A 144,179-nucleotide genomic window follows, 5' to 3' on the forward strand; every position below is an offset into this window, starting at 1 on the left:
TGCAGTAAGAACCATCTCAGCGTTGCTCGAAAGGACCCTCTCCAATGATGCACTTTGCCAGCCCTTGGAAGCCCTGCCATTTTGCTCATCAACATGCTCTTGGTTATGGCTTAATGAGGTAGGCGGTGTTCTACCCCTGCTGTTTCCAAAAGCCACAGCTCGGCATGTTTTCCATAAATCACTTTAATAAAAGACACATGAAAAAGTAAAAACCCTCTTCAGCATGTGTGAAATGAAATTAAAAAACAGTTACAAAAATACCAAAGAATCTGGTGGGTGAATCCACAATCAAGGGGGAAAGGGAGAAATTTATGCCCAGTTCCTAGGTGAGATATCAGTTTCCTACCAGGGACAGAGTGAAGGCTGCCTTCCAGAAATATTCGTTAGAGAGGGGAAGCACGGAATGCCAAGAGAAATAATACAGCTTGGCTTAATTAACTGAGTTGAATTCACGTTTTCCTTCTGTCATGGCTCAAGTCACTCAACTCTTCCACCTTTTTAGTCTTCTCAGTCATCCTTCAGTTCCGCACCCCTGCAGTCCCCGTCGGAAGATCCTCCATCCAGTGAGTCGTTCTAGTGTCTCAGATACTGGATACTTGGATCCTGGATCGCCTTGTCTGCTTTGGGCAATTTCTTAAGTCTTGATATTGGTTCCTGGACTTCTGAAAAGACTAGTCGGAGTCTTCCTTACATACTCTCAGTGGGGTCATAAACAGGTGTAAACTTTATGGAGGGAAATGTCATCAAATCTGTTACCCTCTTAGACCAAGAAATTCCACCTTTATGAACTTTTATAATGCAGAAACCTGGACACATGTCCAGTTATATGTACATACATACATGTCAAGTTATATGTACATAGGATACGTTTACAGATTTGTTTGCAAAAATCCAACCGTCCAGGGCGTCTGGGTGGCGCAGTCGGTTGAGTGTCTGACTTTGGCTCCGGTCATGATCTCACGGTTCGTGAGTTCAAGCCCCACGTTGGTGTTCTCTGCTGTCAGTGCTGAGCCCACTTTGGATCCTTTGTCCCCCTCTCTCTCTGTTCCTCTGTGTTTGTGCTCTCTTTCTATCTCTCTCAAAAACAAACGTTAAAAAAAGAAAAAGAAACAAAAGATAAAAAAAAAAGAAAACAACCAAACTTCTGTTGAGAGGGACTTGTTCAATAAATTCTGCTATAACAGACAACTGAATTAATACGTGCCATCGGAGAAAACTACGATAGTTCTATATGGATTGATGTGGAAATATCCAATAGGATCTTAAATGAAAAACTAAATTGCAATACAATATGCATAGTAAGCATTGTCTGCATAAAACATAGAATAGGCAGAGTAACACAATCTGAAAGAACATACCCCAAATGCTGAGGGTGGTTTGTGGAGTGAGAGAAGGACATGGTAGGATCATGGTTTTCCACCCTTCCCATGCATGTTAATGGAGTGTGTTTAATTCTTGCTGCTACCAAGATGATTCGTCAAGATATTTCGAGGGGCACCTGGGTGGCTCAGTTGGTTAAGCGTCCGACTATTGGTTTCAGCTCAGGTCTTGATCTCATGATTTTGTCAGTTCGAGCCCCGCATCAGGCTCTGGGCTGACAGCATGGAGTCCGCTTGGGATTCTCTCTCTCTCTCTCTCTCTCTCTCTCTCTCTGCCCCTTCCCCACTCACACGGTCTCTGTCTTTCTCAAAATAAATAAACTTAAAAAAAATTGTTTTAAAGGTATTTCAAGCCTGTTCAGCTGCTTCCATTGGGCCTTGTAACCGAGTGCAGAAAAACTCTGCTGTCTTTTCTTACCTGCCTTATCATATCTTTTTCCTGATGAAATACATATGCTTGAATGGGGAGAAAGTAAAACTGAAGGGAAAGATAAAGAATTCAGGTGAAGAATTCACATTGTTAATTATAATGTTTTGATTATTTTTATAAGACATTACCATAAAGATTAAACAACACCAAAAAAAAAAAAAAATGGGAAAAGGACAAAAATCAGCTAACTGCTTTACTAATCATATGAGCGAGTTCCCAGGGCACAGCCATTTCGTGTCAGTTCTTGGAGGCCTTTAGAGGAGGAAGACCAGCCCAAGATTCTGCAAATCCACTCTGTTGTCATTTAGACCCAGCTGCGTTGAGAAATCGCTTTCAAGATGGCACAGACATGGCAGGGAGTCATGTCCAGCCTCAGGGAGCCATGAAGCAAGAGCAGGAAACATGAACCGGAGGGGCTAGGAGGGGCTAGGAGGGGCCCAAAGCCGCTGGGGCTCCAAAAGCCAAGTCAGAGAAGCAAACCTGAGCTCCTCACAGTGCCCTCTGTGCTACTGCAAACCCCACTGATAGCAGGTATGGGGCAAGGCCACTGTTGGGGTGCTGGGAGAGCATGGCCAGTGGAGGTAGGGCTCATCCAGGAAGCCCCTCCCAATCTCCGCCCCCAGGATCTTTGCCCATTCATGTGTCACCTTCCCACAGTGACATATAGGCGCTCTCGGCTCTCTCAGCTCTGCCTCTGCCACACAAGACCACTCCACCAGGTCTCAGGGATGCCTGAGCTCACATACGACCCTGGCACTAAGACCTCAGGGCTAACTTTCCCTTTCCGGGCTCCCTGTGTGCAGTGGAGACACATCTGAGGAGGTGAGGATTGCTTTAAATTTTCTTCCTGATCACTGCGTTCCCCTGTGAATTTTTTTTAGCATTCTTTGCCTGACAGTCTTACTTAGGCCCATCACCTGATATCCCCCTGGGTAACTGCTTGCCATGTGTGGTCTTGAAGCTCTGGTTCCTCAAGCACCTCGACCTTCCATTCAATGCCAGATGGATTACATCAGTGCTTCTCCAGGCAAAAGAGGCTCTCTCCTCTTGCCCAGCTTGTCTCCAGTTTTCTTGGACAGAAGGCCGTCATTCTGATACATTAGACCAATTATGAGTTTTCAACACCAGCTTTGAATCCTAATCTTAACCTCAGCACTAACTTCAACCCAAGCCTTGGTCCTCTCTCTTTCTCAGGGCATCCTGCAAGGAGATAACCATGAGCCGTGGAAAGAATTCCAGTACTAGAATAGAAAGAAGTCCCAGACACGGTGTTAATTTACAACAGAGCTGCAAGACAGCATGTTTAGAAGGATCTCATTTTCTTAGTCTCATGCAGGTCCCTCTCCTGGATGTCTGGGTCTCTAGGCTCTGGGTGCGGGGTCCTGGATAGTACCTCCATGAAGCCTTCATGCTGGCTGGCTGGTGAGCCAGGGATGGCCTTCCGAGTTAGCCTGGGTGATTGCTTTTTGATTTTCTCACTCACTTCTTTGCCCGGTGCAACCAAGTAGTGGCCAGCAGGACATTCCCCTCTTTAGGTCAGATTAAGTGCAAGTGGGAGGAGCCTTGGAGAAAGGGGCTTTACCCATCGTATTAGTTTCCTGGCAGCTGCTGTAACAAATGACCACAAACTCTGTAGTTTCAAATAACCAGAATGTTCTCTCACAGTCCTAGAGGCCAGGAGTCTAAAGTTAAGGTGTCAACAGAGACGTATTGCCTCCAAAACCTCCCTTAGGAGAATCCTTCCCTCCCTCTTCCACCTTCTGGAAGAGTGGCTCCCCTGGCAGTGCTGGGCTTGTGGCTGAATCTCCCCAATCTCGGTCTGCACAGCACCTTCTCTTCTGTGTGTGTCTGTGTCAAAACTCCCTCTGCTTCTCTCTTATAAGGATACATGTTATTCAAAATGAAAACAATAATGAGAAAAGATATCTCTACTCCCCTATTCACTGCAGCATTATTTACAATAGCCAAGACATGGAAACAACCTAAGTGTCCACCAGTGGATGAATGGACAAAGATGTGGTACGTCTATACAATGGAATGTCATTGGGCCATGAAAAAGAAGGAAATCCTGCCATTTGCAACAACATGATGGACCTTGAGGGCATTATGGTAAGTGAATAAGTCAGACAGAGAAAGACAATACCATTTGTTTGATTTCACTTTTATGTGGAGTCTAAAACAACAAAACTCTGGTGGTTGCCAGAGGCAAGGTTGGGGGATGGGTAAAATGAGTGAAGGTTGACAGATTTCCAGTTAGAAAAGAAGGTCATGGGGATGCAGTGTATAGCACAGTGACTAGAGTTAATAATACTTTATTACATATTTGAAAGTTGCTAAAGAGTACATTTTAAAAGATCTCATCACAAGAACAAAAATTTTTATAACTATGCATGGTGATTGATGTTAACTAGATGGACTATGGTGATCATTTTGCATGTATACATATGTCACATCGCCATGTCATACACCTGAAACTAATATTATATATCAATTATACCTCAACTTAAAAAGAAAGAATACATATGATTGCATTCATGTCCCACTCAGATAACTCAGGATAAGCTCCTCCACTCAAGATCATTAACGTCATTAAATCTTTTGCCCTGTAAGGTGATATTCATAGGCTCCAGGGATCAGAACACGGACATATCTTTTGGAGCCACCATTCACCCCACCACACCCACCCACGATATTCATAGAACTGAGCCAGATGTCAGATGTCATGTATTGAAAGGGGTCAAAATTATTCACACAATCGCCTCCAAATAAATGAGTGCAACAGTGAGTCAGTACCCAGTCAGGGTTTCTTTCTCTTGGCCAAGTGCTGAGTTAAGTGGACTCAACTCTCCTTTGCTCCCCTGACCGTTGTGTGTGCCTGCGGGGCCAATTCAAGATCCTTCTGCTGGCTTTGGTCCCAGAGATTCCTCAAGGCAAAGGTCAGACACTCGATTTGTGGGAGTGTGTGGATACAAGGATGCTATAGTGTGATTAGGAAAGCCCTAGGCTCCAGTCCTGGATCTGCCATTTACAAGCCATTGACAAGATATTTGCTTTCTGGTTTTCCAACCAAAAAAGAGGGGCAAGAATAATCTCTACATTTTAGGATTTCATAAGGATTAAATGATAAACATATATGTATATTAAAACCCAACTCTTAGCACCACAAGAGCCCAGGGATCGAGCTGGTTGTCCTAATGTCTACTATCAATGGAGCATTCTGCTCAAGTCTTAACTGTCCACTCAGTCGGTTCAGGAAGTTCCAGAGACTCCAAGGGCACCCCTACCTTCTTCCAGCGAACCTGAGAAAGTGGCAGTGATCTGCACATAAGAAACGAAACCGGATTCTGCACAGAAGATAGTCACTGCATGATGCAAGAGTATTTCTCCCTTCTGGTTCCTATCTTAAATGCACAAATATATAAAGACTCCCCCCAAAATAGGAAAGAGAGTTCATCAGAGGCCCTAGAACTCCTTTTCTGCACCGAGATGTGAGAGGCACTCTCCCCTGCAGGAACAGCTCTCACTAGGCTCAAATTGAGAGATTAAATGCCCTGTTGGCGAACCCCCTTCTCTTGGGAGGCCCGACCATTATATTTGTTACCATCACCATCATCAGCAATGATAACAGTTATGTTAACACCATGGAGACGCAGCACAGGAAGTGGTCCTGACTTGCGCCTTGAGATCTGAGGCCCTCTGGGGCCTCCATTCGGATCCCCCTCACCCCCGCCCCTTGACAGTCTGCACATGCTCACATGCCCATCTACTCAGCCCCACACAGGCCGCCAGCCACAGCTAAAATGTGAAACCGAACTGTGAGCTGCTGTCCATAGGCAAAGCCTCCAGGGATTTTTACTAAATCCAGTCAGGATCTGTGGCTTATTTATGAACTCATGTGGCTTTTTGACTTCTCTGACTTTTGCCAAATTGCTGACATGTTCTTAAATTATCCAGTTTTTGTTTTTCCTTTGTCTCTGCTTCTTGGGAAGATAAAGCCTCAGGCATGTGGTCCTAGTCTGTTCACAGCAGTGATGGTTTTCTGGGCCATTGCCTCCCACCCAGACCACCATTCACTTATCATTTCAACCCAGACCTCAGAAGCATTTAGCCCTTAGGAACACAGAAAGCAGGCAGTTTCAGTGAAGAAGCTACACTACAAAGGTGTTTTTTCTTTTTCTTTTTTTTTTTATTTTATCTATATGGCCATATAATAGGAAATTTTGTGGGAATTAAAGAAATTCCCAGGTAGTATATGTGCTTTTACCAGGTGATCTCTAATGGTCCAGGCAAATCCAGAAAACTCCCTGTTGCTTCCAGGACTGACATGATGGCTAACATTGAAGACCGTTTCATCCAAAGCCACGACTTGTTTTATAGCAGCTTTGAGGACAGTTGGCTTTGTCCTGTTGAAAAGGTCCCAGAAGATTTTGCCTGTGGGCTGTCCTCTGAACTCCACCCTAGTCCTCCTCACCCTGTCCTGTCTGGGAAAGTTGTGGTGCTAATGCTACCCAAAGTCAACATTCCTGCAAGGTTCAGACTGGAGCTGATTAGCACATTGTAACTTTCAAATTAAAGACAGGAATTCTCCATCCTTGTTCAGGTTCGACACAACTACTCTATAGAATGCTCACAAGAGAACATCAAAAGAGAAAAAAATAAGCACCAACCTCCCACATCGTAGCTGGGATTGTCACTTCCTAAAAGAACACTCTCACTTGCCTCACCTAAGCCTGCGAAGGCATCCTGCGTGAATGCACTTAAGAGGTTGAAAGCTTTGGCCAGTGTTCATCTCTGTGTTGGGTGGAGCAGCATGGCCCCACGTGCACTCGCCGTTGGTCTGTGGGGCTTTGAAACATGTTCACAAATTCTTGGACACTCCCTTCAAACAGTAAACCCTTCCCTTTGAGTGTGGTGGCCCTGTGACTCACTACCGACAAGCAGAAAGATGGCAGAAGTGATGGCATACGCTTCAGAAAATAGACGTATTCAATTTTTATTGCCAGGTAAAAAATTACCATGAATTTCTCTTAAGCAACACAAACTGGTTACCTCACAGTTCTGTAGTTCAGAAGACCAGGCACAGTGTGGGGTCTTCTGCTCAGGATCTCACGAAGCTGAAATCGGGTGTGGCCAGGACTGAGGTTTCTTCTGAGGCTCTGGGTTCGCTTCCGTGCTCATGTGGGTTATTGTCAGAATTCAGTTCCTTGCTGTTGCAGGACTGAGGTCCCCTGTTGGCTGGGGACCACTGCCAGCTCCTAGAAGCTGCTCTTGGAGCCCTGATGCATCGATCCCCCCACAGTATAGCACCTTGCTCCTTCAAGGCCATCAGGAAAATTCTTGGTTTCAAATCTCTCTGATCCGTTCTAGGGGGCCACCTCATTATATCAGGCCAACCCGGGATAATCTCCTGTGTCATTAACTCAAAGTCATTTTGTTAGGGGTCTTAACTGCAATATCCTTTCTGCCATGGGGGTAAGATCCCATCCTATTTATAAGTGCTGCTTTCATCCAAAAGCAAGGTATGACACCAGGGGGCAGAATCTGTGGGAGCCATTGCAGAATTTTGCCTGTCGCTCTGAATCATCAAAACCGCTGCTTGTCTTCCTCCCTCTCTCTGGGATCTCTCACTTTGGAGAAAGCCAACTGCCGTAAAGTGACGATACTCAAACAGCTCTGTAGAGAGGCCTACCACCAGGTGGAAATGAGATCTCCTATTAGAGTCAACAAGGAACCAAGGCCTACAAGCACTAATCATGCCAGAAGCCATCATGGAAGCCGGTCTTCCAGCCTCGGTCAAGCCTTCGGGTGACAGCAGCCCTGTCCAACATCCTGACTTCAACCTCTCAGCAGACCCTGAGCCAGAACTGCCCGACTGAACAGCTCCCAGATCCCTGACCCTCAAAACTTGTGTCGTATAACAACGGTCTACTGTTTTAAGATGTTGTATTTTCAGGCAACTTGTTACCCGGCAGTAAATAACTAACGCACAGACTTTATTCGCTAAGAGAGCAATTAAAAACAGTAACAAAATGTGGGATTTAAAAAGGAGAATGAAAGTCCCAACAACGCTGCTTTCTATTCTCAGAGACAGAGCTTTTCTCTGGGCCTTGGTCACACCAGCCAAAGACTCTCAATTACACTGTGCTCACCATTGGATGCCTTCCCTCCTCCTTGGGGGGTGCAAGGCCACAGAGCCAAACCACGGGTCCCATTTCCCAGGGTTCTGGTGCCGGTTCATTCCAAGTTTCTCCCCAACATTTTCCTTGGTTTGAATTAGTACTTTGCTCCACGCTGAGCACCAAACTCATCACCCTAAGTGCCGTTCCTCCCCATCCCTGCTTCTCCCTGGCTGGCCTTGACCCTTCTGTGCATCCCAGCTCTGGGAAGGAGATGGGGAGGTGGGAGGCGGAGCTTGGGTGGCCCTGGAGAGGGCGCATCTGGGGCTTCCCACACCCTGGCTTAAAGCCACGACTTGATTTAAGCCATTTCATGGTGGGAAGCGACACTCTTAAATCTGGGCTGTTTTCCTCCCAAGCTGTGAACTCAGCACTAGATGACAAATCACAGCATCGCTTCCTCCTGACTGTTCAGCCACCCCACAAGCTGCATCCCTTCCCGACAGGGATGGGGAATCCAAGGGTCTGCAGGAGGCAAACACCCAGCCCGTGCCTTGTGTTTGGATGAGTGAGACGGGCAGGGTGGGCTTCCGTCCCCAACCCCCGCCACTCCTGGGAATCCGCTGCCAGCCCAGCGTGGATAGAGGAGGGGCAGAGGGTCCTGAGGGCCCTGTCCTCCGCTGTAAGCAGGGAGAAGAAAAGCCATTCCTTTGAGCAGCAGCAGGTCTGAGCAAAGTGCCAGTTCCCAGCCCAACAAAGCCGGGGCTGCAGCTATAATTATTGCAGGTCAGTTCACCTTGAGCTCCAAGGAGCAGTCAGTCGCCAGAAGGCTCGGCGTGACACAGTGCAGACCCCTCACCCACCCCTGCCGGCGGTGAGTAATTGGCACTAAACACGGGATGTGTCTGGATTTAATCTAACCTGAGCTCAATTACTTGACTCGCCTGATGGAAACCTGCCCGGGCTCCAGGGCTTAAGTGAAGAGGGCTCTGAAATCTTCTGATCCCTGCAGCCCGGGTCCCGTCCTTCCCGCCCTAGGGTGGTAGCGAGATGCACCCTCTCGGGGCCAGCAGCTAGCCCTCCGGGTGCTTCCCCATCCATTACCTCATCTGATCCCCCAGACACAAGCGGAATGCTCGGAGGGATGTGTTTCAGACGCGGTACCCTAGTCGCTCTGTTGAGGAGAGAGAGGCTCTGAGTCAGTCACTTGCCCAGAGGGCTGAGCAAAAGTCGCTGAGAGGAGAGAGAAAACCGTGACGGTCCCTTCCTGCATCACTGGGACAGAATGGGGTTCAGTCTCCCAGCGCCCAGAGAGAGGGAGACTAACCAACAGAGGCCCATTGGGAGACACCTGGGTCCTGGCTCTGAATCACCCCACTGCACCCTGCATTTGATTTTTTTTTAATTTTTTTTAACATTTATTTATTTTTGAGACAGAGAGAGAGCATGAACAGGGGAGGGTCAGAGAAAGAGGGAGACACAGAATCGGAAGCAGGCTCCAGGCTCTGAGCTGTCAGCACAGAGCCCGACGCGGGGCTCGAACCCACTGACCATGAGATCATGACCTGAGCCGAGGTCGGACGCTTAACCGACTGAGCCACCCAGGCGCCCCTACATTTGATTTTTTGAAGCCAGCCTGTATCTCTCTGCTACAATCACACCAGCCTGCAAGAGCCCTCCTCCCACGGAACAGAGACACCTTGCACAGGATTGGAGAGGCCCACACCCCAACCCCATCGACTTCTTCCCTTTCCTCTGGTGTCTTCATGCCTTTAGGCTCACTCCCAGCACAGCCCTTCAAAGCTACTCCGTTCCATCCAGCCCATGCCTTTGAGAAGGCGTCACCGTTCCATCCAGACTGCCTTTGAATTTGGCAGCTCTGGCTGTGGAAGCCTCTCCCAGAGTACACCCAGGTGCTGTTGAGCTGGCCGTCTCTCCTTCTTGAAAGTTGTTCTGTCCCTTTCAGGAAGTGGGCATTAGAAGGCTTGTGGGTCATCAGGGCAAACTGAGTTCTCTTCACTCCATTCCATATGGGTACATATCTCCCCTGTGCTGCAGCCACAGGCCTCACCCTGCCTCTCAGCCTGGCCCCCCGTTAGGCTTGGGCCAAGCAGGAGAGTCCTGGCGAGAGCTCTCAAGCAGAAGGTGAGAAGTGTCCAGCTAGAACATGCTTTTGTTTGCTCCTGGGCCAAGTAGGCACACCGGGGAGCAATCAGCCTGCCAACTTGGAATATTTCCCTGAATTCCATCCGGATGCCATACTGTCCCCCAAAGGGCCAGACCCCTGCCCTGAGTCGGAGAGAATTAAAAGCACACACAATTAGAGGGTAATAAAATCCCGTCTCATCTATTTTTCTCTTAAAACGCTGACTCCCAGGCTAAGATGTTGTCAGTGGGAGAAACAGAAAAATCATATATCTTAGACATCGTTTTCAATAAAAAGTTGAAGCAATTGGTAACCATTAAAAGGCCATAACACAATTGGTTAAGGTGATTCGGGCCAAAGTGAAAGTCCCTGGGTTTGAATCGTGGCTCCACCATCAACTAGCTGTGCAATTTGGGGTAATTGGCTTAATCTCTCTGTGCCTCAGTTTCCTCATTTGCAAGACATGGACGATGTCAACCCTTGTGTGTTCGGGATGCTGCGTAGATTGAACGAACAGGTGGAAATAGCTTAGGACACAGCCTGGCCTCCATTTTTCTCTCAGTGTGTGTAATAAAGCAGGATGGGTGTTCTATGGAGGCTGAGGGAGGGCAGGGAGGCAGAGGCAGAAGGCAAGGTGATGGACCAGGAAATAGTGCCGATGTCAGGACTCTCTTTGGGAAAAGGAAGGAGAAAAGGCTGGCCTGGGGCCTGGACCCCAGAGGGGACGAGCACTGGGCCTGCAGAGCATGGAGAGGAAGATGTTGCATGGGTCCCAGTCTGAAGGTCAGCACCTGCTCCGGCCATGCTGTCATCATGATGAGGTCAGAGGGAGAAACAACACAGGTCTGGGCCACAGAAAGAGCTCCAAGCTCAGGATGAGGAAGAAGGTTGAAGACTGGCTGGGAAGGGAAGCCGAGGTGTTCTGTGGGCCCCAGGGCCCAGCTGCAAACACTTCAGGGCACTTGAATCATCAGGCCGGGGAGGGGACACATAGCACATTTCTTCAAAATCAGCGAAATTCAGGACTATTTTTTCTAGGGGAATTGATAACTTTGGATTTGGGTTTTCCTGCCTGGGTGAGTAGGCGATGACCACCCTCCTCTGTTCTGAATTTTCTCTTCCCCGGCGTTGCGTTGCTTAATGTTGAGGCAGGAGCCAGGCTCACTGTTGGCCTCTTTACAACCCAAGGCTTTTTCAAAATAGGGAGATTCATGGGTCCCACTCCAAGAACCCCAAGCCAGCAGCTGGGGAGGAGTATACACAGGCATCCACAGCTGTAACAAGCACCCCAGTGATCGATGTGCAGGATGTAGGACACTATGAGCAACACAGGCTAGAGCCTCATGTATTGGTGAAAGCCGGTTACAAAGTCACTAACAGAGAAGGCAGGACACAAAGACCAAGAAGTATAAAACTCCTCTTTGCCAGACCTCAAACAAAACCAGTTCAAAGCAAGGAGGCCATACCTTCTCTTTACTTAGAACTTTCCAGAGCAGCACTCTTCAAAGGAACGTTTGGCAGTGATGAAATGTTCTAAATCTGCAGTGCCCAATATGGTAGCCACTAACCACATGTGGCTATGGAACACTTAAGATTTGTCAAGTGTGATAGAGTTTTTAATTTTATCTGTTTTTAACTCCTTTCAATTGAAATACTTGCAGTTGTGTGTGGCTGGTGGCTGCCATATTGGGTAGTGGAATTCTGGAGGAATGTGGCTTACAGAGGGATTAGACACAGGTCAGCACTGGCTATAACTTGGTTCTATATCTATATGCAAACACACACATACACACACACACACACACACACACACACAGACACCTACAAAGATAATCATATCAGAAGAGCTAACAAGTAAAAGACTTCAGTTGGAAACTGGTCCAGAGGAAAGGAGAGAGCAATCCAAGGCATCTATGTGGAGTACTGGATGTTGCATCTCTCTTAAGAAATAACAATTCGGGGGATGCCTGGGTAGCTCAGTTGGTCAAGCGTCCAACTCTTGATTTCGGCTCAGGTAGGTCATGATCTCATGACCATGGGATCAAGCCTCGAGTTGGGCTCTGCACTTAGCGTGCAGCCTGCTTGGGATTCTCTCTCTCTCTGCTCTCCCCTCTGCTCTTCCACACTCTCTGCCTGTAAATAAACATTAAAAACAAATAACAAGGGAAAGAAGGGCAGCCCTCTCCATGGCTCAACAGCATACCTGCCTTTCATTTGACTGTAACCAGACAATTCTGCTTTGCCATCATCCTGCAGAGTCAGATCAGTAATAAACCGAGCTGCAGGATAGGCGTTGGAAAGTCGCTGATACTCCCAGTGACCAGAATACAGTACTAGGGGATTCTGAAAGGTCATAAGCCGACAGAGGGTGAGACTAGTCAAAACCAAAACCAGGGAAGCTGGCAGGGCACGCATGGCAGGACCCAGAGACCGTTGTCACTGCTTAAGGATGCCAGCAGGTGGTATCTTCTTCACCCACAGGTATTCTGGGCCCTAGTTGAGTATGATTCTTGCTCCAAAGAGTTGATTTTCTTTCTCTAAGATATTTTTTAATGTTTATTTATTTTTGAGAGAGAGAGAGAGACAGAGAGAGAGAGAGACTGAACACGAGTGGAGGAGGGGTCAGAGAGAGAGGGAGATACAGAATCTGTAGCAGGCTTCAGGCTCTGAGCTGTCAGCCTAGAGCCCGACGCGGGGCTCAAACTCACAAGCCGTGAGATCGTGACCTGAGCTGAAGTCGGACACTCAACCGACTGAGCCACCCAGGCACCCCTCCCTAAGATTTTTTTTTTTAATTTTTTTTTTAACGTTTATTTATTTTTGAGACAGGGAGAGACAGAGCATGAACAGGGGAGGTGCAGAGAGAGAGGGAGACACAGAATCTGAAACAGGCTCCAGGCTCTGAGCTGTCAGCACAGAGCCCAATGCGGGGCTAGAACCCACGGACCGCAAGATCATGACCTGAGCCGAAGTCGGCCGCCTAACTGACTGAGCCACCCAGGCGCCCCTCCCTAAGATTTTTGAAAGCATCACCAGGCACCTGACATTATAAGACAATTTGAGGCAAGAATGAGCGTCTCTAAATTAGGTGATTCGGACTGGATTAGATACTCCCCAGCTGAGTGTTTTGGGACCTCAAGCAAGTGAAGAATGATTCTTTTAGCTCTACAATGCGTTGGTAGGTATAAAAACAGCTCCCATCTGATTATTGGCCTGTGGACAGCTATGCCACTTCTTGGCTCCTTCCCTGAGATTTAGAGACCAAGCCTTATAAGGTGTTTGTGAAAACCAAACGTCTGACACCTTTGCAGGATGTGTGAAGCCAGGGACAGACATTTCTGGCATGTTTCCTGCTGTAAGTCGCACCAGGCCTGTGATATGCTAATGAGGTCATTATGGAAATTACAATGAGTCTATGAGGTGCAAGGAGCTAGCTGAGCATCAGGCAGCCCAGCATCAGGGGCCTGGGAGCTCGGCCGGCCACAGTTGCCCCAAATTCACACCAAAGACGTCCAGGGAGAGTTCCGTGTCACCCCGGCAGCCTGTTGCCATACACATCCTCCTCTGAGGTCTCTGGCCTCAGCGACACGGTGAAGCCTTGGCCCAATATGAAAACGAACATGTGTGAAGCTGTCTGCCACTGAGAACCAATGACCACGGGCTGCTCCTTGTCGCCTAGAGGCGGTTGAGTCAAAGCGATCTGTGATTCTGGTACCTCGTGCTCCATGAATCCTCATAATTTCTGGGGAGCGGGGAGGTCCCAGGCTCAGAGGTTACCTGCCCGGAGGCGCTGTCGCCTGAGATAGGCTAGAGGGACCTGTGTGGCCAACAGAGTGAATGCCTAGAGCTACCTCGGTGGTCTTACATGGCCCACTGTGTGGACTGTGCTCTGGGGTAACGGTACAGCCCTTCTCCCTGCTCCAGAGGTGTGGACACAGTCTTAGAGGTGAGGGCTCAGTTTCCCTCCCACGAGCCGAGCACTGACTATGGCATAGCCAAGGCTCTAACGGGGGATCTGCTGACAACCGGCTCTGCCTCTTACCTGTTTCCTCTTTGCTGATTGATGCTGAGGGATAGGATGACTAGCCGGTCCCCCCCACCCCGCCCCACACCTTGATGCTCCCCGTCAGGAGCAGGAGAGGAAATGTCATGTGTCATAGGCTGACACTCTCATGCTCGGCACCTCTTACATCTCACCTGGCAAGACACTTGTCTTGCTAAGACAAGAATTGTTATAAAAGGTCATGCGATGGCCCCTGATGATGGAGCTGCTCTGTATCTTGTCTGTGGTAGTGGTCACGTGAACTGATAGGTGTTCATTTATGTCGAACGAAACACACAGAGAGACACGTGCAAACGAGTACACGTGGAACTGGTGAGATCTAAGTAAGGTCTCTGGTGGCATCAAAGCCAGTTTTTGGCTGTGACACCGTATTACAGTTTTGCAAGGCCTTGCCATTGAGGGACAGTGGGGCGGGGGGTGTCTCCGTATTATTTCTCACAACAGCATGTGAACCTACAATTATCTTAAAATAAAAATAAAAGCACGCGTTGAAAAAAAATGAATTCTCACAGGGCAAAGTGTGTTTAATTTAAGCTACTTTATTTTTTTTTTTTTAACGTTTATTTATTTCGTGAGACAGAGAGAGACAGAGCATGAGTGGGGGAGGGGCAGAGAGAGAGGGAGACACAGAATCGGAAACGGGCTCCAGGCTCTGAGCTGTCAGCACTGAGCCCAATGTGGGGCTCAAACTCACGGACCATGAGATCATGACCTGAGCCGAAGTCGGATGCTTAACCCACTGAGCCACCCAGGTGCCCCTAATTTAAGCTACTTTATGAAAGAGGCAGCTTGGGGCGCCCGGGTGGCTCAGTCGGCTAAGCGTCCGACTTTGGCCCAGGTCATGATCTCGCAGGTGGTGAATTCAAGCCCCGGGTCGGGCTCTGTGCTGACAGCTCGGAGCCTGGAGCCTGCTTCGGATTCTGTGCGTGTGTGTGTGTGTGTGTGTGTGTGTGTCTCTGCCCCTCCCCCACTCATGCTCCATCTTTTCTCTCAAAAATAAACATTAAAGAAAAAAAGAAAGAGGCAGCTAAAGCCCAGTAGGGGATCCTCTGTCACTGATTCTGTCTGCCCTTCGGGTCTCAGATCCACATTCACCTGCTGGCCCATCTCCCCACTACCAGGAGTGGACGACAGGGAGCGGCCTCAGGGCGAGTGCCGGTAGGAGCCAGGAGTCAGGCAGCTAAGGGGTGTAAAGGAACCCGGGGGAGTTCTCCAGAGGCCTGGGGTGCACATGAGGCTGGCCTCCAGCTCACCCCCGGGCAGGTAGGCCTGGCTTCTGTGTGATGCAGGGGAAGAGCCCCATCCTCACATGTGCACCCTGCAGACTGCCCCTCAGGATGGGGGAGACGAAGATTTAGAACAGGAACGAGGGAGGATCTATTACGCTTGTTTAAAACAACCAGAAAATGTCTATCCACCAAAAAAAGGATACCATGGAAAACTATTTTTAACCGGTATGTTTTTTGTTCTATTATAGACTCCTAGTTTGATTTTCCTATTCTAAGGCAAGCATGAGCTGGCTAACACTTATTAGTGTCTATCCGTACCTTGTAATTTTAAAGTGTTGCCTGGTCTGGTATATTTGAGAGATACTGACCAAGCTAGCCCAGCAGCATCTCCAAACTGCCCATGGCCCAAGGTCTCCCAGCCCCCTGAAGTGTCTTCTGTGGCAGGTCATGATTGTTGCAGTAGTACTGGGCTGGCCCATGAGGGTGAGCAAACCTAAGTTCTTCTCACAGCTCAGTCTTGAGAGGGCAAGAGAGAGAATGACTTATTGGAAAGCAAGGCGGCATCTGGTCTAAGGTTCAGAAATCCTGCAACCCTGCTAATGAAAACATGACTTTCCCTTGTGGAAGCTGTTGGTACTGGTGTGTGTGTGTGTGTGTGTGTGTGTGTGTGTTTTGTTTTGTTTGGGATTATGACATTTCTTCCATGTACCATTCATGAAAGGCAGGAATCAGCAAGATCAGATGTTATTTCCCTTCATTAAGAGCTAGCCAAGCTTGGGGATCTGTCCGTTAGGTGTCTGACTTCAGCTCAGGTCATGATCTCGCAGTCCGTGGGTTTGAGCCCTGCATCGGGCTCTGCATTGACAGCTCAGAGCCTGGAGCTACTTTGGATTCTGTGTCTCCCTCTCTCCCTGCCCCTCCTCACTCATACACTGTCTCTCTCTCTCTCTTTCTCAAAAATAAATAAACATTAACAACAAAAAAAAGAGCTATCCAGGCTTCATTCCTTCCTTGAGGCTATGTCTTCTCTCCCTTGCTTAGGGGAAAATGTCTCAGATTGAACGTTCCTCAACTCATGTAAGGTACAGACAGAATGGAAGCAAGAGTGGGGATCTTGCCTTGAGTGAATTAATAAATAATTATTTACGTAATTGCTATCAATTCAAAACTTAAAATATTTCCCAGAGGTTCTTACCGGATCGTATTATAAGACAGCAATTCAAAACTGCCCTAAGGTCAGGGCACCGGGTGGCTCAGTCACTTAAGCACCCAACTTCAGTTCAGGTCATGACCTTGCAGTCTATGAGTTTGAGCCCCGCATCAGGCTCTCTGCTATCAGCACGGAAACTGCTTCAGATCCTCTGTCTCCCTCCCTCTGCGCCCCTTCCCTGCTCACTCTCTCTCTCTCAAAAATAAATAAAGATTTTTTCTAAAAAACTGCCTTAAGGTCAACATCCTAAGCAAAAGCAACCAACCTGAGAAATAAGGGGAAACACGCTGGAAGCACATGGCACGTGATGGAAATGGAGAGGCCCGTAGCATACACAACTGGTGGGTGATTAGAAGGAAAGTTGCCTATTGGGAACCTGAGAGCTAGTAGCTTGCCATTTATGTTCACCAAATTTAAACGCCTGGGTTAATACAGAAATGTGGCTTCCTAGGCCTTGATATTTGCTACCAGCAACTATTTCTGCATAACTGCATAAAAAAGATCATGTTTTCCTTAAATTTAGAGGATCTATTGATTCATCCCCTACTATGCCCCACTTATTATAATCGGGACCTAAAAGCAGGCCCTGGAACTCCACTGTGAGGGTTCTGGAACAACAGGACAGGAGACCAACAGTCTTTGTAGAAATTTCTCAGCCTTTGGTAGACATAGTACAAATCTGAAACCCTTTTTGACCCTCTAGGGCTTTGGGTTTACGACTCGAAGAATTACTCTGGGAAGTTAAGGAACCTCAATTTGGGAAGATGTCAAAGACACTCAATTGCTTTGAGGACACTTTTTTTCAGACTGGCAGGAGTGTCACTGAAGAACTCTCCAGCCTACCTCCAACTATCCTCGTTTCAGACAATACCAGGGAGGTCACTGCAACGGGTCAAATCTTGAGGGTCAAGGCCAAGGAGTATACCCTACCTAAGACATATCAGTATCATAAGAGCAAAAGGGGTGGATTCGATCCAGATCCCTGGGGATATCAGAACCCAAAACCAGGCTCAAGGGGCAAAACGGGTCAATTACACACACGGCCAGGATTGCAAATCCACAAAAAAACTGACTGGGTTGAAACAGTTCTGGGTCACAGTGAGAAGGTCCTGAATGAAATATTTAAAGCAGCATTGCCTATATTAATTGTAGGGTACATGGTTGTAATGGACCATTTGTGTCCATGGGGGACCAATTTGTGTCCCCCCCCCCAAAGTCATATGTCGAAAAACTAACCCTTAAGGTGTTGATATTAGAAGGTGGGGCCTTTGCAAGGTGAGTAAGTCAGAAGGAGGGAGCCCTCCGAATGGGATTGTGTCCTCATGGAAACAACCCCAGAGAGCTCTCTGGTCCCTTCCACCACGTGAGGACACAAGAGAAGTCAGCCATCTGCAACTCAGAAGCAGCCCCTCACCAGAACTGGACCATGCTGGTACCGTGATCTTGGACCTCCAGCCTCCAGAGCTATAAGCAATAAACCTGTGCTGTTTATAAGCACCCCCCCCCCCCAGTCTGTGGCACTTTGCTATAGCAGCCTAGACTGACTAAGACAATGGGTAGGTCAGTGCAAGAATGACAAGCTTTGAGAGCTTAGTTCTAGGTTCTACAGTTTTTCTCAGATTTTAAGTTTGTCTATTCTTTCAATAAGCACTCATATTTGCTCTGTGACAGGTGCTATGCTGAGCTCTAGACAAACAGTAGTAAATAAGGCATAAGGCTTGACCTGAAGGAAATGATAATTTAGTAGTGGAGATAAAAAATGAAAACCCAATGGCAATACGGTGTTTTAAATTCCATGATAATAGAAAGTTCTAGGTGGAATTGAAGTATCTGGGAAATTCAGTCTTGGAAGGGAGATAGAAATTTTACAGAAGAGATATTGTATAAGCTAATGAATGCAGAGAGTATTAAAAGAAAATGGTCAGGTGAACTGGTGGGCAGCGCAATTTTTAAGTTTATTTTGAGAGAGACAGAGAGGCACGAATGAGAGAGGGACAGAGAAGGGGAGGATCCCGAGCAGGCTCCACGCGCTGTCAGTGCAGAGCCCCAGTCAGGGCTCGAACTCTAAAACCATGAGATCATGACTTGAGCCAAAACGAAGAGTCAGACGCTTAATCGACTGAGCCACCCAGGCACCCCTGGTGGGGAACGCATTTTAAGGAAAAGGTCAGCGTGCACACTAGAAGCTTCCGTAACCCGCTGCTACTCAGCTGATTCTCTGCATTCTTGGAAACCCCACCTTTTCCCTTTGCAAACACGCTGAAGCCGCGTCCAGTTGCTTTGACCCTGTTCTGCTGGCTGCCCTGACTCCTCCTTCCCTAGCTGCCTCAGTGCTCCTCGAGGGTCAGTTTCTTTTTTCCCAAATCTGTTTATGATTGTTATGCTTGTTAGCAAAGTGGTTTACTTCAAGTAAATGTTACTAAAGCGGATGAAGTATGGGTACAACGAGTGTAGTTTCGGTGAAAATTAGATGGTAAGTTTTGAGAAAATTTGCTAAAGTTTGAGCCACTAAAATATACGGCTACTTAATTAGGTGTAGATGAGAAGCTGTAAATTATTGGAGAAAGGAAACCGGAACATCCCATCAGGATCCTACAAGCAGAATGTGGCACCAGTTTTAAACTTCTTAATCCTTATAAAGAAATGAACACTGGGATTTGTAGAGGATGCGGTATAGATAGGCTCTGTGCAACACAGATACTACAGAACTCCTGCCGGGGCCCTAAACCTAAGAAGAGGCTTTGGCTTTATGTCAAAAGATTAGCGAATAAACGTTCATATATACACTTAAAGTAAAATAAAATAGTTATGATACCAAAGTATTATTTGGGTTTTTGCTTAACTGGCTTTTTGACTGCCAAACCAACCAGGGACCCCAAAACCATTGGTTGGAGAATCCCAGGTCTAGTTCAAAGAGGGAGCATAAGAGGGAAAATCAAGTAACTCAGAGTAAGTGCAGGATGGAGTTGGTGCCCGGAGAGCCAAGAGGTTGCTGGTGGGTATATTGGAGCTGAGGGAGACCAGAGCTCTTTCGGGGACCACGGGGTACACAGGGAGGCTGTGAGCATGCTAGCAGCGTGAAGATTTCAGGGCAGGGTTTGAGATGAAGTGGGGGGGCTACCAAATGAGACCACCAAGAGCTCTAGCACCCATGCACAGATCCCCTCGTCCACTCGATCCTGGGGACTGGTGAAGCCAGGGCATTCCATTCTGAGAAAAACCTTTTCACTTTGCATTTTTTTCTACGACATCAGCATTATAGAGAGTTGTATGTAAATTGCATGACCATGAACCATTGCAAGGCTCGTGTTCCTAGTTCTGGGGTGAGTCTTGGGCTGATCAGGAGATGGCGAGAAATGCTTCATCTCCTACGTATGCAGAGTGCTTCCTGACATCCCAAACATTTTCGTACTCATCGTAATACCTCAAAATGCTTTTGTCCCCTCCATTGTTCTCATAGTACATTGTTCTCATCATCAAGTCTGAGAGACATGAGCTGCAATAAAGCACGTGGGTTTAGGGTCAGGTCCGGGTTCAAGACCTGCTTCTGCCACTCGCCAATTTTCTACTCTTGAATCTTACTAAAGCTCACTCATTCATTGTTTCCTCACATCTGAGGCAGGGACAATAATACCCACTAGGCAGTGTTAAGGAGCAGACTCAGTTATTGCCAAAACAACTTCCTAACATTTATTGACCACTCTGTGCCAGGACCCTCCTAAGAGCTATATGTTTATGATCCAGGAGCTGTCACAACAGTATAATAAGGTACTATCCCCATTCTATAGATCTGGAAACCAAGACTCACGCTGTTAAACAACTCAGCCAGGGGCACAAGGCAGTAAGTTACAAGAGACAAGAGTCAAAGCAACTGCCTTCATGAATGTAACTTCTTCACTACATGTGAACACTGGCTCCATGCATCCAAAATGCTCCTGGTTGTTATTTCCCATGGAAGTTCACTCCTTCACAGGCACTCATTTGCTCTATGTGGATGTTCACCCTGCACAGATATTCCCTTTGCTTTCTTCCATCTTTCTCTGTATACAGGAGATGACCAGAACCCTCGTTCCTTGCCCTATGAGCAGACAGAAATTTGTTGATGGCCCCCAAATTCAGGAAATGTACAGAAATACTAAGGCAATGTAGGATTCAAAGAGAATGCATGGTTAAAGAACATAATTAACAAAGTTTTAAGTCAAGCCCATTGCCTTAGTAACTCTGTGAAGTCCATAGCCACAGGCTGAATTTCTCTACTACCAGGTTTCTGGTAAGTTCTATATGGCCATTTGGCTTATGTGTCTCAGGAAGTGTCCAATTCTCACCAATATGAGCGGAACAACATGAAGAAAATGAGTTCACTCACACTCATCCAGCATGCTTCCTCAGTACAAACTGTTCATCTGAATTCCAGGCTAGGTCAGCCTCCCAAGAAATAACTCTCAGGGTAAGGCAAATAGTCGTTGACTGCTCTGTCTCAAGCACTATCGGTGCACTGGCTCATTTAAACTTCATAATCACCATGGGACGTAGACATCATGATCATCTCTGCTTTGTAAATGAAAAGGCAGGCACTGAGGGCCAATAGTGACTTCTCATCCTGTGCCAGGATTCATACTTACACCCAGTGTTTCTCTTACTACACTGATCTGCTTCCTGCCCTTCCCCAACCTTACAGCACCCTTAGGAGATCATTTCATGAAGCTCAATAGAATAATTGTGTCTTTAAAATACAGCATCTTTAATAAATGCAACATAAAATCATATGGAACTTTTTTTTAAACTCCATTCCCTAGAGTTAGATACTGGTATAGTTTGAATTGTAGCTTTACAGACTGAGAAATCCAGGCAGCTGGCCAGATAGGCATCTGTTTGCCTCTGTATGTGCTACTTTGCAATTTACTCTTTGAAACAACACTTTCAAATAAAACAAAGGTAAGCATTGCAAAGACTTATGAAATAGACACGAACCCTCAATGGGAGTCTCTGAACAGACAAAATCCCCTGCAGATGAAATACCATTGAAACAATGACATGTCGATGACAGGTCAATATCCAGCTCGAGAACCCCTGTGAGCCTTGGTCTGGCTATTGTCTGAGCAGCTCCCAGACTATGACACACAAAGTCTTGAACAGTTTGTGTTTTTCCACAGCAGAACCTCACTTAAATAGTCTAAGAATTCTCAAATGTAGTTAACTCAATGTAAATAAAAGAAAAAGCAACAACGAAGAGAGCTCAAATATCTTATCAGTTGAAGGGCAATCACATAATGACTTACATAGTTTTTAGTTCTCAGTGATGTCATTGGAAGTATGAATTTGACATTGTGACAATATCTATCAAGAATGAGTAGATAAACCTTGAGGACATTATGTTAAATAAGCCAGTCGCACAAAGAATAATACTGTATGATGTGAAGTACCTAGAGCAGACAAATTCATAGATACACAAGGTAGAATGGGGGTTACTAGGCGCCAAAGGGAAGGAAGGATGAGAAGTTGTTGTTTAAAAGGTACGCAGGTTCAGTTTTTGCAAGACGAAAAGTTGTGGAGATTTTTATGGACAACACTGTGAACATACTTAACACCACTGAACTCACTTAACAATGGTTATGATGGTAAATTTTATGTTATGTAGGTCTTACCACAAAGGTTTTGTTTTTAAAGCAAAAAAGAATGAGCGGAAGATAAATATCCTTCACCTGCTATGCTTCCCTGTCTATTCACCTTCCCATAGTTAAGATTACTAAACGGCCATGTTTGCTTGGGACAGTCTCAGTTCGCCCTTATTGTCCTTAAGCAATGATTCATGGGTGTCCTTTTCACTCTTAAAAGCATCACGGGTGATAATTATTATGCTCATCTTACCCATTATGCCTATGGTAGCAAAGAACAGTCAGAGAACTTAAAGCTAATGAGCACATTACGCGTATCTCTAGCATCCACATTCGTTCATTCATTCATTCATTCATTCACATAAGAAGGACCCCTGTGTACCTTGTACCCATTAGCACACTGGGCCCTACAATTTGTGTTCAGGTGACTGTCTTCTCAGATTGACTGTGGGTTCTTCAAAGGCAGAACTTATACCTAATTCATCTAATGTCCCCAGACCCCAGCCCAATGCCTGACACACGATCAGGTTCCCAGCAGATGTCTGCGGAATTGCAAGATGTCCTGGTTACAGCTGAAAGACAACAGTGAAGGGGGACTGGTCTTCATTGGTGTTGAACCCTCAGAATGGTCTTTCTCTGTGCTCTTGGAGACGGCCTCTTTGCATAGATAGACAGGGTCCCAATGGGAAGACAAGGGTCTCAGCTAAATTTCTCTCTCACTCGTTACCCACTTCCAAATGCCTTGTAGGGTCTTATCTTTCCTGATGATGCTTTCTATGTTTTTTTTTTTAATATTAGAAACTTAGAAACATTTCCTTTAGTCCTGAAGTAGACGCTCACAGTAAGCCAATAAATGCTTGATCAAGATTGTACATGTCCTTCTAATGCGAGTTATTCATTTATAAATCAGAACTTTGAAACTCCCCTGCAATGGCTCAGCAAGTTGGGTTAATTATCTCAGCTCAGTGGCAGGCTTTGTAAATATGCTCTTGCTCTTGGATTCCTCTTACAAAGGCAGCGCTGCCCTCAAGGTGAGTTTCAGGGAGTCACCTCCACAGATGCTGCACGTTTGTCACCACGTGTGGGGTTGAATTATACTCCTTGCTTGAGTGCTGTTTGGCAATTCTATGATCTCTAATGACCTGTGGTCGTTTAAGGACTCAGGGATAGCATCTCTATTTCTCAAGCTGCTGAAGATCTCTGATTGCAAGAAAGCATGGAGCTTAACATGCTCCAGTCTTCTGCTTACTTCCTCCTCGTCCTCTTCAAGCACTCTAGATTTGGGGACCTGAGACCCCAGGGCAATGGGAAGGGAGGCCTAGAGAGGATCGCTAAGTAAATGTTAATGAACCAGCAGGTTCAGTTTGGAATGTCTTTTAGGGATTTCAGACTTGTTTTGATAAGTGAAACCCAACATCTGGATGGCATTCGGATTAAGAACCATCAAGAGCTATCCACTTATCCCTTGGCCAGTCTTGCCCAGAGTGCATCTTTTTGATTAGTCTTTTCAAAACAACTTTGGTTTTATTTGCCCTCTCAAGTATATCTTCTTCCTATTTCATTACGTCCTGTTCTCATCTTATATTTTTCCTTCCACAAATGCTCTTAACACCTTAATATGCATCTTCGTTTGTTAATTACAACTTTCTGGGCAATATTTTTTTCTTCTTCCCAGTGATTGTCAGATTCATTAGGGTTCTTCTTTTGACACAGTGCCATGGAGGCATCTTGTGTGAAATTGGCTAATGACTGAAAGATGAGACAATTGTTTTTCAAGGAGGCTCTGTTTAAGGAAGGAGGCAATTAATAACACAGTACAACCGCCTCTAAAATTTCAGAGGCATGCTTATCAGTGACGGTTCCAAGGATGAGGGGAGACCAAAAAGTCAGTCCCTATAGGACAAGATGAATCCAGATGGACTCAGAGGAGTTGGAGGGAAGGCCGGCAGGGACACATTCACAAGCGCACCATGACCAAGGAGAAGACCTATCCCAAGGTGAGGAGACTATAGGCAAAAGACCTGGGAAAGAAGCCAGGACCACAGTGCAGTGCAGAGAACCCAGTGGTGGGCACGGGGGCATGTTGCTACCCAAGGGCAGTGTCCGCACGTGGCAAGGCATCCTTGAAACATCAGGACAGCAACACCATGAGCAGAGTGAGATTAGAGAGAGGTGGCTTGACATGGAGACACTGAAAGCAGGTGGACCAGCAGAGAAGGAACCGTGGGAAAGATCACGAGAAGGATGACAGAACAGGAGGACAGGGACTGGGTGACTTACCGTCTGAGCTTCTGGAGGTGGCTGGGGAGGGGGTGCAGGTACGTTCCGTCTGTCCAGCTCCTCCAGTTCATTCACAGATAGGCCCATGGAACAAAGGCTCTTCAAGACAAAGTTATGAGTCCAACTTTGGACAGGAGACAGAGGTGAGGCCACACAGCAAGAAGGAGCAGGCAGGTGAACCCTAGGCTTCTGGGGATGCAAGCCTGGGCTTGTTATACCACATCCCGTGTCCTTTCCAGGCCTTTATCCGGGTCACTTTTGATCACATCACCTTATTCTCTTCAGAGCACTTATCATGAGCTGAAATTCTTTTGTTTTCCCACTAGCTTGTTGTCTATCTGTCTCAACTACAAGATGGCCACCCAAGGGCTTTCCTCTGAACCCCCAGCGCCAACGATATAATAACACACCTGGCACAGAAGGGGTTTCATGCATGTTTGTTGAAATAAATCAACATACCTTCACCCTGGCATCTTCATCTGTCACTTAGGAGCCAGGGTGCCGCTCTCAAGGGGACCCACAGTGGAGGGGGGGGGCCTGGCCCATTCTATAGTCAACCCCATGTGGATTCCAACACAGCATACCAGCCCCGTGGCTCTAGGAGTCCTGGCTGCTATGTCTGAAAATTAGGAATTGTAACTTACAAGGCTATTGTGATAACGAGACAAAGCATATGAAGTGCCCAGCCCCGCACAGATGGTCAGGGAACAATTGCCACTATGATCATACCTGATGACCTCATGGGGTCCTTTGTTCGTTTCGTTGTTTGTTCTATTTACTCAATTTTTTTCTAAAGGGAAAGTGACCCGGGTCACTCAGGACTTTAGGGCTGATGACCTCAGGGATACTAGAGGTGGAAGCGAGAGCCGCAGCCTGGGTTCCCTGAAGCCCCTGGCTGAGAGGAATTACTCCTCCTGCCTTGGATGCCCTTGTCCACAGCTGCAGGAAAAGCTGTGCTTCCCCCTAGCTCTCCAGGCAGGGGGTGAGGAATGTGAAGGTTATAAAGGGGTAGGTTTAGACCTTAAGGGGGTTCTTAGGTTTTTCAGACCTGCCCCAATAATATGATCCAAAATTTCCCATTAAGAGTCGAGTAGTCAATACTTGGGAGAGAAGATGTAGGAAAAGGAGAATTTGGACCTCAGAGCTGCTTCATAAAAGTTTACTCCTGCCCTGAGCCTCTAGGAAACACTCTCTCCTTCTGACTCTGCAGTTTCCTTTTCTCCTGGTTGTCTTCCCCCTCCTCTGGGGTCCACCTCAGGCTCTTTGTGGGCCTATCCTCTTCTACACTGAGTAAGCACCGGGTTCCTGTCTGTTCTCTCACTGATTTCTTTCTCCCAGGGCACCCCCATGCCCACTGCATCATCTACTTGCCCAAGATTATTGACGTTCCCTTTGCTTGTCCCACCTCTGTTTCAGACCCACATGTCCAACCACCTGCACAGCGCTTTCATTTGCTGGCTCCAAGTATCTCAAGCTCGACATGCCCCACACCCCGAATCTGCCCATCGTGTTTCTCTGAAGGCTCCTCCCTAGGTTCCTCGGCTCAGTGCATGGCTTCCCCACCCCGCCAGGGGAGGACAGCAGCCAGGAGCTCAGACTGGGCCTCTCCAGCTCCACACCACACACAGTCACCCGATTTGGTGGATTTCACCTCCGTCTGCCGCTCTTCTCCATCTGCTCCACACCCCTCCCCATTCAGGTCCCACCACCTCTGTCCTGGTATCTGAAGAGCCTCCAATTCATGTCTCAGCCACAACTCGCCCCCTCCCATCCATTCTTCTTGCTGCCATCACCACCATCTTTCCAAATGCAAACCGGATGGATTACATCACCCAACCCCCATTAGAGTCCTACAACAATGTAATTTAGGACTCGGTTTTCAATGAAGTTCAGCTGAAGTCAAGGAAGTGGCTACCTGGGGGCTCAGTCGGTTAAGCGTCTGACTCTTGATTTCAGCTCCGGTCATGGTCTCACAGTTCATAAGATGGAGCCCAGAGTCGGGCTCTGTGCTAAAAGTGTGGAACCTGCTTGGGATTCTCTCTGTCCCTCTGTCTCTCTGTCTCTCTCTCTCTCTCTCAACATAAATAATAAACTTTAAAAAAAAGTAGCTATCTCCGGAGGTGCGGCGGAGGGAGTCCTGTGCATATCTGGAAATGTTCTATATCATAATCCAGGGGACGGTTACCTGGGTGGATAAATAAGTTGACATTCACCAAGCATGAACTTAACACTTGTACACTTTACTATATGTTAATTATATGTCAAAAAATAAAAACAGAGAATTTATAAATCTATACAGTCTATTGAAAAGGGAAAACATTTTGAAAATCTATGAGGGCTTTCAAATCTCTTTTAGGATGAAACCAAATATTTCAACATGGCCTATGTTTAGGATGTCCATTTATCTTGGCTGGCCTGGCACAATCTTGGCTTATGCCTAAGGTCCTGGTGCAATTATTAACATGCTCCATTTGTATGATCAATAATATGGCCATCTCCCTCTTGCCTCTGGACTTCACCCTTGCCGTTCCCTCTGGTTGAAAAGTTCTCTGTTTCCCTTTACCCAGATAACAACTCAGATCCCAGCTAAAACATCACTTTTCTCTGGAAAGTTCTCCTACTTAGCTGCAAATCAGTCTTAGGATGGTCCCCTTGCTGTCTGTACCAAGAGTAACCTGTATTTCCTCCACCCCACCCAAGTCAAAGTGGGGACCCAAGTGCCAAGTTGGCAAATTAGGGTGGCAATATGACCATCTTGTAGTTTCAACATTTATTTAGATGTACTCATCTTCTGTTACAGGACAAAGAGGTGTAAACCTCTCATTTTATAGAGGAGGGGACCGGGATTCAGAGATATTAAATGACTCCTTCAAGGTCACCCTGTCAGTTATTGCCAGGGCCAGGACCAGAATCCACGGGAACCCCGATTCAGGGTGTAGACTCCATAAGTTACTCTGATGATGAGACTATTTGGTGGGGCTTTGGGAATATAATTCTGAATGTAATTTCCCATTCAGAAAGTATAGAAGGTTTAATTTAATGTCTTTGATCCCCTTGACTGTCCTGGAAGTTTATCCTTTCCAAAAACTGTTGAGTGAATAAACCTGTTAGCTGACGGTTTAGGTACTAGGCCTTCCCCTTAGGGGTACAGTCTAGAAGTTAAAAGTGTCTGTTGATTTCTTTTTTTTTTTTTTAATTTTTTTAAACATTTATTCATTTTGGAGAGTGAGAGAGACAGAGCATGAGCAGGGGAGGGGCAGAAAGAGAGGGAGACACAGAATCTGAAGCAGGCTCCAGGCCCTGAGTTGTCAGCACAGGGCCCGACACGGGGCTCCAACTCACAGAGTGTGAGATCGTGACCTGAGCCACCCAGGTGCCCCTAGTGTCTGTTGATTTCTAAGATACAGCATGGATCCACCAACACAGGTGGCTAGACCGCCCATACGCTGGCATCCTGTGTGGATACCGATTGCTAGAAGAAGCTCAGGGCAGGAAGCTGGGGCTCAGGTCACACTGTCCAGACCAGTTCCAGCGCATCCCTCCTGAATGTCTGTGACCTTGGGGAAGTTATCTAACCTCTATAGACCCAAGTTTCTCATCTGAAAAGCTGGGAGATATGCGTGACTCCTTCATAAGATTGTTTAAACAACCGAATAAGATGATTTGTACAAAATGCTTAACTTGCAGTGAGCCCTAAATAAATACCAGCTCTTCCTCTTCTTCCCACCCTCCCCCTTCTCCTTCTCCTCCTCTACTTCCTCCTTCTTTTCTCCTTCTCCTTCTTTTCTTCCTCCTCTTCCTCTCCTTTTTAATGATAGTCTAAATAATCAAAACATATCTTTTTAGGATGAGGATTTTTTTCTATTGGCCATGGGAAATCCACAGTGTGTGAGCCACAAAGTGGTGTGTATAGACGATGAGGTCATTTTTTATATTAAATCATCCATTTGAGCCATCTTCCTGCTTGAGCTGTTCTTCAGTTTTTTACATCCTTTCAAAAATGTGGGTACTAGAACTAAAATGTCTAGGTGTATTTGTCTAAGACAACCCCATTATCTACCTGCCCAGGAACTCCACTAATCTTCCTGCGGAGTACCTCAAATAGTATACTTTGGGGTCATAAGATCATTGGTTGACTTATACTGAGTGTTTTGAAACCTCTTGGATAATATAAATTATTCCGAAATACCAAGTAGAGGGCAAGACTGCAGGGGTCAGATCATGCTAGTAAACCACCTTCTGACTGGGAGAAGATCAGAAGCAGTTCCTGTGGCAAATATTTGCCTGATTTGGGCTGTTACCACGAATCTTGCTTTGTTTATCTGGAGATTACACAGCCTTTCATGTTTCCATCTAACTGGCAGCTAGAGGCCTTGGCAACCACATAGCTGGGCAGATGTTAGAAATCTGAGCTGAGTTGCAGTAGCTGGAATGTTCAAGTGGGTTCCCCAAAGCCAAGGTCTGGGAAAGTAGTAGGCAAATGGCTTTGGGGACTCCTTCCTTCTCTGCCCAGTCTCTGGTGAGTAGCCCCATCATTGCCCACTGTGACTGGACTGCAGTCACCTTCTACACATGAAAGGCATATCCTTGACCCATAGGTCAATAGCTGGCCCCAGAGCTATTCTCGTGCAGGTGGGTAGAGTTTTTGAGTCAACATCACCACTGAGACAACATTTTGCAAATTTTCTGGCCAGAAATCAATAGATCTGAGTTTCTGACATGTATTATTTTTCTTCTCTTTTTAAAGAACATCTTTTAACATTTTTTGTAAGTCAAGTCTACTAACGATACATTTTCTCAATTTTTATTTGTCTGAAAGTCTTTATTTCTCCTTCACTTTTAGAGGATAATTTTGTAGGGTACAGAATTCTATGTTGGTGAAGTTTTCCTCTCAACATTTCAAACAATTCACATTACTCTCTTCTTGTTTGCCTGGTTTCTGAGGAGAGTCAGATATAATGTTCCCATCTGTAATAAGGTGATTTTTCCTCTGGCTTCTTTCGGGATATTTTCTTTGTCTTTGATGATCTGTAGTTTGAAAATGATGTGTCTACATGTAGGGTATTTCGGGTTTTGCCTATTGTTGTTGTTGTTTTAGCATTTATCCTGTTTGATGTCCTATGAAATTCTTGGATCTGAGGTTTGGTATCTAATGTTAATTTGGGGAGATCTCAATTATTATTGTTTCAAATATTTTCTCTGTTCCTTTCTCTCTTTATTCTCCTTCTGGTATTCCCATTACTCATATGTTATACCTTTTTTAGATGTCCCACAACTTCTAGATATCCCATTCTGGTTTTTTTCAGTCTTTATTCTCTTTGTTTTTTGGTTGTTGAGGATTCTATTCTATATCGTAGAGCATAGAGATTCTTTCCTTAGCCATGTCCAGTCTACTAAGAAACCCATCAAAAGCATTCTTCATGTCCGTTATGGCGTTTTTGACCTCTAGTCTTTCTTTTTGGTTCTTTCTTAGGATTTCCACCTCTCTCTTTCATTGCCCATCTGTTCTCGCGTGCTATCTACTCTATCGATGAAAGCCCTTAGCATACTAATCATGGTTGTTTTAAATTCTCACTCTGACAATTCCAATATAGCTGTCATGTCTGGTTCTAGTGTCAGAGGAGGGGAAGCATCCTACAGTCCTATGATTAGGTCTCTGGACTGTGAACTTCACAAGTGTTTCTCAGCGTTTTTATCCACCTTGGGTGGGACAGGATGGCTAGAGTGGGCTGGAGTTGCGTATTTCCCTTCCCCAGATCAGTCAGGTTTGATCATACCTCAGCAGGTTAGGCTCTAGTTAGCTAGTTTCCCCTGATTTCAAGTCTTACTAAGAAGAACAGAGTGTTCTGATTCCTTTCCTCTCCTCCTACCAGAAGCATGAGGGGATTTTTCTCTTATATTTATGGTGAGCACCTGGTCAAGTTCCTGGAGGCAAATCTCAAAATATTGTGGAAGTCCCTCCATGACTGGATACTCTGGAATGTTTAATTCCCAGATTTCTCTCCCCTAAGCCTCTAGAAATTCAATTCCTTTTCATATTTTCCTACCCCACCACTGCTTCCCAAGGCAGTTTCCTCTCGTGAGTCTTTGGTATAAGCTGTGACTCTCTGTATTTGCCTGTCTTCCCAATCTTTGAAGCTGTGGTTTGCCCTGTGTCCTCCCCACTCTTATAGATCCAAGAAGAGCTGTAGAACTTCCAGTCTATTCAGCATCTTTTTTTTTTTCTGTATCTATTATTGATTTCAATGAATACCTTGAAGGGAAAACCACCAAGTGCTGGGCTTATTTTACATGGTTCACCCCTCTCACGAATTTCTGCCACTTAATTCCTAGCTATGTTGGTATCTCTTCAATGGCTTCAAAAGCTGTTTACTTTGCATTATATCTGGATTTTTAAATTTTTCTTGGCAGAAGCATCGGTCTACTTCAGGCTACTCTATTTTGGTCAGACTTAGAACTCCCTCTAATTTTCATCTTATGAAAGACAGACTAACATACATCAACAACTCTAGAATTAGAAAGATCTGTGATTCATTTCTGGCTCTGCCACTTACTGACTTTGAGAACTTGAACCTGTCTACTTAACCTCTTAGTGACCAAATTTACAAAGTGCTGTGACTGTTGGAGCTGTCGTTTTAATGGAAGGGGGAAAAAAGTAATAGGAATAAATAAATAAATAAATAAATAACAATATCTGATTAATGCTATGAAAAGATTACAATTATCCATCATCGTCCTGCAGATAGTATTTAATGACGTGGGAATAGACAGCATCCTTTATGGAAACAGGTTAAAGAAGAGAAGAGATTCCCAAACGCAGTTCTGAGAAACGACACGGACATGGTAAAATTGGGTAGAGAAAGAGAGCTGCAGGCAGGTAATAGGTGAAAAATTGTGGAGATGTGGCATCACAGAAGCTGGCAACAGAGAAACTCGTTAGAACAAAGAGGTAAACAGCCCTGTTGAACACTGCTATGATATAAGATAAGGTGAGGGCAAAATAGTGCTTGTCAGATATGATGCTGTGAAAACCGTTGGAAGCTTCGACAAGTGCAGAGATTTTTGTAGACAAAACCAGATAGAGAGGAGTGAAAGAATGAATTAGCAATAAAGAAAGGGACACAGCCTGGTTAGGCAACTTCTGCAAGAAAGTTCAGCCTTAAAGAGGGGGCAGGAAGGGGGGTTATGCTTATAAGATCTCAGCAGAGTGCTTCTCAGGATCTGCCCATCTCCACCTCATAAACTGCAGAGATCTTCAAACTCAGTGCCGGTTTTGTCTTTTCCTCGGCTTTTCCAATGAGCTCTTCCTTCTGTTGTCCATTCATATGGATTTTTGTTCTCCTTTCCCTTTTTTCTTTTTAATATTTTTTAATCTTTATTTATTTTTGAGAGAGGCAGAAACAGAGTGCAAGCCAGGGAGGGGCACAGAGAGAGGGAGACACAGAATCCGAAGCAGGCTCCAGGCTCTGAGCTGTCAGCACAGAGCCTGATGTGGGGCTCGAACCCACAAACCAGGGGATCGTGACATGAGCTGAAGTTGGGTGCTTAAACGACTGAGCCACCCAGGAGCCCCTGTTCTCATTTCCTTTTTATCAGTGGGTACAACTAATATTATCTTGGGTCAGCCTTTTCTGTTTTTAATGAAAGTTGAGTTCTTTTTCATTTTTTAAAATAACATTTCAGACTATGGTGACTTTAGATAAATTAGTTGTTAGTTAAAAGCTTCTATTTATTCATACTTTTCAAAACATACAGTAATCTGTCCTAAACGGGGGAGTCAAATTGCAGGGTTTCTACAGCAGATTCAAAAGATAGATGGCAGGAAAAGCAGCATGGTAGAGTAGAAAATCAAAAAGATTCTGAGCCAGAAAAATCCTGAGTTCAAGTCCAACCTCTGTGTGCCGTCTGGGGCAATTTCTTAATCTTAATTTTACAAACTTTATAAGAGTTTCTTCTATAGCTTTATCCATATATAGATTATCTGTAAATTATCAGTTTTATATATAAAATCTACCTTTAATTCATTTAATCTTTAATAAAATATTCATCTGTGTGTATATCTATATATCTGTATCTATACATCTCTCCTTAGTGACCTATTGAGAATCCTTGATTAGACATTCAAATACTGGCCATACAATATACAGTTCCTTTTTTTTCTTTTTCCCTGGCTGCCCATCTCTTTAACCAGCAATACCACTTTGAAAAAGATACGCCCCGGGGCTCCTGGGTGGCTCAGTCGGTTAATTATCCAACTTCAGCTCACTTCACGATCTTGTGTTCTGTGACTTTGAGCCCCGCATCGGGCTCTGTGCTGACAGCTCAGAGGCCGGAACCTGCTTCAGATTCTGTGTCCCTTTCTCTCTCTGCCCTTCCCCTGCTCGTGCTCTGTCTCTGCCTCTCAAAAATAAATAAACATCGGGGCTTCTGGGTGGCTCAGTCGGTTAAGCATCTGATTTCAGCTCAGGTCATGATCCACAGTTCATGGGTTTGAGCCCCATGTCGGGCTCTGTGCTGACAGCTCAGAGCCTGGAGCCTGCTTCTGATTCTGTGTCTCCCTTTCTCTCTGCCCCTCCCCTACTCACACACTCTCTCTCTCTCTCTCTCAAAAATAGACATTTAAATAAACAAACATTAAAAATTGTTTTTTAAGGTATGCCCTTCTTTCTTCCTTTCTTCCCTGCCTGTTCTTACTGGCACATCATCTTGCATATGTGCTAGACATCATTCAGTTCAGTGCAATCAATTTAAAAAATTTATTTTGCAACTTCCTCGGTCACATAGGCTTTCTCTGACACTCCTCTCCTTTCATTTCATAGGCTGTTTACTGAGCCTGCAGTTCTGAAAACTATTTCTTTATCGCAGCTATTAGAATTATGTTAATAGCCATTTTATAGAACCCGTCTTCCTTCCTCACACGCTTAATTCTTACTTCTGTTTCCTGATTTCCATCCAACCTCTGCCAAATCTCTGCGTTTTCATATTATCGTCGGTATCCCTTGTTGCTCGGTCTGCATTTTTTAGATTTAAAATATTCTGCCTTCTCTCAAGTCCTGTCTTCGGGGCTGGCTACATAATTTGTGAGGCCCAGAGCAAAATGAAAATAAGGTTCTCTTGTTCAAAAACCCAGGAAAAGGAGTGGGGTCACAAATGTAAAACTGTTAAGGTTTTCTCTTACTAATATTTTCTTACTCATAAAATTTGATGAGACAGTAGTGATAGTAGTCACAATATAACATAACATAAAAAGAACAGGGATGGCTCCACCTCTCTGGAGGCGGGGCCACTGCTGTTTCTGCTTCTGTCGCTGCTTCCACTGTTGGAACTGCCAGCCTGAGCCCGGGTCCCAGAACTGACCAGTGCCCGAGACGGCTGCAGGCACATGCGTGTGCTGGGCAGCGTCGGGCATGCATGGAGCCCGCCACCCACGGTACCCCGCTGTCCTGACCCAAGATGCACCTTCTGCGGCCCGTACGCATCCCCTCTGCTCACGCTCATCCGCCCATGTCCCGTCTGACTTCATTTACAAAACACAAGTCCAAGGATGAAGTTGTTATGAATTTCAAGATGACCACAGCAGAACACTAAACCAAGTGTGGGCACTTCTGACAAAGGGTTCCCAAGTGACCGTCCCTGTTGTAGGCCCACGGAGTCGGCCAGCCCGGGCTGTCTGTGCCCCTGCTGCTGGCTCCCGCAGGTGCTTGGGAGAATCCGCCTGTGGCACCCCGACGATGGACACACGCTGGACTAACATACCTTTCTTTATTCCTGATTTTCAAATTAGTTAAGAGAGGCTCAGAACCCGTGTTTGCAAGGTTTACGTGCCAGCATAGGTTCTATTTATTCTTTAAGTATATGTTCATCTATGTGTATGTCTGTATATCTGTATCTATACATCTCTCCTTAGTGATCTATTGAGAAGCTTTGATTAGATATTCCAATCATGGCCACACAATAAATAGTTCCTTTTGAAATGTGACCTTTGAGTTTGTAGTATTTGTTTCCTAACCTCAATTTACAAATATAAAATAAGGATTCATTTGGTTGTCAAAAAATTAAGAAGTCATGAATGAAACGGTCTCTACCCTCAAGGACCTCCTGATTTCTCATTTAAATCCATACCTCTACAGGTGCTTATTTCTTTCCAGCTATCAAATGGGAACCTTCACAAAGAAATCATCTTGATTTGAATCCAGATGGGTGAAAACCAGTTTCCCAAGTACACAAGGAGGAGAAAGAACAGTTTCAGGCAGCCTGTATGTAAAAGCACAGAAGTGAAAGTTTAGGACATCTAGAAGAAACTGTTGTAGGACATTTGAAGCATGTGACAGAGGGACAAGAAGGAAGTAATAGCAGATGGAGTGATCAGGTCACAGGAGTTTGTAGCCTGAGAAATTTTGGACTGGATCTTTGTCTTAGAAAGACTTTTGGACAGAAGAGTGGCATGGGCACTTAGAGTTGTTGAACATTTTGTTATATATACCTATTGGCTATTTGTATGTTTTCTTTGGAGAAATGTCTATTCGAGTCCTTAATGCCGCTTCTTCATCAGGTTATTTGGGATTTTTTGCCTTTGGTTACAGGTGCTCTTATATATTTTGGCTATTAAATTCTTGTCAGTCATATAGTCCATAAGAATTTTCTCTCGTGCTGTTTGAAAAAATTCGTCTGTTGATTGCTTCCTTCGGTGGGCAGAAGCTTTTTATTTGGATATATTTCCACTTGTCTGTTCTTATTTTTGCTGACTGTGCTTTTGATGTTACATCCATGAAATCATGACCATGATCAATGTCACGAGGCTTTCCCTCTATGTGTTCTCCCGGAGTTTTACGGTTTGGGGTCTTACCTTTAAGTCTTTAATTTTGACTTCATTTTGTCTATGGTGTAAGACAAGAATCAATTTCATTCTTTTGCTTATGGAAATCCAGCTTTCCCAACACCTTTTTGTTGAGCAGACTATTCTTTCCCCACTGTGTATTTTTGACACCCTTGTCAAAGACAGGTTGACTGTATATGTATTGTTTCTGGGCTTTCTAACCTGTTCCATTTGTATATATGTCTGTCTCTATGTCAGTAGCATACTGTTTTGATTACCGTAACTTTGTTATATATTTTGAAATCATGTAGAGTGACGCCTTCAGGTTTTCTCCCCCTCAAGACTGAGGAACTATTTGTAATCTTCTGTACTTCTGTATGAATTATATAATTGGTTTTTCTATTTATGTAAAAATGCCATAGGATTTTGATAGGGTTTGCAATGAATCTGTAAGATCACTTTGGGTAAAATGGACTTCTTAACAATATTAAATCTCCCAGTCTATAAATAGGGGATATCTTTCCCTTGTTTGTGTCTTCTTTAATTTTTTTGATTAATGTTTTATACTTTTCAGTATACAAGTCTTTCATCTCCATAGTTTCTAAATGTTCTGTTCTTTTCAGTGGTGTTGTAAATGGGATCGTTTTCCTAGCTTTTCAGATAGTTCATTGTTAATGTATAGAAACACAACTGACTTTGGTATATTGATTTTGTATCCTGCAACTTGACTGAATTTATTTCTTAGTTCTAACAGGTTTGTTTGTTTTGAGTCTTTAGGTTTCTCTCTATATAATAAGATCATGCCATCTACAGACAGAGAAAATTTTACTTCTTCCTTTTCCATCTGAACGTCTCTTATTTCTTTCTTTTTCTTAATTGCTCTCTCTAGGATTTCCATGTATATGTTGAATAGAAGTGATAAGAGTGGGTATCCTTGTGTTTTTCCTGATCTCAAAGGGGCAGTTTTCAGTCTTCCCCGTTGATAATTATCCTAGCTTTGAACTTTTCATATATGGCCTTTATTATGTTGAGATACTTTTCTTGTATTCCTAGTTTATTGAATGTTTTTATCATGAAAGTGTGCTGAATCTAGTTAATTGCTTTTTCTGCATCGACTGAGATGATCACTTGATTTTTATCTTTTATTCCATTAAAGTGGTGTATCACACTAATTAAATTGCATTTGTCGAACCATCCTTGCACTCCAGGAATAAATCTTACTTGGTCATGGAGCATGATGCTTTTAATGTGCTGTACAATTCAGTTAGCTAGTATTTTGTCAAAGATTTTTGAATCTATATTCATCAAAGATATCGGCTCATCCTTTTATTTTCTTGTGATGTCTTTGTCTGACTTTGGTATCTGGGTAATGCTGACCTCACAAAATGAGTTTGGAAGTGTTCCTTCATCTTCAGTTTTTTGGAATGACTTGAGAAGTATTGGAATTCATTATTCTTTACATGTTTGGTAGAATTCACCAGTGAAGCCACCTGGTGTTGGGCTTTTCTTTGTCGAGGGGAGGGGTTTGATTATTGATTCAATCTCCATACTAGTTATAGGTCTGTTCAGGTTTTCTATTTATTCATGATTTAGTCTTAGTAGGTTGTATGTTTCTAGGGATTTATCCATTTCTTATAGGTTGTATATTTTATTGCCTAGATTCATTCATGGTAGTCTTTTGTGATCCTTGCTATTTCTGGGACATCAGTTATAATGCCTCCTGTTTCATTTCTGAATTTATTTATTTGAGTATTCTCTGTTTTTTTCTTAGTCTAGTTAAGCATTTGTCAATTGTTTTTATCTTTTTAAAAAACCAACTCTTAGTTTTGTTGAGACATTTTTGTTGCTGTGTTTTAACATCAGATTACCTTCTGCACACACACCAATTTTTCCAATATCAACATTAGATTCCTTCTGGCCCTGAATACTCTATGCTTCCAAATGTTCCCCCCTCCTCCCTTAAAGTAACCAGTACTTTGGAGCTCGAACTTACGGACAGAGCTATAGACCGAACAGGAGGCCCATCAGATTTGCCAAGGCTCATTGGAGTATTTCCTCTCTGAAACATCAACTCTAGCAAGATAAAGATTACCTATGATAATTGGGCTCCTTCTGGTTCCCCAGCTGGCCTTCTACTCTGCAGGCAGCTCCATCAAACTGGGGGCAGGGGGTAAAATCTCTCAAGGCCCTATGTTTGGGCTTGGATGGACACCTCAATGGGCTTGGTGTGTTCTCTGTGGTCCCTGCCTGACTACATGCCAGATCCTCTCCACTGTGAGTAATCGGCCAGGAGATCTGCTTCTGCTTGAGGTGCAGATTCCTTGAACCAATAATCAGGTACAGCAGCTTCTAGATTCCAGTCAGAAAGGCAGTTGCCTCTCACTCTGCCAGATGCGAAGCGGGAGGATTCATTCTGCAAGCATTTATTGAAGGGCGTGAAGAAAGAGGATGTGCTTTGGAATTACACTAAGTCAAGACCCACCCCTTTTTAATTATGATTCTGAGCAAAACTTTCAGCTTCTTTACACCATGGATTTTGTTTTGTTTTGTTTTGTTTTGCAAGATGTGGATAACAATATTTCTCTTCTGGCATTAAATAAAGGTTAAGTATAATGCATATAGGAATTCCTAGCAGAGCGCCTGGCACATGGATGAGATAAATGGCAGCTGCTCTTCTTTATGCAAAGAAATAAACAAATGATTAACAAGGAATGTTAAGAATCACATTGTCTAGTCTTCACACTATTTTTTCCTTACACAGGGACACTGAGTCCTATAATCTCTACTAAAAATATTTTTTCTGTCTTCTTCTTTTGTGAATATTGAATTTTAGGTTTTTTGTTTTGTTTTGTTTTGCTTTTGCAATAGAGAGCTCCAACTTGGTAGCCTAAATCATGTTGGTTTCTCAATTCAAGCCTAACTGGGCAGATCTGTAGAGGCGATTTTGTATATTTCCACTTCAAGAGAATGGAGATTGGGAATGTGATAACTTGGAGCAAGGATGATGGTCCAGTGTTGCAGGGAGAGGTGGTTTTGACTAGTTTGGTGGATTCTCAGTAGATTGCCCTGTAGTATATGAACTAAAGAGATGGGTATTCAAAAAAACAATGAGTGTTATTTCACTAAAAAAAACCCATGTGAAAATTGGAGGTTGAGGGCAAACCCTGGGGTCCAACATAATGCAGTGTTGCGTGAGTAGTGATCAGAAGTACTCTTGCTAACTGAGATGCTGTTGGGGCACACTGAAGTATCAGAAAAAGTATGAAAGACTTTGGTATGGAAAATAGGATTACTCACTGCCCTGTCCGGTGAACACTTCCAGGTTATCTCTACTTTCCACTGTTCTTTGGGCTGTTTTACAACTCTGTAAATTGTGGGAAATGGATATTGATGCAAATGACTCTTGTCTATAGAAATACAAACGAATTGTAGTCAATGGAATGTCATTATTGCCCTGTGAATATGCCATTTTTGCATCTAAGTTAATTTCAACATCTCTTCTCTGCCTAGGCATGCATGATACTTTGAATTTGCCTGTGAACTACTTGAAGGAAACATCTTACTCATCACATTATTATTAATCCAACATTATTATAATATATTACTGTATTACATTATTAATGAGTAAAGTATAAGTGTTCTTTTCATATTTGTATGAGAGATATGGTTATATCCTCTTGAAAAAAATTATATTTTGAGTTGCCTGGGTGGCTCAGTCAGTTCAGTGTCCAATCAAGTGACCTCGATTTTGCTCAGGTCGTAATCTTGTGGTTCACGGGATCAAGCCCTGAATCAGGCTCTGCACTGATGGGGTGGAGCCTACGTGGGATTCTTTCTCTCCTCTTTCTCTGCCCCTCCCCCTGCTCACTCACTCTCTCACTCTCTCTGTCTCTCTCAAAATAAATAAATAAACATTTTTTAAATGGCTAGAAAAAATAATCTTTTAACAGTTTGGGATGTCATCCACTGAAATGCTCCGTGGACTCACCTGACAGAGGCAGGTTAAATGTGTTGCCAGAGAAGTTCACAGCAGATAAGTTATTCCCCATGGTGGCAGCAATGATTGGGAATTTTACCCGACCAACCGGTCATCTCCCTCAATGGGTTGGTGGCTCATAGAGATCTGTTCTGTGTTGACAGAGAATCTGGCTTGTTAGTTTTTTGTTTGTCATTATGCCTATCGCTTCTCAGCCCTTTGGCTAAGATCAAGTGTCATAACCCTTATTGTGACTCAAATCAACTAAGAACAGATGGTCACGAGGTACAAGTACAGCTCATTGAGATTTAGTTGAGATCAATCATAACTCTATCAAGGAGGGACATGGGGTCAGAGGACCCCGTCCAAGCCTGAAAAGGGGTCTGCGAGATTCCCACTGGAGGCTGAGATTCAAAGGTGGACTAAGAATGGGGAGACAAAGGGCAATGTCCCAGGTAGAGGAAGTGGCATATGGGAAGAAGGGTCAGGGGCTTCGTACAGTGTAACTTAGCCATTCTTTTGTCCTAACCATGACTGAGTATTCTATGTTCTGTCCACACGTGTGCTTGAAGAAGTGAAAAATCAGTAAGGACCACCTATGTGATGATGGCCATGAGAACGCACAGGTTTTGGAGTGAAGGTGTCCATTCCTGGGCCAGTAAAGAGAAGGTCTCTATAGCTGGATCTGAAATGGAAAAGAGAGGTCTGTCTCCAAATTCACCAAGTTATTCTGCCTTCCAATCCTCCAGGACATACTGGCAAGGGGTTTCAAAAGTAAATACGCTAGAATATTTCTTTTTAGCAACGTAAACGTTGTGGGTGTGGGTGTGGGTGTGTCCCCACGTACACACCACCACAGTCCTGGGCTCCATGCCCAATGTACCCTAAGGCAGACATCTGGCTAGGATGACTTGGGAAGCCCAAAAGGAGCTGTCCACAGCCAGCATCCTGTGACCCCGGGCACCCTTTGGAGTATCCCCCAGGAGTAAGAGGAACACCCTCTCTTAGTGGCATGCAAAAGACTGGAGAGGGTAAAGGAGAAGACACTAGCCCCTCCTGAGTGGCTACTCTCTTCTCTGGCTACCGTGGACCTCAAATGGCTTTTCTTGTCCGTTTAGGACACAGACACACATGCCAGGACTCTTTTCTCCCTCCCACTCACTCTCCCTCCGCCTCTCTAAGTCATCCAACTCATGCCGGTGGAACACTTAACAGTCTGGCCATTTTCACCGCCCCCCCCACCCCCACCTTCTCTGGCTCCCTCCTCCATCTTCCCCTCATGAGAGGGGAGCATAGGCAGCCAACTCGGTTTCTTGTCTACACCGATTCTCTTTAGTGACGCATGCCTGCAAGAAAAGCAGAGGAAGGATTCAGAGACTTACGTGGATCATTCGGGTTTAAAACCCCTGATCTGTTTTCTGTTGGGAAAACACAAGCATCTAATTGCTCAAGCTCCTATTTCATGTTGCCTGGTTTTCAATCCAGAAAAGTCTAGCACTGTAAAGGATGCACAAGATAACCTGTTAAAGTACCCCAATCTCCGTGTAATAGATGAAGATTAAATCAAGACGAGGGAGGATAAAGGATCCCCGTCCCACCCCATTATGGGCCGAATCGTGTCCCTTTCCCAAAATTCATGTGTTGAACCCTAACTCCCAGTACTTCAGATGTAACCTTATTTGCAGACAAGGTCTTTGCAGAGGTGATTCCGTTAAAATGAGGTCATTAGAGGGGCCTTAATCCAGAATGACTGGGAAAACTTGGACACAGCACAGAGGAAGACCATGTGAAGACACAGAGAGAAGGCAGTCGTCTACACGCCCAGGTAGAGCCCTCAGAAGAAAGTGAACCTTCTGACACCTAGATCTCAGACTTCCAAGCCTCCAGATGAGAAAATACATTTCTGCATCCAGTGTGTGCCACTTTGTTAAGGCGGCCTTAAGCAAACTAATACACCCCTAGACTACACAGCCGGAGGCGGCAGCTAGAGAAGCCTCTGGGCCTGTCCCCATTCTCTGCTCTGCCTGCCGCCTCAGGCTTCTGCCCATTGTCTCATTCTTGCCTTGATGGGTTTCTCTCCTCTCCTAGGTCAGCACCCAGCACATTTGGACTCTGAAGGATGAGTATCTGATTACAAAGAAAGGGAAAGCCGATGAGAAAATATGTAAAAGAAAAGAAAGAGCGTCAGTGACATTGTGGGGGAACTGCCCGCCTGGCAGGTGGGGTCAGTGAAGAAGCTGGGGAGACATGAGGAAAAATCGGGAACGGTCCAGAGACCAGGGTGGAACAGCAGGCAGGGCTGGGCCCTGGGGCATCTGGTCTGTCAGCTAAGGATCTCTCACTTTATCCTATAAACAATGGGGGCCCCCCCGAAGGATTTGAGTCATGGAAGGATGGTCAGATTTCGTCTCTGACAGCAGAGGAGACCTGGATGGTTGTAAAGAGACCAGAAGCAGAAAACCCGCTCCACTGGAGACCGCTCCAAAGGTCCCTGTGAATGATGGTGGCACTCTGCAGGCCTGGGTGCACCTCACAAACAATGATGAGCTGGGACGACCACACATTGCCTTTCCTATTTCTCTGCTACCCCCAGAGCAGCCAGGGGAGGGGTTCAAGGGAGGACAGATGTATTCTGCAGCCACTGAGGGCGGGAGGGGAGCTCAGTCTCAGGGACTATTTTCTAACTGTCAGAGCTAAAAGAACAAAGCAGTTCGCCACGTTTGAAGGGCATATGATCCAGTAATTCTCATTCTGGGTCTACATCCAAAGGAAATGAAAATGAGATCTTGAAAAGATATCTGAACTCCCACATTTACTCCAGCATTCGTTATTCACAAGAGCCAAGATGTAGAAGCAACCTAGTGTCTGTCAAAATGGATAAAGAAGATGCGGGACATATACACAATGAATGGTATTATTCAGCCATGAAAAAGAAGGAAATCCTGCCCTTTGCGACACGGATGGACCTTGAGGACATTACGCTAAGTCAGGTAAGTCAGGCAAAGACAACTGCTGTATGATCTCACTTCTACGTGGAATCTAAAAAAGCTGAACTCAAAAACAGAGACTAGAATGTGGCCACTAGGGGCTGGAGGTGGCAGGGGGGAGCTGGGGAGCCGTTTAGGGTTACAGACTTACAACTAGCCGATAACGAAGCCCTGGAGGTGTAATGCACAGCATAGTGATTACAGACAACAGTACTGTCTCAGAAACTTCCAAGTCGCTAAGAGACAAGGTCTTAATTGTTCTCATCACAAACATGATATCTATGTGATGTGAGAGTGGCGCTAGCTAACACCACGGTGGTAATCATCCCGTGATATATGAATGTATCGAATCAACACATTGTACACCTTAAACTTACACAGTGTTATATGTCAATTACATCTCGGTTAGAATAATCAGCTTGAAGAGCAGTTAAGATCTCGTGCATGTGAAAGCAGTCCTGTATGAAAGGCAGAGAGGCCTTATAGAAACGATAAGGGGGGCGCCTGGGTGGCGCAGTCGGTTAAGCGTCCGACTTCAGCCAGGTCACGATCTCGCAGTCCGTGAGTTCGAGCCCCGCGTCAGGCTCTGGGCTGATGGCTCGGAGCCTGGAGCCTGTTTCCGATTCTGTGTCTCCCTCTCTCTCTGCCCCTCCCCCGTTCATGCTCTGTTTCTCTGTCCCAAAAATAAATAAAAAACGTTGGAAAAAAAAAAAAAAGAAACGATAAGGAAGCAGCGGTTTCCCCGTTGATAAGAGTTTAACAAATAAAATCCACATGTCATTTACGTTTGTTTGGCCCAGTGAACTGTTGCTTAGCTCCATATCCCTGTAGATATGGAGATACAGGAGTAATCTGGTAGTGAGGTTATTTCATTTGGAGCATGTTCCGTGTTCTTAAGCTAAGAGGTGACTATGGGAAAGATCTAGAAGGAGGTATTAAAGTGTTCGAGCAGCATGGAAGATGACAGGAGAGGCAGCACATAGAAGCTCATTCACAGCAAGATTACAAAAACAGGAGGACGTTATTACTTTTCAATTATGTGATAACGTTCCTATAAAAGTAATTTATAGACAGACCCCAGGCAAAGCTGGGAAGCTGAGCTTGTGGGTTTTAGAGAAGAACCCATAAGCTCCAGTTGGGAATTGTGTTGAGTTTGTGTTTCATGGTTGAGGTCACGACTCTCAGATTTCAAAATTGCTATGCAGTGGGCAGCAACAAAGCCAGTTACAAACCCAATGAATCAGGAAGGAATCTAGAGAATTTACACATCCCAAGCTCCACACTGTGCAGAAGCAGGTGACTTTCTAAGAGTTTTGTGTTCACTTCTCTGAGTGTTGGGACGGTGTCAGGGGAGGGTGACTAGCCCCAGATGCACAAGGGCCGCCAGGGACCAGGGGCAGACAGGCTCAGCAGGCTAGTGATTGCTTTTACTCACAGACATAAATGGAGCTTGGGAGTAGTTTTGCAAATGAAATGAAGAGGGAAGGACAAACTTCACCTTTTATCTTATTAAGGCAGCACTGTGATTCTAAACTAGGATTGGATGGGAAATGGGAATTTGTGGCCAATGTAAAGGAATCAAATCTAGTCTGGGGTGGGAAAAGAAAGTCCTCTGAGTCAGTAACATTGACATTAGAGCTCAGGTCTACATAGACTCAGGAGTGTCAGGGAGAGTAAGCCAGGCATAAGAACTGCATGTTCAAAGGCCCTGAGGCAGAAAGGAGTCTGATGGGTTTCAAGAGAAGAGAGAAGACTGTTATGGCTACAGCCATGTGTGACAGTGTTGAGATAGAAGATAGAGCTGGAAGAGGGGGCCAGAGACTCATGATGCAGGGCATTGTAGGCCATTCTAAGCACTGAAAGAAAATTCTCTGCCATGGTGTGGGCATGTCACCAAGAGCAATGCAGATGAAATGTCTCTCTAGAGGCCACAAAATATTGGAAAAGCTCTGCCTTAAGGATAAGTCCTTTGGAATGGAAGATCCTTCCACTTTCAGACCGAAGGTCCCTCCCATCAGCGATGTACAGTCATGCTGAAATGGAAACAGTGGACTTCAGTGTGCCAACTGGGTAAAGACCATCTGGAACATTCCCAGTCACCTACTCACCACCATCCATCCCGCCATCACTCTAAGCCCAGAGAGATTACTTTCTTCAAATTTTCCCTTCCTCTTTTTATTCGCCTTCCATTTCTCTCTTCCTCCTGCCTTCTGCCTCAATCTGTCCTTTCCTTCCTTCCTTCCTTCCTTCTTTCCTTCCTTCCTTCCTTTCCTTCTTTCCTTCCTTCCTTCCTTCTTTCCTTTTTCCTTCCTTCCTTCCTTCTTTCCTTCCTTCCTTCCTTCCTTCCTTCCTTCTTTCCTTCCTTCCTTCCTTTCCTTCTTTCCTTCCTTCCTTCCTTCTTTCCTTTTTCCTTCCTTCCTTCCTTCTTTCCTTCCTTCCTTCCTTCCTTCCTTCCTTCCTTCTTTCCTTCCTTCCTTCCTTCTTTCCTTCCTTCCTTCCTTCTTTCTTTCCTTTTTCCTTCCTTCCTTCCTTCCTTCCTTCCTTCTTTCCTTCCTTCCTTCCTTTCCTTCCTTCCTTCCTTCCTTCCTTCTTTCTTTCCTTCCTTCCTTCCTTCCTTCCTTTCCTTCTTTCCTTCCTTCCTTCTTTCCTTTTTCCTTCCTTCCTTCCTTCTTTCCTTCCTTCCTTCCTTCCTTCCTTCCTTCCTTCTTTCCTTCCTTCCTTCCTTCCTTCTTTCCTTCCTTCTTCTATTTTTTCATACCTTTATTGAGGTATTAAAACTTTACACATTTATCTATAATACATTCATGAAGGCATCACTACAGTCAAGATGGTAAACATAACCATCACCACCAAATGTGTTCCTGTGCACATTAGTAATACATCCTTGTAATCAGTCCCATACTGGGGCAATTCAACCGCTGTTACTTTTGTCACTAATAATTACTTTGTATTTTGGAGTTTTTATGAACAGGATACTATGTCCCCTTTTGGTCTGGCTTCTTTCCCTCAGTATAATTATTTTGAGATTCATCCACGTTGCCCATAGCAATACAGTACCCCTTTATATTACTGCGTAGCCTTAATGTATGGAGGTAGCACAATTGCTTATCCGTTGAGGCATTGAAGGACATCAGGACTGCTTTCAGACTTTGGCTGTTACAAAAAAAGCTGTACGGGGGCACCTGGGGGGCTCAGTTGGCACAGTGTCCAACTCCGGCTCAGATCATGATCTCGTGGTTTGCGAGTTTGAGCCCCACATTGGGCTCTCTGCTGTCAGCCCAGAGCCCACTTTGGATCCTCTGTTCCCCCCTCTCTCTTTGCACCTCCCCCGCTCACACTCTCCCTCTCTGAAAAATAAATAAGCATTAAAAAAAATAAGGCTGCATCAACACTCATGTACAAGTCTTCACGGAGACATAGGCTTTCGTTTCTTTGGGGGAAACACCCAGAATGAAATGGCTAGATCATTTGGTAGGCATATGCTTAGCTTTTTAAGAAACTGACAAACTTTTCCAAACTGGCCGTCTCATTTCCTAGCCCCAGCTAACATCTTCTCCCCAAGTAACAGATGAAAGTTCCAATTTCTCCACATCCTTACCAGCACTTGGTATGTCCACTCCTTTTATATGAACCATACCGACAGATGAGAAGCGGCATTTCACTGGGATTTTAATTGAGTTGAGTGTCTTTTCATATGTTATTTGCTCTTTGGGGGAGTATCTGTTCAAATCTCTTAACTATTCTTTTACTGGGTTGTTGGTTTTCGTCTTACTAGCTTTTGAGGGTCCATTATACGTTGGCTATAAGTCATTTATCAAATATTTGCTGGGCCAGTATTTTCACCCAGTAATGGTTCATCTTTTCATTCTCCTCACAGTGCCTTTCAAAGAAGTGTTTTTAGTATTTATGAAGTCAAATTCATCATTTTTTTAAAAATAGACTGCACCTTCGGTGGTGTTGCTAAGAAATCTTCGCCTTACACAAGCTCACAAATATTTTCTCCTATGTTTTCATATGTTTCACATGTTTCCCAAGTTTTATCACTTTAGACTTTACATTTAGATCTACTATCCGTTTTGAATTCCTTTTTGCATCTGGATCAAAGTTCATCATTCGTGCTTGTAGAGATCCAATTGTCCCGGCACTAATTGTTGAAAAGATTCTTTTCTCCACTGAATTGCTTCTGTGCTTTCGTCAAAAATTACTTGTCCTACATGTGTGCCGGTCCATTTCTGGCCTCTGTTCTGTTCCTTTGATGAGCTTTTCTATCTTTGTGCCAATAGCACACTGTTTTGATTACCATAGCTTTATAATAAGTCTTAAGTTGTGCTAGCTCTCTAACTTGGCTCTTCTTTTTCTATGGTGTTTTTGGCAAATCTAGATCCTTTGTATTTCCATGTGAATTTTTAGTACCAGCTTGTAAATTTCTTTTTTTTTTAATGTTTTTAATGTTTCTTTATTTTTCAGAGAGAAAGAGAGAGAGAGTATGTGTTGGGGGGAGGAGCAGAGAAAGGGAGAGACACAGAATCCAAAGCAGGCTCCAGGCTCTGAGCTGTCAGCACAGAGCCCAATGTGGGGCTTGAACTCACTGACCATGAGTTCATGACCTGAGCCAAAGTCGGACACTTAATCAAGTGAGCCACCCAGGCGCCCCTCAGCTTATACATTTCTAAAAGAAATCCTGCTAGGATTTTGATTAGGATTATATTGAATCTCTAGATTGGTTTGGGGAGAATTGATACAATGAAATCATAGAACTTTCTGATCCATGAACAAGGTATACCTCTCCACTTATTTGGATCTGTTCAAATTTTACTCAACAATATTTCTAATTTTTAGCGTACAGATTTTTCACATCTTGTCAGATTTATCAACAAGTAATTAATATTTTTGATGTTATTATAAATATTGCTGGCTTTTTAATTGGTAGGATTTTACCATTCATTTCTAGTATATAGGAATAGCATGATTTCTTAATACGGTAACCTGTAAATTGCTTAACTCACTTATTAGTGCTAGTAGTTTTTTGTTTTTGTTTTTGTTTTTTTAGATTCCATTTCTACATAGGCAGTCAAACACCTATAAAAGAAAGCATTTTGCTTCTTCTTGCTTTCCAATCTGGATGCATTGCCTTGAGGCTCCAATACAATGTTGAAAAGAAGATGTGAGACTGGACATCCTTGTCTTTTTTCCTGATCTCAAGCAGGAAAACATTCAATTTTTCACTAATCAATGGGATATAAGCTGTAGGGTTTTTGTAGATGTTCTTTATCAGGTTGAGAAAATTCTTCATTTGGTGAAAGTTGGTTAGCAACCGATGATACATTTTATCAAAAACCTTTTTGCATCTATTTAAATGATCATATGGCTTTTCCTTTTTAGTTCATTAGTATGGTAACTTATACTGATAGATTTTCAAATGTTAAACCAACCCTGCATTCTTGAGGTAAACCTCACTTGGCTGTGATGTATCATCCTTTTGATATATTTTTGGATTTGATTTGCTACATTTTGTTTCATTTTGCTCAAATCCTTGCACCTTGTTTCAGGAGAGAGACTGGTCTGTAGTTTGCTTGCTGTGTCTCTCCCTGGGTTGATATCAGGGTAATTACTGGATTCTAAACATAAGTTAGGAAGTGTTCCCTCCTCTTCAGTTTTCTGGAAGTATTGAATATAATGAGTATTATTTCTTTTCTGGTAAATTTCATGAGGGAAGCTACCTGAAGGAGAGAGGTTTTGGTGGGAAGATTTTTCATTACAAATTCAGTTTCTTGGGGCGCCTGGGTGGCTCAGTCGGTTGAGCGTCCAACTTCGGCTCAGGTCACAATCCCTTGGTTTGTGGGTTCCAATCCCGCATCAGGCTCTGTGCTGATGGCTCAGAGCCTAGAGGCTGCTTCAGATTCTCTGTCTCCCTCTCTCTCTCTACCACTCCCTCACTTGCATTCTGTCTCTCTCCCTCAAAAATAAATGAAAACATTAAAAATTTTTTTAAAAATTCAGTTTCTTTCATAGATAGAAGGGTCTGCATCTTATCCATTCTTCTTGACGGTGGCTTGGCAATTAGTACGCTGTCGTGATTTATGAAAGTTTGCATGTAGGGAAGAATGGATTAATTACAAACCAAAGGAACAAGCACTTCACTGTTTGGAGATACCGATTATGTACATATTTAGGCCAAAGTGGCAAACTGTCCTAAAATGGCAAAAGAAATCTCCTGGAGGCAGGCATTTTCTGAAGCAGAGAAGCTGGTGCCTGCTGGGGGATTTCAGGGGTTCTTCTGGGGTCAGGGTTGTGTTTGAGAAGCCCCCTTCACCAGAGGACCCTACTCCATTCCTTCGGGACCCTGCACCCATCAGCAGACAGGGCTTTAGGATACAACTAAGTTATTGGGAATACTCATCTGACACCCAGGCCACAAAGATCTTGTGGGAATAGAGACCCTACCAGGTTGTAGAGTCTTTCTGAGAGTGTCAGATCTCTCCCCCCTTTACACAAACCCTCTCTTTCTGGGGAGTCAGTATCCCCGACCTTACCATTACCCTGCTAAGTTTTCCTTCCAAGACAAGGTAATGGGTAATACAAGTAGAGAGATGCCCCAATTCCTACAACTGATGCTTGTATTTGCCTCTGGCCTTAAGGTACCCTGCTTTCCTGACACCGAGATACAGTGGAGTGGGCAGTATGAGTGAGTATGAGTGTGAGTCTGCATGCACAAGCATGTGAGAGAGTGGTGGGCGGGGGGGGGGGGGGGTGCCTGTGTGTGCACGTAGCGTGTAGGTGTGTTGGATTTATGGAGGAGGTGGTTCTTTTGTAATCTGAGGAGCTGAAAAACAGCCAATGACTTCAGCCTGTCTCTGGGTGTGGCGTTCCTTGGTCTGGGGTTCTTCTAAGGGAGGGAGGCGTCCTAGCCAAAGCTTCGCCTGGACACTGGCTCAAGTCCATAACCTTGAGATGCACAATGGCCAAAACTGTCATTGTTTGGAGGAACAACTCTCCAGTGGGTTTCTGAAATGGTCACAACCAGCTTTTTATTATTAAAGAAACCAAAGCCAACAGTTTTCCTTGATGATGTGTACGGAGAAGGAAAAAAATTAAAAACAGCTTCCCACTGTGATATCGCTTCAAAATGAGGTCCGCTCTGTGCCCGTCCCCACCCTGAGGAGAGCTAGAATCTCAACAGGGTGGTGTCCTTCCCCAGGCAGCTCTTCCAGACACCGTCACACTGGACTCTGCCATGCCTGCTGCACGGAGCGAATGCCCTACTGGGCTCTCTTTAAAAGACGAAGGCTACAGACCTGGAGTTCGGGTTTGAAATGGGAAACTAACATAATCCTTGGAAGAGACTGTGGGATTGCCAGCTGGGCTCACAGACACTTTTCCTGTCTTGCAACACGCATTCTGAGTTTGGCCAGAATCATTGTCCCCTACGTTCTCTGAAAGTGCCTCTTCCCATGGGCAGAGAAAGAAGATAGTGGGTGTGCTGAGGTTTCTCTCCATTTGTCAAGTGTCACCAACAGTGAACACTGATCCTGAGCATCCCGTCAGACAGCTTGACATGCGGTTAGTGTAACACAAGAATCAGACCAACATTAACGAATACAGATAAGTGTAGATTCTAAAACCACAGAGTCTCTTATGTAACTATTTCAAAATGTTCTCTCTCCTTGAGCCCCCTCCCCACCCACAAATAAATAACACCACAAATGAAGATTTGGAGAGGTCTCCTTCTGCCACCACTCAAATGCTCTCTTTCCTCATTTCTACATGGATCAAGGGCCTTTGTCTTACTCGTCACTGCATTTCCTGTACACACGGTGGGGGCTGGGCACAGGTCAAACATATTAATTTTGTTTTCTATTTACAAATTGAGATGACTACAAACACAATGAATAATAAATGAGTCGAAGTCACTACATTCATGATGAGATGCAAATATGCAAGAAAAAAATCCTATGTTTTCCCCCAAGCATTTGTTTGGGTGCCAGAACTTGTCCAGGTAACACCAACTTCAACACTTACGTTGGCCTTCTTCCTGTGCAATAGTTTCCTCTTTTACCAGATGGAAATTGCCTGTTTCCCCTGCGAAATGTGGAGAGGAATGTGAAGAGCAAACATGTGACAATGCCAGATTCACTCAGGATAAGCACAGTAGAGAGAAGGATCCTAAGAGAATCTTTGGGCTTTCCCATTCAATCTCTACTTCTCCAGATGCACTTGGCTTTCTCATTGGGCTCCTGCTTTATCCTTCTTCCCTCTTCTTTCTTCCCTTTCCCCCCTTCTCTCCCTCCCTCCCCTCCTTCCTTTCTTTCTTTCCCAATCTATCTGATGCAGAAGAGGTTTACTGTGCGGATACCTAGCTCCACCATGTCAATATCATGCACAGAGCCCCTGACAGAATTCCTCTCCCATTGCCCTGTTCCATGACATTGAAACTTCAACTTGGCATTTGAGTCTTTCTACTATGTGGTTTCAACTCACCACCTTTCAGAAGGAGGACTTGGGAGGCTGAGGGTTTCTCCATGACAGAGCAGGTGAGGAAGCTATTTATAAACTGAGGGGAAGTAGCCTGGAGAAGAAAGGATGTACAGGACTTAGGTGGAAAACCCTAGTATGTCAAGGCCTCCCTGTTCTACTCTTCCCCTGTGCTGCCTGGGCACCAGTGATCCTAGCTTTCCCCATTTTTTTTTGGTAATTTAAATTTTTTAATGTTTACTTATTCTTGAGAAGAGAGAAAGAGCAGGGGAGGGGCAGAGAGAGAGGGAGACACAGAATCTGAAGCAGGTTCCAGGTTCCACACTGTCAGCACAGAGCCTGATATGGGACTCGAACTCGCGAACCATGAAATCGTGACCTGAGCCGAAGTCAGAGGCTTAACAGACTGAGCCCCCCAGGCGCCCCCTGGCTTTCCCCATTGTTGACTGTGCCTGGCCCTTCAAGGCTCATGAGAGTTCCCCACGCTTCCTAGAATAAACATTTCTTCACTCGTGCCTTCCTACCTGATGGAAGTTCTACCAGCATTCAAGTGCAAGCTACCTCCTTTGTGCAGATTTTTCCTGACCCCCCTCAGTAGCTTTGGATTTCTTCCCCTGAACCACAGTGTTTTCTGTTCTAATTCCAGCCACCCAGTGACATCCATGCTCTGGGATGCGGGACTGGTCTCTCCTACAGGAAGGGTTAAGGCCAGAGGAGCAGACGGTGAAGCTGAAGAGACAGACAGGCAGTGCGGGCTTGGCCCGAGGGTGATATCTGCAGCTCTGACCACTACATCATCCTCTTTTTTACCTATTGTCATACAGAAGGGCAATTGGGGCTGACTGATGAATCCACAGGGACATGAAATAAATGCAATATATTTCCTAGCAGCCAAAACGATTTCATTTTATTTTTAAGAATTACATGGGTTGCTTTTGTGGAGCTCCCAACTAATGCCATGGGCACCAGAACTGACCTCATAGACCACGGAGAGGTCGTACCTCAGGGCAACTCTGAGCCAGGCTGTCCAGGCTCAACCCTGAGTTGTCCCACAATTAGCTGGTGATCTGGGCAGCGGGCCTACCCTTCTTGTGCCTCCGTCCGCTCATCTGTAACATTACAGTAATGTGTAGACCCCATAGGTTTGTTGTGAGGCTTCAGTAACTATGTAAATACTCAGAGTAGTAACTGCTCCAGGGGAAACTCTCCAAGTACTGATGCCCACTCTGTAATAGATCAGATCCGGAGCCGTTGGTGTCTGTCAGAGCCACACGGACACTTTCGAATCCTAATCTGAGCACTTTCATCATGTTCTAGGAAATTCAATCAAACAAAAGGGCAGCCACGTTGAGCAACAGGGCCCCCTGTAAATAATTTTGCTTTGAATTTCTGCAAAACACATTCTGCGGTGCCAACCAAGTTCACAAAAACAATTGCTTGGGGAGTCTGTTTTCTTAACTTCTAAATAATAGCTCTGCATTGCCTGGAGGAATGTTATTTACATTTGCAAATTTAAGGTTTGTGAAAGAATTTGCCATAAGAGAATTTGAAAACTCAGCAAGTTTTTAGGTTTGTGACTGGCTTTTCAAGTTTTAAATTTCCTTCACTTTCATACAAAGCTAACTCTCATATCCAAATATTGCAACCAACTCAGTGCAGAAAATAACTCTGTAATAGTTAGATCTTTGTTTAAAATCTAGCTCTGCCCTTAGGGAAATCACATGCATTCACCACATCTTGGTGCCTTCTACTCAAGTGGGAAACATGGAACTCTTTTCATGATTTTTATGAATCTTAACACAGAAAATGTACATGCTATCCTTGTTTTTAGATAAAAGGCTCAAAAAATAATAGTAGATACTGGTTTGGGGGATGATATTTGCTATATGCTACACAACTTACTTATGTCCATAGATTTTTCCCCAAGAGATTTTGAACATCTCAAGTTGAAAGAAGTTTAAGAAACTGAAATTTAGGCAGGCAGCCAGGTGGAGTCCCATGGAGTGTTTAGAATGGGCAGAGGGAGAAGACACAGCACAAAGATAAGAACAAAAGGTGCCAGGGCGCTTGAGTGTCTCGGTAGGTTGAGCGTCGACTTCCGCTCAAGTCCTAATCTCACAGCTCAGTTCGTGAGTTCGAATCCCACATCGGGCTCTCTGCTGTCAGTGCAGAGCCCGCTCCAGATTCTTTGTCCTCCTTTCTCTCTGCCCCTCCCCTGCTCACACTCTCAAAAATAAATAAACATTAAAAAGAAAAGAACCAAAGATATCAAATTCAATAGAACAGAATATTGAGATAAAAACTAAGAAAGTCTCTTAGAATCGTTACACATGATTTTAGCAACATTATGTTGGCCTAAAGGTCAATTGGCCTAAATTTCCTTGAGAATCTTACCTAAAGGTAAGTTGACTCAAGTTCATGTTGAAAAACAAGACAATGTGGCCTAAGGGCATCAAAAGCGACTATTAAACTCCTGGGTCACTTTGGACACATCCTGGTGGGTAGTTTTGTAAACCTTGATCTGTCTCAGGGCAAGTACGTCAGGTTTTCAGCAACTCTTTCTAATGCCCATAAATGTGATTCAATTTTAAGTTGTTGTTCCTACTCTGTAGAACTTCAAGTAGTAAAAAGATGGAACAAATAATGCCCAACAGTAGATTATCTGGGACAATTTCTTAGAAAAATAACAGCGATTTGTAGGATTTAATTTATATAGAAAAGATATTTAAGGATGTAATTCCAACACGGGGCTGAGTGGTTGTTCAAAGTTGGGTGGGACTGTGGAGGGTTTTGTTGTTATTCTTTCGTTTTTCTGTATATTTTTTTTAATGTTTACTTATTTTTGAGACAGAGAGAGAGCATGAACAGGGGAGGGCCAGAGAGAGAGGGAGACACAGAATCTGAAACAGGCTGTCAGCACAGAGCCCGACGCAGGGCTCGAACTCACGGACCGCGAGATCATGACCTTAGCCCAAGTCGGACACTTAACCGACTGAGCCACCCAGGCGCCCCTGTATTTTTAAATTGTTTAATGAACATGATTTCCTTTCATAATAGAAAAAAAAGTCTACATGAAAGAGAAAAAGATCTGGAACATTCAGATGTGTTTAAAGAATATTTTCTGGAAAGAGTATTTTCATTTCATTTAAAGTCCATGTTGCATGGGTTTGTAAGGGAAAATTCCAGAATTCAAGGCCAGGGAATTGAGGGGAATGAGCTCGTGACCAAGGAGAGGCATGTGTGTGTCTGAGGAAGACACATCAGAACCTCTGATACGTTCCTTTTTCCCCTCCATCCCTTTATCTTCTGCCATTTGGTGAAAATCATGATCACTGCTGAATATCCACAGATCGGGCTTTGCATTACAATGCAATCTTCTGTGCACCCGTTTTCACCACTCAAGTCGGAGTGCCCCAGAGCCCCTGGCTTTACTCCTCTTGGTGTGCCTAGACAGTGCAAAGATGAGGGCAAGACATTTGACAGCTTCTGTAGTTCTTTGTTGGTATCATCCGCTTGTTCAGGAATAGCACATAGCTAGTAATTCCTCCGACAAGAGCCCTTCACAGGAAAGTACACAAACAAGGATCTGAAGCTGTGCAAATGTCACCAAATGAAGACAGGGGTGGGAAAATTGGTCACTGTGTATACATTTGGTACATGATGCATGGCACAGGGCCCTCATGGCAAAGCTACCACGTATGATGTATAAACAAAGACATCACACTCACAATTTGTTGCTGGCTGCATCATATTTTTACCGCTCAGCTGAAATGTAATTAGTCACTGGTTTGGGTTTGGATCACTGCAGGGTTTTTTTTGTTTGTTTAACTCAAGCTCTTAAAGACAAATGAAGACATTCCTTCTGTTGAATGCATACAAGAGTTATAGCTTCTTGATGAAATTCATTTATTTTTTAATTCCACATGACTCTGAACTGTTCAATGGAGCAATGCTGTAATTTTCGAATTACCTAATTACAAACTGTAGCTGAAGGAAGCATGTTTTTGAACTTGTAGCTCGGATGGATTTGGCAATATTGGTATTTTCCTTTCTCAACTTTCCCAGCCCTTTGGCTAAGGCATCTGTGCCCTGCATGTGTTCCTCATTAGAGCACTGTCTCTCATTTAGGGGGGAGTTTCAAGTGCCTTAGATGGAACTAAGAAATGCTTTCTCTCTGGAAGCATCAGTGTACCTAGCCAGAGCCATCCGAGCAAGGCAGGGAGAGTCAGGCCCCCTGAAAGACTGACAAAGTCCACTTCACGGGATCGGAGAGGGAAGATAGAACATCTGGGGTTTGACAAGACAACTCTTTCAAATGACTCAATCAGACGGACTTTGGGAAATAGAACCCACTGTGTTCCAACCACCAGCTGCATGTCATGGCACATGAGTCATCAGAGATAAGTGGCTCTGAGGGGGAAAAAAAGGAAACTCAGAGGTTCCTGAAGATTTGGAGAAGAAAAGCCTGCTTCTCCTATCTCGCCGGAATCACTGCTGTGGTCCCAGCCGAGCCGTCAACGAGAACACAAGAACATGGTGAGGGAAAGGGCATATTAGTGTGCCAGGAACACCACAACGACACCCCATGGTTCTTAGTGGCTTAACAAACAGAAATTATCTCTCTCGGTTCGGGAGGCTTGCAGCCTGAGATCAGGGTATCAGCAGGGTTTGTTTCTTCGGAGGCTTTGTTTCTCTCCTCGGCTTGCGGCTGGCCTGCTCCCTGGGTGTGTCATCTCTCCATGTCCTAATCTCTTCTTACAAGGACACCAGTCATATAGGATGGCAGCCCAGCCTCATGACATCATTGTAACTTCACTACCTCTTGGAAGGCCCTATCTCTAAACACACTCACATCCTTAGGTGCTGGGAATAACTTCACCATATGAACTGGCGGGTGGGGGACGCAATTCAGCATATAACAAAGAGTAGAGAGGAATGTGGCACCTCATGCTTTTCCTTACCCACCTTTTCCAAGATGGAGAAAGGCTAGGATTCCCAACTTTGTGTCCCAAAGCTAAGTATCGTATTTGAATATAATACCAGAGAGCCATTGAGATGGCTGTTGAATAAAGCAACAATTCAAACATCTTTAGCCTTCACCTACTTAGTAATTGCTATATTCCTTATTTCTGTCTCTATGTCTCAGTGTAATGGCTGAAATATGGTAAATAATAATATGGTAAATAATAATAGACACCGCTTGTTTGCATCTGTTCTTAAAAGCAACATGTCAAGAGTTTTGCATCATGAATGACGTCCACTGTTGAATTTCATTCAGCATTTCTAGTCATGCGCGTTGCGGATACACAGTTTTCATAGGATTATATGTTGAAATTCAGCAAATGATCTTTGATGTTTTTTTAAATATTGTTTCCCTTTTTGTGTTATTATTTCAGAGAGACAGAGGGAGAAAATGTGAGTGGGGGAGAGACAGAGAAAGAGGGAGAAAGAGAGAATCTCAAGCAGGCTCCACATAGCACAGAGCCCCATGCAGGGATCAATCCCACGACCCTAGGATCATGACCTGAGCCGAAATCAAGAGTAGAATGCTCAACCGACTCAGCTACCCAGGCGCCCAAGCTTTGATATTTTTTTAAATGAACCTGTATCATTTCCCCCTTTGGCCAATTTCTTTTAGGTAGTCTCCTAATGGATTTATTTTAAACAGATCCGCAATGCATTTCCGAAGAAAGCAGACATAGGATGCTAGTCTTTAAATATGTTGCTGGATTCTATTTGCTAGTCTTCAATTTATAATTTTTGCCTTGTTGCTCATAACTCAGTGAAGCCTCAAGTTTTCCTCTTTGTTTCAGCCTTTTCTGATTTAGATGCTACTGTCGTGCTCACATGAAAAGTGACTTGGGAAACTTTTCACATTTCCATGTTGTCCGGAACAGTGTACGTAACGTAAAGATGATCTCGGTGTTGCAAGCTTGAAAAGAATTGTCAATACTACACCGCCACCGGACGGACCATTCTGCCACATCCCCATCACCGTCGCCTCTATTCCTGCGGCTCAGTTCAAGCTTTACGTTCTTTCAGTTAATCTTGGTAATTCCTCTTCCTGGGAAAGAATTAATTTCATAGATAGTTTTAAACACATTAATGTGGGTTTATTCTCAGTGCTGTCTTATAAAATGTGAAGTTTAGGGGCTCCTGGGTGGCTCAGTCGATTGAGCGGCCGACTTTGGCTCAGGTCACGATCTCGCGGTCCGTGAGTTCGAGCCCCACGTCGGGCCCCTGTGCTGACAGCTCAGAGCCCGGAGCCTGTTTCGGATTCTGTGTCTCCCTCTCTCTGACCCTCCCCCATTCATGCTCTGTCTCTCTCTGTCTCAAAAATAAATAAACGTTAAAATAAAATAAAATAAAATAAAATAAAATAAAATGTGAAGTTTATGTTTGTGGTTAAATATTCCTCATCTTTAGCTTTTCATCTCGATACTGTCTTTTTCCTTTCATCTATACGTGCCAAGTATATCTGTGTAATTGTGGTTGAGCTTTTCCCCCCAAAAGTGCCAGCTCTCACATCGATCTAAGTGGTTATAAAGTTCTTCCAGGGGAGGAGTGGGGAGCGAATTCGCAGCATGAATCAGGAGAGAAAGAAATAACGGGCTGTTTCTCTGGCGGAAGGCTCAGTGAGCTCAACTTTGTGAGGTTTCACGGGGTGAGGACATTGACAATCTCCACAGATTGTTGTGACAACATTGTTTATGTCTCACACAATCCTAGACCTCAAAGAAGTCTGTCACTCTAAATATGGGACGCATTAGGATAAAGTCATAAATTGGTGCTAACACCGTGCTTGTTCTGGACAATTAAAGACCTTTTCTTTACTATTATCCTCATCTGATGAAAATAAGCAGAGGAAATGAAAAGCATTCCCCCCGCCACCACAACATTGACTGTCAGAACCGTTCTCAGCAGTAATCAAAGGAGAGAAAGAGGAAAAATCACTAAGGTCAACCTTTAGGGACTTGGCTTTCAACTCATAATGAAAAGAAAAGGAGGAAAAAAACACTGAAGAACAATATAATAATGGTAATAACAGCTTCAATATTGAGAGGTTATTATCCAGTGTGTCAGTCGGACTCCCGTAACCGGAAAAGACTTGGAAATTAAAAGGCACTGCTTTTATTGAGAAAAACCCTCTGACCTAGATGTCCTGGCAATCCAGTTGCCCTAAAACTCATCTGCAGTGCATTATCTTCTGGCAAACACGATCGAATTCCCCTCTGAGCCAGGCACTTCGTTGGTAGCTGAGGGTGTCAACATGCACAGAACACAAACTCACAATATTTACTTCTCTTTACTGTGCTTCAGCAGCCTTCAAGGCCACACTGGTTCCTCGGTGTGAGTCTCCATTTCCGATACATGTTGGCTACACTCAGCACCTTCGGTCCATACCTCTGTGGTTAGCACTTGCCTTATTCCTGCTCCCAGAGGATATGCCTGGTGTCTCATCTCAGCTGTTCCCCAACGTGTTCTTGAGTTATTAGTCAAATCGGCTCATCACCCAGCTAAGAGGCCTCTGGGTCACATCATCTCGATTCCCCTCCATGCATGACAGTCTCTCTAAACCTTAGTTTTCTCATCTCTTTGGAAGTTTGGAATATATTGTACGTGGTTTTATGGGACAGTAATTTTTTTAGAATGGAATACTGCCGGGGAAAAATGAGTGGTTCCCTTCAGTGGGTGGAGTCTTGCCAGATAAGACTCGGGATGAGGATGAGGTGCCCATCCAACAATGGAGCCCTGGTAAGACGTTACCCCGTCTCGTGCAGTGTGGTTTAAAGACTCGGGTACGGGGCGCCTGGGTGGCGCAGCCGGTTAAGCGTCCGACTTCAGCCAGGTCACGATCTCGCGGTCCGTGAGTTCGAGCCCCGCGTCAGGCTCTGGGCTGATGGCTCTGGGCTGATGGCTCTGGGCTGATGGCTCGGAGCCTGGAGCCTGTTTCCGATTCTGTGTCTCCCTCTCTCTCTGCCCCTCCCCCGTTCGTGCTCTGTCTCTCTCTGTCCCAAAAATAAATTAAAAACGTTGAAAAAAAAAATTAAAAAAAAAAAAAGACTCGGGTACAGACAATGGAGAAGCACGGCAATGAGGACTCTGATCATGGAACTGTTTTCAACAATGTCTGGTAACATGGATTTGTGAATTGTTATTTTCAAATTGGATTTGTGAGTTAATTTGTAGGGGTCCAAATGTAGACACATTGCCTCTTCTCTGGCATGTATGTTATCCATGATGCATTTCATATGTGTGGTCCCAGCACAGGGGGCCTGACACAGGGAAGGGGCACTTCGAACATGTAGACATCTATGAATAGAAGAAATGCTGACTTCAACCTGTGATACCTCCGAAGCATTCTATCTTCAATCCCAGAAATCTGGGGAAATGGGGACTTGAGATCTGTCAAATGAGAATGACCACACCCAACTCACAGTTATTAAGATCAGGTGAGAAAATGATTGTGCTAGCATGTTCTGAATGGTGTATAAACTGCTGAGAAAATATGAGAGCCATTTGTTACCTCATTTGTAGGCAAACATCCTAATTAGATCAGGGCTTCTAACCCCAAACTGATACGAACACCAGACTGTTCTCTCTGCTGTATCTGGGCTGTAAATCTTTGAACTTCAGGCCTAAGTGGAATTCCTTCTCTCACATTTTTTAATGAAATCAAAATAAATACAATTACTGAACAGAAGCCAAAGATCACAGGAGGTTAGAAGTGGGGCGAGGATATAGTCAATACTGTTTTTTCTGTGTCCTGGCACTGTTTTCTCGGTGAATATTTCATTAATGGGGGGCTACAAGGGGGCAGGGGTGGCCCTTCTTTGCTCCTGATGGGTGCCTGCTACTGATTAAATCAGTGGTAGCTGTGTGATACCCAGGAAACTGCCAGACCCTAATAAGGAAACACAGTGCAGTAGAATGTGAGAGATTGAAACCAGAAGATATTAAAATCCCCCCAAGTAAGAGCTTTTTCCAAAGATTGGACATTTGCTCTCAAAATCGTGCCTAGGAGTACACAAATACGCACCTCCTCTTCTGTATTCTGCCCCTGCATCCATCCCCCAAGGACCTTGAAACCCACTTTTTTTTTTTCTTTAACCCAAGTGAACGTAAATACAAGGACGAGCCGTTAACTCTAATGGAAGGTCTGTTCTTGACGACTGGACTTCCAATTAATACTCTGGGCGGTGATTAAATCTGCTATCGAGTCCCCATCAAGGAGCTCAAGGCATTTGATAAGTGCTGTACCAATATCGCATTTTCCACAGAACAAGCGTGGCTCCTCCTAAAACCAAAAAGAGCAAGAGCTCTGAGCCACACAGAGAATCGGTAATTATCCAGCCTCCGTTTCAGTAAATCTCACTTTCTTGGAGAAACTGTCTCGTTAGACCACGAGTAATTGCTGCTGCTACTAACCCTCCTTCGCTCCCATTAAGTCATATTATGTATTCAGGATACATAACGGAGAGGACTTGGCTTCTCCTCCCAGAGGTCTCAATCAATATCTAATTCAGTTGCAACCAGGTATAGTGAGTGCCCCAGATGACAGAGAAATTCAAAATAAGACCCACAAATCCCATACGTGATTCTCTAGGGCAAGTATGCTTACGTTCTACTTATACTCAGATCAATACTCTTTGGCCTTGAAGTAGTAACTCTCTTACACTCATAATTTCTCATCAGGGCAGGGGATGATGTCATTCTAAAAGAAAAACAGAATGAGTTCGGCTAATATTTGTCAACAGAATCGCAAACTTCAAACTGCTGCCATCTTGCAAATTGCTATTCCTCCCCCCATTCCCCAACACAGGACCAATCGGCTGCCAAATGGCGGATCTCGACTCATTGTTTCCAGTGAGACTCATTGTTTCCATTGTTTCCAGGGTGCTCTTTCGATCTCAAAAGAGGCAGAGGCGCCTTCTGTTTGTCTACGTCTTAACTTAGATTTGCCATTGGGAATATGCGGTTGTGGAGAAGTCTTTAAACGCTTCTACTGTGAGCTGTCCGAAAGTTTGCTCTAACTTCTCAGGTCGTCCCATCCGGTGTGTCCAAACAGGTGCAACAGGACGAGGAGGATATTATGTCCTGATCACAGCACTAACCCTTTTTCTTCTGTGCCTCACCAAAAGGACAGTTTCAGGACAACGTTGACTTAAATGGGTGCCGGGCAGACATGTCCAATGTCCTGAGGCACATTTGTCCACTTCAGCTACACTGTAACCGGCACAGCCACTGAAAGATGATAAGTCAAGGTCACCAGGAGCCCAAGATTGCCGCAGTGGGTCAGATTGACATCTATGGGCCATATATCTAATTCCGGACTGATGATTTGTTAATGGGGAGTTCTGCGTCTCTCCAGCCTTCTCTATGGGCTTTGCTCACAAAGAGAAATGATAACACAGAAATACCTAGGAAACCAGCTTCTGAAAGTGGCTCTAAAGTTCTCCTTTTTTTTTTCTTAATTTAAAAGACCGTGGAGCCAACAGAGAGCTTAAATAATGCCTATTGAGTTTCTTTGCAAGGAAGAATAAACATGCAATAAATAAATGCATATTCAGTTTCTTTGGAAGAAAGATACTATTAAGGAGAATGCTTGGCTGGCCACCTGGAAATACATGCATTTTGAATTCGGGTCCCTTGAGCAAAGCATTCAGGTTAGGCCTCCTTTCTTAATTAATAACAGAACGGCTCTCTTTGAGAAGTAAGGTAGCTATGGCACCAAATAAGAACTACAACTGAGCTGTTGCATTTTTAGATGCCCTGTGCAACATTCCTACTTGAGACAGAGGCAGAAAGGCTGTAATTATGTATGTAGAGAGTAATTATGGGAACAGTTGACGGAAATAAGATGCTGGGGGCAGAAAGAACATGGAGAGCAAAGGTTGCTAACTAGTTTTATTAGGCCCCACACAGTGCCCAGTGTCTAAAGAGATATGGTTTTGCAATGAATTACCAATATTTGAAAACCAGGCAGCTTCACGTGAAAATCCAAACTCCTGCCATCTCTTGGAGGAACTCCTGGCTTTCATTCTGGTGCGGCACCTGTCAGAGATGCGCCGCCCCCTTCGCCAGCCCACGCCCACCAGCTTCCTACCTGTAGGCACTGGAGTCTTAAAGCCCATTCCTGCTGGTCTTTACCATCTACTATGCTCACATCAAGTGTATTACATTAATGAAAGAATCCTCTAGGAAAGTATCAGAAACGTGCAAAGATATATCCTCAGACTATGAGAATCAGAGCGCCGCCTGAATTCTAATCACATGTGCCTTATATTAAAATGACCTGTTTACATAAATACACGTCCCTGAAGACTCTGAACCACCCCAGGCAGGCACCACTCACCGCATCCCCCCACAGAACAATGGCTTTTATGTGTAAATCCTCCCGGTCAGTGATGTTTTTAGAGATCGAGGCCACTGCTCTGCCCTTAACTCTTAGTTTTAATTTTTTAAAGAAACGCATAGAAATTCATTCAATCCTCATGTTTGGAAAAGCCATAACAAGCTGAGAGTTGGTTTAGAATTATTTAAACCATTCCCCAGTCTCTCCCTACAGAAGGGACTAAACCTCAAAGCCCCGAAGGTGTTTGGAAACTCTAGTAATTTGTAATGTCACTTCGTGCATAATCCACTTTACTTAGGGGGGAAAAAAAAAAGCTAAGTCTGGTTAAACTCTTGGAAATGATACCAGCACCAAAACCAAATCAGTTTTCTCGGATAGTAATCTCACACTATTAACTTATTAAAGGTCTTTAGCTTAAACTAGTTGGAAATTATTAAATGTTACGCAATAAAATTCTGGCAATTTTTACCTTACCCTGTTTTACTTTTTTTCTTTTAAATCTTTGTCAGTGTTTGGAAGGAGGAAGAAATATGGACTCTGCTCCATAATAAATGGGTCTACCCTGGGGCACAACACACCCCACCCCATGATCTAATTAATCATTAATCACTGAGGCTTCACTGGGTAGACAGTCAAGGGCAGCACAGTAATGAAATTCAATCCCCATTTCACAGATGGGGAGGCCAAGGCGGCAAGAGGTTAAGTGATTTTTGAAGACCACACAGCAGGAGCACGGAGGAGGAGGGTTGGCCACTGCTCTGAGCTGTCCTAGCAGGCTCCATGAGACTCCTCCTGAAGAAGTGGGGAGCCTCAAAGAGGGCCTGGTTGGGGGGCTCTTGACTCAGGGTGGGGTTTCAGTAGGAAACCCGTAGGCCCGCCTTCAAAACATCTCCCAACTCACAGATGGTAACGTCACCCAAGGAGCTTCTCCAAGTCCCATTTCCTCCCTTTCCAGATAGTTACAACAATAGTCACAATGAGGTTTGTGGTAAGGTTCACTTAGAATTCACATATGGGGGCACCTTGGTGACTCCATTGGTTAAGTTCGCACTTGGGCTCAGGTCATGATCCCACGGTTCAGGAGTTGGAGCCCCACATTGGGATCTCTGCTGTCAGCATGGAGCCCTCTTTGGATCCTCTGTCCCTCTCTCTTTCTGCCCCTTACCTGCTCCTGCTCTCTCTCTCTCTCTCTCTCTCTCTCTCAAAAACAAATAAATATTAAAAAAAATTCATGTATGAAGAGTCTGTGGCACATTATGGACATTCAGTAGTGTTGTCTCCCTTTGAACCTGCAACTCACCCACAGGTAGAAAACTATTCTTTCCTCCCATTCCTGGACTGAGAAACCCTATATCCACCATGCCACCCATCAGGAGGACTGGGGAGGGTGGACAGGGCCAGCCTAGGTTCTCTACAGGCCTGGAATGGCCTGCGAGATTTCACCTGTATCTTGTTATCTATGCCATTAGCACCCTTTTAGGATGCTGAGAAATTGTTGGTCATAAACATCGTCTCCCCCAATCCCTCACCACAAATACTTGCTGTTTACAAGTGTACTCTGGGCCTTCACATATTTATAAGTGTTTACTTCCTTTCTAAAGAGGCCTCTCTATATAGCAGATAAACAGTGTAAGCATTCTACTTGTTAATGTAATATTGCCTTGCAAAGAACACCATATGTCACCATTTGTCCCAAAGTAAACATGAATTTCCTTTCAAAATTATTCATAATGGTGAATTAGTAATTGTGAATCTATGATGTTTGTTGTTGGATATTAAGAAGAGAGAGAGAGAGTGAAATAGTAAAGGGTGAAGAGACAGTGACCCATAGTCTAAACCCCACCCAACCACGAAGATCAGAAAGCCTGAATGGCCTGTGTCAGGGGACCAGGCATCCCTGTTCCCTCGCCACACAGAGAAGCCATGCTTTATTTGTCCTCCCTCTCCCTGCAGCCACCGTGTCCTGCATACCAGCTGTCCTTCAGCCCTTTGCAGGGCCGTCTCCCTTCTCTCACTCCCCTGGTTCTGGCTGCATGCCAGCCCTCTTGAACTGTGGTAACGACCTTCTAGCTCATCCCCCTGCTTCCATTTTAATCCACTTCCAGTCCATTCTCCACATGGAGCCAGAATGTCTTCTAAAGTGCAGTTGTTACCCTGTCCTTGCTCTGCTTAAAATCCTTAGATTCTCATGGGCCCATGAAGAAGAAGAACACGTCATGTTCTCCCAGAAGAGGGCCTGCCTCCCTCTGGGGCTCTAGCTCCTACAGCGGCCCCTTTCCACTCCTCCACTAACTGCATCATTTTCCCCAGAGCCTAGCAAGTTGGGGCCTGATTCAGCACCCCATCACCCTGCTCCATTTGCCCTCCACATCCCCTCATCGGGCTTCTAGAGCAGCTACTTCCCTAAGCCTGCTGTCCCTTCTTGGTGCCTGTGTCCACTGGGCTCCCCTCAGCAACTAGTTCTCTAAATGCTCATCTCCTCCACATGCCTGCTGGTCTAGAGCATTCTGTGGCTCAACCGCCATGACTCTTCGTTATCACGGTTATCACCGTTGGGACTCAAGACACAATGGCAACTGAAGATTTATTCTGTACGGGAGGTTCTGGGACTTTGATATGGCCTCCCACATCCACTCTGTCTTACCTTCTTCTACAACTCCTGTCGGCTGTATGCTGGATCATCTTATTCTCTGTGTTCCCTGAACTGTGGTTTATATTTTCTATCTCCAGACAGTTACCCCAGGACCATCGCCCAAGCATTCACTCTTTCTTCAGTTCAGTCTAACTTGCTGGCACGTTATCTTCTAGTTTAGCTCGATTACTGCATTTTTATTTCGGGAAGTTCATTTACTTAACTTTGTCCTGCTTGTTTTGTTTTTCCCCAGAATCTGTTATTTCACTTGAGATTCTGATCATTCTTTCATCTCTTGAATACATTAAGATAGGCTTATTTTTAGCCTCTTTCAAACAGCTTAATTACCCCACATTCCCATGCATCGTTTTCATGTTTGCTGTGTTTTCTAAGTCCTTCTCACAGCCGATAGCTTTCTCATGCAGTTCATAATTTCTGTTTTAAGGTGCACCTTCCAAGGACTTTATTTCTCTGGGCACTCTGGACGGGGGAAAGATCCAGAGAGAGGCTTTGCCTTGGCTCCTGCAGGGTACCTGTTTTGTGTGGGGCTCAGCCTATTGATAGTGATATCAAACTAGGACTGCCCGGGGTGCTCACCAGGACCGTACCTCTTATAGCTGAGACCCCACAGACATTTTCTCAACCAGAGCCAATGTTGAGGGTGGACCAGACCTCGCGCGTTTTATGATTACAAGATGAACGTCAGCGGCCATTATGAGGGAACTTTGGAAAGACAAGGTTTATTTTCTTGCTCATGGGCCTTAGAGGGTACATGGCAGGCCTGGGGCCACAAAGTGAGGCTATGGGTAGAAAGAGAGACAAAGAGAGCATGGGCCTGGGGTTCTGCTTTATTGGAGTCAAGAGTGCGGGGGAGGGGGGCTCCATAGATTCACTATTGTTGAATTGAAAACATAAGAGTGGTGAGTGAAGAGGGAGAAGGGAAAAGCAGGGATGCTCAAGCAGTCAGTTGTCTTGATCACTCAAAACTTTCTATAAGGGGACTTCATGGGCAGTGTAGCCTGGCTCCTTATCAGCTGTGTAGCTGGCAGTGTGTTCATTCCAGATGGATGTCTTCGAAATGTATGTCTCCGCAATCCAGGGTTTGATGTTAGCGACTTATTCTATTAAAATAAGAAAACTGATGGTCAAGTGCTTACACGACAGCACCTGGCTCGGCCCACTGTCACACTCACTTCTGAGGCATCCCCACACCGTGTGGGGACATACACTTGAACTCCATTCCACCCCTGCGCATGGCACGAGCTTCATGTTTTGGTACCTTGCAGGTTACTTTTCTTTCCTTTTGACTCCGAGCCCCAGATGAACAGTAGGCTTCCTGATTACTTTCATGTTTAGAGTTCCGCTTTACGGAATGACAGCCCTTTCAGACTTCCAGCTCTTTCTGGGCCATCCCAGATCCAACCTCCAGCCTTCCACAAGTCTTCTGCCCCTTCTCATATCCTGATAGGGCACTTGGGCCCCAATCCCAGCCACTAGGACCTCTATCCAGATTCCAGTCCTCTGCTGGCTGAAGAATCTGACCGCACCCTACTTTTCTAGCCATCAGTTTCCATTTCATTTCCGGCATGTGGGAATTTTTCCATCTTTCTACTAAGTTCAGCTATGTGTCTGAAAAGACTTTGTTTGGGTTACACTTATCCAGTATTTTTCTGCTTTTATAACTGGAAAGGTATTCCACACATTAGCTCCATTCTCTTGTTTTATGAACTAGAATCTTCCCTCTGGGCTCTGCAGGCCGTGAATTAGGACATGTGGTTTATTCAGCATTCAGCAAGTGCCTGCGATGTACGAAATACTTAGACTTTGACTACTGGATAAATAAAACCTGAGATGAATCTCACCTTCTCCGTTTAGCAACTGGATCTTAGAAAAGCCATGAAATCCCTGTAGGCTGCAGTTTCTTCATTGTCAAACCAAATGAAAATAATCCCTCCCCTGTTGTCTCACATAAAGAATGGGTTGTGAAAGCCAATGGAATAATATTATGAAAGGCCTTTGAAAAGTCATAAGCTCTGGTTAAGTGAAAGATACTAAGGAAAAATAATAGTCTATGAAATGATCATTCGTTCACTTCTTTCTTGCCAGGACTGGGAGAACAAGAGAGAACTGAGTTCCTCTGGTCTCTGCCAGTTGACATCAAACTCCTAATGTGACATCAGCAAAGCAGGACAGAAAGTTCTACAATGCTCAGCACGTATTCCCTCAGATAGAGACCCTTCTTCTGTGGTCTTGTATTTGACTATTTCATGTAATAGAGTTTGAAGTTCTCCCTTTAAACTTGGTGCTGCTATTTGTCCAGTGCTGGGAAAATGGGAATACAAGGAGCAATGGCCTCCCTGTGGTACTGGGACTGACCAGTAGTTCTCTCTTGGACTCATGCTTCCTTTGTTTCCATTTATCTAATGGTTTAGTTGGCAAATAGTTGAATGCCAGCCATGTAACGGCGATGACGAGAAGTGTGTTTTCCTTTACTGCGTGGGAGGAAATTCAAGCCTAATCATCTGAAAGATTTGCCATAAGAGCATTTTTATTCTAGCTTCACGTGTTCTAGATCTAATCCAGTGCTTTTCACCATGGGAAACCAAACTCCCCTCCAAAAGCCTGCCCATCTTTTCCCTTAGCCCCCACTCCTCTCCTGTGCACACACTAGTCAACCATCACAGTGTTCGGCACTATCTGTGAAATTGTTCAAAATCTGCACTAGCTCTCGAACAGGCTCTGTGATTTCCTGACCCAGTGCCTTTGCAGTGCTGTTCCTGCTACCACAAACTCAGCTCCTCTCTTGAAGCCTTGTCTGACCGCAAGGCTGAGCTCACGCACCTTGCCCTCATCTGCACTCCCCATTCAGGTGAGCTGGTGTTCTAATTTCAAGAGACATGGCTGCCCGTGCCTCCCTTGGAGCTCTTACCAGGATCTGGCAGACCCTGCCTTCATCTAGATGATGGCCTTCTCCCCAGCTAGGAGGTTTTTGCGAACTGGTTTAATTTGGATGAATAAGTGGTAAGTTTTCAACGCAAAAAGATAATCCGCTCATAATCTACAACAACACCCCAAGCAATAGAGAAAGTTAAATCAAATTGAAACTTTGGATGACTCAGTTCTACGAACTGGTAAGCAGTCCTTCATTTCTTCATTTTATTTTATTTTTTTAATCTGAGAGAGAGAGAGAGTGCAAGTGGTAGTACAGAGGACATAGTTCTTGGTTGACTATGAACAATAAAGCATTTCAGATTAGTGTGGGAGAGGAAACAACGTGGATATGATGACAAATGTACATTCATTCATTTGTTTATCGCTTCTCCAATATCTGTTATGCATCACAGTACATCTGGGTGAGGTGTGAATGGATAGGAAATGGGTGTTCCTAGAAAAGACCTCAGAAGACCCTGGTGCAGGCAGTCCTTGGGGTACCCTTAATGAAGTTGAATTAGATGTGTGCAGTTCAATGCGGAGTGAGCCAGAATCCATTCACTGTTTTGCAACTGGCTTTTTTTGTTTAACTATAAAAAATATCTTGCATGTTGTTCCATAGCAGAACACATTGAGGCGCTTATTATCCTCATTCTTTTTACAGCTGCAGAGTACCTCATGTGTTTTAGCCGGTTTCATGTTGATGAATATTTAGATTGTTTCCAAACATTTGCTAGTTATAAAAACTTTTAAAAGACCGCAATGATATCCTTACACATACATTATTTCACACATGTGCCAAATATATCTTTAGGAAGAGTTTTTAGAAGTAGATTTGTAAGTCAAATGACATGTGTATTTCACATTTCGATAGATATTGCCAAACTAGCCTCCATGAAGACTATAGCTGATAGTCTAGTGTTTAAACTTTATGTATTTACTGCCTACCCTGAGCAAGGATAGACATATTTTCTTGCCCTTTCTATTCTTTTTGCTAAGCATTTTTTAAAATTGCCTTATTGCCTTGGATAGAACCTCCTTAGCAATGCTAATTAGAACTGGTAAGCAGACCTCTTTCCCCATTAAGTATCTCAGCCCCTTTTCATACTGAGGGAGTTCCCTGGTATTCTACTTTGCTGAGAGTTCACTCTCCAAATCTTAAGTGAGTGCTGAATTTTGTCACATCTTTTCCTTGTATCTATTAGGATAACTATATGTATTTTCTCTTATTCTGTTAATGTGCTGAATTACATGGATGAATTGTTAAATATTACGCCCACATGCATTCCTAGGAGACACTGTACATGATCATAATGATTATCTTTTAAAATGCCGTTTGATTCATTTTGTTCAATTTCGCTAAAAATGTGTGTTTATGTTCTTAAGGGATAGTATAGTTTCCTTTTCTTATAATATCTGTTTGGTTTTGGTATTAAGGTTATATTCACTTTGATTTGGGAAGAGTTTTCACATTCATTCTCTAAGAGAATTCAAGTAAGATTGGTATTTTTTTTCTTAGAGGTTTAATAGTGATAGAATTTATCAGTGAAATCTATCTAGACGCAGAGATTTCACTGTGGATTTATTTTGGGGGGGGGGCTAATGAGTTCAATTCCTTTAATAAATATAAAGGTATTCAGATTTCCTATTTCATTTCTCATAAGTTTTACTAAAGTTGTATTTTTTATAGAATTTGTCCATTTCATCCTAGTTATCAAATTTAATGGTGTAATATTATTCATTAAATTTTTTATTGTCTTTTTGATGGTTTTTAGGATTTATAGTAATAGTTTCTTTATTATTCCTGATATTGGCAATTGTAGTTTCTCTTTTTTTTCTGGATCAGTTTTGCCCGAGGTTTACCAGGTTCATTAATCCTGTCAAAGAACAAACTTTTGGCTTTGTTAATTTTCTCTATTATGTATCTTTTTTTTTTTTTTTATGCTCTTTATTACTTCTTTCCTTCTAACACTTTGGGTACTTTGCACTTCCTTTTCTAGCTTATTAAGTTAGAAGCTTAGGTAACTTATTTGAGATCTTCTTTTCTAACATAAATATTTAAAACTCTAAATATGCCTTCTTTGCATCCCACAAAATTTTTATATGTGGCATTTTCATTGTTCTAGAAGTCAAAACAGTTTCTAATTTCCCTTGTGATTTCTTCTTTAACTCACGAGCTGCTTAGAAGCTTTCTGTTTGGTGGTCTAGTATCTGGAGATTTTGGAATTTTCTTCTACCTAATATATTTTGTGATCAACTATTTATTATTTCAATTCTTATAAATTTATTGGTACTCATGGCCCAAAATATGGCTTCTCTTGATCAATGCTCCATGTGTACTTTAAGAGAATACGTATTCTGAAATTGTTAGATGTAGTATTCTGTGAAGGCCATTAAATCAAGTGTATGGATTGTGTTTTTCAAGCTGCTGGCAATATCTTAGTGATATTTTCTCTCCTTGTTTTGAGTGCAACTCAGTGTCACAAAATGCCCTGCTATTAGTGTGAATCTCTCTTTTACTCTCCTCATTCTTGCAGTTTTGCTCCAACCACTTTGAAACTCTTAGGTACATAAACATTAATGATTGTAATGTCTTCCTGATAATTGAATGGAATTGACAATTTTGTTATAAAATATACCTCATGGGAAGTACTTCTAGGATGATAGAGTAAGTATCTCCTAAAATATGCCTCTCTATAAAAGCAACTATAATATTGTCAAAATTAACTTTTTCAGAACTCCAGAAATTAACCAAAGGCTTGAAACCATCCAAAAAACATTTATTCAAGGAAAATGTAAATGAATCCCAGGAAAAACAGCAAGCATTGGGGCATTTCGACTTGCCATATTCCCATCCTCTTTTTTTTTAATGTTTATTTATGTATTCTGAGAGAGAGAGAGAGAGAGAGAGAGAGAGAAAGAGAGAGAGAGAATCCCAAGCAGGCTCCAAGCTGTGAGCACAAAGCCTAATGCGGGGCTCTATCCCATGAACTGCAAGATCACGACCTGAGTCAAAATCAAGAGTTGGATACCCAATCGACTGAGCCACCCCAGTGCCCCAAATATTCTCATCCCCCTATACTTAGCTCCAAGGTCGTCTTGAAAACCAGCCGACTCGGAACCATTATAGATGTAAAAAACAACAGCCTAGCAGACATGGAGGGGGCAGAATGGCTTTGTAGCTGTCCCAAAGCCTCATCCTGAAAGAATTGTCACTATTTTACCTGTCTGGCAGCTCCCTGAAAAAGCCCTAATAACAAGACTTATCGTTATTTGACCTGACTCCAAGCTTGCTCAGTGAAGAGAATTCTATCCCCAGGGCATTGGTTGAAAAGTCAGCTGCAACTGTTTAACATCCAGGCGGACTGAGGCAATGCTGATAACTGGGCTAACACAGAAGTGATCAAAAATAAATTAATAAATAAATAACTTTTTTGAGGAAATCTAGGGATTGAGATTGGAAAAGCTCAGACATAACCCTGGAAATCTAGAAGATTCTGAGTTCTAGTTTGTATGTTGGATAGTGGCTCATGGGTGCTTATCACATTATCAAAAATGTATTACTAGCAAAACCCATAAATATATGAATAAAATCAGGCCATGAATTGACCAATGATGGTAGTAACACGAACCAAAAATAATGTTGTGTGCTTGAGGTGAGGGAAAGAGAGATTCAAACACTGAGGAACATCAACCGAGTGGGAAACTGTAGCTACAGATCATTATGAAGAAGGAGGCATCGTTTTAATTTTGTTCCTGTCTGGTGTGGCCAAGGCCAGCTTGCCACAAAATGTTGCAACGGTTGTCGATAAGGGCAAACCTCCGAGCCCAAGTCCAAGCTTGAGTCTCCGAGCAGACTCAGCATGGAGAACCGTCCATCTCCACCTGTCTGTATATGACTCCTCATCCAGTTCCCTGGATTTGTGAGTTAGTTGAGTCTAACGTCACTCTGCTCTTCCTTCCTGCCACTTGTGCTCTCTGCATATGAGTTTCTGTTGTAGACTTGCTGTTTGCTGTTCTTCTGACCACACTCTTGCCCTGTACTTCAACTCAGCCATTCATATTTCCCCTGAGTTACACAGCCCACCCGGAATTGGAACTCGTCTCAGGGACACTCAGGCCCCTGTGTCCCGCTCTCTGACCCTACTCCCCACTCAGTCCGCAGACGAAGAACACAAAAATGTGTTCAGTCGGAGACTTCAGGATGAAATGAGGTGCTAAATGCTGTTTGAGATTAACATCTTACTCGTGTTCCTGGGCATGATGAGAGAGACATAATCGATAAAGAACACTGATCTCCAAAGACCACCACACTGCTTGACTAAGACGTGTGTTAGCTCTAGACAACAGAGGAGCCATGGCATTGAGCTGAGAGGGGCCTTGGCACATCCAAATGAGCATCGCTTTCTGGGAGGAGAGAGGAAGTTTAGAGGCTTTGCACACCCAGATTCTGGAGCCAGCCCACCCAACTTTGAATCCTGGCCCTGCCATTTATTAGTTGTGTGACCATACCAGCAAGTTATTTGCCCCTGTGTTCTTTAGTCCCCTTATCTAACAGATGTTGATGATAACAATTCACGGAGTTGGTGTGAGAGTTACAAAGAACATAGGTTAACTACACAGCACCTTCAAAACAGTGCCTGGTATGAAGTAAGTGCTACATATACATTTGCTATTAAAATTGCTTGTTCTCTATATTCCCACCTGTCTATAGGTCAGGAAGAGGGTGGTTGGTTCTGTGGATCTTTACTGCTCTCTCAAAGCCCATCTCTTGTTTTCCCAAATGTGATTGTGCTTGTGGCACTGCTGGATCTGGCAAGAAATGTGGTTTGGAGAGAAGTTTTGCCTTTCCTTTCTGTTCTCTGTGCTGCCCCTTCTGAATGCTTCATGGGCAGAACTGACAGCCGACGCCATGAAAGGGATTCTATCCAGTCTTCTCGTGGCTTCTCCATGAGCTTGTCTGTGGGAGTAGCAGATGCTGAGTTCTCACAGAGTGACACCTGAGCTGCCTCAAATCATGCCCAACAGCTGGCTTTGGACCAGTTGTGGGGAAATCAGACCTCAGATGTGAAACCAGCCAGATCCCCCACTACTGTCCCCACACACCTCAGAGGATCAGAAAACAATCAACAATTTTAAGCATCCCAAAAGGTCTGATAGGCTTCTACAATAAGCTAGGGAGAAATAAAACTGAGATCCATCCAAAGATATCTGGCTTAAAAAAAAATAGCTGAGAGTGTTTTTCAAAACATCTGGTTCTTGGTAGATAACAGGATTTTGCCAACCAATTCTCCCCTGCTAAAGCCCTGAGGTCCATTCTCTGTGGTTCTGATTCCTTTTTCCTGGCCTCTGTCAAAGGTTACATAAGGACCATGGGATTATTCTATGTCCACAAAACTTTGACTCTATGCTGCCCCCATGCCATGGCAATTCTCCCAAGTGGGCTACATAGCATGGCCCAGCCCCACTCATCCAGCCCAAGTGGATATTTGCCCAAAGTTAGCCATAGTCCCAGCCAGGACAGTTTCACAATGCGTGGTCTCATGGCCTCCCACAAGTACTCCCCATGTGCTCTCTCTGAGAGTCCCCTGATACACTCTGGGTGCTTGGCAAGTATGAAACCACAAACAGAACTGGAGTTCACAGACATGGTCAGCTCAAAGGGGATTTCCTCAATGTGCATTCTTTTCTGAGAACCTCATTGATTGTTCTCCTGAGGCTGATTGTGGAAAAAACTCTGAACTCACCCCATTTTAGTAGATCATGGGCCTCATTTAGGGGAAATTAAGATTAAAAAAGAGCTGAGATGAGGCAGGTCAGATGTCCTACAACTGAAAATCCTCTGAGACAGCTCTGGCGTTGCAGGAAAAGAACATAGTTTAGAGGAAAATGACAGCCAGGTCACTGGCTTCCAGTGATAGAGTCCATAAGGTGATACAGCTAATACCTCTGTGCTGACTGCCTCAGAGACCTATAATCAGGACGCTCATATTTAATTGCAATTACAAATAAAGTAATGCAGGCACATGGTTAAAAATCAAATGCCTGTCCCCTCCTATAAAGTGGCTTAAAATGAAAGAAAAAAATATATTTCTTGTCCCTGATCTACTCCCCAAGGACAATCTTGGGTTCTGGAGGTTGCCATCATTTAGAAACTGTTCCTCCCTCTTCTATTTTCTGGAAAAAAAATTGGTGTTATTTCTTCTTTAAATGTTCTTTAGAATTTGCCAGTGAAACCACCTGGACTACACATCTCTTTTTGAAAATGGTTTTAACTATCAAGTCAATTTGTTTTATAGTGGTTATATACTTAATTTTGAGCGTGTCTCGATAATTTACGGTTTTTAGAAATTTGTCCATTTCTTTTAAGGTGTCATATTTATGAGCATAATGTTGTTTATAATACTCCCCTATTCTTTTCATGTCTACAGGATCCATAGTAATATCCCTTCTTTCATTCCTGATATTGATAACTTGACTCTTCTCTCCTTTTATCTTTGTCAGTTTTTCTAGAGGTTTGTCTTTTAAGGAACCAGCTTTTGGTTTTATCAATTCTTCTCTACTGTTTTTCTGTTTTAAATTTATTTGATTTTTGGTCTTACCTTTATTATATTTTTTTTAAATTTATTTTGTTTCTTCCGCTTGCTTTGGCATTCTTTAGCTTGTCTTTTTATAGAAACTAGCTCAGAATATTTATTTGAAACTTCTCTTTTTTTCAACATAAGCACTTAATTCTATAAATTTCCCTGATAACATTCCTTTACCTTTATTCTACAAATGTTATATGTTATATTTTTCCTTCTGCTCAGTTCAAATACTCTACTTTCCCCTGAAATATGTGTTCTGCTGGTTCAGGTGGACAATTCTATGAATGTCAATTGGATCCATTTGGTTGATGGTGCTTACCTGTTCTTCTATATCTTTGATGATTTTCTATCTGTTAGTTCTATCATTACGGACACAATGTTGAAATCTCCAACTAAGATTGTGGGTTTGTCTGTAATCCTTTCAGTTCTGCTGGCTTTTACATTATGTATTTTGAAGCTCTGATTTTAGTTTTTACACATGTACTGTTGTTAAGTCTACAGGAAGAACTGACTCTCTTTTAGAATATATTTTCCTTCTTTGTCCCTGGTAATTTTCTTTGCTCTGAAGCCTACTTTGACATTAATAGAGCTATTTTGGTGTTAGTTTAGTGTTTACATAGTGTATGTTTTTCCATCCTTTAACTTTTAACTTACCTGTGTGATTATCGTTTAGACAACATATAGCTGTACCATGTGTTTGTTTATCAGTTCTGACATTTCTGTTTCTTAATTGGTGTGTCTAGACCATTTACATTTAATGTAATTATTTATATGTTTAGATTTAAGTCTACTGCTTTGTATTTGATCTTTGCTTATTATGTCATTTTTTCATTTTTTTGTTTCCTTTTCCCTGCCTTCTTTTGGGAATATTCAGATACTTTTTAATATTCTATTTTTATTTATCTGTTGTATAAATGACTATATTTCTCTGTGTATATTTTTTTTCTTGCATTTCATTTGTCTGTTTTGGTGATTGTTCTGGGGATTATGAGAAACATATTTACCTAAAAAATCTAGAGTCAATGTTTTACAACCTTAAGTGAGATATATAGACCTTACCATTACACAGGTCCCTTTTCCCTCTCCCTTCTATGTTGTAGTTATCTGAAGTATTACATCTATACGTGTTGAAAACTTCAACAGACAATGTTATAATATTTGCTTTCAAATTTATACAAATATTTACCATTTCTATTGCTCTTCCTTCATCCTTGATATTTCAGGTTTCCCTCTGATATAATTTCCCTTCTGCCAAAAGAAATTACTATAGCAATTCTTTTAGAACAGGTCTGCTGGCTTTCATCTCTCATCTTCATTATTTACAGGATTATGAATATAGGTTGCCAGAATGGACACATTCATGGACATACTCATGTCTTCCTGTGAAGTCAGAACAAATTTGACAAGCTCTCCTAAACAATAAGAGATATGTTGGTACTGTGAACTTTTCACACTCTGGTTTACACAGATAAGTTAATTATTATTACACTTTCTTTCATATGCAGCCAAGACTTAAAGGATTTTTAGGCTTCACTTATCCTGCCTTGATCAGGAAAACACACACACTCAATTGTCATGCCTAGTGACTTATGGCAAAGAGCTTCTCTCATCAATTACATGGGTTCAGTCTATTGTCTGGATCTGCCTCTTCCCTTCATAATTCCCCACCCCCAATCCACACACTCCAGATTGGGGGCAATTTTACAGAGGAGATGGCAAAGAGGATTTCTATCATGCAGTCCCAACATGATAAAAACAGAACAAAACAAAAAGCTATCAGACATTTCTATTTGCTCTTTTGGGATCTGCTCTCAATTCCAGAGCCATTAATCATCCTTTCCCATGGGAGTCAATCCTTCTTGATTCTTTTTCTTTCTTCCTGGATTTGTCTGTTTAGGAACATTAAACTCCTCCCCTTCCCATTTATTAAACAGAGCTTTTCTCTTCCTCATGGAAACTAGGCACCAGCCCAAAACCCATGTCCTTAAAGCTTGTTTCTATCCCCTCAATAGGCTTATAAAACCAATTCCACCCCCCCCCCAAAAAAACCCATGTCCCTTCTGAATAAAGAATTCTTGTAATAACCACTAAGAAGAAAAAACATTTCTTCACTTTATGACATGAAATCTCAGAAGAGATATTTGCATTCAAGTTGTAGGGACATTTCACACTAACCCTCAATGTTTTGTCCAAGTGAAAGCCCAGTACAGCAATTTCCACAATGATGTGAGTTTGTTATAAGCACTGTTTCCTCTAATATATTTATGGGGTTCCTATGTTCATCTCTCCCTCTACTCATCAACAAGAACGCATTGCACTGTGTGTATTATGCAGGGTCCCAACCCAGTTTATCCTTTCCCAAATTCTCCAGTAGAATATTCTTGGAGACAGCCATCCCTACACCTTTACATGAGCTAACCTGCAGGCTTATACAACTTCATTCAATTCATGTACTCAAAATTTTGAAGGATTGTACCTTAAGTCACTCAAGCCCATTGAGGGTAGCAGGGCATCTATGTCCCGGGTGAATTCAGCAGTGACCCCCAAAACCCATCAAGGACACAGGAAAGTTAATAATAATAATTAACTAGAATGGTGGTTGGAAATTTGCTATGCCTGGTTGCCCAGGTCACAAACTTTGACTCTGCAGTACTCCATTATGTTCAAATGGCATCACCTACTGTATTCTCAAATGTGACTCTGCCCTCCTACTCCCAATATCAACCCCTATGGCTCCCATTGATAAAACTGGGCATATGTCTCCAGCTCCTTCTGATTTCTTCTTCTATTACCTCCCAATTCCCCAGCCACTGCAAGGACTAATGTCCTGTTCTACTTTTACTAGACAAACAAAATGGGGCGAGGCACTGAGAGGAAGTTATATCTGCCACAAGATGTTATCAAATGCTGTAAGGATTACAACAGAGACAACTCTTGATGGGGAAAAAGAGCGTTCAAGGTCATGTTCAAGGAGTTCCTGGTTCCTGACATGAGACAACCAGTCATTCACTTATTTTATTTATTCGTATGCTATAATCACTCAATGATTGTTACTATTATACTTTAAATGGTTAAAATTTAGATTAATTAAAAATAAGAAAAATAAAAGGTTCTATTTGACTTTTTTTTTTCTTCTCCAATACTTTTTCTTTCTATCTTTACGTAGACCCGTTTGTCACTATCTCATTTTCCTTTTACCTGAAGCACTTCTAAAACATTTCTTAGAGGACAGGTCTAACAGTGACGAATTTCCTCAGTTTTTTTTCCTAAGAAAGTTTTTATTTCTCCTTAACTTTTGGAGAATAATTTTCCAGGATACAGAGAGTAAGAGCCATATTTTTCACTTTTGAGGTGGGTGTTGACAGATAAGCAAGGGAAGGAGGTTAAAATGTTCCATGCAGTAATGCATTAGAGTCGGTGAAATAGTATAAATTCATGTTTAGATTAATATAGATACAAGTGGATATATATCTGCATGCAAGCACAGGCATACCCACGTGGGTTAGTATACACACATATAGTATGTATACTATATAGTATACACACATATATTTCCTTTCTCTGTCCCCTGAGAGGACTTAGAAACAAGGACACCTCAATAGCAAGGAACATACCTAGCACCCAGATCTTGGTTCTAATATCATTTTTGATGTAAAGAAACTGTGCTTCCTGGAGAAAAATGGTGTTGTAGGACTAGGGCAGGAAATACACAAAGCGAACCTAGAGCATCTTAGAAGTCCAGAAAGGAAGGAAACGCTCAAACAACAAAATATATTGATGAGGGCATGTTCAAAGAACACAAGAGACAACTGAAAAAGCTCCCAATGGCCAAAGTTGGAACAATTTGAGCGACAACATAAATGATGTTGTACAGTTGATCCTTGAACAACATGGGTTTGAACTGTGTGGGTCCACTTAACTGTGAACTCTTTTCAATAGATACAGTACAATACTGTAAATGTATTGTCTTTTCTTTATGATTTCTTAAATAATGTTTTCCTTCTTTTACCTTACTTTATCATAAGCATACAGTATATAATACATATACAAACTGTTTGTTAATCAACCATTCATGTTATTGCTAAGACTTCCAGTCAATAGTAGTCTATTGGTAAAGTTTTAAGAAATCAAAAGTTATATGTAAATTTTTGACTGCACAGGAGGTCGGCACCCAAACCCTTGTATTACCCAAGGGTCAACTGTAATCGATTATAGCCCAAAATATAAAGTAAATATTCACGAGTCCATACTGATATAAATAAATGACTGAATAAGTAAATAATTATGGAGAAGAGATAAATCTCCTATGCAGCATTACAAATAAATTATGTAGATACTCAGCCCTCCACAAGGTAGAGCAGAACTCTTCATAACTCTCCAGGGGGGGATGGTACATAATGACTTCCTACCAAAAAGCAAAATATGAAAAGAGGGGGGAGAGTAAGTTCACAGTGGAGAAGCCTGACAAATACTTTCTCAGTCAGGTGATCAAGGTCAATATCAACAGTGATGTCATATTGAGAACATGTACCCTTGATGTAAGAATGGCTCTTTTTTTAAAAAAAAAAATTTTTTTTAACGTTTATTTATTTTTGAGACAGAGAGAGACAGAGCATGAATGGGGGAGGATCAGAGAGAGGGAGACACAGAATCTGAAACAGGCTCCAGGCTCTGAGCTGTCAGCACAGAGCCCGACGCGGGGCTTGAACTCACGGACTGCGAGATCATGACCTGAGCCGAAGTCGGCCGCTTAACCGACTGAGCCACCCAGGTGCCCCCTTTTTTTTTTTTTTTTTAATTTTTTTTTTTAACAAGAATGGCTCTTTACCTCTATGATCTTCCTCCCAAGAACACAAAACCCCAGTCTAATTATGAGAAAAGGCATCACAGAAATCCCGGTAGAGGGGCATTCTAAAATTTTAAAATACACCTGACCAGTACTCCCCAAAACTATCAAGATCATCAAAACCAAGGAAAGTGTGAAAAACTATCCCAGCCAAGAGGAGCCTAAGAAAACATGACAACTAAATGAAATATAGTATCCTGGATGGGATCCTGAAACAGAAAAAGGACAGTAGGTAAAAACTAAGGGAATGTGCATAAAGTATAGACTTTAGGTCTATAATCTAATATATCAATATTAGTTCATTTATTTTGGCAAATGCACCTTCTAATGTAAGATGTTACTAATAAGAGTAATAAGGGAAACGGGGTATGGAATATATGGGAACCCTCTATACTACCTTCATGATATTTTTGTAAATATAATACTATCCTAGCTTTTGGCTTTCAGCTGGGAGGAGGCAAAAGTGTAACTGTTTTCAGTTCTCCTGAATCTAGGCTCATCCAACACCAGTCACCTCCACCATGTGGCCCAAGTTGACCCCAACAAGATCAATGTTGTATATCCGAAGTGCACCAGTGGGGAAGTCGGCACTGGATCTGTCCTGGCTCCAAAGATCGACCCCTTGGGTCTATCTCCAAAAAATGTTGGTGATGACATCACCGAGGCAGCTGGTGATTGGAAGGGTCTGAGGATGACAGTGAAACTGACCCAGGCCGAGATTGAAGTGGAACCTTCGGCCTCTGCCCTAATTATCAAAGCCCTCAAGGAACCACTAAAAGGCAGAAAGAAGCAGAAAAACATCAACCACAGTGGAAATATCACTTTTGATAAGTTGTCAACATTGTCCAACAGATGCGGCACTGATCTCTAGCAGGAGAACTCTCTGGAATCATAAAAGAGATCCTGGGGACTGCCTAATCTGTGGACTGCAATGTTGATGGGCACCAACCTCATGACATCAATAGTGGTATAGTGGCATGCCCAGCTAGTTAAGAACTACAAAGGGAAATATTTCAGTAAAGGATCATTTGACAACCAAAAAATAAAAATAAAAAATAACTCTCTTAAAAAAATTAAATTGATTTTAAAACAAAGGAGCATAAACTTCTGGATGAATATGAAAATCCAAGAGAGGAAGCATTTTCAATCAATACTCTTTGGTTTTTTCCAACTGAATTGAAAATATCAGTATACAAAAAGTTGCACATATTTAGCGTTATATACATTTCGATGAGTTTGGATATATACGTACCTGATAGACTTTGCTCAAAAGAAAAATTCTCTTAGCCTTGGTCAGGTGCTCACCCTGTCCTCCACTGTGACTCTCAGAGGTAGCTGAGGAGGGTTACTTCATATCATTAGCGGCTATCAACACTGTGTCCACTACATGGAAAGTTCTATGCTATGCTCCTTAAATAGATTATCACCTGACCCTTGTACAGATAGGGAAGAGGCAGAGCAGACACCCCTAGGTGCCGAGGCAGCGTTTATTCACTTGCAGAATATTTTGTTTAGGGCAGGAATACAGCCAGTTGTTCTCCAGACAACCTGCCCTGAGCTGGGGCGAGGGGGGGGGGCGGGTCTCATATAGGCTGCCTCCCAGGTTCCGGTGCCACCCTTCTCTGCTTCTTTCCTTCTGTCTGTCTGGAACGCAGACACAAGGATCTGGGCAAGTAACCTACTATGAATGTGAGGCAGGGAGCAAGAGGACAAAAGACTCACCTAAGGGCAGCATGGAAAGAGAGGATCCTGGTACACAGATGACATTGAGAGCCACTGTGCTATCGCAGGACTTCGTTTTGTGTGAGAAAGCAAATCCTTAATTGGTTAAGCTATTCTCTTGTGTTTCCGCTGTATGGATTTGAGCATAACTCTAATAGAAGAGTCATGTGGCTTGCCTAGGTCTTCATACATAGGGCCTGACACACCTGGACCCAAAATCAGGTCGGTGTGACCCCAAAGCTTGAAACTGCTGCCATTTTCCTTCCTTTTACATTTGTGGCCATTGCTCCCCAGTAACAGCTCTATCCCAGGTCTTCCCAGCTCCTGAGTTTCAATATTGACTTTATAATTGAGCTTCTCAAGGGGCAACTCCTGGGATCACCCTCTGGCTCCTTCTGGGCCCGGCCACCCCAGGCAGCAAGCCCACCCCTGCGTGCACCCCCGGGGCCCTGGGATGTGGGGCTCGGACAAAGCAGGCCAGGGGGGCATGCGGTTTTCAGCTCCAGCTCAAATTCATCACGACACCCTCACTGGCCCTTTGATCTTGTCATGAGACACCTGTTCTTCCTAAGTCACATCTGTCACCCCCCCCCCCCCAACTCCCACACGACTCATTTTAATCACCAGAGCAAATAATCAGTGTCTAGCCTGGGGTCAGAGTCCTGGGTTACAAGGAGGGAAGGTGATGGCAGCAGTGACTGTAAGGTGGCCCGCGGTGAGCGCAGCGGGGGGGACACCCTCTCGGCCCTTCCTTCCCATTCCTCACCTCCCCACCACACCGCCATCAAACTCTGCTTTCTGTCTCCTGCCTTTGGTGAATACTATTCTTACCACATCAAGAGCAGCTGCTTTGGGAAAAAATAAATCAGTAAAGACCACTATCCCTGACTTGAGTCCTTTGTTCACCTCCATTGGCCCAGGGCTGCCAGGACCTCCAGGGAGCTCTGTACCAGCGGCCTGGGTGCCCTGAGCAGCGCTGGCTCAGTCTGCTGTAGGTGGAGACCAGGAGCTGGACCACTCCGGAACTAACGCACCGTGGACCTGAACACAGGGTGTCACGATGCCCCACCTCCTCTACTCTGATGCTTCTGAATCTCACTGCTGAGAACCAAACTGCTCAGAGGCCAGGGGCAGGGTGCTCAGCTCATCTGGGAATTCACAGTCCCTAACGGTGCCTGGTGGAGGGGTGGTGCCTGGTGAGCACTGGAGGCAGGAATCCGGGAGCAGCGGGCACCTCTTGTGCGGCCAGTCCTGGCCTCTCTGCAGAGATGCGGCTCCTTAAACCTGCTTTCTTCTGGCCACCGTTATCTGATGCCCCATGGACACCCACGAGGAGCAGTTACCCAGTAGAAAGCGATCAGCCCCTCTTCCCCAGCCAGCCTCCAGGCTCCACATATAGAAGGGCAGAGTCTCCTCTGGCTCTTTCTTCTTTCCTTCCTCCTCCCCACCCTCCCTTTCCACAGATATGTCATAGCCTGGGCTTTGCCGCCTGGACTGTCCACGGCTGGTCAGTGTTGTCACGCATATATTTCCATCTTACCTGTATTTGAAGCCCTCACAATATGGACCTGCCTCCCTCCATCTCCAGGCTCATTATTCCTCCAGCACACACTTGCTCTTCAAGGCTCATCCTAAAAGCTCCCCTTTCCATTTAATCTCCCCTCACTCCACACGGTGAAAGTGGATTACTCCCTTCTGAAGCCCCAAGAGGCCTGCTTCTGTCTCTCTCCCTCTCAGAGCAGCTTTTGTTCTCTACCCAATCATGCACTAGATGGTGCATACATCTTGTCTAAGCTGACCGTGGGGCAAGACCATCTCTGCATCCTGTATGGTCCTGAGGCCGCTCATTTTCCATGGCGGGCACTCAGGAAAGAATAGCATCCTGGTGGGGTACCTGGGTGGCTCAGTCAGTTAAACATCCGACTTCGGCTCAGGTCATGATCCACAGTTCGTGGGTTTGAGCCCCGCGTCAGGCTCTGGGTTGACAGCTCGGAGCCTGGAGCCGGCTTCAGATTCTGTGTCTCCCTCTCTCTCTGCCCCTCCCCGGCTCACACTCTGTCTCTTTCTCTCTCTCAAAAGTAAATAAACATTAACAACAACAAAAAAAAAGAATAACATCCTGGAGCTAAAAGCAACCTCAGAGCTCACAAACCCGGCCCCAAGCACCCACATCCCATTGCAAAGGTGAGCAAGACCCTAAGAGAAAGGAAACAAATCGCTCAAGGTCACAACCCTTACTTACGGCAGCATTAGCATCAGATGATAGCAGAGATATGAAATAAATAGGTCAGACTTGGTATTGTAGAACATTTGTAGAATTCCAAACGTCAGTGTGGAATTTGAGCTCTGATCTCTCACAGTTGATATACAAACAATAAAGAAAAAAGCTAAGATTGATTGAAATTCTCAAGATGTGCAGGTACACTGCTGGGAACTCTAGGCGACCTAGCTCGTGTCATCCTCACAACAGCCCTATAACTTAGGGCTATTTTTGCCCCCACTTTCCAGATGATCCCAAGTCTTAGAGAGACTAAGCAACTCTCCCAAGTCATACATACTGGTTAAATGTTTGAGAAAAGTTTGAAACTAGTCAGTCTCACATAAGAAGTCACACTCTGAAACCAACACATTAAGTCACTCAAACTTCTTGGGTCTCGATTCTACCATCTGTGAAATAGGCATAATAGTAGTTTACCGTCACGACATACGACATACATGAAATAGCTACAGAGTGAGCATCGCTGTCTACAGTTCAGTTAAGACTCCAGAGATCCGAATATTCGTCTCGGTTCCTGCAGTTAATAGCCATCCGGCCTGGGGTACACAACACCTCACCTCTCTGTGCCTCTGCTTCCACATCTATAAAGTGAGGAGCTTGACCAGATGATATTTAAGGCTTCATCTACTATATTCTGAGCATCTTCATGGTGAATCTTCTGATGGGAATCTGCTCACATCCAGTTGATTTTGCTCTGTGCTGGGTCACGTGCTCATTGACATGTGGTGCCATTGGCATGATGTACCATGTTCATTGACATGCCAGGCTTGCCTCAAGCTTTGCACACAAGAGCAAAGCTTCATGTAAAATATTCTTTCAGTGTTTGCTGTCACTTAGGTTAAGGGCAATACTTGGAAAGGGATTTTTCTTTGCACTTAACTAAAAATATTATTTTGCACAATACTATCCATATGTTACTAACATTAAAACTTAGAAACATGTCCTTGAGTTCACTTCATGGAATATAAATAAATATGCTTAATTATTTTTAATAATCGCATAATGTATGTAATACAAATTTACCTAAAATTTACTTTGTTTCTGCTATTTTCATTCAATATTGTTTGAAATATTTTTCTTGATTCAACATAGTTCTATAATTTTAGAGCTTGCATAAAATTTCATTGCACTGAAGTACATAATTTATTAAACTTTATTGTTGGGTATTTAGGTTATTTCCAATTTTCCTTGGATTTAAGTACACATTTGTGAAACAGTGGATTTCTGGGTTAGAGTGAGGCATTGTGCACCATCTAAAGTTGGCAACAAAATAAAGTCCAATTTTTCAATTCTAAGTGAAAGGACACACTAATATTACCCAACAGTGAAGTTCCCATATAAGGCTCTGTGTTAGACCCAAAAGCTTAAGCTTCTAGGGCAAAGAGCTAGTATGTAATGATTTTTTAATTTACTTCTTCATCACCCATTTATTCAATCTATCTAAATATTTATTCTAGGCATACTGTGTTCTAAGTGCTCTGCTAGGTTCCGATGATATGGGTAGAATGCCTTCCCTGACCTTGTGGGATTTATAATCTAGTAAAGAAACAGACAGTACAGCAGTAAAACAAACATGCATGAGAGATCACATATGGAAAAAGAATCTACATATATTTAGGTCATTACTGTGTATTTACCTGGGCAAGTTATGTAACATTTCTGTATTTCATTGTCTTCATTTGTGAACTAGAGAAAATAACAGTTAACATGTGTAAATGCTTAAAAGAGTCCTTGGCACATACTAAGCACTCAATATGATTTAGTTGTTATTGGTTTTTGTATTAATTATCCACTGCTACTTAACAAATCACCTCCAAATTTAGCAGCTTAAAACAACAGGCATTTATCATGTCACATAGCGTCTGATGGCCAGGGATCTGGAAGCAGCCTAGCGGGGTGGTTCTGAGTCAGGGTCACTCGTGAGGCGATAGTAATCTGAAGGCTCAGCTACAATGGGGGAATCTGCTTTCAAGATGTCTCCTCCGCGTGGCTATTGGCAGGAGGCCTCGGTTCCTTTTCCTGCGGATTTCTCTGTAGGGCTGTTTCAGTGTCCTTACACTATGTCCGACTTTCCCTATCGTGAGTGGTCCCAGAGAGAGGAGGAGGAGGCAATGACTTTCATGACCTAGTCTTGGAAGCTCAGTACACCATCACCTCCACTCTATTCGTTAAACATGAATCATTAAGCCCTGATTTCACTTAAGGAGAGAAGACTTAGGGTCCACTTTTCGAGCTGTGTCAAAGAGCTCGTGGACACACTGTAAAATGCCACACAGATGCGGAAGGACCACTCAGCACCTGTGCCACAGCAGGGTCCCCTCCACTCCTCGGTGCCCCTGTCAGGAGAGCAGTATACACAACGCAACCCATGCATAAAGCTCATTTACTGAGATGCCTTCCATAAACCTCACCCCATTCCTACAACCTCCTGCTCACCTTCATCACCAGAGCTACACAGTAAGTCTTTTGTCTCTGGTTTCATGGTAAATCAGGGCAAGCAAGAGATCAATGCTTCAACTTTTTAAAATGCAAACTGTCCTCGATTCCTTTCAATACATCTGTCTAAATAAAATTCCTTTATTTTAGAAAAGAAGCATCTGTGTCCTGAGAGACACAGGGAAGCCTGCTGGTGGAAATCCACAGCAGCAAACTAGAGGCTAACTTCCACATTCCGTAGGCTGGGTCAACCTGTGCCCAGAATACCTCTTCTAGCCCTCCCCACAGCTGCCCAGCAGGTTTCACTTGACCTTCAGTTTTGTCGTAGACCTACTGTCTTCAGTCATGTTAGTCTTCCCTTGGGAGGATTTTTACCAGTCCTACTGTATTTTTTTAAGTTTATTTATTTCTTCTTTGATAGAGAGAGATAGAGTGTGAGCAGGGAAGGGACGGGGGGGGGGGGGGGTGAGAGGATCCCAAGCAGGCTCCACGTTGTCAGCGCAGAGCCCAACGTGGGGTTCAAACTCACAAACCATGAAATCATACCTGAGCTGAAATCAAGACTCGGATGCTTAATTGACTGAACCACCAGTCCCACCGTATTTGTAAAAAATCATATATTTATAAGGTGCCACATCCTTGGCATAAGTTATCTTCAATCATTACTTCAACTTCCAAAACCAAGTATTAGTCCTCATTGTGAATGAGAAACCCGGGTCTCAGAGACATCAAGGTACTTGCACCAGTTTCACACAGTGATGGAAGTTCAAAGCTAGGCTTGCTGAACTCCGCATCTGCTTCTGTCCACGATGTTGCCATTCTTTGGGGTTTTATTTCGGAGCCACAAGACCGCAGAACCCTGCGGTCATTCAAGTTGTCCCCAGACATGCCGGCTCATTTGCAAACCTTTCCCAGAAGGCTTTCCCCACCTCCCCGCCATGCCAGTGAGATGCCACCCACATGCAGGGCTGCCTGATATAACATACGGAATGTCCAGTTAAATTTGCATTTCAAATAATTTTGCTAGTATAAATCTGTCTCCCTTACTTAAGCTAAAAAGTAGTCTGTTGTTGAAATGCGAGTTTCATGCGGTCACTGCAGACAAGAATGCTCGTGACTCTCCCTCACCATGGCAGATCTGGAGAGCTGAACAGATCTAAGGTTTCCGATTTCTTCACACAACCACAGAGTGGATGTGGGACCCAGACCACGAAAGCTCTCAGGTCCGTGTTTCTGCAGTGGAGAACGGGGCAGAACGTCCCAGGAAGCTGGGGCTTCTGGTAACACTGAGATGCAATGCCCTTGGCAGTTTCACGTTGGGTAAATGCAAGGTAGTTAGAACCGTCTTCTTATATTTCCTTTCTGTTCGGTCAGAGGCGAGTTTAAGTGTGGAGACCAGATTCTGTGGGGGTTATTTGCTGCAAAATTGTCACCACAAGTCCACGCTCTTTCAACGCTCATGTGTTTTTGAAGGGCCCCATTGCCTTTTAGTAAGCACACCACAGCTGGGAAGAGTCTACAGCAAACCCAAATAAGGCAGGCTCTGTGGGATTAAACTTTGCTTTTAGTGACAAACCAAGTTGGCTGGGACAGATGGACACCACTGTCGTCCTACGCTGTCTTTGCCCAAATCCTGGCTGACCTCTCAGTCATCCCTGCATGCAGCCACAGCTGGAAAAGAGGATATGCTCCTGCCAGTGGTTCTGCAGGCTCTTTGGACATATGTGTGTTTTCGGGGGCGAAGTCCACCAAAAATCCCTTAGGATAAAGTGCCAAAATTCTGGAGCGTGTTCCAAGCTCTCTGTGACTCTCCCGCCTCCAGTCACCATGGTCTTTCAGATCCCCAAATGATTTCCTTTCTTGGAATGTTCTCATTCCTTCTTCTGGAGAACACCTACTGACAGTTCAGGTAGCAGCTGAAATATGGTCGCTGAAGGGCGGCTTTGGCCCAGCCCTACCCACATCCCCATCACAGCTAGGTCAGGTTTGCCGATGGGCCACATTTCATGCGCTTGGGAGCCACATGTAGCTCCTGGCTAGGGTAGCAGTACTGATATGGGACATTTCCATCAGCACAGAGGAATACATTTCCTGAAAAAAAGATGTCAAATAAGGGTTTGTTTTGCTTTACTTCCCAGTGCCCTATGGAATTGTCTCTGGTGGCGTTTTCTACTCACATTCTGCGAGTCCCTCTCAAAGCTTTGTGCCCTGGCCTTCCACGTCCTCTAGGATACAGATCCTAGAGGATACAGATCTAATGTCTTGGTGCACATCTCTCTAGATAGCCCCAGGTACTGTCCTTGATGACTTCATCTGTCCTCATTATAATTTCCACGAGGCAGCCCAAGCTCTTGCTTTTAATGAATTTACTCTTTCAAAATCAAAATATGATAAGAGGGAAAGAGATCCAGATAAAGGTGGCTGGTCAATAATTTCCTGAAATCAATGTTTGCTTGTCCTGGGATAATAACCTTCTTCTGGAAAACAAAAGAGCCAGAAGCTGAATACAGCGATATCCATTCTTCTTACTGAACATGGCAGGGAGGCTAAATCAGAGCTTCTGGAAGCTGTGGGCACCTCCCATTTCCCACTGAGCCCCTCACCTGGCAGAGGGTTTTCCTCTTGGAAAGTGCTTCCTAGATTCTTCCACTCTCTTCTGCTCTTAACGATCTCTCTTTCCATACATCAGCTTGCCTTTCTCAAAGAGAAAATCAAAAAGCTATTTATTCTCCACGTATATGAAGAGATAACTGCTGTGAAGTGAATACTGTACGTGAATGAATAAGTGAACGGAATGAATACAGCTCCAGATTCCGTTCCCTGGCAGAAATTCTGCAGTCAGTCTGTCTCCATATTCAAGGTAATCACACCCCTGAGCCCCCCTCATCTTTGAGCATATCTCAGGAGAGAGGGAGAGAGAAAGGAGCAGAAGTCCTTGCTCACCTCCCAACCTATGAAGGAAATAGAAGAGGTGTTGTTCAAGGCATGTGCATCCCAGATGAGGGATTTCTGGGGCTCAGGCCTTAGGCTTTAAGACCCAAGCGGAAACACATTCTCTGTTTTCTCTATTCCCTGGTATTGTTCAAAAGCAATCTGATTAGTAGAAAACAGGCCTGGGGACAAGTCTCAGAACTCCACTTCTATGGCGAGTGCACTGTCTCCAACAGTGCAGGCAGGCATCTCAGGCTGGTTGGGTTCCTTCCCACTGCCAACCTTGCTCGGCCAGTGTCCTGGCCCCCACCGGGAGCAACAGGGCCCAAGAGCAGCTCCTGGCCCCTGTGAAAATTGTTTGGAGCTTTGGAGGTAGAAAAACAGACATTAATAGGAGATTGGGGGTGGAGGGAAGCTATTGTGTCCTTGTAAGTCGAAATTTCAAAGGATGGGAAGACAAGAGGGGATGTTGTCGTAGGACCAGAAGGGTGGTGATCTGGGATATGAGGGCACTAATCATGGATTCATTGGAAAAAGAGGGATACCTTTCAATATAGCTGCAGCTTTTGAGTGTTTGGTAGACATTAGAAGCCAGAAAGCAGTACGGGCACCAGGCTGTGTAGATGGGTGCTCAGAAGCCTGTGTGCAAATGTGGGAGGAAAACATTTAGATGGGCCCAAATGTAGCAGGCTCACCCTTTTTAACTCACCCTACAACTGCTTGTTTTTGTCTATAGTTCGACTGGCCTCTTTCATGAGCCCCAACCACTGGTGATGGAGAAAAACAATCATCTCTGTGTTCAAACTAATTTATTCTGATCATTTACTTCACACGATCTTTGGGGGGGGGGGGGGTGGCGATAGAAGGGCTAAGTCCCTCAGACACCCTCCCTGTTCTTATCCCCTGGAATGACATCTGGGGTAGGAGATGAGCATGTGCAGAGAGGCTTCTAAGTGAAGGCAGCCCTGACCTGACGTGCCAATACCTACATACGAGTTTTACAGCCTCTCTCTTTGCCTTTTCTCCAAAACAACTCTCAGGGTTTGGTTTTTGGTGTGTTGGCTCATGGATAAATGCTAGGCAGACATTCATTTTATGATTGGGGGGTGAATAAGAAATTAAAAAGTTACAGAGAGGGAGGCAGGCAAACCAAGAGACTCTTGGATACTGAAAACAAACTGAGGGGTTGATGGGGGGGGGGGGGAGAGGGGAACGTGGGTGATGGGCATTCAGGAGGGTACTTGTTGGGATGAGCACTGGGTGTTGTAAGGAAACCATTCTGTCAATAAATTATATTAAAACAAAAACAAAAACAAACTGTGTGTGCTAAGGGTGGGGCACAGGTAACTGCCATGCTTCCCTATAGACAGGATGCTGAGAGCTTGGGAAGCCTTGGGGACTTATTAGGATGAGGGGTTCCAACTTTTACCACAGCCCCTTTGTGACAGAAAATCACAAAAAAGATGGCTTCTCTCTCTTTTTCATATGCTTCCGTGCTCCCATTTCTCTCGCGTTGCCTCAAAATTTTCTGAAACCCCCCCATTAGTCGCTGACCCACCCTACCCAAACCCATTCCATCCCCTTAAAAGGATTTGTTCTCTTTAGGGTTTCATTAATTATGGGAGGAGGAAAAAAGTTTTAGAAACTATATGCCCTGACTTCCATTGTGTATTAAGGTTTACTAAAAGCTTTGAAAGTTGTGGAATCGTCCTGGCAGTGATGTATTGGGCACTTTGGTGCTCTAGTGGATGGTCCTTCGGTTCCACTTTTGATTTTTGCTTTAAACCAAAAACTTGATATGAAGTTGTTTTAATTTTAAGTTTCTAAGTAGTAAGGATTATTGGGGGCGGGGGAGGGGGTTGTTTGTTTTTCTGCAGGGGTTTGGAGGGCACTGGGGGAGATGGGAGTTGATGTACTTTCTTTCTTTCTTTCTAAAAATACATAATTGGGGGCGCCTGGGTGGCTCAGTCGGTTGAGCGTCCGACTTCGGCTCAGGTCATGATCTCGCGGTCCGCGAGTTCGAGCCCCGCGTTGGTCTCTGTGCTGACCACTCAGAGCCCGGAGCCTGTTTCAGATTCTGTGTCTCCCTCTCTCTCTGACCCTTCCCCGTTCATGTTCTGTCTCTCTCTGTCTCAAAAATAAATAAACGTTAAAAAAAATTTTTTAAAAATACATAATTGTATTCAAGTCCATGGATATGGATCCTTGTTTTCTGTTTGGGGGATTTGCTGTCCCTACCAACCAACAGAAATGTCCTCTGTGTCCTCATCAGAGTTCGTTCTGTGGCCGTTCCTCGGATGTTTGCAAGGAAGGTGTGCTAATCTGTGTATTTCGTGTGTAAAATCTTTCAAAGCTTTCAAACCCTCTGTGGGTTCTGCCTTTGGGACAATGTTTAGAAATGCCACGCTCTCCTCACGGTTATAGAGACTCACCTATATTGTTTCAGGGCATAATGCTTTCAGATTTTGTATTTCAAACTTTAATCAATTTGAATTAAATCTGGCGTGTGATAGAGGCCTATACCCCTTTCTGTTCTTTCCAAACGATTACCCAATCATCCCTGGGTTCTAAATAACCAAGGCACCTTTTACCTCTCATTCAGCTTCACACTATACTCCATCAATATGCATGTGTCTGTTTCAGAACCATATGTTCTCACATCTGTTGGCAAAATTCTCTCTTTACTCTTCTTATGTAACAACTTCATAGCTAGTAGCAGTCATATTTCTTTCTACTTGCTAGGTTTTAAAAAAAAAAGCAACCATGCAGCATGTTTGATCGGAATTGTTCTCAACATATGGAAAAATGAGGGAGAATCCACATCCTCCGATGATGTCTTTCCATTTTCTGAACATTTCCATTTTCTGAGCATTTAGCATCAAATCCCTAATCATCGATGCTTGGACATACAACTTTCCTTCAATGTCTCTGGAACAAATGTGTTCTGTGGGAATATTATCAACAAGATAATATTTTATGACACGGTAAAAGAGGAATCTGTTCTGTATCACCTTTGCTTTAAGTCTTACCTAAGCCTTTTTAGAGAAACTGTAACTATTCTCTCATGAATAGTCATCAGTTTTGTGATGCCCAACAGTCCACCAGACCATGCATCTAAGAATGAATTAAGATCAATTCTCACCTCCAAATCAGCCACCTGCCAACATTTAATTGACTCCTATGTAACACTCTGTCTCTGTAGGTCAATTCATTTAGTTAACTGAATGTACATTTTTGCAACTAATTTATCTTGAAAGTTTCATTAGAAATAACATTGCTTAAAATTAATCATTTTCTGGGTAACTTATTGGAAAGTTTTATGGTCATGCTGGGGGACTGCAAATACTCAGAACATTTCTGGAATCACTGTGGCTGCATTTTACAGTTCTGAACTCAGAGGCCTAGGACCTATTTGTCCTGTGTTTCAGGAATATTATCAGGACTGTTTTCTTACTCCTGCTCAAATGCATTTCTTTGTTCTACTTCTGTGTGAAGATTGAATGGCCTTCTTTCCAGGAACAAGTCTTTTCAGACACTGTAATTTTACTCAAGACAAGTCAGCCCATTTATGTTTCTGAATGTTTGGATCAGATCTTCTTTGGGACACACATCAGTTCTGCTTCAGGCCTTTCTTTAGCATAACCTCAACCTGTTCCTCGACCTTTGTCCAAAATGTCATTGTGAAACATGTATCCAGAGCCACAGCTGTTTTTCACAACACCTCTATAAAAATCAGACACAGAAGACCCTTTGGGTGGATATAACTCTGTAAAGCTATAGCTTGGAAGAAAACTGTACCTTTTCTTTTTTGAGTGTAGTATAATGCATAACATACCATTTATCATCTTAAACCATTTTTAAGGATCCAGCTCACCAGGGTTAAGTATATTCACATTATTGTGCAACCAATTTCCAGAATGGCTTCATCTTGGGAAATGGAAACTGTACTATTAAACACCTCCCCATCTCTCCCTCCCCTGCAGCCCCTGCCAACCACCATTCGACTTTCTGTTTCTATGAATTACACTATTCTAGACACCTCGTGTAAGTGGAATTATACCGCATTCGTCATTCTGTGACGGGAGTATTGCACTTTGCGGGATGTCCTCAAGCTTCAGCCATGTTGTCACGTGTCAGAATTTCCTTCCTTTTTAAGGCTGAGTAATATTCCATCGTATGCGTATACAGCATTTCGTTTCCCCATTCATCTGTGGATGAATCCTTGGGCTGCTTCCACCTTTTGGCGATTGTAAATGATACTGCTGTGAATATGAGGGTCGCTTCCAGACCCTGCTAACAGTGCTTTTGGAAATATAATCAGTAGTGAGATTACTAAATCATATGATAATTCTATCTTTAATTTTTTGATGACAGTCACACTATTTTCCATCGTAACTATACCATTTGCGTATGCATTTCTTTTACATTCCCACCAACATGCACAGGGTTCGAATTTCTCCTCATCTTTGCCATCACTTGCTATTTTCTTATTTTCTGGGTGTTGTTGTTGTTGCTGTTGCTTTGTTCTTTTACAATAGTTACCCCAGTGAGTGTAAGGTGGTATCTCATGTGGTTCTGATTTGCGCTTTCTGAATTATTAGTGATATTAAGCATCTTTTCATCAGTTTATTGGCCGTTTGTATAACTTCTGGGGGGGAATAATCGATTCAAATTCTTTGCCTATTTTGTTTGAGTTATTTAGTTTTTTGTTGCTGCGTGATAAGAGTTTTTCATATGTTCCGGAATTAATCCCTTATATGATGTGCAAGTATCTTCTCCCATTCTGTAGATTGCTTGCACTCTGTTGATTTTTGTCCTTTCGCGGCACAGAAATTTTTCCTTTTTATGCAGCCAAATTTATCTGATCTGACACCAAAAGCATCGGAGACAAAAGTAAGATCGGAATTGCCAAATCCAATACCATGAAGATTTCCCCATGTTTTCTTCTAAGAGTTTTGTAGTTTTAGCTGTTACGATTAGGTCTTCGTTCCATGTTGAGTTAATTTCTGTAGATGGCATAAAGTAAGGGTTCAACTTCTTTCTTTTGCATTTGGATATCCATTTTTCCAACATCATTTGTTAAAAAGCCTAGCCTTTCCCCCTTTGAATGACCTTGGCTCCCTTGACAAAGATCAAATGACCTTATATATGAGGGTTTATTTCTGGGATCCCTATTCTATCCCATTGGTCTATAGGTCTCTCTTTTCTCCAGTGTCATAATGTTTCAATTATTGTAGCTTTCTGATAAGTTTGGAGATCGGCATCTCTGAGACCTCTAACTTCATTCTTATTTTTCATGTTTTGGCTATTTGAAGAAGACTGCACTTGGGATGACTGAGGAAAAGGCATACCTTCCTCCTGGGATGTAGCCCTATGCCAGGACATTCAGCTTGTTGAGCAGAACTGACCCCTCACCTGAAAACCCACATAAAGGGATCAGCCTGCACACCCAGCTCTAGAGGTCTTGCTGCTCAGGGAGTACTGCCTGAGGGACAGATGATCCATTCAGTCTTCTAAATTTGATCAATTCCTCCCTTTAGCGAAGCCAGATTGTTAGAGCTGCTGACCGTGCTCAGTGATTAGACATTGAAATGCACCAAATTGCTTTGACATTGTACAGATGGGATCTCATTTCCCTTTGCTTTTCGGTGATGCCCAGTTTAAGGTGAGGGTATCACAAAGAGCCATAGGAAGCACCTGTTCATTGCCCTTGCTCTAGGGGATTGCTGAGAATGTGAGCTCCTCACCCAGACCCATAAGAGAAATCTGTAGCATCCAAATCGCTGTTCGTATTACACGAACACCAGCTGGTCTTCTCTGGCTGGTGTTATAAATAATGCTCTTTTTCTGTGTTGATTGGTTCCTGAGACACTTCAAGGTAAATGTGCAACCCACCTTTAACAATAGTGCAGAATCTTCTGGCATATATTTCTGAGTACCAGCCTTAGCTAGCCCTACTGTATTCATGAATGGCATCAGTACTCTGGAATGAGAAGAAGCTCGCAGATATATTTCATTTCATAAAACATCTGTATCTGACAACTAAAAGAACATACATATGAGTAAGGCTCATTCGGTTGCATTTAACCAAAAACTAACTCAAACCTCTTTAGGCAAAAATAAATAAAAATAAAAATAAATAAATAAATAAATAATTAAAAAATGGGGTTCCATTTGTTCATAAAACTGGAAAGAATGGCTGGATCTAGGATCTCCTCAAAAGACACGATCAGGACAGTTTCTCTCATTTCCTGTCTCTGACTCTAGCTTTTGTTTCCTGTGTGATGGTTGCATTCTCAGTAGGGTTCTTCTGTCAGGTGGCAAATTGGTCCCAAAGGACTAACTTAGAGGCCCCCTCCTTAGCATTCCCAGGGGACCAGAAGGAGCTACATCTCCCCAGGGGCTCCAGCTTAAACCCCAGGAGGGTTCTCATTGGCCTATCTGGGCCCACGGGCCCACCCTTGGACCCATCACCACAGCAGGAGCAGTCAGTACCCTGGGTGGTCATGTCTGAGTCACGTGGCTCCCCCACTGCTAGGGATCGAGTCCTGGCACTAAACCTCCCTGAACGGAGCATGGGAGTCGGAAAACTGCCATGCTGTTGCTAAAAAGATACAAAGGGGTCCTAAGCAGGCAAAAATGACTGATTTTCTCTCTGCCATACCTAAAAGGATTCCTCAAGACTATGACCTCATTCCCCATCACACAGGAATCTCTTCTACAATGCTCTTGCCAGATGTGGCGTCTGCTTTCCCTTTGAACACGTCGCAGAACTCGCTACTTTCTGTTGTCTCCATTCCGATGCTGGACCAACCTAGTTATCAGAAAAATATTCTTTATTTTAGCCAGCCGGAGTCTGCCTGTAATTTCTAAGGCATTGTCTTAACTCTATCCATCAGAGTTCAATGATTTAAAATTATCTTCTCATCTTCCTAAAAATGCTTTAAATTCGAGTCCTATTTCAACGTGATTTTTGTATTTCTTGTTCTACCTTGCCAGTACTTGATGATGGTTCCTGATAATCTCCATTCCAGACCAAAAATATTCTTTACAGATCCAGTGGACTCTAATGATCTTCTGGACTTCACCAGCCACCAGAGAGTTCCGCCTGGTATGGATTATACGATGAAACAATTTAATGGTTTGTGTGTTGGAAATAGTTTTGAAATATTGATTAAAATCTGCTTCTGACTCCCATGGTAAGCCCAAATATGAGTTATTTTGTGCCAGTCACATCATAATTTTGGTTCATATTAAGCTTAATAGTATTAGTTACCATTTATTGAGTGCCAGATCCCTGACATAATTTATCTATAATCCCTGCAATAACTCTCAAGATTAATGACTATCACTACCGTCCCATTTAATAGTCGAGGAAGCTGACACTCAAGTAGCTTGAAAAGAGCTCAGAGTTGGTGGTCGTCAAGTGCTATTTGAGCTCAGATGTTCTGGACTCCAAAACCAAGTTCTTTCCATCATACTTGAAGCTCCACACTTGAGGTCAACTGAGATCAGATCTGGGTTATTTGAACTCCTGTCAATTGCTGTCCACACTTAACACTTGTGGATAATGAATTTGTGCTCACCTTAATGTGGAGCAGTGCATCAAACAGGTAACATAGCAAACCCGAGACTGTTATTCTTAGAAAGACCTGCTTACAGAGTTAGTCCTTGACCAGAGCCTGGGGACCTGGGTTTTGGGAAGGTTCCCAGCATTCCCTGACAAGAATGGCTCATTGTGTCTAAACTGTTTGCGCAGACAACGTAAGTTTATGCTGAACGCATGTTTTCCTTCCAGGAGCATGGAATTTGGGAACATGTTAGGCAAAAAGTGCCTACATCACCAGCTCTTGGTAAAAACCCTGGGCACTGATTCTGTAATGAGTGTCCCAGTAGACGTTTAACGCGTGTTGTCACAATTAATTGCCGAGAGAAATAAACACATCCTGTGTGATTCCACTGGGAGAGGACTCGTAGCAGCTTGTGTCTGGTTTCCTCTGGACTTTGCTCATGAGCCTTGTCTCTTTGCTGATTTTGCTTTGTATCCTTTCACTGTAATAAATCATAGACATTAGTACAATATAGTGAGTGTTCTGAGTCCTCGTAGCAAATCACTAAACCAGGGCATTGTCTCAGAGATCCCCAACACAGGGACTTTATACTTGTTCCTGTTAAATTTAATCCATACATGGTAACTTTGAATCCTGATCCTCTCGTCCTATTTTTCTCTTAATATTTAACTTCATATACATTCCTTCTAGGAATTCATTCCTTGATAAAAAATTTTGATTGAGAGGGTCAAAACACAGTATTGTGGTTGTCTCCTGAACCCTTCCTCTGTGTTGACATTAAGCTATTAATCAAAATGTTAGGGCAGAGTTGTTAAACCAGTTATATATTTTTCTACAAATAATATTGAAAAGAACATATTTCCGGGGTGCCTAGATGGCTCAGTAGGTTGAGCATCTGACTTCAGCTCAGGTCATGATCTCATGGTTTGTGAGTGGGAGCCCCGGATCGGGCTTTGTGCTGACAGCTCAGAGCCTGGAGCCTGCTTCGGATTCTGTGTGTGTCTCCCTCTCTCTCCGTCCCTCCCCCGCTCATTCTCTCTCTGTCTGTCTCTCTCAAAAATAAATAAGCATTAAAAATTTTTAAATATATAGGGGCACCTGTGTGGCTCAGTCGGTTGAGCGTCTGACTTCAGCTCAGCTCATGGTCTCACAGTTCTTGAGTTTGAGCCTCGTGTCGGGCTCCGTGCTGACATCTCGGAGCCTGGAGCCTGCTTCAGATTCTGTATCCCTCTCTCTCCCCACCTTGTTCATGCTCTGCCTCTCTCTGTCTCTCAAAAATAAATAAATTTTTTAAAAAAAAATTTTAATTTTAATTATATATAACTTTAATTTTTTTCAAGAAAATTCTGAGGAATAAATGTGTTCTCTGAGTTTGGAGGAAGAAGGAAAGAAAAGAAAGAAAAAGAAAGAAAGAAAGAAAGAAAGAAAGAAAGAAAGAAAAGAGAGAGGAGGGAGAAAGGAGGGAGGGAGGGAAGGAGAAAGGAGTGAGGGAGGAAATAAAGAGGGAGGGAGGGAGGAAGGAGGGAAGGAAGGGAAGGGAAGGGAAGGGAAGGGAAGGGAAGAGAAGGGAAGGGAAGGAAGATGGGGAGGCACAGGTGGGCAGCTAAAACCCAAGATGAAGGGGTGTTCATCTTCTGGTTAGAAGCACTACCCTGCATAGTTCTCTAAATAAGAGCTTTTGCCGGGCGCTGGTGGCACAACTATGACCAAAGACCCGTGTCTCCCCTTTCAGAGTGGAGGTAACAGGTATTCATTAAATTCATCATTTTCTCCATTTTAGTATAGGCACTACCTTCCTGAATTGGATCCCGGTCCTGCTGCTTGCCAACCATGTTATCTTGGGCCAGTGACCATACTTCTCCACGCCTCAGTCTCCCCATTTGTAATTTTTTTTAACGTTTATTTATTTTTGAGACAGAAAGAGAGAGAGCATGAACTGGGGAGGGTCAGAGAGAGAGAGACACAGAATCTGAAACAGGCTCCAGGCTCTGAGCTGTCAGCACAGAGCCCAACGCGGGGCTCGAACTCATGGAACGCGAGATCATGATCTGAGCCAAAGTCGGCCGCTTAACCGACTGAGCCACCCAGGCACCCCTCGGTCTCCCCATTTGTAAACTAGAGGACCTTAGCACCTTCCTTATGGGATTGGAAGATTTGATGAGCTAACATGGAGAAAAGGGTTGACATATATAACTGCTCTCAGACAAATTTGCTCTTTGTTTTTAAATCATGAGAACACAGAAGTGGGAGAGGAACCCTGCCCCAGACAGGGAATCTTCCCTGAGGAAGTGATTATGAGCCAAGATCCAGAAGTTAAGGAGTTAGCAGAGGGCTCCAGCAGGAAACCATAGCACTCTAGGGACCTGAAAGGCCAGGATGGCAGGTGGCACAAAATGTGAAAAAGAACAGCCTGGGATAAGGAGAAGTGAGCCGGGCCTGGGAGAGTCTAGTCCCTATGCTATGAACAACACGAAGCTGCTGGAATCATCTCTGGAAGGGAATGGAGAGACCCGGTTCGTGTTTTCAAACCCTTCCTCTGGTCCTTGAGAACAGACTGACACGATTTACCATTACTGAACCTTATTCTTCCTTTGCAATCATCACATGCTTACTACAAATGATAAGTAACGATTTAGCCTAAGCGCTAAAATTTCTTGAACTGTATCAATGACAGCATTTGCGTCTTGTGGTTTTTAGGGTATGTTGGTATTTCCTATTTAAATAATCATGCCCTTTCCCCATTTCTTGTCTTCTGCATTTTTTTAAGGAATTGGTTCATTTCATCTAAGTTATCAAATTTGTGAACATAGAATTGCTCATCATATTCCCTTTTTGTCCCTTTTGTGCCCATACGGTCCTAGTACTTATCCCTCTTTCACTTCTCATACTAGCGTTTTGTCTCTCACTTTTTTTCTTGGTTAACCTGGATAGAAGTTCATCAACTTCATTAATCTTTTCAAAGAATTGTATTTTGATTTTGTCGATTTTATCAATTGCTTTTCTGTTTCCAATTTCATTGATTTCTGCTCTAATTTTTATTATTTGTTTTCTTTTGCTTGCTTTAAGCTTGTATCACTCTTCTCTTGCTAGTTTTCTAAGATTATTAATTTTAAATCTTGCTTCTTTTCTCATATATGCTTTCGAGGCCGTAAAGTTCCTTCCAATCACTCCTTTTGCCACATTTCACAAGTTTTGATGTTATATTTTTAGTGTCCCGATGTTTATAGCAGTGTTATCAACAATAGCCAAATTATGGAAAGAGCCCAAATGCCCATCAACTGTTGAATGGATAAAGAAGACGTGGTTTAAATATACAATGGAATACTACTTGGCAATGGGAACGAATGAAAGCTTGCCATTTGCAACAACGTGGATGGAACCGGATGGTATTATGCTAAGTGAAATAAGTCAAGCAGAGAAAGACAGCTATCATATGTTTTCACTCATGTGGAATTTGAGAAACTTCGAAGACCATGGGGGATGGGAAGGGGAAAAAATCATCTCAAACAGAGAGGAAGGCAAACTGTAAGAGACTCTTAAATACAGTGAACAAACTGAGGGTTGATGGCGGGGGAGGCTGGGGGGGGAGGGGAAAATGGGTGATGGGCATTGAGGAGGGCACTTGTTGAGATGAGCACTGGGTGATGTATGTAAGGGACGAATCATGGGAATCTACTCCTGAAGCCAAGAGCACACAGTATACAATGTAGATTAGCTAGCTGACAACAAATTGTGTTTAAAATAATAATAATAATTAATTTAAAAATAAAAAATAAAAATATTTGTACCATTAAAAACAAAGGAAAATGTTTTAAATTTCTCTTGAGATTTTCTCTTTGACTCATGAGTTATTTTGAAGTTTCATCTCCAAATATTTTGAGACTTTCCAGCTACCTTTTTGTTATTGCTTTCTAGTTAATCCCTCTGTGGTCTGAGAGCACACTTTGTCCACAAAAAAAGGACTAAAAGGGAATATTATTAATAATTCTATGCTCCCAAGTTCGGTAACCTGTTTTCTAAAGTGTGTTCAGTGTGTTTTATGGCTCAGAATGTGGTCTATGTTGGTGAACGTTCCCAATGAGCTTGCGAAGAATGTGTGTGCCACAATGTTTTCATGGTGTTTCCTGCATGCTGGATCCATCAGTACTGATTAAGGAGTGCTTAGTCTCCAACCATAACAATGAATTCCTCTATATCTCCCAGCAGACCCACCGGTCTCTGTCTCTGTCTTTTGACACTCCGTTGGGAGGTGTATACACAGTAAGTAGTATGTCTTCTTAGAAAATTGACCCCATCGGGTGCCTGGGTGGCTCAGTCGGTTGAGCATCCAACTACTGATTTCAGCTCAGGTCTTGATCTCACAGTTCCAGCGTTGGAGCCCCATGTCAGGCTCCGCAGTGACAGCACAGAGTGGACTTGGGATTCTCTCTGCCCCACCCCCCCACCCCCCCACCCCCGCTTCTGTGTGTGCTCTGTCTCTCAAAATAGATAAATAAACTTTAAAAAGAAAAAGAAAAGAAAACTGACCCTTTATCATTGTGCAGTGTCCCTTTGTACTCCTGATTGTTTGTCTTGGCCGCTCCAGCTTTCTTTTATTTTTTTTGTTAGCATGTTAGTAAGATTCCCTTACTTTTAATCTACCTATACCTGTTTTTAAAGTAGGTTTCTTATAGACAATATATAGGTTAGTCTTGGTGTTTTTTTTTTTTTTTATCCATTCTGTCAGTTTCTGTCTTCTAAGTAGCATATTTGGATCATTGATGTTTAAAATTATATAGTTGGGGGGCACCTGAGTGGCTTGGTCGGTTAAGCGTCTGACTTCAGCTCAGGTCATGATCTCACACTCCGTGAGTTCGAGCCCCGCGTCAGGCTCTGTGCTGACAACTCGGAGCCTGGAGCCTGTTTCAGATTCCGTGTCTCCCTCTCTCTCTGCCCCTCCCCTGTTCATGCTCTGTCTCTCTCCATCTCAAAAATAAATAAACTTAAAAAAAAAAATTTTTTTTTAATAAATAAATAAATAAAATAAAATAAAATAAAATAATATAGTTGGATTAATAGCTACCATATTTGTTACTGTTTTCTATTCATTCCATTTTGTAAGTTATAAATACCCAGTGCAGTGTTGCTATAATTATTTTGAACAGTTTTATGTTAAAGCAATTAAACATTTTTAAATGTTATTTTCACTTATTCACTTCCCTATTGTGCTTCCTTTTTTTTTATACAGATCTGAGTTTCTGACCTATATCATTTTCCTTCTCTTTTTATTTTTTATTTTTTTTAATGTTTATTTATTTTTGAGAGACAGAGAGAGACAGAGTGTGAGTGGGAGAGGGGCAGAGAGAGAGAGAGAAAGACAGAATCTGAAGAGGCTCCAGGCTCTGAGCCATCAGCACAGAGCCCGGCCCAGGGCTCGAACTCACAAGCCTCAAGATCATGACCTGAGCTGAAGTCAGACACTCAACCAACTGAGCCATCCAGGCGCCCCATGTTCCTTCTCTTTGAAGAACTTCTTGTAACACTTATGCAAGGCAAGTGCCCTAGAGACAAAATCGTGTTGACTGTATTTCTCCTTCACTTTTGAAGGATAATTTTGCTGGAGACAGAATTCCAAACTGATCTGTTTTTATCACTTTGAATATTTCATCCCGAAGAAACACTAGAATGGTTTCTAAAGAGAAGTCTGATATAATTGTTATCCTTGTTCCTCCGTAGATAAAGCGTTCATTTCTTCTGGTTTCTTCTTTCAAAGATTTTCTCTTTGTCTTGGAAGAGGATACACCAGAGTGTAAATGTTTTGGTATTTCTCCTGCTTGGTGCTCTCCGAACTTCCTGTATCTGTGGTTTGGAGTCTGTCACTCATTTTGGAAAATTTTCAACCATTATTACTTCAAATGATTTCTTTGCTCTTTTCTTCCATCCTCTCGTGATGGTACCATTATCCACCCGCTGCACTTTTTGCACTTGTCTCACAGTTCTTGGATATTTCGTTCCTTTTTTATTATTATTTTTATTTCCCTTTGCATTCCAGTTTGGGAAGTTTTCTATTGGCGTATCTCAAGCTCACTCGTTCTTTCCTTGACCATGTCCAGCCTACTGGTGAGCCCATCAAAGGCATTCTTTCTGTTGGAGTGTATGGATCTCTGCATCCCTGTGGATTCTTCCTTAAAGTTTCCATCCCTCTGGTTACATCACCTATCTGTTCTTGCATAGTGTCCGCTTTTTCCACCAGAGCCCTAAGCGTATTAATCATTGTGATTTTAAATCCACGCTGTGATAATTCCAAAATCTGTGTCATACTTGAGTCCAGTTCTATTGTTTGTGTTGGTTCTTCTTACTGTGTACTTTCTTGCCTTTTAGCATGCCTTGGGATTTTCTGTTGCGAGTTGTATATTGTGTATTGTATCATTGAAATTGAGGCTGGCAGTGTGAGGGTTTATTTTTATCTGGTTAGGAGTTATGTTGTTTACTTGTTACTATTGCCATAGGCCTCTAAAGCTTCACTTTCCTCTGGTGTCCTTGTTTTTATCTCCAATATTGCCTTTGGGTTTCCCTAGAAACTCCTTCTTGAATAAAGTCTGGGCCTTGCAGCACTTATAGCTGTAACCTTCCTCTCATTATACAGGATCCTTCATTCCCCCATTTTCTGTATTCACCTCTTTCTCCAACTTTGGAAGCATCATTTTGCCCTGTGATCTCAAAATCTCTAATGGATCTAAGAAGATCCATTTTTTTCCTTCAGATTTTTGTTTGTGGTGAGGATGGCCGTTCTGACCTTCTTGTATGTCAGAGCAGAAACTGAAACTGGTCATGTTCCTTGTGTTTCCTTGGTGACAATAAGGAAAACTTTACCCTAAGACCATGCCTGTAGTTTTTTCTACACTTTCAAGATATAAAAGCCTGGACCTGAAGATATAAACCCAAACAAATGGTAAAGCAGTCTCTTTCTAAGTCTTGCTGTATGTTGAAATGTCATCTTTATGCCACCAGATAGGTGGGGTTGGCCCACGGGTAAGAGTTTAAGAAACAAATGATAGAAAGACAGGCATAGGAGGAGTAATTGGTGGAAGTGATGGATTCTAGTGGGGCCACTTACTTAGTGACTGTCACCCCAGCAACCTATAGAGTTACCCATAAAACCCAAGCCCTCCCTTCCAACCCATTCCAAGCTTTAATAGCTATGCGTTAAACAATGTTTTTAAAATTAGAAACCCAGCTACAGAGTCCCTTGATAATTTTGGGTGAGCTCTGGTGTCAAAGACTGTGATATTGACAATAATTCCTATTTCATTAGAAAGAATTCTTTTCCTATAAAGATGTTTAGATTTCCCTGATGCCCAACAACAGCCTGGAGAAAAATCCCTGGAGACGATGCCAGCTAAAGCTCTTGGGCCAACATGACGGAAAGTCCAGTGCTGCCTAGACATGTTTTACTCTTCCTGACTCCATGCCCAGACTGTGGGAGGCACAGAGTTAGATGTGAGGTTCAGTAAAAATGGAAGCTGGGCCTGTCTACAACTCAATGAAAGAAGCTGGTGTCCATGGATAATCAGCTCATAAAGCAATCAATTAGCACATTTGGCTGTTAGCTGAAAGGCTAGAAACCACCCAGGGGTGAGAATTAATTTTTCCTCCTCTGACATTTGCACTGGCTTTTCTCTGCCTCTGTCCCTTGGCCTGTGCTGTTCCCTCTGCTTGAATGCCCGGCTCTCATTTCCTCCCTCCAGTTATCTCCTCCTACTAAACTCTGCCCAGAATTCACCTGCCTGCACAGCCTTTTCTGGCCACTCAAGCCTGTTGTTAATTTTCTTGAGGAGAAAGGGAATGACCATCTTACCCAAAACTGTTCTCCTGTGTCCAAAATGATGCTCGACCCTCCATAGATACTCAGGAGTGTTGTTTGGATGAACTAATGAAGTATATGTCTCTAAGTTTATACTCTTGACAGGAAATGGTCTATATATTTGCCTATCTGCCCCAATCAGACCACAAGCTCTTTGAGAACAGGGGCTGAGTCTCTATTTGTGTCCCTTTTCTTACAGCCCAGCCCAGAACCCGGCAGTAAGAGAAGGCTCAATAAATATTTGTGAAATGAACACAAAATGAATGAATAATATAGTTTCTGGGTACTTCGAGGTCCTCCATATCAAAGACAAGAGATATTCAGTGCTGCCTATTTTCTTAGGACCAGGAGCAGACTTCCTCAGCTGCTGTCCTTGCGTTCTAAGAGATATTGTTTGTCAGTGAAGGGCCAATGGCCAAGATCAGATTCCCCTTTGCCTGAGGTGAACAGGCCTCCTAATGAGGCCTCCTCACTAAGACAAAGGTATCTCTATTTCAGCCAAGCATGCAGGAAGACAGAGAGACTAAGCTCAGAGCAGTCTATAAACCATACGTTCCCTCTCCTTCGATCAGATGCCACCTTGGCTTCAGCTAGGAACTTCATGCTGTTCTGCGGGAGCACTGTCTCTTGAACTTCCCCGTGAGAAACTTGAATGTAAGGTCCAGACCAGAGCACTGCATTCCACGGCCCTCAGCAGACATGCATGCAAGACCACAGCCATTTTTGCCTATTTATGCCTGAACAATTACGAATAGCACTGACATTACTCCCAAGTGTTCCGGTTTTGATGATAAATGATATGACCACCCTATATGCTTCCCACACATTTTTTTCACTACCTCCATTACGCGCTGGAGCATTCTCAAGCAAATTCCACAGACATATTTTACCAAAAACTGCTTCTGTTTTTAATCTCTAACTGATAAAGGCACTTACTACATAACTGTAATGTCTTCATCCTACTGAGCAAAATGACCTATAATTCCTGAATATCGGCAAATGTCTAGTCACTGTTCAAACTTTTCCAATCGTTTCGAAAATGGTTTTTTTTTTTTTTTTTGCAATTGACTTACATGAGATAGAATCTCAATGAGGCCCACGCAGTGTCCTATAGGCCTCACTTCCTCCCCCTCACTTTTTTATTTTACACTTCGCCTCTTATTTTTTCGTACCATCTACTTATTTAAGAAAGCAGGTCATTTTCTGTAAATTTTCCCACATTCCAGACTCGCCATCCTCATGGGGTCACTTAACACATTACTTCGTCCCCTGACTTCCTGTAAACTGTAGCTAGATCTAGAGACTTAATTGTATGCTGGTTCATGTTGTTTGGAAAGAATAATATTTCCTGCGTACCTCTTGTTATATCACAAGATACAGAATGTGTGATTGCCTTTCTTTTTGTGATATTAGGATTGATTGATTAATAGGTTCAGGTTCTTTTGTTGTTGTTGTTGTTGTTGTTGTTTTAAGAGGGGGACTAAGGGTAGAAGGAGAGAGAATCCCAAGCAGGCTCCGTGCTGTCAGAGTGGAGCCCGACGTGGGGCTGGATCCCATGACCTACGAGATCATGACTTGAGCTGAAATCAAGAGTCCGATGCTTAACCGACTGGGTCACCCAGGCGCCCCTCAGGTATTGTCACTCTTATCTGGCTATTATAACATTCCTCACCAAAATCTCCCTCAAAAGTTTTTAGCAGCCATGCATGATCATTGCCTAAATCCATTATTCATTAGGGGTGATGGAGTCATAAAACTCTGTTTCTATCATTTCTTCTGTTTGCATTAACCAGCATGTTCTATAGAGAAGAAATTACTTGGTTGTAGTTTGTATAGGAGATGCAGGGTGAATGTTTGAATTGTTTCCTTTAATGATAAATTTTCAGGGGCGCCTGGGTGGCTCAGTCGGTTGAGCGGCCGACTTCGGCTCAGGTCATGATCTCACAGTCCGTGAGTTCGAGCCCCGCATCAGGCTCTGTGCTGACAGCTCGGAGCCTGGAGCCTGTTTCGGATTCTGTGCCTCCTTCTCTCTCTGACCCTCCCCTGTTCATGCTCTCTGTCTCAAAAATAAATAAACATTAAAAAAAATAATTAAAAAAAATAATAATGATAAATTTTCAGAGTAATGAATGAGGAAACTAGCAATATTGAAATGTGACCTATGAGCATTTTGCTTCTTTAAAAAAATGTAATTCGGACACATACACATTTTAAACATAATATTAAATTTCAACCCATTGTAGTATCATTACTTCTGGTGCCCAAACCAGGCCAGTAGGAGTTCTTCAAGTTGAAAAAGCACAAGACAACTCATCTTTTTTTATCTCCTGTTTCAAACCTGGAACCAAAATTTTCTGCAAGAAGCCTTCAATTGGTTTAGTGGAAAATTACGTTTAAAATCCACAAACCGGGTCCTAGAGGTACTAAATGGGATAGGTTTGTTTTTGCTTTTAGATGTTTTCAGTGGAAAGAGCAGGGAAATGTGTCTTCTTTTAAAGGAAAAAAAATATATATGACCCAAGTTCCTATTGGTATTTCTTACAGATTTCAAATCATGGCATTTTTATTTAATTTCTTGGGTTTTCATATGCATTTCAAAAGTAAAAATGCAGGACCAGAAGATGGATCCCGTTGTAAAATTCTATGATGCATACTACCTGTTAACCCTTTGAAAAGTGAATGATCCCAGACAACAGGCTTGAATGAACTGATTTCCTTGACTTTAAGCTTGATTACTCGATTTCGGGTCACCTGATAGTGAAATATTTTATTAAATTCCAACGATATCCTTGTGAAAGAATGAAAATTGGATGGGGTGAAAGAACTGGTAAGTAATTAATGATTAATCCCAGTGTGTACAATAAACAGTGTAAAGTCTGACATCTAGTCTCAAAAAACAGCTACACAAACAGCGTGGGCGATGTTTAGCCTACTAGCTGTTCGTGTCAAAACACCTTGGGACTTTTAGGCTCTGCTGAAATGAAATCAATGATAGTAGGATCAGGGTCTTGATCAGAGGCAGACCTACATGACGAGGTAGACAGCTGCTAGGAAGGAAGCTGAGACCATCTCTTACAGGAAACGAGAGGCAATAATGAAAAATATGTATGCAGACAATGCCTACTTGTGATAAAATCTCTCTGTATACTGGGGGGGGGGGGCGGGGGGGGGAAGAGGGGGGCCTGGGTGGCTCAGTCATTTAAGCATCTGACTTTGGCTCAGGTCATAATCTCACAGTTTGTGATTTCAAGCCCTGCCTCAGGCCCTGTGCTGACAGCTCAGAGCCTGGAGCCTGCTACGGATCCTGTCTCCCTCCCCCTCTGTCCCTCCTCTGCTTGCACTCTGTCTCTCTCTGTCTCTCAAAAATAAATAAAACATTACCAAAAAATCTCCGTATGCTAGGAATAAAAAGGAAGCCTTTCAATCCAATAAAAGGCACGTATGTAAACCTATACCTATAATTGTAGTGTTAGTAAGATTGAACACTTTCTCCATAGGATAAGATGCAAGATTAGGATGTCCACTCTTCCCCTCTTCTATTCAACATTATTATACCGGAAGTCCTAGTAAGGGCAAGAAAAAGAAATATACAAAAATCAGAAAAGGAAAAGTAAAACGGTTATTTACAGATGACAATTATGTACATGGAAACCCACGAAACCTATGAGAAAAGAAAACGACTAGAAGCAGAAGTGAATTCCATGAAGCCGCAGGACACAGGGCCAATATACAGAAGTATCTATATTCCTACATGACAGCAGCAAACAATTCTTAAAATGAAGCGAAGACGCTATTTGAAAGCATCAAAAATATTCTATGCTGAAAATTTTAAAGCATGGTTTGGAGAAATGAAGAAAGACCTAAAAAGTGTACCACGATCATGCTCATGATTGAAAGATGACATTGTGTGTGTGTGTCTGTTCCCAAATAGGAATGGCAGCAAGAACATGGGTGAATCTCAAAAACATGATGTTGATAAGCAAAGCCAGACCACAAAATAGTACCTACTGAATAACCCCATGTACATAAAACCACATAATGGACAAAATAAATCTATAGAGATTGAAATCAGAAAGTGGCTGCCTGGGCATTGACCGGAAAGGAGCGTTAGGGAACTTTTTAGGGTCACAGAGATGTTCTCCCTCTTGCTTAGAGTGGTGGTTACATGGATGTATATATAATTGTTGGACCTCATTTCACTGAAAACGTTAGAGACACCCATTTTGATTGTAAATTCTATACCACCGCAACAAAATAAGAGACCAAAAAAGCATAACCCATTGTGTGTGTGTATAATCATTTTGTAATATCATGACAAATAGATATGACAAGGGATTTGAGAGTTTGCTTTCAAAAATAATCTGTAATGAACAGCAGTACAAATAGTTGAGAAATAAAGTATCAAAAGGTATTTAATGGATGTAATATAATTCTTAGTCATTGGTAGACAAATGTAACATTGATGCAACAGTAATACCACTCTTAAATAAATTTATATAAATTAAACAAATGTAGCTATCAAATTCCCTAAAGTATAACACCTGTAAACAATAACAAATTTAACCTCTAATGCAATTGATAATTTAATTTTTCATATCAATATTCCAAAGCTCGGGGTGTGTGTGTGTGTGTGTGTGTGTGTTTATACGAGAGAGAGAGAGAGAAATGGAGGGAGGGTAGGGGGAAGAGAAGGACAGAGGGAGGAGGACAGACAGAAACAGACAAAAAGAGAGGCAGAGTTTCTTGACAAATTCCAAGAATTTTGAAGCTGGTTTATCTCCTACGTTACCACCCATACAAAACCACGCATGTGAACTGATTCTGTGTTCTCAAACGTATGCATGTATATGAGTATATGCATAAATCCCCTTTTTAATAGAGTCCTTTTCACTTTTTGGCTTTTACGTAAACAGCTTCACTGAGTCTTACTAATGAAAAACCTTGAAACACTTGCCCAGAATTAAATACGGACTTCGTATCAGAGCTAAAGTCCATGCCCAGGTCCTCACACCCTTACCCCCTCACCCGTTCTCCCTCTGCTCAATGGTTGCTGGGGAGGAGGGGCCCGACTCAGGTTACGAGGAAGCCAGAGGCCTGCTGCTGCTGTTTCTAGCAATGGTGGATTATGAGGCACAGATATTAGCTAAAATCCCCATGAGAAGATAAGGCAGAAACACAGAGCCTATTAATTACACATCTGACTTGTATAGTTTGTGAGCAAGATAGAGTTCTTGTTTATTTATTTATTTATTTTTAACGTTTATTTATTTTTGAGAGAGACAGAGACAGAATGTGAGTGGGTTAGGGGCAGAGAGAGAGGGACACACGGAATCTGAAGCAGGCTGCAGGCTCTGAGCAGTCCGCACAGAGCCCGACACGGGGCTCGAACTCACGAGCTGTGAGATCATGACCCGAGCCGAAGTCGGACGTTCAACCGACTGAGCCACCCAGGCGCCCCTGAGTTCTTCTGTTAGAAATATAGAGAATATAGAGGAAATATAGGAAAAACATTTAATTACAGAAAAATAAAGTGACAAAACATTTCCCCAAAGGCTTCATTGAAGACACGGAGAAAGAACTTATGAAATTCAGAGAGGTGAAAATTCCAGAACTAAACTCCTGAAAGTATCTGTCCTCTACATTTGGGACCAGTTAAATTAGTAAACATACCAAAAGGCATTTTGTACTTTGCAACCTAGCTATTCTGCCAGAGACAGCAGAGGAGGTGAAGAATGCCAAGGGATTAATCAGAGACAGATGTAATTAAAACCAGAAGGGCTACAATGGCCCATAGGTCAAAGGGAATTAAAATGCGAGCAAAGTCACCACAAAAAAAAAAAAAAAAAAAAAAAAAAGGCAGCGTACTCTGCTGGGACACATAGCTGCTAATATATCGCAGTTTACCAGACAGGTTTCAGCGAACTGCTTCAGCGTGCAAACCTTGGAGGGGAAGTTTGTGAATGAACTTGACAGTATGGAGTGCACGTCAAATGGCCCACTGTCCAAAAGTCTTCACTGAGACTGGAAGTCTTTCCTTAGTCCATAAAAATAAACTACTTTCCAGAAGAAAAAAAAAAAAGCCATGTATCTCTGTATTTATTTCTTTACTTGTTCCACATAGCAGTTTATAAACTTGACCTGATGCCTTGTGATCATTTCAGTTCGGCGTTCTTTGCCACATTCCAAAGAGATAAGCAGTTACTGTGCCCACTTTGCAAGTGATAAGGACGAGATTAGAGAAGACATTTTTCTGGATCGATAGGCATCAGAACGATGGGGCCTGGAACAGCGTTCCAAGATGCACTCAACGTCTCCGGTTCCTGGAATGCAAAGTAGTCTACTTTCCTAAGTCATTTTTATTTTTTAAAACATTTCACATCGTTCACTTGAGTGGTCTGGAAAGACAACCAGCTACTTCTATAGCCCCCTGACCTGCCTGCATTCCCCCAGAATCTACAGATGGTCTATTGCCAGGTACCCTCTCATCCCAGAGGAAGAGCTGTTCCAGAACCCAGCTCCCCAGGTCCAGACCCGGCTGCATAATTGGAGCACGGTGTCCACAACCTCCTGAGAGAGGGGGCTGTGCCCAAGTAAACACAGCCTGAGGATCATTTCCCCCCTCATCCTTAGAGGAACATTGGTTCTGCCTCACAGATTGGGGGTATTTACCCGGACACCTGTGGGTTGACTTGTTCTTTTGGACCTTTAACAGAGGATGGTGGGCAGGAGAGAGAACAGTAGAAGGGAGGCAGTGATGGGCTGACTCTCCAGGAAACACCGCCCAGCGGTCCCGGGGTACTTACAGCTGTGTTAGTTCAACTTGGGCTTAAGGGACCAGGAAGCCCACCTACCAGGCATGGAGGCGTTCACACGGAAGCTGGACCATCCGTCGAAGAACACATGCTACAGCTCCTTCTCGTCCCCACCCAAGGCTGGGAGGTCTGACGATCTGTCAAGAGTCTTTCAGGGAGTGAGTGCTGGACATGGGGCCCACAAGGACGGTGGATAAAAATATCATTGGGGCCACAATATGGGAGACCTTCACCACATGAAAACTCAGCTCATATTTTCCAGAAGACTTTACCCAGATCTGATGCGGCTGGCAGGAAAGCCAATTCTACTGATTTCACTATTTACGCTAGGGTCCTGGGGGCCTCAGAAACAAAACTCATAGAGTGTGGGGTTCGTTTTTGTTTTTGTTTTTGTTTTCCGTGTGGGGCCGTGTGTGAGACCTTACATGCTGAATCTTCTTCACATGAAAGTCCATCTTGCACGGCGTGACATCAACTTGACAAAGAGCATCGACCAAAACCTAGAGCTAGCATTGTAATTAATGGCAAAAGACTGAATGCCTTCCTCCCAACCGGGGGAATGAGGCAAGGATATTCCCTTACCACTGCTTGCTCAGCATCACCCTGGAGGTTCTGGCCAGTGCAACAAGACAAGAAAAGGAAATAAAACCATACATCCCACCTTGGGAAATAGCCCCAGTGTATTCCTTGCATCTGTGACTACATGGGCCCGGCACCAGGGATTTGTTGAACCTTTGTCTGAGAACCATCCAAACAAGGAGACAAAGTAGCAAAGAGCTTCCTAGGATGGCAGTCGGACCAGGCTGAGCTCTTCTACGTAACACCCGTGTGACTGCATAAGTCATTCAACTCAGCGTGTCTCAGTGGTTTCTTCTGTGAAATGGGGGCAACACCAGCACCTGCATCATAGTGTCCTTATGAGGTTTGAAGGAATTAACACCCACAAAACCCTTAGAATATGCTCGATCACATGGTAAGTAGCAGGAAAGTATCAAGCTATTCGTATAGATTTAATGATTACTCTGGGCTTCCTTCATGAGGAGAAAGAAAATTAAAACGTCAGCAGCCTCAAGCTGACTTCCAGAAAGCTGAGGTTATTTCCCACATCCCAGGTTGTGACTTTTTATAGGGATCTTGCACCTTGACACTGTATAGTAACATGGCGGGCAGACTTTTGATCAAGCAGGCAGTTTCCAGAGGCGGGAGACTGGAATGTGATCTCTTCCTTCACCGCTTCCTTGTAGCTCAGACCACGATCTGCGGAAGTATTCCCAGTCTTCGTCCTCTCTTATTTTCCACCAGCCAGGTTTTCCCTGCTGGTCTCAAACGCTGTTACTTTCCTCTCTACAGTCCCTGCTAGTGCCTCTTCCCACACGCCTGTCATCTGGACTTTTCCACATTAAAAACTGCTTGTAACTGACATAGAACCCGGTGAGACTTCCAGGCAATTCATCTAACTGGGCAGAGCTCTCAGAGACCTCTGTTTAAAAAAGTCCACAAGCTCACGTTTCTCTCACATACCATTTAAGTGGAACCTACAGAGATACGTGTTGCACCAAGTAGTGAAGAAAGCCACCTTTTATTCTTTTATTTGAGGAAGAAATTAAAAATGCAGCTCACAAGGATTGGAAACAAACACTTTCTTCTACCCTTAAAACTTTCTCCATGTTTATTGCGCGCTATAAAATGAAAAAAGAAAGAAAGAAAAGCAACCAACGCAGTAAAACCACCACAACAAAGCTGGAAGAAATCTGCAAGCCTCGGCAGAGGCCAGATTTACGGTCAGAAATATGGAGTGTGTCTCAGCAGGGGCAGGTCATGAAATAGTATGAGCTAATATCAGGGGTGTGAAAACAGGCATTGTTGTTTAGTTAACTAACGTCGTACAATTAAGCGATTCTCAAAAATCAATTAGCCATATGTTATTACCAAGATGACATGTTTTTATAACTTCTCCCTGGATGTTTTATTGCCAGAGGATGCTCATGTGGGCACTAGAACGAGAAAATAAAACACCAGCCCGGGAATCAAAGTGCAGAAATCCAGCCACGATTAATTAAAAGAGTCCAGTCTGGAAAAACGATGGAGTCGCTGGGCAGGCAGCACGGTATTGGAAAGATTCCCTCGCGATGCCTCCGTACTGCTGCAAAAAGCCATGGGTCATCTTGTTTTTCTTTCTCTTTGTTTTCCTGTCCCTTTTAATTTAGCACAGATACAGCTGTGAAAACCAGGTATTCCATTTGAACTCCCATATTTATGCTGTCCCAAGGAAATGTCATTTTCAAAGTTTTCAATGGAAAACGAAACACGCGTTTCTCGAGAGAAATCCTGGTGGCTGTTGTTAGTGACAGCTTGTGTTACCCCGGCTTCCACAAAGGGAGCAAAAAGTGGGGCAGAGTTGTACTCCTTCCTCTTTGTTGCTTTTGGACCAGGTAAGAAAAAGACTCAAAGAGGATTTGCAGAGACTGGGATATCGAACACGCAGTAGGGTCCGTGTTTAAATAGCCACACGTTCTTCCTGTATCCACCAGGGAGGGGTGGAACGCATTTCCCCCCTTTACTTCTTGGCTGGTCTGATGCGTAAGTCAACGGTATGAGTGATGTGTGTCGGGTCTACACTGGGCGCCAAGCACGCAGTACGAGATTCTGCTCTTTCTTCCGGAACTTGCAGCAACTGTGTATATAGGGCTGGATTTCCTGCTGGAGTATGAGATGCCCATGGCTCAGTGTCCCCTATTCCTAAATACGAATATGAAGCCAACCTTCAGGCAGGCAGCTGAGGCCCCCAGACCAGAAGACCCACCCACCTGCCAGCTGACAACAGGCAAGAGCCCATCTGCTTTCCAACCCTCAGCAGCAAAACGGCACAAACGATCTGTGGACTTGTAAGCATTAATAAATAGTTATTTAAGCCCCTAAGTTATGAGGCAGTTTCTCACGAGGCAAAAGCTGATGCATACAGTCAGACATCCAGAGGGCAGGGTTAGCTGTGACAATTCCAACCACATGGTCCAGTAATATATTATCACCCTCGACCCACGGTACAGGACATCAAAAACTCTGCAGCATTGCAGGATCCTAGACTCACATATTTAAAAATGCTCAAGTAACCAGGCTTTGTAGGGTGGCAGGGTGTCATTGGGCCTGAGCCTCAGATCTGTCCCTCCCTAGCTATGTTAACTTTACATCTCCGAGCCCTCAAATTCTTTATCTGAAACTGAGGCTAACGCTTGAAAGCTGTGCGTCTCACCGTGTGGTCCATGGAGCCGCAGCTACCCCATCACACCTGGAAACTTACCAGGAATGCAGAGGGTCAGACCCCCAGACCAGATCTTCGGCATCAGAAACTTGGGGGTGAGGCCCAAGAGTCTGTGTTTTAATAATTGTTCCGGGTGATCCTGATGACCCACTCAAGTTTGAGACTCCCTACTTTAAAGAGTTATTATTATTGAAAATGAAATTATCTAATTTGTGTAAGGCACCTGGCACCCGGTAGACACTCGATAAATAACAATTCTCCCTCTTCTTTTTCGTTGGCTGAATACACTTTCAATAGAATGCGTGAATGCATGCAAGTATAGAGATAATTAATATAAATTAATACGTGGAATATATACATAACAGAGATACAAAAATTGAACATGCACACATTGCCACTTAACCAGGTGGAAATCAGCTTCCTGTCCGTAATAAAAGGAGTCGCGTAAAATGGAGAGCAGATAAAAAGCCATCGCTTTCTGCCTTCTGGGGACAAACGTGGCATCTGTCTCATCAACACAGGTGTGGGGTCTTCGGAGGGTTCTCTGCTGGCAGGCTGGCTGAAGAGTTGTTTGGTGGCCGAGCTCATGCCTGGAGCGTTTCTGCCATCAGGACATCCCAATGACACACTCAGCCTGGCCGGGGTGACCGGTGTCAGACTTGGTTCTCCATTTCGTAGCAACCGAGAGCAGGGGAGGGGAGAACAGGTTGGGCTGGAAGGGCTGGGGTGGGGACCAAGAAGGCAGGATCGAGGAACAGGAAAGAGGTGCCCCTTAACCTCCATGTCCTGGGACCCCTAATTACCCAGTCAAATCCGGGATTCTCTCATGATGGGGTACCACAGTGGCATCTGAGAGCTTTGCAAGCATGAATGATGCGTATTCATGTGTCTACACACGTGCCACCATATCCACCAACTATACGTTAGGGTTGTTCCAGGACAGCCCAAAAGTAAGCAGTGAAGGGAGTGAAAACCGGAGATTTTTGTCACTGGGGAGAGCAGCACAATGTGCCCCTAAGGCACAGAGGCACGTGGGCAGGGGGAAGGCTTCCTGGGGAAAGAGGAAGACAAGGCAAGGGGACAGAGAGGAGGTCCCAGAGGCAGCCCCTGAGCAGGGTCTCTGGCTCATGCATTTCTGGCAGGGATGGAATCCAGTAGTGATCGGAGAAGCTGATTTCCCTGCCCCAGTTCAGTTCTTTGTAGTGGCTGGAGTCCCCCCAGGAAGAGGCTTGAAGGAACACTGAGGCACCAGGACCAAGGGGTGAGCCAAAGACATCGATCTTTGCAAGGAATTGTTGCCCCTAGTTACAGGGACTCAAGTCCAGGTGAACCCGGGCCAGTGGTGTGTCTAACTACGAAGCAGCATGGGAACTGGAATCTGGCCGAAATGTCAAAGCCAACGATGACGTTCCAAGGTGAGCAAGTGGCCACTGGGACCAGCCAGGCTCAGTCTCCCTTGCTAGAGTGAGCCTGGGGTCTTTGGAGTCCTTCCCTGATGTGGGTCATTTGCTGCTATGAGAGCTACCTTAGTTTCTGGCGGGGGTGCTGGGAACAAGGCAGGGAGCCTGGTGCTGGGAAGGATATCGGGGCTCCCCTGGTTGCAAAGGAAACATGGGAGCTCTCTGCCTCCTAAAATCTGGCCTACATACAATCTCTAGACTCCATATTCTACCCCAGGTCCTTTCTACCAAGGACCAGAGGAGAGGAGAAAACAAGCACTCACCTTGTACCCCTTCAGGCCCCCTTCTCACCCAGCACCCTGTGAAGTCCCAACAGCCATCTCTTCACTTACTCCTTAAGAGCCCAAAGTCACATTTTATTATTCCATTTTAAAATGAAAAGAACTGAGGCAGGACCCACTTCCCAGACCTTGACCTAGAACATCTCCAGCCCCCGCCGGGGGCTCCCCTGTTCCCCTCCCATCAAGACCCCCATGTAGGGACTATGGTTAAGTCCCTATATGAATTTTCCTTGCCTGTAGACTTCATATACACGGAAACAGGCAGTAATCACTATTTTGTGTCCAACTTATTCTGCACGTCAGGTCTGTGAGATTTCTCCGGGCTGATGCGTGTAGCGATAATTTATTGCATTTTATTGCTGTCGTTTGGTTTCTTGTACAGACACACCATAACTTGTTTATCCGTTTTTCTACTGTTGGACGTTTGGGTCCTCCCCAGTGTGGGGCTATTATGAATCAGGTTTCCATGAACGTATTTGCCATGCCTTCGGTGGCCACAAGCACTCCTTTCTGTTGGAGACACGCAGGCGTGAAGCTTCTGGGCCCCGTGACATATGTTTAAGCCTAGAAGATAATTTCCGCTTCCCAAAGTGGTTGGAAAGCGCTTTCCAAAGTACCAGTTCACTCCACTACAGACACAGATTTGAGCTGTTCTGCGTCCTCTTCAGCACTGAGTATTATCAGCCCTTTTAACGTGAGTTGCTCTGGCAGAGGTGCAATGGTATCTTCGCGTGCTTGTAGTTGAATTTCCCTGATGAGTTATGAAGAAAAGCTTTTGAACTTGGATCTATTTAATTCCAAACCCAACCCCGTCCACTGCTCCACTCCATAAATTTACAGCATGATGTGGCCACGCCCCCTCAGGGAGACCAGCCCCCTCAGTGGAGCTCAGCATAGCCATCGGCTCCATGGGTCACTTCTTCCAGAAAATCCATGTTCTGCCTGGTGCTGAAAGCTGGGTACTGGGCATGGTGGGAAAGGGCAGAGTGTCCATCCTGGCACCCACGGCATACAGCCCATTCTGGAAAGGGCATCTCTGTAATTCGGAGCCTGCCTATGACCAGGTCAAGGTTAATTGCTAATTGTGGTCAATAAAGCCCAAAGGGGCCCAAGACAGGAGGACACACGTGGCTCCATTAGGAGAACAGACTTCGAGGTGAGGCTGGAGCCGATGCCCTGAAGACGGACGAGACACAACAGGCGAGTTGTTCTCCAGGGAAAGCCTGGGAATAAGAAAGAGTATCACGTGCAAGGGAGCCAGGCAGGCAGAGGGAGGTGTGACCGAAAGAGAGTTCATGCTGGCTTCGGGGACACCAAAGAAGTGTCTCTGAAATATTTTCGCCATCTCCATCATTGAGATGTCCCTGGTTTCTGCAGGGGAAAGACCTTGCTTTCTCCTCACTACAGCGGAAGTGATGAGGCTCGCCCTTGGGTCTCTGTAAACGTGAACCGTGAGACCTTGTCATCCAGGCGAGACGGGAGCGCAGGAAGCCAGCATGACCTGAGTCCTGGAAGGCACATTTCAGATGGGGGAGGGCTCAGCGTCTGCGCCTCCGCCTGAGAGGGCACTGGCACTCCAAGGCGTAGGGTATCCTACCAACGGAGGCCTTGGACTGGGTAGGCTCAGGATCAGACCCCCTCTGAGAAACATCCCGGGTATAGACGTCCCAGACAGAGTGCAAGGCTGCGTTTACTTCTTTTTTTTTTTTTTTTTTGTATCCTTTGAAAAATGTGAGTTATGTGGAGAACCTCACTGTTAGGTTGTTTGTCCAATGGCTAGAGCCTTTTTTTGAAAATGTCCAGCAGGGTAAAGATGGGGCAGATTTGAAAAGTGATTTGTGGAGGAAAACTGCGCCCGGAACAGTTGTGAGAAACACAATAAGGATGTATTCCTTTTGGAAAGAGAACCAGAGGGGATGAGTTAAGAATGAAAGCATTCATGAGAAACTCCAGAATCATCCTGAGTCCAGCTGCTTTCAGGACAGTAGGCACTGCCACCCATCAGCCGTGTGACCTCGGCTTTCACATCTTTGCAATGAAATGTGTGCAGCCGTAAAACAGCAGCTCCATTTCAAGTCTCCTGCTGTAGAATAGCCCATTGCTCCCTATTGCCTGCAGAAGCAAATCCAAACTCTTCACGGGGGGCATATAAACTCTCCCTGTTCTGGGTCCATCCTACTTGTCCCATCCCTGCCCCACTGTTCCACCCTCCCTGCCTGTCGCACACCCACCAGCCCTCACCCTCCAGGCACTGGGATGTCGCACACCTCATTATTCCCCTGGGAACACCCTTCCCTCCTTCCCAGCTGAGCTCCTGCGAGGTCCAACACAGCTCCCTGCTGTGACTGTTCCCATCTCCAGGTGTAATTATTTGTTTATGAGCCTCCCCCCAACTAAACTGTGAACTCCCCAGAAGCAGTGATGAAATATTACCCCTTTTTATAGCCTCTCCTCCCTTTGCCATTTAGTGCCTGGCTCATAACAAGTGCTTAAAAATGTTGGTTGAAGATTTTAAGTATTTCCTTCTTGGTATAATGAGCAGAAGGAAAAAAAAAAAAAAAGGATGTGGAATGTTCTATACCTTCCCACCTCTTTGCTTTCCTGGACCAGAAAGGGGGCATGGGGCCAGCACATCTGAGAACAGAGCCTTGAGTACATTCCATCAATTACTATATCCGTCCCTATTTGCATCGGGGTGGGACTTGGCAGGGTTTTAATTACACGCATGCACCTTCTGGGTAGAGAATGCGGCCCGGGATTTCCTTTCCTGCATCGGTGCTGTTGCCACGATCCCTGGTCTCCTCCTTCGGAGGACACAGCGGCCTCCATCTGCACGCAGGCACACGTGGTCATTAATCACTCCCACTACCTGATTAAAGGAACTCTCCAGACCAAGAAGGGAGGAGAAAAAAAAAAACAAAAAAACGAAACTATGCTATAAAGAAGACTGAATTATAGAGTCCCACTGCACCAATACTTCCCAATCAGGCAATTTATTGCAAACAACCAAAATCTCATTCTCAGGCCATTAACTAAAATAGGAAAATATCATCTTAAATTCTAAAAATAACAAGGGACACATTACAATAGGTTCCCAGTTCTGGACAAGTGGATGGGTGCATGGCATGATGGAAACCTCAAGAACTTGGAACATGACGTTTTCTTTCCTGACTTGGAGACCACAGTCTCCCTCTTGGGGGGTTTTTTGGTGTTTGTTTTTGTGGAAACCCGGAGAGAGTCACAAACATTCGGATGAGACTGGATCCTGTCGGGCCGTATCAATCAGTGCTGCCCCCACACCCTCCCAAAACCCCTCCAGACAGTTGACCGGTCTTTAATCCCAAAGGCAGAGATCTTCTCTGCTCTCAGTCTGGGCCTGGCTTGGCCTTGACACTTGGTAAGGAGAGGGCAGCAGGGACATCTGCGTCTGGGTATCGTGCCGGGGAGTCACCAGGTCAGGAGACAAGGGTGTGGCCAGGACTTGAGTTGATGGGAACTACACCCTGCAGTCCTGACATGGGATACATCTGAGGTGGAAACCTTAGGGAAGCAGGGGTGTCGCTCCATATTCAGGAGCAGAGCCTCCCTGGGGGTCTGAAGGCCTGACCTCACCTGCCAGCAACCAGCGGGCCTGGACACCTGCCCCCCAATGCATTGTGAGTGTTCCGAGTGAGTCTTCTGACTGCTGTGTCCCCACAGCTGACCTGCGCGCTGCCTCTTTTCTCTCCTCTTCCCTCTAGGATTCCCTAGGGACGGTCTCTTCTCTGGGGGCCTAAAGCCCCTTCCTTAGTCACCTTCCCAGTAGGCCCTCCCCACTAATCCCCAGGCTCAGACACGACCTTGGACTTCCTTCCCATTTATAAACCCTCCCAGTGGCTGGTGGAGCTCAAACCTCGGGAAGCAATTGATCAAATGTGTCTGCACTGAGGAATAAGTGAATGATGTTGGGTTCTGAGCCCTCTGGGACAGGTATTTCTTAACGGACACGGCTGGAGTCAGGGGGGATGTTCGGCATTTTGAGGAGACAGGCGGCTCGAGGGTCTTCTCCCTCACGCCCATGGGGAAAGCCTCTTCTGGAGAAGGAATTATTGAAGGCAAAAGTTATTTTATGATGCTCGCCCCGCCAGAGCCCTGAAGAACGGGTGAGTCCCTGTTCTCTCCCTTCTGCCTCTAGCTCCCACTAAATCAAGAGGTTTTTGAGTGCGGGGCAGGCCTGACCTGTCAGTTCAGCATGGCCAGTAAATCTCACGGTTTCACAGAAGTAGCCCTGAGTGGGGAGGCTGCCGGCTCCAACCTGCTCTCCTTCCTAAAAAGGAGAGGGAGATACACCAAAGGGCCGGGGGAGCACCTGGGTGCCCCCATCCTGGGCTCTGCTGCTGTGGATGAGCCCACCTCTTAGGCAGGCTGAGTCCAGAGTTGTCTCTGAGTGCAAACTCAGTCACATCACCCTTGCTTAAAGTGTTCGTTTCAGTGGCGACTCGTTATTTTCACAATGGAACCCAAATGCTTTATCCTTCCAAGTCTGGTTGTCTCACCACAGGACCCCTCTGACTCACCTCCCAGCAACCTTTGCTGCACACACAGTGCTCCTGTCCCACCTGACACCGACTGCTGTCGCTGTGCCTCCCTGCCTCCCCATGTTCTTTTCAAGGAGCCTCTTGGTACCCTAGGAACCGGGCCGGGTCTCACTCACTCTGGCTCCTGCAGCTGTGTATGGGCTCCCAGCACCTCCCAGGGGCTCAGGGGCAGTGCCTCCCCCTGGCTAGTGCCAAGCATTTCTGTCATCTCAACAGGTTTCCCTGTGACACCAGGACCTAGGTCCTGCTCAGTGCCCACGAATACGTCACCTGAAAGTACAGGGAGCAAACGTGAGCGGTGGGAGATCGCAGTTTGATAATTCGTTGTCCCCCTTTATCCTGTACCTTTCAGTGGACCTTGGCTCCACAGAACGCTCCTCTGAGAATGGGACCCACACAATGGAGCCATAGGTTGCACGTAGCTGTGGCCACACTGATGCAGTGGCCTTGCTCTCATATGTTCTCTCTCCTTCCATGCTCTGCTCACTCCCGCTGCCTACGATGGCACTTCTGTATCAGTTGTGCTAAGCTTGCCGGAACAAAGCACCACACCCCAGGGAGGCTTAAACAACAGAAATGTATTTCTCCCAGTGCTGGAGGCTGAAAGTCTGAGATCCAGGTGTCTGCAGAGTTGGATCTCTCTGACACCTCTCGCCCTGGGTTGTAGACGGCCATCTACTTCCCGTGTCCCCCCGTGGTCTTCCCTCTGTATCTGTGTTATCTCTTCTTAGAGATAAGCCATCTTAGATTAGAGCCCGTTTTACCTAAATCTTTATAAATACCCTATCTGCAAACATAGTCCTATTCAGAGGTACTAGGACTTCAACATACGAATCTGGGGGGAATACGATTCCGTCCATTATAACTCCCTAACACAGTGACAGCCCGTGAGTCCTCTGCTTTCTGAGACACTAAGACTGAGACCTTGTCAGTTTGCTCGGCAAAACTATAAAATCTTGGAGGCGAGGAGTGAGGACCCACCTTCATATTTGTATCCTTCGTGCATTAGGCAGAACACGGGGTAGGTATGGAATAAAAACGTCTAGGACTGATGCTGGTGTCATGTGACATATTTCCCAAATGCCCAAAGTTTGCCCCCTCATGGATGTCTTCTTTAGGAATGGATTGATTCCTGTGTGTGTATGTGTTTTGCCCTTGATAAATTCCAATATAGGAGGGTGTTTATTACTTTTTAAAAAGCTGTCCTGTGTTTATTCAGTTTATTGCAATCACACCCTGAGAAACAGGTGTCTAAAAGCTAACAGATGGGGAAGTTGAGTGCGGAGAGAAAGACTTGTCCAAATCGTACCCAACAGAAGTGGCCAGCATGGCCAACTTGGGCTCCGGTGTTCACCAAACCCCTTTCCCAGCTGAGATTCTGAGTTTGCTGAGTGCCTTTGGCTCAGGCCTAGATGTCAACCCTTGTGCCATGCATTCTAGTCCACAGTACTGCCCGATTAGTCACCATAGAAAAACCAAGAACAGGAAGACAGGCCTCTGGAACCTTGAGCCCTCCAAAGCAGCTACCTTGCCAAGATTCCTGCAGCTGACAGTGTTGTAATTTATTGTAACTCGTGGAGCCATTGCTGGGCAGCTGAAGCAGACATTTCAAATAGACCACAGATAAACACCCATACAAAGGTTTGCGCGCCATCATGAAAACCTAGTGACCAGCTTCCTCCTCCTCCTCCTCATCATTATTGTCATCATCCCCAGCCATGCCACACACACACATGTGCACTTACCTGCACATGGATGCATACACACACACACATGCACATCCACATACACACACGTGCATGCATACACATCTCTGAGATCCTCTCAGACCAATCTGAACTCACGGCCTTTACCCATGGCCCTCAGTTTGAACCGCACTGAGCTCCTAGGACTATCCTTGGCCCTCCCCTCTTGGATACTTAGCGGAGTCAGTCTGAGAGCATTTTCTCTGGGGCATGCTGTTGATAATCACCTCTGGCCCCAAACACTGCAACCTAGAGGCCAGACAACAAAAACAAAGCAAGTCAAACATTCTCCGACAAATGGCTTTATCGCTAATACTTCCTAAATGAAATAACAAACATGAGCAGGGGCTTGAACATTAATTTGGCACTTCTGACAGAAAAGACAGAATGAGAAATGGTCAAAAATAGCTGATAACACTTGCAGTCCTCATAATGAAACAGAAGATGGTTAGATCTGAGAGAGCTGTTTCAATCACCCCCAAAGATCTTTTCATCCCATAGATTACCCAACTGATTGATCGATTTGCCTGTCTGTCTGCCCTGGGGGATTGTTTGAGTCATAACCTGTCAGTTTCACTCTAAAGCAGAACCTACAGCAGCCACATGTATTGGGACATTTAACAGGAAATGTTTTCCCTTCATATTTTCTTGCTTTTAAGGGAAGATGCCCAAGATAAGGCATCGAGGGGCCAGATGAGTAAGGACCAAGGCAACCGGGCTTCGGTCTCACTGAAGCAGAGAGGGGAAGCAAGCACTGGAAGGAAGAACCACTGAAACTTGCTTGCTTTTATGACCCTGAGCACACCTGCCACTCTGTTCCCCTTCCCATTAAAGTCCCCTTTCCCAAGCTCACAGACATGGTCTTCGGTGGTCCTGGGACGATGGGCGTAATTTGCACTAGGCCAGCCCCTCATTCCCACGCTGTGGGGGAAGGGTCCCTGAGCTGGCTTTGAATGATGAAAGCCTCGAAGCAGCCTGCTCCTAGGCCCCCTTGCTTGGGAGGGGTCACGCAGGCAGGCTGGGCTTTGAAAATGCAGGGGGCTGTCTGCCTCTAGAAGGTGGATCCAGCGACGAGGGAGACAAGCCAGCTCAAAGGATCTCCCTAAACCCACACGGGCGAGTTTCCTCCTGAGGCCTCTTAAAACTCAGGCTACGAAAAGACGGTGGTGGTCTGACTGCTGTTGCAATCTGAGGGCGAACATTTATCACACTGAAGGGCCAGCGAGGCTGTTGTTTTGATCTCCTGTTTACATAGCCCTGGCCTCTGCGGCGTTCCGAGGAATCCGTGTCCCATGCAGCCTGGGGACCTCCCGGGGGCCGGGCACCACCGCCTTGTGTCGGTTCCGCCACATGTGTTTTTGCAGCTTTGGCCGCCTCCGCTCACAGGACGCAGTGGCCCTGGCTGGCTCTTGCTGGGTAGCAAGTGCACTTGCTGGTGGAGTGGGCCCCTCACATCTGTGCCCTGCAGGGAGCCAGTGCTGCTCCACTATTCTAAACAGTACTCAGGGGGTGGGGTTTCTTTCCCTCTTTCACACGTCAAAGATGTAGAACCACTCTGTCTCCCCACATGGACCAAACCGAAGATAAATCATAAAATCGCAGCCGAGTGTGATTGACTGGCAAGTCCTAGGCACAGCCCTAAATGTTTTGCATGCGGCATCTCAATAAATCCCGTTTTTACAAACAAGGAACCAGAAAACCCCTGAGGTCACCCAAGGGCCAGCTAGTGGTGTTATCTAGGTTATCTGATTGGGATTCCAAACCCTTCCTCTTAACTACCCTGTTATTCTACCTTTAAAACTGTCATCTCCAGCTCCTGTGGGGACCACTTTCCCGGACTTCACATCCCGCATGCTCCATTTCATTCGTTCAGAGAGGCCAGCACGGGCTGCAAAGTTCTACATGTGTGGGGCCTCGGAGACAAAGCTCCAGTGTCTTTCCTGCGGCCACAGGGCTTAGCTGGTCTCCCGTTGTGGGAACATCCAGACCTGCAGACAGGCTTAGTATTTCCTCCTTCAGATGGCGTCCTGCCCTGAGCCCAGTGCTCAGAACCCCTGCAATCAAAAGCAGATGTGCTATCATGGAATTCGAAGCTCTGGGGTTGGATGTGACCTTTACGATCACATCAAGTTCATCCCCGAGGGTCCTGCTCCAGGCTGTTCTGTGAAACCTCCCCCACCTATTCACCCAGACAAGTTTTAAGTATCTGGATTACAGACGTTTCTACTCCAGTCCAAAAACGAGGAAATGCTCCTATTCCCTTAGGTGTCTGATCACTTACCATCTTCAACCTGATTTCTATGTCTCTTTGAACTTTAATATCCCCTCTGCACCATGGAAGTCTATGTATTTAGGAACACCAGCAAAGGTGAACCCTGGTGGAGTTTGAAAAGAGTCAATATTTCTTTGAAGCCCACGAGTCCTTTTTGTAGGCACCCACTTGTTCCTGAAAAATATAATGAAACTTGCCTTCTACTTATCATCTTTGTCAACAGCAAACATTTATTTAGCACCTGCTACATATTCATTAAAGCTGACACTGGATAGAGAGGGTGATAACAAATATACAAATGTATGTTAAAAATATCTTGCATGGTGGGGCGCCTGGGTGGCTCAGTTGGTTAAGCATCTGACTCTTGATTTCAGCTCAGGTCATGATCTCAGGGTTCGTGGGATCGAGCCCCGTGTCAGGCTCTGCACTATCAACACGGAGCCTGCTTGAGATTCTCTCTCTCCTTCTCTCTCTCTGCCTCTCCCCCACTCATGCGTGCACACGCTCTGTCTCTCTCAAAATAAAGAAATAAACTTTAAAAAATATATCACGCATGGCCTCAAGGGAGAACATGAGAGACAGATAAACTCAAACATCCTTAGCACTCATATGATACAAAACCCAAATAGGAAGAGCTGTGACAGAAGCAAGGGTTTCTACCCAGGCACAGTGGAAATGCTTCAAGAATAAAGCGGCCTTTGACATTACAACCAAAGATAGGTGAGACTCTCACAAATAGAAAAATCACCTGTGGAGGATGCTTTCCAAACTAGGAAAGGACACAGTACATGGTGGCCCGAAGAATCAAGAACAGTCTGCCATAACCAGGAATTAGAAGGGGATGGCCGAGATCTGGGGGGGAGAGCATGGGGGTAGATGATGAGGCAGTTGGGTCACGTTCAGACTCTGGAAGGTCTTGTGGTTCAAGAACTTGGATATTCATCCATTGTTTTCACCCTCCAGATTGGCGGTCTGTCCCTCATGTCAAAGCCATGGGAAGAAATGGCTGGGTCGCCTTGGCGGCAAGGTGGATGCCACGGCTTCTTTTCTTGGCCACTTGTTCCTCTAAGTGAAGAAAGAAGCCCCTCTTAAGCATGCCATTCCATCTGATCACCTGTGCCTCCTTGAAGGCCAGTTAAGATGTGGCCCTCCCCAACTCGCTGTCCCCTCCCTTCCCACCAGGGCCAATGAGTCTTCTTTTGCTCTGTCCTCGCAGACACCGTATATGCCTTCTACTCAGGCATTCAATCCATCTATCAAGATGATTTATGGACCCATCTGTCCTCTTCACTTAAGTGAGAACTTGTCAAGAGAGGGATGGTTTCTTACTCTTCACACCTCACAAGGTCACTTAGGACAGCGTTAGAGAGATTCATTTATTCAGAGTCCCCTAGTGAGTACACAGGGAGCACACAACGTTTCTATGTGGGCAGCAGACGAGAGACCAGGTGAGTGAAGAGTATGCCATTTTCTGTCTCCAATGGAGCCTCAAGGCCATAAAAGTGAGAAACTGCTGGAATCCAAGGGGGCAAATAAGTAACATGATAAGACTATTAGTAACGGGGCTCTGGTCCTCTTCCCATGGGTTCTTCCAGTGGAGACGGGCTCTGAAAGTACATCTGACCACTCTTCCCAAACCAGATAAACATGTAAAGAATGCCTGGAAATTCAGCTTCAATTCTGCCTCAGTGGCCTTGCGTGGATTGCAAACATTCATTAGGTATTCTCTAGGGAAAAGACATTCAGGTGGCTGCCACAAAGGGTGGGAGGTGAATTAATCGGGCTCAGATGAGATAAAGTTTCAAAATCTCTAGAAGCACAGATAGAACCCTAGTGAGTGCCAAGGGGGAAGAGACTGCCTCCAGCTTGGGAGAACGAGTCGGGGCCTAATCTATGGCAGAATTTGCTTGTATACTTCTAAACCGTCGTCCTCTTATGCCATGACATTAGTCTACGAGGTGGGAAATGACTCTGTAGAACCAGAGAAAATTAATCTCAAATCAAGGTGGTAGAACTGATAGGCACAAGTGAAAACTGGCATTAGGTACTACTTTAAACATTCACAAACTCTTAAACACGGTTTCTTAATCTCTATGTTATTAACATTCTGGTCTGGTTGGTTCTTTGTTGTGAGCCCTAAATACTGTGGGGTGTTTAAGAGTATCCCTGGCCCCTTCCCAAGAAATGTCAGTAACACCCCCAGCCCAGTTGTAATAACCAAAACAAAAATTGCCAAATGTCCCTGGGGCACCAAGTCACCATTGGTTGAGAAGCACTTCCTTAAGCCTAGTCAGATAGCGTGCCCACCTCTCCAGATGCCTTCCGTTCCCGTCAGATGCTACCACACGCCTTCATCTCCTATCCACCCTGGCTCGTACCATAACCAAGCACAACAGATGCTGTTCCCATTTTCTCTCAGATGTCTTCCCTCTTGGTCATCACCAACAGGGTGGCTCTTTGCTCCCTCAGCTCTCAGTTCCCGTGGACAACCTCCATGTGCGTTCTGATGTCACCAGCCCACTCGGAGGTCACCACTCGTGTCATTTGCCTTCTGGGTTCACTCCCCTGGCATGACACTCATTTGAAGGGGCCTTTCCTCGTCTGGATGCTTTCCCCATTGATTCTTGGTGTAGCCCACGTTCTGAATCCTTAGAGAGAAATGCATCCCAGGTCTCAACTTCTGTCATCTATAAAATAGCAATTAGAAAGATCTGGGTAAATTTCCATCAAGGTGCTGCTGAGCTCTAAAGGCTGCGAGGGAGGAGAGAAGGCAAGAGTGTTGTCGCCAGACCAGATCACCCCTGCCAGGCTGCTCTTTGCAACCGAGCTCCCTGGGAAGAGGAGTTCTGGGTGGTCCTTTCACACGGAGAGGAGTCCTTAAACTCAGTCTGCTATTTGGGGGCACCCGACGGCTCCACACATCTGTTAGGTGCTTAGACCTGCACACCAACATATAAAGGCAACAGTTGGTAGAAATCTACATATTTTCACAGAAATCCTGGTGAAGCCCCCAGCTGGTTTGCATACATCATTGGTTTGCTCTATCAAGCCTCCCAAACAAGGAGAAGCCATGCCTTCCTGTCATACTTTGACATTTCAATGGGGCATGGAGACTGAAAAGCCCTCAGTGTGTTTGCCAAGGACAGAGATTTATTTCAGAGAACTTAAGGGGCCATGAAGAGAACACTCAATAACCCTTAACAATTCCACACAGTGTGAGATGAAGTCTGTGGAGCTCTTAGAATCCAGTCACTCGTGCTTGCTCAGCTGAAATGTGTTCAGCACCGTGAGTGCCAACAATAACAAAGAATGTGTCATCTTCTTAAAAATTCTTTCTCTTCTCCCTTCGTCCAGGTGGACAGCTACCAGGAGTCACAGACCTCATTCTCTGAAGCTACAACGGCTACTTCTGGGAGCCTCGGTGTTTCCAACTGCACCCACAATGGAGGCAAAGGTACGCCAAGAAGGAGGAATGAGATGGGCCACATTTGGTGTCAGGTGGTCCGGGCTGGTCCTGGAGTGAGGAGACTAGCAGTCAAAGGTCAGTCTATAAGCAAGTGATGCCATGAGGGTGTCAGGTACCTGGTTCAAGGCCCTTGTTGCAAATGCTCCTTACGCTCTTCAAACCTCAGTTTCGTCGTCTGGAAAGTGGGGGTGATGCTACTGTTACTAATAATCCTGACATTATACGGCTGTGTGACAATTGAGCGGGACACTACCTGTGTGGTGTGTTTACAACTCCAGAAATACTAGCGTTTGTGTATTTAGTACGCGCGTAGCATTTTAGGTGGATGATACCCCCAAACTTTCTGATAGCATTTGTGTTCTTGTTCGGGGCCAAGGCGCAGCATTCTCCAAGGAGGAAAAGCAGATCTGAGAAGCCACCAGGCATACGGTCGTTCTGGGCCTGGGGACTCATCCCAAGTGGGCTTCTCCCACACAGAGGGCAAAATCTCCAGCTGGTTCCACCAGAGCACATAAACCCTTTCTCCTCTCCTCTTACTCTTGGTTTGAGTCATCACGAAATGAAAAGAGAATAGAAACTATCCCTGTTTATTGTTGCGAGTTGGGAGTTGTAATGACCCCATTCAAGAGTGGAAATTGAACCTGATTCCACTTACCAGACCAGACCCAGATACTACTGGAATTTTTGTTTCCCTCACCCTGAGCTGGGAAAATTGCCTGAATAGTGTGTCCCTATGTGTCTTTATCTACAAAGTGGAATTGAAAGTCTTGGCCATTTTTATTAGAAAACTGGGGAATTTGTTTGGAGGGGCATGCCCCAAGTCCTGGACTCGAATGTTATGTTAACTTTATGTTAATGCTTTACGTTAACTTCTTTACTACATTGGGGCAAAACCCCAGAAATAAAGTCCTCTCTCTCTCTTTCTCAGTATCTTTCTCTGTCTCTATCTTTAAATCTCTCTCTCTCTCTTTCCCTGGCATAGTTCTGGAACTGTACCCTCTTTGTATGAATTTACCGACTGACACTAAATTAGCAATTTTTTAAGCATTCAGACAACTATAGAGACAGCAAAAGTTCTAGAGATACATTGGTAGTTAGAGTCAGAATTGATGAAATCAACTGTGGCAGTTTGCCTGAGAAGACACAAATGCTTCCTTGTGTGCATGATATTAACATTAGGAAGGAAGGCAGTGTTTCATCTGACCCATGCAGATGCGAGGAGAAATGGAGGAAATTCAAAGCAAACAAAGCAAAGCAATCAGGTGCTGGGATGACAAAGAGAAGCATTTCCAAACTCCTGCTCTGCAGAGGCTAGTCACAAGCAGTGCCCAGGGGTGTCGATGGATTGGATGTCGATGGTGACTGCTAGGCATGGAGTTCTGCTGGAGGAAGTTGGGGAGGGAAGGAGGTCATGGAAGGCTGTCAATTTCATTGACTGGAGGCTAAAATCTAAGAATGAGCTGCTAGAAAGACGGAGCTCACCGTGATACACATTTGAGTAGCATTTGATGAGACCATAGAGGCAAAGCTACTCCAGTCTCATTGCTGATCAGAAGAATATCAGAATCACTGCTGACCAGAAGAAGGGACTGTTCTCTCTCCCTTAACATCAGAGCCTATCAGGCTGAGGCACCAAAACATTCCCTTTCTTGCCCCTTCCTTGCAGCTGGATGGAGACATCTGGAATCCAGGGCTTTGGGAGAGTTGAAGTTATTCTATACTTGGAGGAGGGATAGAGGTCCAGCATAACCCCAGGCTTCCAGCTAGACCTTTCCTGAGCTAAAATATCAGAACAGAAAGGTTCCTGCAGTGTCCCTAACCTCACAACAGATTTCATTTAAAATAATAAAAATAATAATAATAATAATAATAATAATAATAATAATAATATATAAAAGCAACAGGATCTCGGGAGAATATTACAAGGATGTGATCCAGTAACAAAAAGGTTGAAAATCATAGAACCTTGAAAATCAAGAGGCATTGAGTGACACGGATGCTCCTACGTTTCACCATCTTCCTTTTTAAGTAAGAAGTCCCCAAACCACACATTAAAATAAATGTAGCAGGGATAAAAACATGGTTTAGAAAATCAACGGCATCAGATGCATTATGTTGGGATATGTCATAAGATCAGCAGCAGTTCAGGGGCATGTAAGCAACCAGAGCCTCAGGAAATGTTCTGTGTTTGCTCGAGGAATGTTGTTAAGGGTTATATCATACAGTCACGTCTAACAGGGTCAATGAGAAATATTTCTCTTAAGCCTCAGCACCAGGAATAGCTATGATTGTCCCGAGTCACCGACTTGAGTTTCCTTTATGTGCACTCTGACACATAAATGATTATGTTACCATCGTTCCACTTGTTGCTAGGAAACTTAGAGCCAAATATGTGGCCTATCTCTGGCTGGGTTACAGGATCTCCTGGAATGCATTTTACCTGCCAATATAACTTTTGGGTCTCTCTATTTTCCCTATTCATGCTATCCCTTTGCTAGTTTCTTAACTAATATTTTTAGATATGGCCATATTATATTTTTAGCTGTCACCTTAAATCCTTTTAGGACTGAGGATGTCAAGAAATAGTTGAATAAGTAAATACAAGTAATGGGGGACCAACAAACAAAGGGGACCCAAGAATGCACCAGTTCGATGAGTCAGATGGTCCAGGATATCTTTAGCAATACTGGTCAGCTCACCATGACCACTGTGACCCATTCCGGACACAATGTTTTACGACTAATGACTGGCGACTTCAAACACATCAGAAGAAGAAAAGATAGAAGTGTCTGGAAATTTTGAGACCAAAGAAATGTGGTTAATCTGGAAAAGTAAAAACTTGGGAGAATATTCTAGAAGCCTGGGGATTCTTGAAGAAACATCACATGGAAAAAAAGAATGTACTCATTCTATTTCAATTCAGGCACCAGAACTAGAACCAGTGATTGGCAGCCAAAGACTGGGGCAGATTTGAAATCAATGTAAAGAGAAGTTCTGACCAGGAGGACTATGAAACAAAGGCATCACTGTGCTGTGCTGGGGAGCAGAGGGCCATGAGGAAGCAAAGCCTGCATTGTAAAGAAGGGACTTCTACAAGTAGCTGTTCTCAAGGTTGTCTTTCCAATGAGGGAGTCCAGATGCCATCGCTCTTCCAACTCACTGACTCTGAGCAAATTGCTTTCCTTCCTGGGTCTCATCGTGCCCATGCCATACGGCAAGTTGGTGACCCTGAAGTCTTGACATGCTAGGTATCCCTTATTCACAGATAACTGCCTGGTATTGGCTACACCCTTTTCCAAAGGAAAAGTTCACCAGATTCATTAAGTAAAACGCCATTGTGAGAGCCAGACCTTTCTGTGTCAGGATGATTGATAAGTGCTTGATCAGCCAGTTGTGCAGGCTGCTGTTCAGCCCTGTCCCCTCCATTCCACCAGGAGACGGAAGAAAAACACAGCCCTCCATGCCACGTTGCGGGCCAAGGCAAGGTTCATTCGGAATTGCAGCGGGACTAACCTGGTGTGGGATGGACCAGGGGAATTAACGAAAACAAACGGAGGACAGACTCACTCGGGCAGCACACGGATGAAGAAACCAAGAGGAAATGAAGTCAGAGAAGGTTCCTGCATGTTTATTTCAGAGTTGACAGAGCATAGGCCCAGTCCGACAGAGTTTCTGATTTATGAAGTATTTTTATTATATTACCTATTTTATATTGTATCAGAGGCTCTGCTCTTTGAGCCAGACAAATCAACAGCCACCCCACAAGAGCCTTTGGTCTAGATAGAAGAATATAAACTCTTACAACCTTCCTGCTCTGGACCGAGATTTCTGCCAAAAGTTGATCTGGGTTTTTGGACTTCTGGAGCTGGCCTCCGTGTATTGGGAAAGTGAGGTTCACACAGAATATAAATGTTTCTGTTCCGTACGTTGTCAAAAGGCGAAGGGTTTAAGGTTTGTTTGACAAAAACCAACAAAAACACTGTTGCCTGCTGCTACAGAAAATGTGTGTTTCCTATTTTGTCTGTGCAGTGGCTAAATCGCTCTACTTTGGCATAGCCAGATCCACAGTGGACAAGATTTTATCCGCCGGGGCAATCCCAAGGCTCCCGCCCTTCCTGGGGACTTGCAGCCTGACGGAGGCGTCGGGGAGTACAGGTCTGCCTCCCGTCCTTCACGTGTGTTTTCTTTTTTCAAAGAAGCAATTCTTCCACTTGAGCAGATGCCAGTTCCAACGGAGAGCTCGCCTGGGGCTTTTCTGGCTCCAAATAGCTGAACTGAGTCATTGTTAGCAGTGAATTAGTAAGGTTTTATGCTAAACATGTGTTACTAACTCGAAGCATGCCCCCCCTCACCCCCCGGCTCAGTGTACCTGGAATATTTCTGCGAGCTCTCTCCACCGGGTCACCTCGTGTGGGGTGGCGCCCGGGACCCCGGGAGCAGGGGCCGGGTACAGATGGAGTGGCTCTCCCTGCAGCTCTCCTCCCAGGGACGTATGTGGGCACACACTCTTTGCTCTTCAGCCTCATCTAGTAAATTCCTATTTATCCTCCATGACCAGATTAAAAGCTCAAAGTCAGAATGCTTACAGGGTTCTGTGAAGTTACGCCTTTAATGGGGTGAGTGTATGTCCATATGTACTTATGGCCCAGGACCAAAGCATTTCCCCAGCGCAGTGCCGGCCCTGAAACTGTCGCCAGGAAAAGCTTGCCGAATGACGAAGGACAGAAGGAGCAAGTGAATAAACAAAACATAACTGATACCACCGCGAGACGAGCAGCAGCTCATGCCCCGGCGAAGACACTGAGCGATCTAACCAACCCCCGCTTCCTGTCGTGGTGAGGCTTGCCCTCGATTTTATGCCAGAACCTTGAATGAATGCTCCTGCTGCATGAGAACTTGCAGTGGCGGCATCAGCCCTGGGAAGAAGACGAAAGCATTAGATTCCTCCGAGGCTGCTGATGAGCTAGAGATGCAGGGTCCAGAGGCACTTTCCCTACCCCTCAGTCAAATGCAGTCTGGCTCTACTGAATCCCCATCTTGTTTTCAAACTGTGGTAACATACACATGGCACGAGGTTTAACATCTTAACCATCTTTAAAGGTACAGGTCAGCGGTGATGAGTGCATTCCCAGGCTTGTACTGCCATCACCCCTACCCATCTCCAGGCCTCCTTCCATCTCCCAAAACCAAAACTCTGGTCTCCTTGAACACTAGCTGCCCATGCCCCCCAGCCCCTGGCAACCACCATTTCATTTTCTGTCTCCGTGATCTTAACTACTCTAAGTACCTCTTGTAAGTAAAATCAAACAGTATTTGCCCTTGTGCAACTGGCTTATTTCACTCAGCCTAAGGTTCTCAAAGTTCACCCGTGTTGTAGCAACTCCCCCCACCCCCAACCTTTCTGTGCAAGATGGAGACAGTGCCTCCCTCTCCCGGCTGACCCTCTCCTCCAGCATCCTGTCTCAAACTGGAAGGAAGCCTGACTGGCTTTTTTGGATGGCTGAATGGTTCCTCATTATGCTGTGAGCTAAACGATGCTTATAAAAATGGGATTTTACTGTATAACCACGGAAAATACAAGCTTAAGCAAATAGGCACTTTCCCCATTCATGTTAGAAGGTCAAGTTGGTTAAGAGAGAAAAGGCTGGGCAGATCAGCTGGTGGCCCAATTAGAAAGCTCAGAGACTTCCAAGCCCATGTTTTCACTCTCCCAAATGAGGAAAAGCAGCAGCTAAAGCTGTGTGTAGCCCGAGGGTCTGGGAACAACGCACGGGCCATCTGGACCTGCCTCTAATGGAAGACCGGGCGTTTTAGTCCCTGAAGCCCCAGGACTGAGGAGATGCACAGAGGAAATGTATGTTTCCACAGTCTCCAGGCACCACGGTGGCCCAGCCAGCCATTTGGGGGCCCAGGTGGGAAATGACTGCCGATGGTGGGTGAGACCAGAAGCCTCCCAATCACATTCCTGAGTATGCCTTCTCTTCTCTCTTGTCTGCCTTGGGGGAGCCCTTTGTTTTCTCCTAGCCGAGGGCAGTAAAAACTCCCCAGAGCCTTCACACCTCTACTCTGCTGTGGCCTATGAACTGGGGACCAACGGCAGTCTCACTAAGGGCGGAGAACAGATGGACGAGCTGGTAGAGAAAAGCCCATCCAGCCTCAACCTCTTCCAGGCTCCAAGTGGCCAGTCCAGCCACCCCTGGATCTCTGAGTTATCACGACATTCACACCCCAGGGCAGATGACAGTGAGCTGGGGGACTCGGCAGGTGCTGGTGCAATGGCCTGACCCAGCTCGGTCCTTGAGTGGCTCACAGGGGAGATGTAACTGAGCACAGGCCTCCGAGATCCAGGAGCCTGTTTTCCACCTGGGTTTGAGCTTGGACTGAGATGCTGCAAGGAGCAAATGCCAGGGGGAGAGGGGAGGCCCCGGAATCTCTCAGCCCACATCTGTCTGACTGTCTCTCCGTTCTTGCTCTCCTCAACCAAATCCACAAATTAAATCATGCTGAACTAATATCCCTAATATCCAAAAAAATCCATCACTGAAAGCTCAGTTCTTGCTTGAAAATCGTTGCCCCAAGGGAGTGGGTGTGTTTAAGAGAACTTCATAAATTATCTAAAAGGAAATCAGAATCGTTCTAATTTCTAGCAAAGCCCCGCACAGACAGCGGGACCCGTATGATCTCACACCGTGTGCGCGTGTGTGCACCCATGGAAGTTTCACCCCGGCCCCAGTCCAGCTGGTCAGCATTTCAAGGAGAAACCTGACCCTCCCCATGGCCATTCCCTTTCCCTCCTCCCTACGCTGAAATTTTCGCTGGCCAAATTTGCAGGATCTTTTTTTTCTATGCTTGTTTTCTTGATAAACAGTCTGTGCACAGTGTTTGAGTTTTTTAATAGTTTCATTGCTTCACAGTTGCTGGGAAAACAATGCCATGCGGGAAACCTGGAAAATGAAGCTGGAAATAATTGAGGAGGGAATAAGGAGTTGGTTTCATTCTTACTCCTTGAATTCCAGGAAAATGGGGACATGATACAGTCCTGTGCAGAGTGAGCACCTGGCAGCCGGCCCAGGGCACAATGGACTTGTCATAGGGTCACCAGCTCCCTTGGTGGGATGGACGGCGGGAGGTAGCAGCCACCCAGGCCCTGTGAAGCACGGAGCCACAGACAACCAGCAGGATGAGCACAAGCTGTCCTTCTTCTGCCCAGCATAAGTGTTCAAACTAGGCTCTGGGCAGAAGGTCCAAACTGAAGGCCATGTTTTTATTAGAGGATTTGCTAAATTACCAGAGACTGCTTTGCTCCCCTTTCCAGAGTGGATTCTGGGACTGGGGAGGGAAAGTCACACTTCGAAGTCCTAGGACACACTGGGGAGGACCAGGGTCTGAGAGGCAGGTGGCTGGGCTTAGGCTCTGCCTCTGTCCCTTACCAGACATGGCGCTGGGCGCCGAGGTCCCACTGCTTGACCCAGTTCCGTCACTGGACAACAAGAGGAACAATGTGTGTCCTTGGGAGCATCCGGGCAGTTGTGGAGAAAACGTATTTGAACAGTGAAGACTTAGAACTGAACAGCTGGACGGACGAGGTACTGAGTCAAGCGGGAGCAATGGCCCCACATGCCCAGGGGCTCCCCGAGGTTAAGGCCTCCCGACAAAGTGGACACACTCTGAGTTGTGGGGAGCAAACAGCTCACGGACATGGGCCCAAACGTGCTTTCCTCGGCTACACCAGAGTCCCCCAAATGTGGACACTCCTCGCCATTGGCCTGTGTTTTGTTTCATGCACATTTCCTTCATTTACATCGCTGAAGACCCATCGGGTGCTTAAGGAAGAGGCTGGGATGCACAGAATTCGGCCAAAGTCATCCCCCAGTGCAGAGAGCACAATTAGAGCAGGGCCGAGGCTGAAGAGAAGCCCTTTGAGCTGTGTGACAGGAGCCATCTCGCAGGTACTCCAACAGGGGAGATAGGAATAACACAGCCCTGCACGGGCCCACGCAGGGCTGAGCGGCAAGAGGGATGGGTGGCATTGAATACGTTGAATATGTGCCCAACCGCGGTCCTCCAGTCCCCAAAGCTCCGTCGCTGAAACTTCTCTGCACCCCTACACTGATGCTCAGTTTTGGAATGTGTCCTCTTATCTTCATGGGTCTGACAGGAGGAAGGAGAGACTACTGAAAACCAGGGCATTTTAAGTGGCCTACTCAGGCCAACGGCTAAGCTTTTCCTCCGTCTCCCTCTAGAAGATTCTTTATCTCCAGGGTTGTCTAATGGATCCAGTTTGTTTAAGTTTTGTCCCCACACCCGGGATGTTGTGGGGGTGATTACAGAGTCTCAGCGCGAGGGGCTCGTTAGAGAAGGGACGGAGTCTGTCTTACCCGCTGCTGCTCATTCAGGGCCCAGCACAGCTTCGGACACAGCACCAAAGCTTGGTATCCCTGCTTCAGCACGTGCAGTGGGTGAGGAGGCTTCCCTGCAGGATCTGAGAACCTCAACTCTGGAAGGGCTGGGCCCAGGCAGACTCATAGCCTTGGCAGATTGGCTTCTGTTTCTGTGCCAAGGGGCGTCCGGGTTAAGACCTGCTGTAAAAATGCTCTTTTACCCACATTCACTTCGGCTGCTTATGTAGCGATACGGGGCTTATTTCTGCGGATTAAACAAAGGATCCGGAACACCCACCCCTGAGTCTCAGGGGTTTCGTGTGGTGATGGGTAAGGGTTCAAAACCTTCGATCCAGAGTAGGGAAAGACATGTATGTTGGACGCTTGCTGCTCCTATGTGCTCCAACTTGACATTCCCCAAATTCTGTGAATGCAGTATTATAATGTCTATTTTACAGATGTGTGATAGAGATTCAGAAAACTTGGTAACTGGACCTGCCTAGCACTCGATGCAAGATTGGAGGCTCTCTGCCTTTGCCTGCAATTGGGATGTCACGATTTTCCAAATCCCATTTCCGGAAGAAGTATTCAACGTGCATTTCATGAGCACGTCAACGCAAACACAGCCCATAAATGGTCCCGCCAGCCAAAAAGCAATAGTGCACCCTACTATCGTGACATTTCTATGGGACTAGACTAGAAATCAGAAGGTACGCAGTCGGCTCCTCTCTCTGAGTTTCTGTTTCTGTGACCTTAGGAGAGTCCCTTCATCTCTTGGCACCTCAGTTACCTCACTTTTCATGTGATGTGTGTCTTTCTCCCCAATACTCCCACCTGAAAATCAGGGAGCTGGGGTCCCAGAAGTGAAGCCATTGTCCAGGCATACGTACAGTCATATTTTGAGTCCTGGCCTGACCAACTGCACATCTATGCTCCCATCCATACACCAATGTCCATTTATTCCTCAATAAGGAGGCTGGTGTCACCATTTGGAAAGGGCCAGCATGCAGAATTCCAGAGAGAACAAACTCACCTTATGTTTCCCTTCTCAAAAATTATAGCTTACTCTTAAAATAACGATTGATGTTCCCTTTACCCCTGTATGCTTCGAATCTCATCACCTGCTCTCAGAACCATTAGAACCATATCTTTGCGATGGCCATGGACATGACAAGGAAACAGAATTTCCAAGGAAATACCTTGTGTGCCTAACCTAGTAGGGAGGCAGACAGGGGCTCCACAAAGGTTGGGATCAGATAGGACCTGCCATCTCTTCCACCCGTGGCAGTCTATGATTCAATGACTGAGAGTCACCAGTAAAGTTGGATACATTCCCAATGACAACAGAATTTTACCAGTTGGGTCCCAGTGTACATGAAGTACATAGATGCACCTACATCTGTCGTTGAAACTTCATAAAGGGCCCAAACATGAAGCAGGGTCCAAGCAATGCACTTGGGCTCCAAGTGGATTTGCTTCCGGCCTGTTGGCTCTTTGAGGTTTTGCTTTTCTTTAGAAAGAACAAGAAAATGTTATTCTAATATCTCTCAGGACAATACAATCACATATCAGCTCTAGGCTCTGTTGGTTACCTTGGCAAGTTTCTGATATTTCCTTTGGCATCTCCGTTACTGAATTAGGAATGGACAAACTGAGATCCACATTTGGATCAGTCTACATTTGGTTCAATGAAGGTATGGGAGAGCTGAGAGGAATCCGTCCAGGTGGTGCAATAAACGAAAAAAGCCTTGAACGAAGCAGTCAAATGCTCTACCCCTGAGCTATACCCCCTGATAAGCCTTGAACTAAGCATACAATCTCTTCCAATAAAATCCTACTTTGAACTGCTTTAAGTGATCAATGGGTTGAGTTGATTTTTATTTTTCCTAATGTGTGTTCACCATTTGCACTTACCCTTAAATGAAATTTCTTGTTATAGTTTTTAACCTTTTATCTATGTATGACTTCTTAGAGTTTTTACAGATTTGGAGAAGATTTTAAGAGATTTTTTTCTGTTGTACTTGACCACAACTCTTTCTTTTAATTTTAATTTTGTTAGTGTTCATGGGACAGAAGCTTCAAAAGTCCTTCCATCCTGAAATCTTTTTAAAGGTATAATTTCTTTATAGTTTTTTATATTGCTTTAATCCTTGGGAAAGCCTCATTCCTAGAGTTGTCAAACAAATTGTATTTTGTAACTTAATTTTATTTTTTATTATTTTATCCAAATTGACTTTATTTTACTGCATGATATGAAATATGAATCTAAATTATTTTTTTTCCGTATTGTAACCACTTACCCCCAACTCCTTTTTTTTAAAATGTACATTATTGGGGCGCCTGGGTGGCTCAGTCAGTTGAGCATCCGACTTCGGCTCGGATCATGATCTCGTGGTTCATGAGTTCAAGCCCTGCGTTGGGCTCTGTGCTGACAGCTCAGAGCCTGGAGCCTACTTCAGATTCTGCGTGTGTCTCTCTCTCTGCTCTCCCCCCACTCATACTCTGTCTGTCTCTCAAAAGTAAATAAACATAAAAAAAAGTTTAAAAATGATGTACATTCTTCATTGTTTATGACAGTTATTCCTTCTATTAAATTCGTATAGAAAGAAAGTCAGCATTTTGGATTCCTTGCCTGTTCTTCTGGTTCACATTATATTTTTAAAAAATATATTCTAATATCACATAAGTTTGGTCAAACATTCTTGTATCATATTAGCTTCAGAATATCATTTGAAATCCTCACAAATTTACTTCCCATACTACTTACAGTATGATTTTATTAACCTTAAACAATACACCATTATCTTTCCCTTAGTTAATCTGCATACATATTTATGTTCAAGGATATTTATAATAGTGTTATTTTTTTAAATTGTTTTTAATGTTTTATTTTATTTTTGAGAGAGAGAGAGACCGAGCATGAGTGGGGCAGGACAGAGAGAGAGAGAGGGAGACACAGAATCCAAAAGAGGCTCCAGGCTCCGAGCCGTCAGCAGGGAGCCCGACGCGGGGCTCGAACCCACAAACCATGAGATCGTGACCTGAGCCGAAGTCGGAGGCTTAACCGACTGAGCCCCCCAGGCGCCCCTACAATAGTGTTATTTTTAACATGAGATTCAATTTACCTAAATTTCAAAGAGTAGCATGACAAATCATACTCTAAATTATTAAGCATCATAGCACCATTAAAATATCATCAAGTAACATGAAATAGCATGGACACCGTTCTTATTGTAAGCTTAAGTAAAAATGACAGAATACATTGTTCTTTGTATACAATGATCCCAATTATAAAATAATGCGTTTATACCCATACGTTCATTGAACAGTTCTTTAGAGGGCTGAGGTTACAGCGGTTGACAAAGCACACACTAACTGCTGCCCTCGTGGGACACCCTCACGGGATTCCCCAGTGTCCTGAGAGCCAGCATTGCGCTGAAGCTGGTTCAAACCACTTTGCAAGAGCAAATTGTGAAAGACTCAGGAATTTGCAAGCCGGTTGTTAAACACAGCCATCCTCCCAATGGGCCGGAGTGTGGGCACTTACACCTCTGACAGACAGTGCACACGCCGGTCCCCAACCCACCCTGCCTTGCGGAGACATTTATTGTTACTGTTACCCATTTACCAGAACCCCACGGGTGGAGGAGGGGTCAATTGACAAGACAACGTAAGTCAAAGATTTAAGTCATAAATCAGATAGTAATCGGTACTAAAGAGAAAAATTAAAGCTGGGAAGTGGGATAAGGGGAGTTCAGGGTTGGAGGAGGTGTGGCATTTTGGATAAAGTCACCAGGGAAGAGCTCACTGAGAAGGTGACATTTGAGAAAAGGGGCTGAGAAAGGGAGGCCTGGATCTTGTGGGCAGAAGGTTCCAAAACAGAGCTTCAAGATTGGCCAAGGTACGCATGCCCGTTTTCCGAGCAGACAGAGACGCGCAGAGTGGGGGGAAATTTTGTCTCCTCCGCCGCGAAGCAGAAGGTTCTTCTGGACTGACTGGTGCCAGCTTGAGTGAGAATTGGGGGTTTAAATCAAATGGTCTGTGGTTCGGAGATTATAAGAATGTGGAGCTGAAGTCGGACGCTTAACCGACTGCGCCACCCAGGCGCCCCGTGGAGCGAAACCAAGAAACTACGGCAGAGGTTTAGCAGGGGAACTGCCTCCACATGGGGGGTCTGCCTCTCTGTGTGGATTTCCTATCATCCCTGGAGACCGAGGCACCAGGTTTGAGCAGCAGACCGTGAACCCCCTCTGCGAATCAGTGGGAGGGGTAGAGAGGGTGAGGTAGAATTTTCAGTCATTCAAAGCCTGGGAAGATTTCAGTTCGTCACTGAGGAATTTCTAGACACTTCAGTAAGAGTTGGAGTGGGCAAGGAGTTCCCTCAGCTTGTTTCTAGATTCACAATAATGCCGACAAATCCAGCACTCCATACTCCCCCCTCATCACAGCTCTATCCATGCAAGTGGGGGAGGGAGGGGGTGACCGTGACCAAAAAAATGATGTACAAAGCACAGTTTGTCACTCTTCCCTTTTGACTTTAGACAAGGAAATCCGTGGCCAATCAAGTTCTGGGTGACAGGAACCTGGGAAAGATATATTAAAACATTAAGAGAGCCAAGTGTCCAAATATGTAGTTATCAGGAATGCACACAAGGCAATGCTCTCAAATATTAAACACACATAACAAAAACAGAAACTCCCAGAGGACAGTGTGTCCTGGCAGGTTTGGAAGGGCATCCGCCAGTGTTCCTCCTCGTTCTACCTGCTCAGCTAATCCGTACCGCTGCATCTGCACAGGACTATTCTAGATCAACCCCTCTTGACTCGTTGACTTAATCCTTCTGTTTTGTGGTCTAGTTGCCACTTTTGTTCTTGCTTTTCTGATGGTTGATGGGGTCTCTGGTTTTCTCCTGGCTTCCCTAGAGAGCTCTCGATGTCCCCTGGTGGTAGGGCCTGGAGACTTTTCAGGTGGCCCTTGTGAACCACTCTCCCACTCCTGTGCTGCAGCCCCTCAGGACATGGAAGTTATTCCCAAACGTTCAGCTGTGGTTCAGTCTCAGAAATGTGCTTGTTTCCCAAGATGCACTGCGTTGCTTTTCCTTTAAGTTGCAAAATACTTTCTTGGGACCAAGGGTTCTGTGCTGTGCTTTGAGCTTATTTTGTTTGTTTCTCAAAATTGTTGTTCTTAGGTTTTCTTCTTCTTCTTCTTCTTCTTCTTCTTCTTCTTCTTCTTCTTCTTTTATTTTCAGTGTTTTTCATGTTGTCTCCTGGACCTTTGACATCTGACTTCTTGCCTCGTGTGGGTTTCTCATGCGTGGTGCCAGGAAAGATAAGAGCTATCATGAAACGATCCTCTGAGTATTAATCTTTGTGGCATTTCACTTTACAATTTGGGTGAAGCATTTTAAATTAAAATGAAATGATAAATGTAGAGTGACTCACAGCAGGCACTCAGCACACATTTGCAGGATGTGAGAGTGGCTTTTTTTTTTTTTTAACGCTTATTTATTTTGAGAGAGAGAGAGAGTGCATGTAAGTGAGGGAGGGGCAGAGAGAGAGAAGGAGAGAGAGAAAATCCCAAGCAGGCTCTGTGCTGACAGTGCAGAGTCCGACACGGGGCTCGAGCTCACGAACTGTGAGATCATGACCTGAGCCGAGATTGAGAGTTGGGCGCTTAACCAACTGAGGCACCCAGGTGTCCCTGGGAGAGTGGTTTGTTTCAAGATGAGTTTAAGACTTTGGCCTGTAATAGCCCCGCGGCCGTCCAAAGCATGCCTCACCTCCGGGCCACTTGCCTGCCTCAGCCAGTGAAGGGGGAGTGCCTGTCAGAGGCAGAGAAGCAGTCTTTGCTCCTCATGAAAGCCCTTACACTCCTCACTGAGCCAGGAAGAAACCATAAAAGTATCAATGTCCATAGCAACACTATCATAAAGGATCAGTAATATACGGTCCTTGAGAGAGTCCATAACATCTCAGCCACAAAATTGAGTTAATATTTTTCCGAGTAGGTCAACTTCTTTTTTTTTTAATTGTTTTTATTCTCTTCTGCCAGGTGAAGCATTTATGGTCTTACTCTTCATGGAGCATTACCACTGAGATTTGCATTTCAGGATTTTACTTCCAAGGAAAAGAATGATAAACATCCCAAGGTGAAAAGATCTGGCTGCATTTTATAAATTTGCATAATGGTCCATTTCCAGAAGCTGGTAGGTTGATTACCCAAAAAACCCACCAAGGGAAAAAGTGCCATTTGGATTTGTTTGCACAATATTCAACACGAATCCGTCTTACCCGGCAGCTATAAAATTATCCCATTTTCTATAGAAACATATTTTTCTAGCCACCGTAATCGCTGCTTCTAAATCAAATCATTGTATTTATTCAGCGAAACTACTTTGGTTATTAAAATGACATAAAACATTCTGAACAACATTGGAACCCGGGCATAGAGGGAGTTACAGGAAATCGAGGAGAATAATTGGCTCCAAAGTTTACTTGTCTTACAAATATTTTTTCTTCCTCCATCACTTCACATTTCTCCTTGACATTATTTGATTGAACTCATGCAGATTGTGGTCCTCCGAGGAAACAACCCACTTGGGCAGTGTGAACCCTGGAAGGTCACATCTTTTGGAGTTATCTGCCGCCAAAAGAATGGCTTCCATTTATTTTTCAAGTTGAAAAAGTTTATTTTTTTCCTGTTCATGAAATTCAAAAATGCCCAGGGTAATTTAACTCAGATTGACCAAACAGAAAAAGCACGTTTTAAGCTGTGAAGGGACCTGGAATGTCTGGGTCTGGAAGGAGAGTTATTTGGAGCTTTCTTTTGGAAGCCAGGCTGCCAAATGATGGATTTTTGTCTCAAAACCTGAGCTCTGCTTTTCTACTGCAATTTGGAAGGCAAGGAACCTCGGGGTTAGAAAGGCCAGAATTCTCCCAGAATGGATAACTAAGGTAACCAGCAAGAAGGCTAGACCAGTGGTTTCCAAACCTTGTGGATTGGACATCCCTATAGGTCTAATAAAAGAAAAAGTTGGAAGCTATGACCCCAATTCCCATGTAACAGGATGTCATGGTTGAAGTTGTTGAGGTTCACAATGGATATGAAACTGCAGACTGAAACACCACCACCAGAATTTACAAAGGAAGTTTTGAGAAGTGGCTCCATTCTGAACCAGAGACTGACCCACGATGAAAGGTCCCCAAGAGCGGGGAGGAGAAAGCGTGCTGAGAGCACACCTTCAGAGGGAGCTAGGGGCCCCACTGGAGAGCGCAGGTGGCCCCGCTGCCGACCTCAGCCTTGAAATGCTTCCCAAAGTTGGGAGGCTCTTGGACCCACTGCCAGACTCACCCCTGAGACGCCTAGAGCAAACAGTGCACAAGATGAACTCGGGGAAGGTCAGCCCACTGCCTAGGATCTCTAGCTCCAGAAGCCATGATGCGTCTAGAGACCAGTTGTGGTCACTGAGGAGAAGGAGACAGAGTAGCAGGTATAGGTTCTGTCCAAAGGGCCACCTGGGGAAACAGAGGGACCAGCAGTAAGAATCTCCTGAGTCCTAGGTACTGGAGGAGGAGTCCCAGGCAGCCACCCGGGATAAAGGAGCATCTGTCTTGATCAGACACTTTCCCAGCCAGGACTCCCTGAAGCTCTCAATGACGCCCACAAAAGAAAAATCCACTTGCCAGGCTCAGAGAGAACAAAGCCCCTGGCTAGGAGGCCGCTGCCCCATTCCTGATCTCTTCTTGGTCCTTCTCCCTGCTCCTTCGAAACAGCACCTAGGAAATGGGAGAGACCACAGAAGCTGACCACTCTTCTCCCTGAAACAAGCTTAGCTGGGGAGTGATCAGAAACTTTGACTTCTAATCAAGATCAAAGCTTTTAAACAATATCCTCAGCTGACCGGTTGCTGAACTGAGCTGTGTTTTCAGATCAGAGCCACCATAGGCTTCTCTGTTGCCTAAAGCAGGGCTGGTACTCGGCAGGGGTCCCTCAGCACAACCATTCCGGCTGCCTAGCTCCTACCCCACCCCAGCTCTCCGCCAGGACCTCAAGTTTCGATCGTATAATCTGGAA

The 144,179-nt window shown here is 44.4% G+C and overlaps 1 long non-coding RNA gene and 1 pseudogene across 1 annotated transcript; one reads left to right on the forward strand and one right to left on the reverse strand.

Moving 5' to 3' along the window:
- Nucleotides 1-24,158: 24,158 nt before the first annotated feature.
- LOC131492433 (large ribosomal subunit protein uL11-like) lies at nucleotides 24,159-80,064 on the forward strand (annotated as a pseudogene).
- A 44,830-nt stretch (nucleotides 80,065-124,894) lies between these two features.
- On the reverse strand, nucleotides 124,895-126,769 carry LOC131493026 (uncharacterized). The gene is made up of 2 exons (XR_009252402.1): nucleotides 126,566-126,769; nucleotides 124,895-125,323 (listed from the first exon to the last, which is right to left on the reverse strand). It is a non-coding gene; the product is annotated as an uncharacterized LOC131493026 (long non-coding RNA).
- Nucleotides 126,770-144,179: the final 17,410 nt, after the last annotated feature.

Source organism: Neofelis nebulosa, chromosome 13 (genome assembly GCF_028018385.1).
Source record: "Neofelis nebulosa isolate mNeoNeb1 chromosome 13, mNeoNeb1.pri, whole genome shotgun sequence".
NCBI classification, from domain to species: Eukaryota; Metazoa; Chordata; class Mammalia; order Carnivora; family Felidae; genus Neofelis; species Neofelis nebulosa.